Source organism: Rhyacophila brunnea, unplaced genomic scaffold, assembly GCF_057557595.1.
Source record: "Rhyacophila brunnea isolate RB1 unplaced genomic scaffold, BYU_Rbru_1.0 scaffold_13, whole genome shotgun sequence".
NCBI classification, from domain to species: Eukaryota; Metazoa; Arthropoda; class Insecta; order Trichoptera; family Rhyacophilidae; genus Rhyacophila; species Rhyacophila brunnea.
This window is the reverse complement of record NW_028232785.1, coordinates 18,127,867-18,243,528: the sequence shown is the minus strand read 5'-3', so window position 1 is coordinate 18,243,528 and position 115,662 is coordinate 18,127,867. Positions and strand designations below refer to the sequence as shown.

The 115,662-nt window shown below is 36.5% G+C and overlaps 8 protein-coding genes across 9 annotated transcripts; 2 read left to right on the top strand and 6 right to left on the bottom strand.

Moving 5' to 3' along the window:
* Positions 1 to 11,493: 11,493 nt before the first annotated feature.
* On the bottom strand, positions 11,494 to 47,780 carry LOC147076755 (uncharacterized). 2 transcript variants are annotated; one of them, XM_085940432.1, is made up of 18 exons: positions 47,462 to 47,780; positions 43,349 to 43,840; positions 40,627 to 40,758; positions 37,667 to 37,834; positions 37,407 to 37,451; positions 31,811 to 31,909; positions 31,592 to 31,709; positions 28,625 to 28,758; positions 27,577 to 27,717; positions 24,399 to 24,605; positions 23,165 to 23,238; positions 21,458 to 22,149; positions 20,161 to 20,355; positions 17,403 to 20,130; positions 15,861 to 15,996; positions 12,610 to 12,843; positions 12,173 to 12,329; positions 11,494 to 11,690 (listed from the first exon to the last, which is right to left on the bottom strand). In XM_085940432.1, the coding sequence occupies exons 1-18, from the start codon at positions 47,531 to 47,533 to the stop codon at positions 11,644 to 11,646; spliced, it is 5,871 nt and encodes a 1,956-aa protein (XP_085796558.1). In that variant the 5' UTR covers positions 47,534 to 47,780; the 3' UTR covers positions 11,494 to 11,643. The 2 variants fall into 2 exon arrangements, with proteins under 2 accessions (XP_085796558.1, XP_085796557.1); XM_085940431.1 differs by having other exon boundaries at positions 17,403 to 20,355.
* Positions 47,781 to 52,563: 4,783 nt separating this feature from the next.
* Positions 52,564 to 55,490, bottom strand: LOC147076754 (nuclear receptor 2C2-associated protein). Its single transcript, XM_085941345.1, has 3 exons — positions 55,363 to 55,490; positions 54,130 to 54,292; positions 52,564 to 52,867 (listed from the first exon to the last, which is right to left on the bottom strand). The coding sequence occupies exons 1-3, from the start codon at positions 55,431 to 55,433 to the stop codon at positions 52,646 to 52,648; spliced, it is 456 nt and encodes a 151-aa protein (XP_085797471.1). The 5' UTR covers positions 55,434 to 55,490; the 3' UTR covers positions 52,564 to 52,645.
* A 4,343-nt stretch (positions 55,491 to 59,833) lies between these two features.
* Positions 59,834 to 63,752, bottom strand: LOC147076753 (uncharacterized). The gene is made up of 2 exons (XM_085941344.1): positions 63,402 to 63,752; positions 59,834 to 60,932 (listed from the first exon to the last, which is right to left on the bottom strand). The coding sequence occupies exons 1-2, from the start codon at positions 63,663 to 63,665 to the stop codon at positions 59,943 to 59,945; spliced, it is 1,254 nt and encodes a 417-aa protein (XP_085797470.1). The 5' UTR covers positions 63,666 to 63,752; the 3' UTR covers positions 59,834 to 59,942.
* Positions 63,753 to 68,644: 4,892 nt separating this feature from the next.
* On the bottom strand, positions 68,645 to 77,262 carry LOC147076752 (uncharacterized). The gene is made up of 4 exons (XM_085941342.1): positions 77,125 to 77,262; positions 73,513 to 73,764; positions 71,503 to 72,050; positions 68,645 to 69,419 (listed from the first exon to the last, which is right to left on the bottom strand). The coding sequence occupies exons 2-4, from the start codon at positions 73,712 to 73,714 to the stop codon at positions 69,417 to 69,419; spliced, it is 753 nt and encodes a 250-aa protein (XP_085797468.1). The 5' UTR covers positions 73,715 to 73,764; positions 77,125 to 77,262; the 3' UTR covers positions 68,645 to 69,416.
* A 2,102-nt stretch (positions 77,263 to 79,364) lies between these two features.
* On the top strand, positions 79,365 to 84,919 carry LOC147076751 (uncharacterized). The gene is made up of 3 exons (XM_085940457.1): positions 79,365 to 79,768; positions 83,171 to 84,267; positions 84,385 to 84,919. Exons 1-2 carry the CDS (start codon positions 79,418 to 79,420, stop codon positions 83,654 to 83,656), a joined length of 837 nt encoding a protein of 278 aa, XP_085796583.1. The 5' UTR covers positions 79,365 to 79,417; the 3' UTR covers positions 83,657 to 84,267; positions 84,385 to 84,919.
* A 3,451-nt stretch (positions 84,920 to 88,370) lies between these two features.
* LOC147076750 (uncharacterized) lies at positions 88,371 to 91,917 on the bottom strand. The gene is made up of 2 exons (XM_085940426.1): positions 91,102 to 91,917; positions 88,371 to 89,711 (listed from the first exon to the last, which is right to left on the bottom strand). Exons 1-2 carry the CDS (start codon positions 91,447 to 91,449, stop codon positions 89,217 to 89,219), a joined length of 843 nt encoding a protein of 280 aa, XP_085796552.1. The 5' UTR covers positions 91,450 to 91,917; the 3' UTR covers positions 88,371 to 89,216.
* Positions 91,918 to 92,410: 493 nt separating this feature from the next.
* On the top strand, positions 92,411 to 100,825 carry LOC147076749 (uncharacterized). Its single transcript, XM_085940425.1, has 4 exons — positions 92,411 to 92,669; positions 93,634 to 93,723; positions 95,034 to 95,180; positions 97,834 to 100,825. The coding sequence occupies exons 1-4, from the start codon at positions 92,475 to 92,477 to the stop codon at positions 98,635 to 98,637; spliced, it is 1,236 nt and encodes a 411-aa protein (XP_085796551.1). The 5' UTR covers positions 92,411 to 92,474; the 3' UTR covers positions 98,638 to 100,825.
* A 1,046-nt stretch (positions 100,826 to 101,871) lies between these two features.
* On the bottom strand, positions 101,872 to 107,615 carry LOC147076748 (uncharacterized). The gene is made up of 5 exons (XM_085940918.1): positions 107,396 to 107,615; positions 105,347 to 105,502; positions 104,208 to 104,348; positions 103,223 to 103,396; positions 101,872 to 102,519 (listed from the first exon to the last, which is right to left on the bottom strand). The coding sequence occupies exons 1-5, from the start codon at positions 107,570 to 107,572 to the stop codon at positions 101,872 to 101,874; spliced, it is 1,296 nt and encodes a 431-aa protein (XP_085797044.1). The 5' UTR covers positions 107,573 to 107,615.
* Positions 107,616 to 115,662: the final 8,047 nt, after the last annotated feature.

The following is a 115,662-nucleotide window of genomic DNA, read 5'->3' as shown; positions in this document are numbered from 1 at the left end:
AACATCTAATTTATCAGCTACAACATTATTATTATTCACTAAGGCGTCACTAAAACTATTGGCAATAGCGATCTTCTTTGGTAGTACGTTTTCGCACGCCATAATGTAAGTTGACCCGGTACTGCCAATTTCATTATTATTAAATTTCTTATCAAGACTTTCCTTATAACTAACATTTTTATTATTACTTATTTTACGTTTCTTATTATTTATCTTATTTATTACAGCTAGAATATTTATTCCCCCTCGATTGGATGAAGACATTCGTTTATTTAGTTTCTCGCGAGCATCGTCTGACGTTTGCGGCGACGCGAGTTTGCTAGCTGATCCTGACCTAGGCAATCTGCGGTAGGTCATGGTTTCGCTGAACGTTTTCGTGCTCACTACTTTATTTTTAGAACTCCCGTGCGAGTTTTGTATCGATTTATTCCCGATAATATTATTCGTTGCGTTTGAAACGTTTATACACCTAATATCGTCTTGAGCCGACGTAGTTTTTGCAAATACATCTTTATATGTATCAGATTCGATTCGCATACAATTAAAAGGGCCAGTGGCGGCATATTTAAGATTAAATTTATTATCAATATTTTCAGTGTTTTTCAAAGTCAAATTATTTATTCGTAATTTACCGATGTTGTTTTTGTCAACATTTACAGATTCGAATGTTGAGTTTACGGTTAATGTTGGCGCGTCAAGCATTCTTTGTTCATCCGTCATCTTTCTTACCTTTTTAATCCTAGTACAGTTTGTATCTTCGACGAGCAACACCAGCTGATTTTCATTCTCTCTTTGCGGAATATCGTTAAGGCCAGGATTCAAATTAATTGCTCCGCTATCGTACGGCGTACTATTAAATCCTATGACATCAACTTTATTTTTAGAGCGAAATACTCTCGTTTTATGGTTAACCGGAAAGTTTACTTCGAAAAATTGTCCTGAATGAAAATCGGTGTTGCTTGACGACACATTTTTACAATTATTATCTAACTTAACACTAGCAACAATAGGCTTTATAAGAAAGTCACTATCTATAAACTTATCACTAGATTTAACGGGCACTTTAAGAGCGTCCCGATTAAAGCACTTGTCACTATTTACTTCATTTTTTCGTATGCCATTGTAGGTGGCATCCGCAGGATCACGAGGTCTCCTCGAGAGCCCAAGTCGACTTCTCGGTTCTGCGGCGCCCCATCAATGTCCCTGCTCCGTTTCCAGTGGACTCCATTCTTGGTTGCGTCTCCATGCAGGGTAGTTCGGGCATGTATGGTTCTGGTGGTAACCGAACTCGCAGTACTGACACTTGCGAACGCCGTTTGCGTCATAAAGTGGCGTACGGTTTCCGCCATGGAAGGCACCTCTGCGTTGTTGGCCTCCTCGAGCCAGAAAGGCTCCGTTTGGGGTTCTGGCCTGATTATTATTTGTCGATTCCCGCGGTTGCGGAGGCGGTTCAGGGCGTGTCTCAGCCTTAAATATTTGTTGACGTGGTTTCGAGCGTGCGCTCGACTGTTCTAAATTTTGATTACAATCGCATAGGCAGCCGCATTCTTTTCGTCCCGATCGTTGCGTGGCTATCGCTACGGGAGGTCTAATCGTAGTTGGTATAAGGCGTTGAGCCACCACCAGTAGTTCGTCCAGGTTGGACCAGCCTGCTTGGCCCACTCGCAGTTGATCCCTTTCACTTAGCAGGTCGAAAAATAACTCGCCAAGTTCTTTCCCGGGGATATATGGTAGCAATATGGTCGCCAGATCCTTCTTATTCAACAGAAACCCGAAGACATCTTCATCCGGTCGTTGTACCAAGTTTTGCAGTTCCGTCCGTTGTTGGCGACGTTTGAGGGACGATTCGAATTGCTGGCGCAGCAGGTGAATAAATGACTGCCAGCAGGTATTCGAAGATATCGTCTTCCCCCATATTTTTGCCTCATCTCTTAATCTATTTAGTGCGAGTCCTGTCCAACTTTCGGGCGGGCTCTTAGCTGCGGCGAAGTACGTCTCACACCCTTTGATAAAATCTGACACCTGATATAGTGGGTGTCCTGTGTAGAAGACTTCAAGCTCCGGCTTCAAGCCCCAAGGTTGATACAATTGTGGTATGACCGGCACTGCTTCTGACGTAGGCTTCAGGGCTGTTGATGACGCTACAGTCGGCAAATTCACGTCCTCGTGCGGCCTCATTTCGAACACCAGAGGAGGGCTCTCCCGGTTTGATGTTGGAGACAGCACTTCTTCTTCGATGAGGGTCACGTCGGAATCCGCTTTTTCGTTAGCCATTTCTTGGTTGTTCCGGCTCCTGGATCTCGTTAACATTTAATACACAGTATGTGATCTCAAACTTTTATTTAGCGTTCGCGGGTTCGGAAGAATTAATGCGATTCTTCACGCCTCATGTTGCTTGGGCGCCATTGAGATCCCCGGGGTTCCAGCGGCTAGCTCAGGTGTCCATCGAACCCCGGATTCACAAAAAAAAAGAAATTCAAACGGTTGGAGTATAAATAAAACACGGTCTTTCGTGCTCGTAACGTGGTCTTCTTATATTTTCTTAATTTTTAGTTTTACAAATTATATTTGGGATTTTTACAGTGGTAGTCGTCAGGTCCGTACCTATCGGAAAGGGGACGCTTACTAATTACTTTTTTCTTTTTCAAACTTCGCGTACCCACGCCATTCCAGCAAAAAGGACTCTCGTGATTGGCCAAATTTTATCGCGTGATCTTTGATTCGGCGAATCACGAGCCTGACCCTGGCGCAGGCGCGTCGAAATTTGGACGTTGCCGACAAGCGCGGCAAAATTTATTATATTTCAATCCTTATATTTAGTCTTAAAATTATCTCTTTCATCCATCATCATTTTTACTTTTTAAATTAAAAAGAAATACTTACGTGGTTGAGCAAGGAATCAGATTAGATGTTTTATGAAGCCGTTTCTAGAGGTCAGGGTTACGTTTCGACTTAAGCTACTAAATGATTATTTTACACCGGGAGAAGCCCGCCTGTAACAGGGGTGTATCAGTACCATCATTATTTTTTTACTAAATGCTAAAATAATTTCCAGTGAAAGCATTTTAATTACAAAATTTCATACCGATTAATAATAAATAATACATTACCAATATTACGACAACGCCTCTCGGTCCTGTGAGTTGAGCAGAGCTTGATTAACAATAATTAACTCATTCAGCGATCTTCATATTGTCTACTAGAGATGGGAAAACTGGTCAATTTTGAAGACTAAGTATACTTACTACCAGTATAAAAAAATACTTAGTATAGAAACTTGTTCCAAAATACTTACTAGTATTTGGAATACTAATATAGAGCGTTTGGTGTGCGTATGTGACATAAGTCTCATACTCAACTGGAACTAAAACCAACTCATGAGAGGAATGGAACTAATTTATGTCTTTTAACATTTTTTTAAATTCAGGTGTTAATTTTGTAGTTGAGAAAGGCGCTTGAAACTTGAGTACACAAACTGAATACGTGTATTAATTAAGGCTCTAAGTACCAAAAACAAAAAAACTGACATTTTTATAGAAAAGTGTTCTACATACTAACACCAATAACTTCAGCTATGGTCTAAGTGCCTCAAGCAAGTCAAAAAAATACAGCAAAATATTTAAACCTGTTGACGTTGTAAGTCCATTGGCCTGTTTTATTTATAATGGTGTAAATAGCACTACAGTGGTCAACTTCATTCAATATAAAATGGCTGACGATGGTGTGTTGACACTTGCGACTTCCTAATACCTAAAATTATAGAAGCTGCTGTGATTGCTTCACACTGTAAAACCACATTTTTCAAAAGGTCTGCTTCATGAAATTTTACTGCAATGACTCGGTATTTTGTATCTACAGGCAATACTACTTTTTGGTACTTAGAGCCTTAATTAATACACGTATTCATTACTGGTGACAGTATTTCCAACTCACCTCTATTGTCTACCTTTCAAACCTTTTCTACTTTTTGGGTGCCAATGGATGGCTAGTTTATTGTGAGTGGAAGGAGTGAATCCCTGTGCTATGAACAGATTTGTAGTTCCCTTACTGTCACCCAATAAGCTCTTTATTCAGTTGTTTGGTGATGAATGCAGTGAGTAGGAACCCAAAGAAGACACATTTTCGTTATCATGACAAATTTAATGGAAAATCGAGTAGATATTTCTTTGTAATGGTGAAAGACAATAGTGTTGTTGTTTAATTTGTAATGCCTCAATACACCCAGTCAAATATAATAGGTACGTAAAAGTTGAAACAATATGACAATGAGTGTGGTCCTAGATCACAGCCAACTTAAAGTTGGACATGTCTGCACTTTATACCTTTAAACATTGAGTTGCCATAGTCTTTTTTATATAGGGCAATCGGACTGTTCATTGGTCAGCCCTTCGGTGGTAATAGATGGTATCTAGCCAATGACGTGTTAGCTTACTTACAGTCAATAAGGTTTTACATTACTAAGACGCTAAGCACGAGAGTATAGATTCAGGGGTTCATAATAATGGGTACATGCAAATTTTACGTATTACATTTCACCATAGCACAGTTCGCCGTGAGCTTTTGATACACCCCTGTTACAGGCGGGCTTCTCCCGGTGTAAAATAATCATTTAGTAGCTCAAGTCGAAACGTAACCCTGACCTCTAGAAACGGCTTCATAAAACATCTAATCTGATTCCTTGCTCAACCACGTAAGTATTTTTTATTTATAAGTAAGGGCCTTCGTCCGGTGTGTGAAAATGACATATTGGGCGGAGGTGTAATTAAGATAAATTTAATTTAATTTAAAAAGTATAAATGATGATGGATGAAAGCGATAATTTTAAGACTAAATATAAGTATTTAAATATAATAAATTTTGCCGCGCTTGTCGGCAACGTCCAAATTTCGACGCGCCTGCGCCAGGGTCAGGCTCGTGATTCGCCGAATCAAAGATCACGCGATAAAATTTGGCCAATCACGAGAGTCCTTTTTGCTGGAATGGCGTGGGTACGCGAAGTTTGAAAAAGAAAAAAGTAATTAGTAAGCGTCCCCTTTCCGATAGGATAGGACCTGCGAAACTTATTGTTAAAACAAAATATGTAAACGTTTAAAGAAAATGTAAAATATAAGAAGACCACGTTACGAGCACGAAAGACCGTGTTTTATTTATACTCTAACCGTTTGAATTTCTCTTTTTTGTGAATCCGGGGTTCGATGGACTCCTGAGCTAGCTGCTGGAACCCCGGGGATCTCAATGGCGCCTTGGCAACGTGAAGCTCAAAGAATCGCATGGATTCTTCCGAACCCGCGAAATAAAATTTACGCCCGCGAACGCTAAATAAAAGTTTATGATCCAGGAGCCGGAACAACCAAGAAATGGTTAACTAAAAAGCGGACTCCGACGTAACCCTTATCGAAGAAGAAGTGCTGTCTCCAACATCAAACCGGGAGGGCCCTCTGGTGTTCGAAGACAGTCCACATACGGAGCTGACCGCGCCTAGCGTCGTGCTGGAGACCGTAGCACCAGCGCGTCTCCAGTACGACGAATGGCTGCACAAATCCCACCTATGGAGACCAGACACATCATCGACGGTATCCAGCGAGGAGGGCTCGTAGAGGCCACGGCGAAAAACGGCGAGCAAAATGCCGATTTTCCTAGGGTATCACTAACATGTCGTGTACCCTAGTCGACCACGGGATGTTCGGTGAGGAGAGAAAAAGGAAACGCGAGGCTAGGGAGCCTCACAAGAGGGCTGAGAAGGCGCGCAAGCTGAGATGAATCGAAGAAGCTGTACGGGCGCAGGCTCGACCACGAGGAGATGAAGCAGGACCAGTCGCCAACCCTCTAGTCAAGGGTGAACGCTGAGTTGCTGTTGGAAGTTTCAGTGTAAACAGTGTAGTTAAAAGTGAAGATAATAATCGTAAATATCCGGAAATTCTTCTAATTACGGATAAAAAGTTAATTAAGGACCCACTTTCTGAGCCTTGTAAACTTAAGTTCATTAGTAAGAAAAATGTACATTCTAGTTTTAAAAATAACGCTTCGCAAAGTGACGCCAATTCTTTCCGTTCAAATAAAGTAAATATGAATGAATTCGAAAACATTAACATTGAAAATCGCAAACAATTTTATAAACGGGAAAGAGGATATTCTACAGTAGCGCGAAACCTGTTTCAAAGTTACGCCGTGTGAATAATTTGAATCCAAAGAGAAACGAGGAAAATAGTATACGACCGTCACTATTATTTCTTTATAAATTACCAATCGTAAATTTAACACAGCGAAAACGGAACGGGAATAATACGGCATCACTCGACGAAGTGTATATAGTTGTTATGTTAAATTTTAATAATAAGTTAAAATTAGGTATAAGAGGATGAAAGTAGAGATTGTATGCTTGTGAAAAAAAAAAAAATGAGTCAATAAGCCGTAAATTTCTCAACGGGCTTTCAATAATGAAAAAAAAATAATAATAATAAAACGTGAGAGGCACCGCAAATCGGCGCGGCGCGCCTTTGGAATAGGATGTCGGGCGCGTAAAACGAAACAACATTTTTTTTTTAAATAAAACGGGTTTCACCAAAAATAAAGTTAATTACACAGTTATAAGTTTACTGATTCAGTAAATAAATATATATTGAGAGGGTGGAATATTTCAATTTTTAATATCAATGTTATTTATACAGTCAATACAATGTTGCAAAATATTTATGGGTATTAGGGTAAAATATTAAATGTGATAGTAAGTGCCATAAGTACAATGGGAAGATTTTATATAAAATTAGTAGCTATTTAATGTATGGGGTAGGAGGAGTAATTAATAAAGTAAATTCGAATAAATTTAAAGTACAGGAAGTCTAATGAACGAATAAATTACTAAAGAAAGAAAAAGAATAAATACAGATGAAGACAATTTGGAAGCACAAAGGGAGCCACCTCTCGAAGTAAGCGCATCCAAAGGCAGCGTAGCCGAAAATTCATGATACCAAAGCTTGATGGAGTGGAGAGTGCGCACTCTCCTTTCTCGCGCAGGTTCATGGAGAGACTAGGGACGTGACGCCTGAAAGATATCGTGAAACAACAAGAGGTACCTCCGAAGTGTAACCATCTATAAAAAAAAAGAAAGGGAAAAGGATACTTATTGTGAAAATCCATCCTAGTACCTGTGGGAAAGCCGTGCCGCCGTCAACGAGCCTGGCCGTTGTACCGCTATACGATGCCTTGCCCGCAGTAATAGGAACAGATGGAGACACAGTACCTGTCCATCTATGAGGTGATACTCCAGAGACCAGCAGATCAGTGGAAAACTTTCCACAGGAAGATATCCGCTGCTCGGAACGAGCCTGGTTCAATAGTAACGCCACTACCACGCCCTGGTTGCAAAGGCAGACGACGCCAAACGAGGTACGCTCCTATTGCACCAGAAGAAGAAAAACGTAACACGAAATAATAATTCCGAACGAGGACCAAACGTCTACAAATGTAGCCTCTCGGAATACAAAAAAACTGGACAGCCCAAGAGTCGAAGACTATAGCTCCACGACCCCTCCGCTGACCAGTATAAAAGAACGAGAAGAATAACAAAAACATTATGAAACAAAATAAACGCACGACATTACAGGAGAAAAATAAAATAATAATAAATTATGACAAATGATAATAAGAAAGGAAAATAAATCAAACTCTGACTTATTCAGGAGCATTGCTTTGAGCAGGAAAATAGTAATCAAAATAAATATCGAAACAATACGTAAAGTTAGTTGTTTTTTTTTTGTTAGAATAGTTAGATTGTAGTTGAATTTTTTTATAAACTGTTATCATGCCATGTACTTAACGGATGAACAAGGAATTGGATGGGTGGCCGATGAGATCAGGGCGTACCTTTCGACTTTAATCCAGATGGGGCGAATTGATACACCCCTGTTACAGGCGGGCTGCTCCCGGTGTAAAATAATCATTTAGTAGCTCAAGTCGAAACGTAACCCTGACCTCTAGAAACGGCTTCATAAAACATCTAATCTGATTCCTTGCTCAACCACGTAAGTATTTTTTATTTATAAGTAAGGGCCTTCGTCCGGTGTGTGAAAATGACATATTGGGCGGAGGTGTAATTAAGATAAATTTAATTTAATTTAAAAAGTATAAATGATGATGGATGAAAGCGATAATTTTAAGACTAAATATAAGTATTTAAATATAATAAATTTTGCCGCGCTTGTCGGCAACGTCCAAATTTCGACGCGCCTGCGCCAGGGTCAGGCTCGTGATTCGCCGAATCAAAGATCACGCGATAAAATTTGGCCAATCACGAGAGTCCTTTTTGCTGGAATGGCGTGGGTACGCGAAGTTTGAAAAAGAAAAAAGAGAGTAAGCGTCCCCTTTCCGATAGGATAGGACCTGCGAAACTTATTGTTAAAACAAAATATGTAAACGTTTAAAGAAAAAGTAAAATATAAGAAGACCACGTTACGAGCACGAAAGACCGTGTTTTATTTATACTCCAACCGTTTGAATTTCTTTTTTTTGTGAATCCGGGGTTCGATGGACTCCTGAGCTAGCCGCTGGAACCCCGGGGATCTCACTTTCTTATCGGAAAGAGATGAATAAATTACACGTTGTTCGTGGAGCATTGCAGACAATAATGTTCCAATTTTATTAGATCCTAACCTAACCTAATAAATAATCCAATATATCGTCTATTTTCAAATTTGCCACTGGCTTCCTGTATACCGACAAGAACCGTGTTTTATTTAGACATGAATTTTATCTCAGTATTATACGACCCAAAGAGGTTGGACGGTCTATAATATACGACCATATATTTCCGATACATTTCACGGTGGAGTGCGATACGGAAAACTGCATACGTACAAATTTTCATGGTAGCAGACACACGTAATAATATGTCCAGAAAACATGGCCGATCTGGATTTCACTGGTGCTATTTTTGTATTTTTTATCAATTGACTAGAACCCGTCTTTAGATGTCTCCAATTTTTATTGCACTCACCCTTGAATCGTCTTAACATTCATTGCAGACATACATAGTACATGCCTGAAGTACAATCGCATATTGAACTTTTAAGTTAATTTATTTAACTCGGTTACCTATACACAATCTTCACAGGCAGCTTAGCATGAAAAAGTGAACAAACCTGATCAAAACACCAAGCATCATTTTGAAATAACTATATTATCAATATCCCGGCTTCAAAAGCACTCAGGATCATAATCTTGGTATGTCAATATACATTTTAGTTCTTAGCCCGGTTGCATACAGAATATCGTCATGACTGGAATATAGTCATAAATTAAAAACGTTGCAATGTTGCAACTCTCTCCCGTGCGCACAGGCGAGACCATACTGGGACAAATGAAAAAATAGCTTCTGCAGATGCACCAAAGCCACATTTTGTTATTCTACCTGCGTTATTATATCTCGAGTGAAATTTGTTACACATGACGGATGTTTTTTTTGACCAAAAATGTCCCACATACACAACGTTATGTGCTGCCACAGTAAGCTGCCGCTACGGGAAAAATGTATGTAACATCGTTTTTCTTGGTATTCAAAATGTTATCAGACTGATGCTCCCACCCCGTAGTACATTTTGAACCTTTCAATGAACATTATAGTTAGGAAAATCAGCCAAAATCTCTTATAGACTAAATTTGTCGCCGTGACGTCAGTCAAATAGAATGACAACAAAACCATATCGATAAATTCAACGTGTTGCAGTCAGGGTGAGTTTCTATGTGCGGTCGGGTTCACGGTTCGATTTCACTGATTTACTACAAGCTTTTGAGACAACAGATCAAAGATTTAGCATGTGAAAAAAATTTCGTGCTTTTGTCCTGTGTGAAAGTGTCAAGTTTCTTAATTGATTTTGTGATAAAAAATAATAAAAAAACAAATACAATATAACATAGATAAGAAATCGTTTATTTATATAAAAATAATACTAGCTATTATATTATTATATTGCATTATAACCTTGATTATTCAGATTTTTCGATCATCCGAATATTATTACGTAATATCATCATCAGACATGGGCATAAATTAATGGTAATTACACGACTGGAGGCTGTCAATTCTAGGTGTGCCTATATTGGCATACGATGAAGGCTGATCATGTCACCAATTAGGTTTCAACAACAAACAATAAGCCAAGAGAACTTTTACTTTTTTGTATAAAATAATGGCTCATCCGGTTTCAACTTTAATGCAGAATTACATATCACAATAAAATTATATTATAATGGGATGCAGTGGCGAAGAGTGGAGGTAGGCTGTTAAGATCTGACATAAATAGCGCACACTTTTGTCAGTCATACTTATTTGTTTTCATTGAACTAAGACTGTAATGTGTAGATAGTGTTTGTAAGTTTTTAAAATTCAATTAAACCTTATCGATTACGGTTTGGTTAGGAAGGGCTTAAGGAATTTAAAAAAAAAAGGTACTGTTCGGTTAAAGCGGATACAGCGGAAAACGCATTTTGAAAATAGCCGATAAACTGGATTATTTGTTAGTTTGGGTTAGTTTTGGTTAGGTTAGGTTAGGTTAGGTTTGGTTAGGTTAACCTAACAAATAATCCAGTTTATCAGCTATTTTTAAAATGCGTTTTCCGCTGTATCCGCTTTAACCGAACAGTACCAAAAAAACCAACCAAAACCATCTATAATAATAATAATATGTATTCCTAATTCAACGAAAGCAAATATGACTGACAAGTTGTGCATTATGTTTGTCGGATTGTCCATAACATACCTAAACTATTATGGTTTGGTTAGGCAGGGTTTAATTGAATTTTAAAAACTAACCAACACCATCTACAATTTGTTATATTAGTTCAATGAAAATAGCGAAGTATGATTGACAAAGTTTAGTGTGCACTATTTATGTCGAATCTTCACAATCTAACTCCACGCTTCGCAACTAATGGGATGGTTCTTCTTTTGAAACCACACAATGGATGGTATTTTACCTCTAAGTTAACAGTGAAATCCTGATTTTACGTTTTTGAATGTAAAAAGAGGGAAAATGTAAATTATACAAATTGGTGAGGTGCATAATATGTCAAGGTATTCTTTCACTTTATCGAGTATGTTCCCTTTCTCTTAAACTGACAACATAAACAAAAAGTAAAACCGTACAAACTATGTAAACAATAAGATCGAAAAATATCCATCCCTAATTGGTTAATATCACCCACCAATTACGTCGGGTAACCTTATGTCTAAAAATAGAAGCGCACATGTGTGTCTGCAATTTATTTCTATGATTGCCATGTGTTTAATTGAATATTTTAGACGTTGTTTAAACGGGAATTAAATGTACTAAAATGAAACACGACTGCAGAAACTACCCGTAAAAAGCAGGAAAATATGAATTCCGGGCACGTAAAATCGGGGTTCTACTGTAGTTATCATTGAGCGCAAAAAGGCTGCATATATCGAACATATTTTCCAATAAAATACGATTTACGAAAGCTCATTATGCGGGGAATGGTAGAGAGTGGCAGAGACGTAGGCAGAAGGAGATTCTCTTGACTACGTAAGTTGTTTAATTTCCAAGGCATGATCGGATACGACTAACCCAGGATAAGGAGATTTTGGTTGTCAAACTTGATAAGAGTGTTAATTCTGTGTGCGTTGTATTACGCGACGGGTGTATGCCACGTTGTCTCGGAGGTGTTGCGATGTACTGAAACAAAAAAAAAAAAAATATTGTTATGATATTATAGTATCCATTCCTGGGGGTCCGGACTCGAAAACCGGTTACATGTAAATTGTACATAAAACATTTCACTGTAAGCTTTCTTATCGGAAAGAGATGACCGTATACTATATGGTCTACGTTAATTCAATTTTCATAGCTGATTTTGGCAAAATTCATGAAAACCTAACCTAACAAATAATCCAGTATATCGGCTATTTTCAAAAATTGTTTGTTGCTGGCTTTGTGGCAAAGTGTAAACCGACAAGAACCGTGTTTTATTTAGACATGAATATTGGTTGGAAGGTCTTTAATATACGGCCATATATTTCCGATACAACATTTCACGGCGAAGTGTGATATGGCGAACTGCATAAGTACAAGTTTCCGGACACGTCGAAAACCCCCCCTTACAGTCTCAAATTTTCGTTGAATAAAAAAAAATGTTTATCGAATAAATAATCACTTACATTTTTTCTCCTTAAAGTGTGTGGCCACGTGAGTATTTCTCTGACCCGTCGTCTTGAAGGTCAACTCGCATATTGGACATGCGTGCGGTCTCACATCGGTGTGCCTTTTCATATGAACGGCCAGCGATCCGGCGGATGTTGTACTTTTCCCGCAAACCTGTGAAAGGTTTTGCTTTTAGTGAAGGGAAAAAATGTTTTGCTTTTGGCTGCCTATTTATAACTAAATTTGATATTCGAATGTCTGTGAATATGAAAGTATAGTGGAATATCATATTAGAAGTGTGAGGTTCTCTTTAAATGAACTTGCAATGCAAAATCACCTGTAGCTAACTTAATCGGTGAACTACAAGTCCTTTTTTGCTTCAATTTCATACATTTAGACTCCAACTCTATAGAACAACATTTAAAAAATATAGAAGAAATCGATTTAAATATACCTGACAGTTATACATCTTTCTCTCCGATTTGTTCTTATGAATTAGCCTGTGTTTGGTGAGTGTGGACTTGACGGAGAAGCTCTTCCCGCACTGCACGCAGGAAAACGGCCGCTCCTTGGTGTGTGTTCGAGAGTGCCGTATCAGATCCGAGGGTCTGTAGAAACTGGCCGTACACTTGCTGCACTTGTTGACCAAAGGGGGGAACTTGTGAATGGTATTTTGTTTCAGGCTCATCTGGAATGAGGTAGAATGAGGATGAAGCTGCACAATATAAATTCAATACACACAATTTGAATACACCGTAGAAATCTAATAAATATGACGCCGTGTGAGAGTCAAACCTGCATACTGATATAGACAGTAGCAACAATGTGTTTTACCATTGAGCCACCTGCACCCTACCTAATTACGATGAAATTATCTAGTAGTATATACAGCTGTGCAGCTATTCTTAACCGTTAACACTTTAACATGTTTCCGTTATTTTCATTGGTCCAAAGCTATCCAGCGGTTATCTACAATAATTGGTAAAATCATAATATGGCGAAAATTTAAGTTGGTAGACATGCGCATGAAATACGTCTCTATTCAGTCAAATTCGGGTATGTTCATCCTGGCATGTTTATGTTTTTTCCACCCGAACCTTGAAATGCTCGAAACTCGATATTTGACAGCTTGCGGGTAGCAATAAATTGAGGCGGTGGACGTGATCTGTGACATTGATTATTTTTCAAAATCTCGCATCTCAATAATTTTGAATATAATTGACGTACTCTATCTCGCTCTAAAAGTTAACACAGTCAAGAGAGGGGCTGTTAAAAAATAGCACTTTTTGACAGTTAATTTATTGTAACAATTAACTGCCTGAATACATAAAGCAATACATGTGATATATTTAACACATTTAGCTCTTTTTGAGTGAGTGATATGTTAGAATAGCCTTGTTGAAGCGCTTATCAACTCGCGTTAATATTGGCAATCGGCTTTTATGGTTTGAATGTAAGCACCAATATTTGGTATTTACTATGATTTCTAATCAGTCTAGTTGAAATTGCATGTAAAAAATCCAAGCTTTGTGAAGTCAGTAGGTACCTACTAGCGCCGGCGGCTCAGCACTTCATTACAATAAACTTCTTTTGTAGTTTATGAATGCCATGCTTGTTTCGGGGATTTTTACGATGGTTGACAATTTTTTTTTGTTCTATGCTTAAATATAACGTGGCGCGAAAAATGTTGTATAACAATATAATGAGTAATGCTTATAATGAGTAAATTCAGTCGGTCCCATCTTCCTCGTAATAACCAAGTTCGTCTGTATGTAACAATCATACCACTCAGCACTACAAGGGTGACACACTTTAATATGTATGTTTTGTTGTCAAAACAAAACAATGTAGCGGAAACGATTTCAGCATTTCATCATCATACTAGATCAACTTGCGACAATGTCTCTTGTAATATATGGATTGCATTTGTGTAAATAGCAAGGACGATGACGATCCATAACTCTCAAGTCACTCACAACGAGTCCATTACTCGGCTCACTACTCATCTCGAGTCCGGTCACTCGACACAGTCAACCGTCATTCCACTCAAGTCCAGTCTCTCGGTTATATTAACATCTCGGTACATCGGCAGTCAATTCAATCATATAGTCAACCTCATCAGTACATCTGTATCCGCGATAATAACATCACTCTCATCGTTATCATTGTATTTATTTATTCTTGTATATGTTACGCCGAATGTGCGAAATTGACTATTACATGAAATGGGCTAAATTTTGCCTAAATCATGAAAAATACAAGCCCGTTGCCTTATTCATGAATTAGACAAAATATCTGGTGAGTGCATGAATTCCGCAGTAATTTTTCTGCCTTGTTCATGCATTGGACAAATTAGATAGTAGCGCTACGGTGGTATTTTTTGCAACTTAACTAAATGTGTGAAATGCTCGTGGATTGGTCAAAATATACGTATATTATCTATGGTCAAAATAGGTGGTCGCGCTCCGGTGGTATTTTTTGCAACTAATCAAACTAACCAAATGAAATGTATCAGATGTCATTGATTATAATATAAAAATATACCAATCAATAACTAAAATGACGTTCATATCCATTTACTATGCGCAAAAAAACTAGAACTATAATATGATAACGGATGAATTTTATTAAAAGGTATTTTCGCGATTTGATTCGTGCTTGGGTATCGTACATGCAATGGTCGATTGTACGTTTTTGATAGTTTGTTGACACTTGTTAGCTAACCTCAAAATGGACATTCAGTTGAATAATTCAGAATTTCAAAACCTAACCTAACCTAACCCAACCCAACCTAATAATATTATATTATGTCCAATTATAACTAATAAAATCATCCGTATTAAATTTACTTTTTCTGCTGTCATGTTGACAGTTTAAGAATTCCATGCCCTGGCGACTTCATGTACTCGGCAGAAAATTTACCTTATTCATGAATAAGGCAACAGGCTTGACTATTACATGAATTAGCCAAAATTTAGCCCATTTCATGTAATAGTCAATTTCGCACATTTGGCGTAACATATAGATAAATAAACTCTCTTCTTGTACCATCCAAGCAACGACGACTTTATCTTCCACAACTCCTCAACATTTCCAAAAATATACAGTACACTCTCAGTAGTCCGCAGCTCGATTATCCGACAATTACTATAATCCGCCGTTATTTTTACTAGTTGAAAGCAAAAAATCAAGCTCAATAATTCGCCGGTATTCAATTGTCAAATTCAGTAGTCCGCCGCGTACAAGTATACAACGCAGATGAGACAGGTTTATTTTGGAAACTTCTTCTTTGTAAAACGTACGTTTATCGCGAAGAAAGTAATGTACCAGGGAGAAAAGTGCCCAAGGACCGCGTCACAATTATGCCGTGCTCCAATGCAACCGGGACACACAAACTGAAGCTATTGGTCATAGGGAAAGCCAGGAATCCTAAGCCATTCAAGAATAGCTGCTTAACTGAACAGTTGTGTCAAGTAATTTACTGTTTAATATTTAGTTAATAAACTTAGTTTATAAACATATATAATTTAGTAAATACTTGATTTGGATTATAAATAAAACCGTAATTTGCTTGTACAAATTTTTACCATATTTTCTATGTATGTACTATAATCCGCCGCTTTCACTAATTGGACACTTGTCTGGTTTTTGGGGTGGCGGATTACTGAGAGTACTGTATAAGGTAATATATTCAAACACACATACCATACATGCTTCCAGACCCATCAGCAGGTGTTTCGAGACGGGTTCTTTTTTCTTCCTTGTTTTGAAGAATTTCTTCGGCTCCGGGATTTTGATTTCCATATCAGGGGTCGCCGTGGCAACAGCGACATCAGTTGATCTGTAATAATAACCGAATCTCGATTCAGATCGTAGATGTTAAAAGAGAGGGTCAACAATTTTATTTATCTGGGTTCCTCTGTTAAAATAACATAAAGAGAAGAATTGTGACGATGAGGATTGAACAAGTTAAATAAATCGACTATAGTTTTAACATTCCGTACGTTTATAAATGTTTTTAGTATTTGAATGAAGACAGGTCAAATCAAATTTAAATTATATAGGGTTGCTATGGAAATCACAATGACATTTTATACATCACGTCTATGGGACATTGAACATGACAGTTATAAATGTGTCCTGTACAAAACAGTGATAAAAGCAGTGTTTTCACGCATGGCTTGGAAGCCTGCTTGCATGAGCAAATACGGAAAGAGTGAAGGGCTTATTTGAGCGTAGCGTGCTGTGCAGTATCTTCGGACACGTCAATGACACACAGTCAAGGTTAAGACGGAGATAGAATAGCAAGCTGCATACTTTGTGCAAGAGCCAGACATCGTAATGTCCATAAAACCGGGCCGCCTTTGATGATTGGTCAACGAACATAGGCCAAAGAATTTGAGGTAGCCTTATACGCATTTCGTATTCGGAATTTTGAAAGTAGATTTATATTGTGGTTGTATTGGTAACATCTGCATTATTTTTTTATTTTATTGGCAGCTCCGAAAACAAAATGGCGGCTCTCATTCTGATTTGATGTCTGTTGCTTTGTTTAAATAACCTATGTAAGTATTCCTCGGTATTTTACATGACTATTCACCAAAAAATAGTATTACTTTTAGCTGCATACATAAAATTTTATTGTATACTATCGAATCCTATGAATTTAAGTGCATATTTAAGGTTTATTTTATTTTATTTTATTACATATAATCATGTATATAATTAGTGTGAATTCATTTGTAGCTAACTTAACCAGTAGACCAGGGGCCTTATGTTATAACTTGTGACATGAAGTCACACAACGACATGACGTAATTGTGACGTAACCTCAATACACGCATCGAGGCGAGCCGCCCAAGCACACGGCTCACCATAGATATTATTATGCTGAAACACCTATTTGTGTATGGGGACAATGAATAACGCCAGTATTTGAGTAGCGTTAATTTCTCGAATGTTATTATCACTCCGGTAGTACGTCACAATGATGTCATATGACGTCATGTCGACCGGGCGACTTCAACTCGCAAGTTACAACATAAGGCCCCAGAGGTCGTTTTTTCTAGTTCAATTTCATACACTTAGGTTCCATCTCTATAGAAGAAAGTTTTTTGTCATACAAGCCAGAAGACAATCCATCTACATTAAAGAATGTGAATCTTTATCATGGTGTGCTCATAACTAATTTTCTTTAGAACACATTGCTAGATACATGATGCAATCCAATCATTTTATTCTTCTTACCCAGACAGATTCTTGTTACCGACGTCATCTCCAATGGCACACGTGTTCTCTTGCAGATAGAAAACCACATCTTTTTCATCACTCGTCGGTAAAACAGCATTCTTCTCGACCACTGCAGTATCTTTTCGGTTCGGATCACCGCCATTTAAATTATCATAATTATTATTCCCCAGAATATCCAAATCTAAGACCAAGTCACCATTAAAATCGACTTCATAATTGCCAGTATAAAAATCGTTTCCAGAATCATCGACTTTTGCCGTAATCTGTGCATTTTTATTATTTCGGTTCGATTTATTGCTAACTACTGCCATCTTTGACTTGACACAGTTATTAAAATTATTTTTATTAGGGATCGAATCTTGACTATTTAAAATATTTCCCGGCTTCAATACAATATCATTACCAACTAAATTTAAAATTGAATCTGAATTCAACAAAGCAATTTGTCCATTAGGTAAATTTAAAAGATATTGAAAATTATTACATATTAAACCAGGGCTATCCATTATTAATTCAGTATTAGCCTTTGAAGTTGCGTCATTTTGCGTAAAATTATTCGCTTTTATACTAGAATTATTGTTTATTGCGTCGGTATTACGTATAGCTTTAGAACCGATACTCAACGTTGAAATCGGATTATTTTGTAACGCATTACGACTATTTACTTGTGTATTTATTATGTCATTATTACGCATAACTTTTATACCATTACTTAACATTGAAGTTGCATTATTTTGCACCGAATTACGACTATATACCTGCGTATTTATTACGTTAGTAATACATCTAACTTTTGAACCGACACCTGCCTTTGAAGTTGCGGTATTTTGCAATGAATTACGATTATTTACTTGTGTATTTATTACGTCATTATTACGCATAACTTTTGAACCGGTACGTAACGATGAAGTTGCAGTATTTTGCACCGAATTACGACTATTTACTTGCGTATTTATTACGTTAGTAATACATCTAACTTTTGAACTCACACTTGTCTTTGAAATCGTGTTATTTTGCACCGAATTATGATTATTTACTTGTGTATTTATTACGTCATTATTACGCATAGCTTTTAAACCATTACCTAACATTGAAGTTGCATTATTTTGCACCGAATTACGACTATTTACTTGCGTATTTATTACGTTAGTAATACATCTAACTTTTGAGCCGACACCTGTCTTTGAAGTCGCGTTATTTTGCACTGAAGTACGATTATTTACTTGTGTATTTATTACATCATTATTACGCATAACTTTTATACCATTACTTAACATTGAAGTTGCATTATTTTGCACCGAATTATGATTATTTACTTGCGTATTTATTACGTTAGTAATACATCTAACTTTTGAGCCGACACCTGCCTTTGAAGTTGAGTTATTTTGCATTGAATTACGACTATTTACTTGTGTATTTATTACGTCATTATTACGCATAACTTTTATACCATTACTTAACATTGAAGTTGCATTATTTTGCACCGAATTACGACTATTTACCTGCGTATTTATTACATTAGTAATACATCTAACTTTTGAGCCGACACCTGCCTTTGAAGTTGAGTTATTTTGCATTGAATTACGACTATTTACTTGTGTATTTATTACGTCATTATTACGCATAACTTTTATACCATTACTTAACATTGAAGTTGCATTATTTTGCACCGAATTACGACTATTTACCTGCGTATTTATTACATTAGTAATACATCTAACTTTTGAACCGACACCTGTCTTTGGAGTTGCGTTATTTTGCACTGAATTACGATTATTTACTTGCATAGTTATTGTGTTACCAATGACTAACATTGAAGGTGCATTATTTTGCATTGCATTATGACTATTTACTTGCCCATTTGTTACGTTATTATTACAAACAATTTTCGAGCCGATGCCGAAAATTGAATTTGCGTTATTTTGCGTTGCATTATGACTATCTTTTACATCATTAAAACACACCACTTTTGCACCAATACCTAACTTTGAAGTTGCGTTACTTTGCGTCAGATTACTAGTCACTTGTGTAGTAATTACGTTATTATTGCAAATAACTTTTGAACCCAAATCAACTATTGATTTGTTATTACGCATAACATTATGACTATTCACTTGAGCATTTAAAACGTCATCAATAGGTATAACTATCGAACCGATATCTAACTTCGAAGTGGTGTCATTTTGCGTTGCATTACGACTATTTACTTGCCCATTTATTACGTTATTATTACGCACAACTTTCGATGGAACGCCAGACATTGAAGACCCATTATTTTTATCTCTAATTATTACGTTATTACAATGCGTGAATTTCGGACAATTGATAGTCTTTGAACTTGCGTCATTTTGCAAGATATTAATACTATTTATTTGCATATTTCCACTCACTACATCACCATGACGCACATAAATTGGCTTCGATGTTTCAACATTACCCGACCAACTATCACAAACTACCGGTGCGTTCATTACGTCAACGTTACTCATGTATTTAGATCCGATATAATTATTATGTATCGATATATCATTAATTAATGTGTCATTTGGACATTGCATTTTTATAGAACCCAATGCGACATCTATAAAAGTATTTGTGTCAAAATTATCGGAACTAAAATCGTCTTTCAATTCGGGCAATTGTAATTCAAATTTCATTTCCGGTAGAATCTGTTTAGTCTGCAATGGTATCGACGTGTTGGATTCGATGTGCGTTAAAAAGTCCGATTTGTCAATGTCGAGCGTTAAAAAGTCCGGTTTAAGATCGGCAGTAGGCTCGTTTGCGTCATATAAAGCAGTATCGTCGTCCAAATGCAATTCTTTCGAACTCAAAGCGTTTTGTAAAGCGGTTATTTCGATCTGCTGTTGGTTCAGTTTTGTAGATATGGCTTCGTTCATTTTGATATTCTTCATGTCTCTGATTGGCTGTTGGATCAGTACGTCTTCGCTGTCTGAAAACAACAAATCAAGAAAATCGTTTATTGAAGTTATACTTCTTTTGGCGCGTTTGGGAAATCAGTTCAGAGTGTATTTTTGGCGTGTGACATGTAACACATAATTTATTTTTTCACACGAAAAAAAACGCACTCGATTGGATTTGAACCACCGATTGTTCGGTTATCAGCCGAACGCACTACCTTTACGCCACAGTATGATACTGCAATCGTAACGATTATACAGTATAATATTATAGTTTAGAATTGTTCCGTTGCCTAGGCAGGGAATTTATTATTGTCGGCCATTTGCAATTCCTTACGTAAACAAACGATTAAACATCACAGTGACAGTTGGTACTTTAAAAATATAAACAATGAGAAACCATTATATAATTTAGTAATATAAATTAAAGTGTATAGAAATAAACCAACGGCGTTCCAATAAGCGGTCCTTTTTCTTGAGTGTGTAATTTAACAAGATAATTAAGAGCTAGTCAAAGAATCTAGTTTATCACAAGTTTTGTTTTTGTTTTGTTACGCCAAAGAAGTATAACATCTAACACGCGTACATAAGTACACACACCGATTCTTTTACATAAGAGATGATTCGATGGTTATTTTGTACAAAAACAAAGAGAAAAGATTAATATTAAAACATGTAATTAGTTGCATTTAGCATGAGTAAATGTGATATTATCTTTCCTGCTCGTCTCATCTTATCACACGCAATAGGAATATTAATTCATTCGCTCGTATAGCAGCAGGTTGTATAAGACAAAATAGAAATATGACAGAAACAAAACCATAGGCAGCAATGCACAAAATCATATTCCCAGACTTAGTTGTCACTAGAGATGCACTACTGAAACTTCAATCCATGCCAGTGAATTTTCATCCATTTGGTGAGTGGCAGAAAGTTCCGCAGGGAAAGTACACCGGACGATATGTTCAATGCTTGGGGATTCTCCACACTCACGCAAAGGAGACAGATTTTATGATCACTTATGAAAACTATATGCATATCAGCTATCTTGGAGCTATACTATTGTACCTATCACCAGTTCCAAGAATGTTTCATTGAAGACACTGTCACAGAATAAAAGTAAATTATTCTTACCTAATATGTTTCCCATATCCAACCCCATGCTATGACCGTCCAATACGTTTTCCGGAATCCCACTGAACTGACTGCTGTCCAATCCTAGGAGACTTCCATCGATGACCACATCCCCAATGTTACTACCATTCTCAATAACATGATTTCCAACATAATCTCCAATCGTATACTTTCTGTTTACGACAGGATTGACAATACGGTTATCGCCCATTACCGGATTGACAGTACGACCGAGAACTGAATTGCTCTCGCCAATAACAGAGTGACCATTTAGGTCAACACCAAAAACAGGGCGACTCCTGTCGATAGAAACCGAACTTTTGCCAGTAACAGAGTTATTAAGATTATTATTGCCGCCAATAATAGAATTGTCATTAATATTACTGCCAATGACAGGATTGACAATTTGATTCCCGCCAATAATCGGATTGGAAACTTTAGAATTTTCAATTTTAATCTGATTAGATTCAGGATTGTCGGGATCGTTATTGCAAACAGCTTTTGTCATGACGTCCGAATCATTTGTATCAATCAACGGCATGGATAAGAAGACGTTGTTTAAATTGACAGCATTATCATCGGCGACTGGCACCGCCGGCGTCTCCTCGTCGACCTTTTGCTTCTTCCGAATCTTCGGTGGAGGCAGAACCAATTTCACAGCCTTCGTTTTCGGTACTACGACTTTTTTCGTACTGGAATTAAAAAAAAAATTATCAATAAAAGAACCCATGAACTATAGTGTGATCGACATGTCATAGCGGTTGTCTGGATAACTAAAAATACACTCTTCAGCTCTAAATTTTTTGAGACATTTTGAGAGAAGTTAGTCGAGAGTTTCATCGATTTTGACGTAGTTCTGATGCGTTTTATCTTGCAATTTTGTTGACCACATTTTCCGAGCGGCTTAACTGTCGGGATATGATGTCGTGGGTCCTAGTTTCGAATCCTGGATCTGACAAATACACATATTGTTTTTCAATTTGTGTTTGGAGTGACCTAATACAGTACACTCTCAGTAATCCGCCGTTATTTTTACTAGTTGAAAGCACAAAACCAAGCTCTATAATTCGCCGGTATTCGATTGTCAAATTCAGTAGTCCGCCGTGTACAAGTATACAACGCAGATGAGACGGGTTTATTTTGGAAAGTTATTCGTGAAGAAAGTAATGTACCAGGGAGAAAAGTGTCCAAGGACCGCATCACAATTATGCCGTGCTCCAATGCAACCGGGACACACAAAATGAAGCTTTTGGTCATAGGGAAAGTCAGGAATCCTATGCCATTCAAGAATGAACTCAACAACTGGTTGTGTCAAGTGATTTACTGCTTAATATTTAGTTAATAAACTTAGTTTATAAATATTTATAATTTAGTAAATACTTGATTTTGATTATAAATAAAACCGTAATTTGCTAGTAGTTACAAATTTCTCAAAAAAATTTTTTTTTAACGAAATACCTGTTTTAATTTTTACCATTTATATGTATGCAATATAATCCGCCGCTTTCACTAATTGGACACTTGTCTGGTTTATGGGGTGGCGGATTACTGAGAGAGTACTGTAGTACGTAGAGCATTCATTTCTTGTAAAAACAAACATTTGTTAATACAAACCTCCTCTCTGTGGAGGCCAATATTATGATCCAACTAGGATCGGACATGGTCAAGAGAAGAAAAGAAGAAAAATTATGTTATTATGATACTTACCGGACTCGATGCCCATTCTTGAGGTGCAGAGCGAGATTTGCCGACAGGAGAAAGCGTCTGTTGCAGATTTCACACTATTAACAAAAAAAAAATACACAATTATTTCAATGTACATACAGTAAAACCTCGTTAATAAGAACCCTGATAAATCGAAATTCGCCGTAATTCGAAATTTTCGCGAAAAAAAGCCCCTTGAACATATTTTCATATAAAACCATACCTTTAATTCAAATTTCGTAATTCCTGGCATATAAAAATATTCAATACATCGTAATAAAGTACACTATTTCATGTGCCAGTCATTGAAAATTGTGACAGACTTTTCGTAAAACAACATAAATTACTTATGTATATATATCCTGACATTTTATGACCCATTAACACACACGGCACCGGAAATTTGGTAGGCACATCTAGGATCGTAAACGAAATTGATGAAAATCAAAAAAAAAAATTTATACCATACATACATACCCCCCATACATTTCATAATTCGTAATTCGAATTTTTTATCGATTTTCAGTCCCGTGGAATTCGTATTAACGAGGTTTATCGTTTTACTGTATTGCTCCAAAGTATGCTCAGGTATACATTCCATAGACGTGCTCTGATGTAAGCGAAATAAAAAATATCAGCCATTGTTTTCTTGCTTTACATTGTAACAAACCGCGTGGAATTGAATTTTAAAAACTAACAAACACTATCTACACATTGTAGTCTTATAAAACAAATACAAAACAAAACAGAAATGGCTGACAAAGTTTAGTGTGTACTATTTATGTCGGATCCTAAGAGCCTAATTCTACCCTTCGTCACTGCTGCGTAGTCTCCATAAGCTCAAACTAAAACTATATGAACTAGAAAGAAGAAGTACATATTATGAATCGCACTAGATATACAGTAGGCGCTCGGTAAACCGGCACGTCCAATAGTCCGGTATTGTGCAACTCAGCTCTCCTGCTCTATAATCCGGCAGGTTTCACATTAAACTGCCGGATTACAGAGCGGAGAGCCGTTCGCTCGGCAGTTCAGTGCCCGACTTTGACAGATTATTTATCATTTCCTATAGAAATCCAATAATCCAGCATTTCTGACAATCTGGCATAGGTGAAAAATATGGGTGCCGGATTACCAAGTGTCTACTGTAGTTCAAAATTTTTGGGTAATCACGTCGAATATAATATGCTGTTCAATTTCTCATGTGTACAAAAACAAAATATGTTATTTTACTCACCAAGTATTTCTTCAGAGAGCTATGAGTAGGAATGTGACGTATGAGGTCTTTCGCTGTGTTAAAGCGATAGTTGCAGGTCTGGCACTCGTACCACAGTTTTCCGTCACTGCCTTTCACTGCCGGAATGGAGAACAGTGACGGACGACTGTTTTTACTGTCGCCGGTTTCCAGAGAGGCGCGGTACACTTTCGGCAATTCATGGACTTCCTGGAGAGATCAAGATAGATGCAGGTCAATTTCAAATTTATTTATTTTACTTACATTCACCTTTACAAGTTATAATTTCAATAAAATAGGTTGTAGTAATCATACCACTGGCATTAAATGAGTGACACACTTTAATATGTATGTTTTGTCTTCAAAAAAAAACAATAGAGCGATAATAATAGTCAGCATTTCCTCAATCATAACTAGATCAGTAGGGTCTGTTATTTCAAAACTGGACATGTGTTATTATTACTGAAATGAGTTATTATCGGAATATCATTCTATAACCTCATACACACTTTGTTGACTTTCAAAAATAGCCACAAAACACCGATTTCATATTGAAAAGAGGTTTCAAAAAGTAGGTTGACATTCAAATAGGGACACGTCTAACGTTGTTGACATTCGAAATGAGACATGTCACTTTCAGCTAATGGCGGGACTGTATTGAGTCACGTGACGTCATACAATCTGACAGTTTGGTTTTTGTCGCGTGCGTGTTTTCGCTCTGTGTTTTTATTTGAAAAGTTCATTTATCTCTGAGGAGTGAATAGTGAACATGTCCAGTTTTGAAAAATAACCACTGATTTGTTCACTGCGACAATATCTCTTGTAATATAATATGTACTGCATTTGTATAAATTGGAAGGACAATGCATGAATCCTCACTCACTCATCGAGTCCATCACGAGACGCACTACATTATCACGAGTCCTTGACATAGTCAACTGTCATTCCACTCGAATCAAGTGTCTCAGTTCATTAATATAATCAATCACCAGTACACCATTAACCGCGATTATAATCTCACGCTGTCGTCTTTATTAAAGTATTATTGTATTCTTGTTTTGTCAATAAACTCATCCAAACAACTTCAAGTGAAACGACCTTCTTTCTCCTCCGCATCATCTACCCCAAAAGGTAATATGAATACGTGTATTAATTAAGGCGCTAAGTACCAAAATAATAAAAACTGACATTTTTATAGAAAAATGTTCTACATACCAACGCCAATAACTTCAACTATAGTCTAAGTGCCTCAAGCAAGTCAAAAAAATACATCAAAATAATTAAACATGTGTTTTATTTATAATGGTGTAAGTAGCACTGCAGTGTTCAACGGCATTCAATATAAAATAGCTGACGATGGTGTGTTGACTCTTGCGAGTTCTTAATACCTAAAATTATAGAAGCTGCCGTGATTGCTTCACACTGTAAAACTACATTTTTCAAAAGGTCTGCTTCATGAAATTTTACTGCAATGACTCGGTATTTTGTAACTACAGGCAATACTACTTTTTGGTACTTAGAGCCTTATTTAAAACACGTATTCATATGTAGAAGGTGAGTCATGTAGAACGTATGTTGTTACCGCCTAAAGCGTGGCATCCTCAGAGGATCCAATTTCATGAGGCCAGAACGATTATCGGGACGATTCACAGATATGAGCGGGTCGATTACGATACAGAAATTTTTAGCCCATAAGAAATATCGTTATTTTGTAAAAAATATATGAAATCATGCATCGAATCAATATGGCGTCACCTGCGCAGTCGAATCTATTTCTGGGGTGCGCAAAGACAGATGGTTCAGTCAGCACGCGCCGACGCATGCGCAATAGACCGGCCGGTCGCTTCGAGCGAGATTGCCAGACAGATTGATTCGGTTTTTGTCTCTCGCGTCGGTCGCTCGGAACCGACGCACCTCTGCGAATTATTTATTTTTAAAATATTATGTTTTATACGCTGTAACTTTACTATAAATGTATTCCGAACAATAAAAAGCCCTGTTTCCACTGTAAATCCGCATTGTCAATCAAACACGCATGTCCCCAAAAGAAGAAGCCAACACTTGACATTACATCATCCCGGGGGCGGTCCAGCGCGTCCTACGCTCCCCCCTCCTTTCGGAGGTGACAATGTAGTTATAAATTTCTGGCCAAGATGGATGGTCATGAATTGCTATACGCTATTAACCCATTTAGATTTCGGAATATACTGTGCAACAAGATTTAGGCACACTGTCGCTGCCGTCAACTAAATAGGAGGAGCTTCTTAGTTCAGTTTTAACACATGGACAACTCGTCGCTAACCAGAAGGCGCTATAATCGAAGTGTGGTTAAAAATGGGAGGAGCTTGTTAGTTCACAGTTTTAACACGTAGCCTAGAAGATCTTGTTCGACAGTACTTGCTGTGGGTAGAAGGTTAGCCCAATCGATAATCGTTGGAAATCTAGAAGCAATAGAGTAGTTTGTGTATCTGGGATCGACCATTAGTGGAAAAGGGGGATGTGAAGCAGAAATTAAAAGGCGCATACAGATTGTAAAAAATGTGATGACATATCTGACCACTATACTGCCCTCCTAAGCCAAAAAGGTGTATCTCATTTTTTTCATTATCGGGTTTTGGTTGCCTTAGGAGCCTAATTAAATTGATTAATAAATTATTATGGTGCCTGGTGCCTTCTAAATCTTCCTAAGGTTCCCAAAACCTGAAGATGAAAAAAAAATGAGATACGCACAGAACAGATAATAAATAGTATTCCGACAGGCTATATACCAATACAGTAAAGTTTGACGCAGGGTTTTGAATGTGTGAGTGTCCTACGAAAATGAAACACGCATTATAGACGTGCAATAGTGTATGTAATACATCAATATTAAATGAGGGTCAATGCATAAACCGAGAGCAGTTGTCAGTATTCAACGTATGACATATTATTGACAAGTGTTTAAATTTATTCCATATTCTTCCTTACTCGAGATCGGTTGCGGGCTTCTCCTTACCCGTTAGGTATTTCAGTTCCCATTATTTCTGAGTTCCCTTAGGCCTTTTTGGCTTAGGAGGGCAGTATATACGACCAGAGGCCCTCACCAATAAGAAGTAATATTTCATTCACCTAGATAATTTGTAACTTTTTCGATCCTGGAGCGGATCCAAACATAAAAACACTGATATATTAATTTACTCACGTCTTTCGGAATTATTCCACTATACGATATAGCCGTCTGAAGCAGGTCGTTCTTGCATCCTCGTGTCTGGTCGCTGAGGGAGGCCAGACCTTTCATTACGTCTGCGATGGTACTGTCGATGATCTCGTCTTCGGCAAAATTCTGTCGAATACAACATTAGTACATTTAATTCCTGGTTTTACGTTTTTATTTCCCGCAACTTACGTCTGAAATGGTTATATGTAAATTGTTCGTAAAACATTTCACCGTGGCACAGTTCACCGTGAGCTTTCTTATCGGAAAGAGATGACCGTATGGTCTCTAATTTTATTAGATTCAATATGAACATTAATTCAATTTTCATAGCTGATTTTGGCAAAATTTATGAATTCAAGAATGAAAACCTAAACTAACCTAACAAATAATCCAGTATATCGGCTATTTTAAAAATTTGTTTGCTGCTGGCTTCCTGTAAAGTGTAAACTGACAAGAACCATGTTTTATTTAGACATGAATTTTATGTCAGTACTATACGATCCAAAGACGTTGGACGGTCTGTAATATACAACCATATATTTCCGATACAACATTTCACGGTGAAGTGTGATACGGCGAGCTGCATACGTACAAGTTTCCGGACACGGTCTGAAATACCTATTCAAAATTCAATTGAAATCATTAATCATTGAAATCAATTCTCGATGCATGCACGCATTTCTATTTATAGACATGTCTGCAGTGCTTTTTGTTTTGTCTCAGCAAAGAAAAAATCATTCTCGAAAATGTGAAAGAACACATTGACATAATATGCTCGAAACCCATTTGTATGGTATTTTAATAAAAAATAAAATCGGGGTTTCGCTGCATTTAAAATATAATATCTTTGATAACAAATTATTTGTTCATTTACTGAACTGTACTATCGACAAGATACTTATGTTAAGTCCTGTATTAACGGAATGAGGGTCTATTATTAATCCTACTCGCACGGAGCAGACATGGACGAATGACTTCATACAACAAAACTGATTCGGTATAACAAATCGGTGAAATAACTTTGTAATGTTACCTGGTGGTTTCTCATAATGTGAACGTTGAGAGTCCTGGAGTGGCGGAAGGTGCACGAACAGTGCGGGCACTTCAGACGGTTGGCGGCTCCCTCCTCCGGGATGTGGACACGTTTCATATGGGTCTGGCAATTGCCTGATTTAGAGAAACATTGCCAAAACATTCAAATTGTATTATGAGGTTGCATGCTTTGAAAATAATAATGACATTTTATACTCCAATGTCGGGAAGAAAATGGTTATATCTATTCTTACAAAATAGTTACTTGTTCGAATGGTTATGTGAATGGTTACATGTAAATTGTACATATTACATTTCACCGTAGCACAGTTCGCTGTGAGCTTTCTTGTCGGAAAGAGATGACTTTATACTATACGGCCATCTATATTTTCATAGCCGATTTTGGCAAAATTCATGAATTATTCAAGCATAAAAACCTAACCTAACCAAAACTAACAAATAATCCAGTATATCGTTAAGTAAGTACAGCTTCCTGTAAACTAACAAGAACCGTGTTTTATTTTTGACATTTTTCACAGTACTATACGACCCAAAGAGATTGGACGGTCTTTAATACACAACAATATATTTCCAATACAACATTTTACGGTGAAGTGTGATACGGAAAACGGAATACATACAAATCTCCGGACACGGATGTGAATAATGCTTCTTAATCAATTATTAATTATACAGTCGAACTTGGTTATTACGAGGAAGATGGGACTGACTGAATTTGCTCGTTATAAGCATTACTCGTTATATCGTTATATAACATTTTTCGTGCCACATTCTATTTAAGCATAGAACATAAAAAATCTGAAAACCATCGTAAAAATCCCCGAAACAAGCATGGCATTCATAAAATACAAAAGAAGTTCTTTATTGTAATGAACGCTGGTAGGTATCTACTTAGATTCTTTACATGCAATTTCAACCATATGCGTGGATACTTTTTCAATGTTGTCGGCGAAAACACCAATTAGATACTTAGACACTTAACTAGTGTCATAAACGTAATCTGATCCCGGCGGCATCCTGCCCAGTCGGATTTTATTGCTTAGGGTCAAAAATGTATTTAAACAATCGACACGATTAACAGTTTAAGAAAATTTTTGACGATATTTTTGCTCCGTATATCCGATAAGTAGCTCGTTATAAAAGTGAATAAATGGAGAAAATCATAAACTGAAACGAATGTTTCCTCATTACATCCGAGTTCTCGCTATTTCCGTGATCGTATTAACCGTGTTCGACTGTATGTCACTTGTAATCGTTCAATCCTAAGCGTCTCGATAATTATTTAATTTATTAAACTATTTTTTATATTCAACGAATAATTCACAAGGTTTAAGAATGCTAATTTTTATTGAACATACATAATTTGTGGAAACTCATCAGAAACAAAAAACTATAGCGCCTGACAGGACTCGACTCCGCATCCATCGTATTCCAGCCAAGATATTTTCCAATCGGAATGTCTCTAATATGTTTCCGAGTTACGTATGTTCAATTAAGAATGTTACATTCTTAAATCTTTTGAATTAGTCATTGAATAGAAAAATAGTCTATTAAATTATTAGCAAGTGCAAGTACGGTACGACTTACGAGACATCCTTACGCTGACTATGAATCAAGTTAAGTACTTATTATTATTAGTACCTCGTGTCAAACTACAAAAGTTAGTAGCCATTATTAACATATTAGTTAATTTCGCCAGAATTAGGTAGGGCGCAGGTGGCTAAAATGCTAAAGCACATTGACCTGAATCTGATGGATGGGTTCGAGTCGGCGCAATATTTTATTTAAAAATCAAAGGTTTAATTTATTTCTAAAAATTAACTAACACCATCTCGAGGGTATACTGACAGAAAGCATTAACTCATTAAAACAAGTTCTGAGATAATCGCAAAAAGGACTTTAATTTTTTTTCAAAGCGTTCTCCCACACAGATTTTTTTATGATTTAAAAACATTTTTTCTACATTATAAAGACTAACCGGTACTGTTCGGTTAAAGCGGATACAGCGGAAAACGCATTTTGAAAATAGCCGATAAACTGGATTATTTGTTAGTTTGGGTTAGTTTAGGTTAGGTTAGGTTGGGTTAGGTTAGGTTAGGTTAGGTTAGGTTAGGTTAGGTTTGGTTAGGTTAACCTAACAAATAATCCAGTTTATCGGCTATTTTCAAAATGCGTTTTCCGCTGTATCCGCTTTAACCGAACAGTACCGACTAACCTTTATGGCAAACACAATATACAACATATTAAAAGTCCTGTATTTTGTATACGCAGAACGCATTAGGTCATTATCATGCTTTCTATCAGAATAAAAAAATAACAATATGATTTAATAATGTTTCGATTTTCTCACCATTATATCCTATGCCTTTGTGCGTTTTACCAGGACGTAGAGCGTAAAATTGTATACATTTTGGAATTTAAAACAGAAAAACAGCAAAAACTGAAATAATGCGTTCTGTCAGTATAACCTCGATCTGTAAATAATTGTAGTCTTAATTCAATGAAAACAAATACGTATGACAGTAAAGTTTAACGCTAACTACATAAGTTACCCTTGTTTTCATATTTTTTAAAAACTATCCCTATAAATTTTAACATCATCATAAGCAAGATAAATGTACAATACACAATAAATTATAAAATATTAACATTAAGTTTTAAATAAACATTTCCCTTGTTGAGTTACAAGAAGCTAGAATAACGATTTTTGGCTCTCCTGTAAAGTTGCACTTTTGTAGATAGTGTTGTTTGACACTAAGCCCTCGATATGTGATTGTGCGTTGTAATTAGATGCAATGTGATTGATGATTGATATACTTATATGATAATTCCGGTGAAGAATTTAAGAAAGATTACTGTAGAGCAGTGTTTTCCAAAATGTGGTACGCACACATTTAGGCTCCATCTTTATAGAAGGAGGATTTCAACATCTTTGGTCTGTACTCACCTCGCTGTTTGAAAGTGGCCGGACAATGCTCGCACTTGAACGGTTTGTGATTAGTGTGCTGGATCATGTGTAAGACCAGAGAGTTCTTCTGTGTGAACGAATGGCCGCAGTGGGCGCACTGAAATGAAAAAAATCAACACGTCATAAATAATACGGCCTACATTGGCGGCCATGTTTTTTGAAGCTTTCATTAAGTTGAGGAGTCAAGGTTATACTCACAATGTATGGTTTTTCTCCGGTGTGACATCGTAGATGCCTTTCCAATTGACTCGGCTTGTCGAATGACTTTGAACAGAAAGTACACGGGTTTTGACGCACCTGCAAACAGTACAAATCTATTATTATATACTAATATGGATTCGTTTTACAGTAAAACCTCATTAATACGAATTCCACGGGACCGACATTCGAAAAAAAATTCGAATTACGAAATATGAAATGTATAGCGAAGAATACAAAAAAAAAATATTTTCATTAATTTTGTTTACGATCATAGATTCAATTTCAATTCAATTTATTTATTTTTTTAACACATTGTGGACATTACAAATTATAAGTTTAAGACATTCACAACATGATTACATAAAAAAAGAGATAAATCAGTAGATAAATTAGATAGGTATAAGGAAGTACACCGGATGAGTTAAGCAGACCTTATTTTAAGAATTTATAAAACAATGTCCACCTAAACTCATTCTCACGTAGGTGGAATATATAAACACCCGAAGCAATTTCGTTGAACTGCCTACTACATTTCCGATACAATTCTTTCAAATTAAAATCTGTGCAAATAACATGTGTCATTAATCGATAAATTGAAGTTAACAAGTAGCTAGAATTATAGAAAAATATGAAATATTTTTAATTTTTCCAATTTGTCAACCCAATTGTTTGGCATTGGTTTTTTAGTAAAACTATGTAAATCCAATAAGGAATCAACAATTAAATACCTACAGCCAATGACATCAATATGGACGAAGCATCTGGAAAAAAAAATGACACTCACTTTATTTGTCGGGTCTGCCGAATGGTTCGGTTCGAACAGGTTTGCTCAAACGAACATTGATACTAGAAACACTGTTCTAACGCCGTTACAATAAAGGTGATATTGCTATAAATTCCCGATGCGTGATATCGCATAATGGATATTGCGTGACGTCTACCTATGCACGTGCGAATGTACTTGCTAGCTACTGTACTGAGTGCGTCGTCCATTAATAATGTCATTGCCTACAGCCCTGAAACATGTGAGTTATTGTTTTTCCTATAAGTGGAGTGCAGTTGTACCTCTAATGACATACCGCTGTGTGTGTCAATGGGTCATAAAATGTCAGGATTATTTTTATTTTCCGGACCTCCAGAGTGGAGGTTTGTATTGACAGATTTTTGTTTTTACGAGAAATGGATGTCAGCCACTTGCTCAACCTATTAGGTCCATACTCTGACTCATACACAAATTGAAAACATTATGTGTGCTTGCCAGACCCAGGATTCGAACCTGGGACTCACGACGAAATAGGCCAACGCTTAAGACGATACATCAGTGAAACGGCAAATAATTTTCAACTATAGGCGCGACGAAATTTTGGACTCGCTGTCATTCGGAGAGTGAACGTCGAGGTGTGAATACGTCAATTTGTTTCGTGATGGCAACGGGGGTATTAATTCTTAAATCGTGTAAAGATGACTAAAAACATTACTGATTTACTTGAAAAAGATAATATGACAATGAATATATTATTATTGTTACTAATAGAACAATAAACGGAACATCAAATGGACGCATGCTGGATTTATATGACAAATTATATTTCGATCGGCATCCGTCATTTGCACCCGCGACCCGCAATCCGCACATCGCCTAGTCACGGTCTTTTTAGACCATGTCTCAACTGAGGTATAGCCTTAACCCGCGCGGCCATCGTGGGTGTATTATTATTATTACCTTCATAAAATAATCAATTTATGTTTTAAAAGTCTGTCACAATTTTCAATGACTGGCTCATGAAATAGTGTACTTTATTACGATTTATTGAATATTTTTATGTCAGGACTCTGAAATCATTTTGTATTACAAAATTCGAATTAAAGGTATGGTTTTATTAACCCGGCCGGCGCCGATGTCACACACCTTGTACAAATCGGCCAAATTCGCAATGCGCATGTGTATAAATCGATGCCACCGCGTCCATATTTATCATACGGGACTGATTTTTTCACGTAAATTTGGCCTGATTTGTCCTTCTCCTGCCACCTATGACATATTTTAAAAGCATTGGTTCTAAATATAAAATAATCACCAAAGTTTCGAACCAATTCGTACGGCCAAGTTTTGCCGGTCGACAGAAATCAGTTTGAACTGCGCGCCGCGACTGCGCAGTATACGACAGACTTTCAACCGAGCGGGCCATTGCGCGGGATTGTATTTATCGCATACAAGTTGAATATTTACCGCAATCGTTGATAAATATTTTTTTGCTGTCTGGTGTACTTATCACATTAAAACTGGCATGATTAACTATTGAACGTATGATTTTATTTTATCGCGATTTTTAAAATACTTTTTGTACTGTCTATCGTGTCCCATTTTAGTGAATGTGAAAATTAATACTGATATCAATAACTATGGTGTGTGAGTTTAATGGTTTCTGTGATTTGGCGTTTCTTAATACTGTAGTTAAACATTTTAAAAACATTTCATAGTTTTATAGTGCGTACATATAGAGGAAGAAAATGTGCGTACTAATGAGGAATTGGACTCAGATTATGACATGTCGGAAGAGGAATTGGAACAACATGAGACTGATCATGATGTTGACGATACGGACTCTGACGAGCCAATTGAATTTTTGCGGTCATGGAGAACTGGTCCGTATATTCCAATAGTTCACGAATTCAATGATTGTCGATCTGGCGTGACATCGAACGACTTGGACGAATCCTCTCCCGAATGTCTTTTCTTTGAACATTTTTTGAATAAAAATATAATGTCGGAAATAGTGAACCAAACGAATACATTTTTTAACCATTCGTACAGTGCGGGAGACCTCGGACCGAAATCGCGGTCACACAATTGGACAGACACGTCAGTGCCGGAGTTGTATACATTTTTTGCCGTATCAATGCTGATGACTCGAAATAAGCACACGTCGATAGAGGAACATTGGAGTACCGATCCTTACCTGCATGCAGACATTTTTGGGAAAATAATGGCTAGAAATCGATACCAACTTATTTTACAAATGCTTCATTTTTCTGATCCTAGTGTGACCGCCTCAAATGATAGACTAGCTAAAATTAGATTACTGTTAGAACACACAAGAACAATTTTTAGGGAAACGATGATACCGTATCAGAATCTTTGCATAGATGAGAGCATAATCGTGTTTAAGGGTAGATTAATTTTTAAACAATTCATTCCTTCCAAAAGACATCGATTTGGAATAAAAATGTTTGTGATGTGTGACGTAATGACAGGATATATTATTGACTTTATAATTTATTGTGGGGAAGGGACTGACATACAAGACAATGAAAATCTCGGTATTTCCGGTGCGGTAGTGACAACGCTAATGAAAGACTATATCGGGAAAGGTCACACCTTATGGTGTGATAACTGGTATTCGAGTCCGGCGCTCTTTAAATACCTTCACTCTCACAAAACGAATGCTTGCGGTACAGTGAGAAAAAATCGTAAAGATATGCCAGAGTTCAGCAAACTGAAAAAGGGAGATACCGAGGCTAAGTACAATAGTCCACTTTTGGCTCTGAAATGGCACGATAGGAGGGATGTTCACATGCTATCCACCCTCCACGATGCATCATTTGGACCAACGGGAAAAGTGAACTATAGAACTGGCGAAAACATTGAAAAACCAAAATGTGTTATAGATTATAACAAAAATATGGGTACGTTAGATAAGTCCGACATGATGCGTAGCAACTTGTCGTGTATGAGAAAATCGATCAAGTGGTATAAAAAGGTCGCATTCCACATGATCGACTTATATTTATTAAATGCTTTTTATTTATATAAATTTATTAAATCTGACAAAAAAACATTGGGCGATTTTCAACTCTGTGTAATAAAACAACTAGTGGACAAATATTGTGTGAGAATTTCAAATGCACCCCTGCCTAAGCCGACAGCGTCAACTAGCGATAATCCCGTACGATTATTGCCCAAAAGTGCAACGGGACATTTGCCAGAATACATTTTACCGACACAAAATACCGATAAGCCTAGAAGAAGATGTTTCGTATGCGGGAATTCTAAAAAAAATCCGAAAAAAACAAAACTCTCTCGCTATATGTGCCCAACGTGTGATGTTGCGTTATGTCTGTCACCTTGCTTTAAAATATATCACACATCTAAAGAATTTTAAAATAGGTTTATTATTGTATTTGTTTTTTTTTTTAATATGTGAGTTCGTGTTAATTTATCAATAATATTCAATAAGTGAAGTGTTTGTGTAGTTTAAATATATTATAAGGGTCCCCTTTATATTTGTTTACGACTCAACCCGAAGACATTAATATGTGATTTATCGATATGCACTTGAAAATTAGTAACGCTCGATTCGTGGGAACGTATGCACAAGTGTCGAAATATTACACACCGCGCAGAGCTCTAACTAGTTGCTACAAAATGGCGACTTGCGGTAAGTTCTTTCAAATTTGGATAGCATTCGTTTGTTCGAGTGTTTCTGATATTATAACTGATTTATTACGGTTTTTTAGTGTGTCGAAATTATCTTAATGGCTTTGGGTTCTCGACTGGAGCTGTGACATATTTTTTATTGCTTTTTTTAGTATAGAACAAAGACGATAATGAAATTCATGCGTAGTTATGGTGCGTCATACGATTTTTGAGGCAGGTGCCGGGTTAATGGCGAATTTCGAATTATCCGTGTTCTTATTAACGAGGTTTTACTGTACATTGGGGAGTATTTTTGATTCATCAATACAGTACTCTCTCAGTAATACGCCACCCCGAAAACCAGGCAAGTGTCCAATTAGTGTAAACGGCGGATTATAGTGCATACATACAAAATATGGTAAAAATTAAAACAGGTAATTCGTAAAAATAGTTTTTTTTTTTTGAGAAATTTGTACTAGCAAATTACGGTTTTATTTATAATCAAAATCAAGTATTTACTAAATTATACATATTTATAAACTAAATATTAAACAGTAAATCACTTGACACAACCAGTGAGGCAGATATTCTTGAATGGCTTAGGATTCCTGGCTTTCCCTATGACCAAAAGCTTCATTTTGTGTGTCTCGGTTGCATTGGAGCAAGGCATAATTGTGATGCGGTCCTTGGGCACATTTCTCCCTGGTACATTACTTTCTTTGCGATGAACATACGTTTTACGAAGGAGAAGTTTCCAAAATAAACCTGTCTCATCTGCGCTGTACACTTGTACGCGGCGGACTACTAAATTTGACAATCGAATACCGGCAAATCATAGAGCTTGAATTTGTGCTAAAAATAACGGCGGATTATAGTAGTTGTCGGATAATCGAGCGGCGGATTACTGAGAGTGGACTGTCCATCGAATAGGTAAGTGATCTCCCATTGTACCTAAAATGGAAAGTGTTCAACCTATGCGTGTTTTCATTTTCCAGTACTCACGTATGCATGTCAAACGTGGACTCATAATGTAAGAGAAATCTAAAAATTTCGAATAGTGCAACATGACATAATGCATATGGAAGACGTGTCATGGCATTTTTCGCAATCTGTGTGCGATGGTCGATCCCAGATATATAAACTCGTCCACGGTTTCTAGATTCATAATTTACTAACCTCTTTATCGGCAGCGGGGTACTTCTTTACTGGCGGAATGTATTTCTGTAAAAATAAATTATAAAGTCATGAAATAGGATGATTACTGTCTGCAATGCTCCACAAACAATGCGATTATTTTTGATTTCAATACGATAAGACCATCTCTTTTCGCTTATGACATCACACGGTGAACTGTGCAATGGCGAAATGTGCGACGTACAATTTACAATAAGTAACCAACATTCTAGCCTCTACTCTACAGAGAGGGGTCTAATTACCGGTGGTTCCACATCCTCTGGAGTGCAGTGTTTCCGCTGAAGATGCGCTCGGAGCACGGCTCTCCGGCTAAATGAAGACGGGCAGTTTCTATCGGAATCTTTATCCGAATACATGGGGCAGCATTTACCAAACTCCCAGTGAACGGCGGAGTGCACAACCAATTCGTTCTGTAACAGAGGTAATTAGGAAATAATAATCATCATTTTTTTTTGATTACACGTATATTTCGTCACCGTTCAGGCAAAAGTCACCAACCCTAAAAACATAGTTTTGAGATATCGCAATTTGAAAGTTTGAAAATGCAGGAAAAATCAGATTTTAATGTTTTTAAGGTTTTATCTACATTAAATTATTTTCTCATGTCTTCTTAATAATTTCTTTAAGGTAATTTTACTGTTTGATGCTAATTAAAACATCTGGAAGGTTTTGAAGGAGGCAAGGTAGCTCAATTATGGTTTGGTGACTTTTGCTTGTTAATAATCTGAACAATGTTAGCCAAAAGAAGGATCAGTAAAACTCACCATCCATAGTATAGTGACTTTTGCTTGTATATTTATAACGAAGGATTTTTTTTTTTTATATAGTCAATAATTCATTATAGGTGAATAGACATTGTCTATTCACCTATAATGACTTTTGCTTGTTAAGATTTTATCGAAAGTCATTTAGTGAAAAACAAATAATTCTGATTTAAGCAAAATTTTACTAACTAATGTACCGTGGTGAGTTTTGCATCTTAAAGAACATAATTTTACGCTTTGGGTGACATACTCAACTCAAAACTGCCATTTTCAGGGTTGGTGACTTTTGCCTGAACGGTGACGATTTTATGTCTTATCCGTGAATACTGGAATACATTTGCATTAAACTTCTAATTAAAATCGCCTGAATCTGTCGACCGGAAGATTGCAAACATTTTGATGTATTCTTTCAGTAATCCGCCACTCGATTATCCGATGACTACTATAATCCACCGTTATTTTACAACGTATTCTTATTTGTCCGGTACAAAATCTTGCAATCGATTTTTAACTAACTTCCCGACTAGCTAGACATTTGAAACTTTTAGAATATATCAGAACACGATGCCAATGCATTTTTTTTAATACTTTTAGACATCTTTAAGTAGAATTGAATTCATTTTCAGTTAATTCTGTTTTGTATGAAAAGTTATTTCGACACCATTATTGATTCTAGCAACTAAATTAATAATATACACGTGCGTTACTATGGAAATCAATATGACATGTCAAAATGACATTTCATTATTATTTCTATCAAGTACAATTTTTTTTGATCGTTTAAGCTAGTCAAGTCAAGTTTATATGATTCAACAGAAAATTTAAAAATGTTGTACATAAAAAGTTCTTTTTATCTTGTAATTATTTACTAGTTAAAACACAAAATCAAGCTCTATAATTCGCCGGTATTCGTATGCAAAATTCGATAGTCCGCAACGTGCCTATATCATCTGTCCGCTGTTGTATTTAATGTAGCTGAGGCACGGAACAACCTACTGGGACGAGCAATAATTTAATCGTGAAAAAAGCTGTGGCCCTCCATGAATCAAGATGATGAAAATTGTGAACTGGAAGACTTAGTTCCATCAGAAGAATTGATTCAGAGGGCGATTGAAAACTCAGAGCTAACGCGAAATGTTTTAGAAGAATGGATAGCAGAAAGTTCTGAGGAGTATGCGCCACTTCTGACTGAAGACGAGCTCATAAATACATCAAGAGGCTTGGATTCTGAGGATGAAGGCAATAATTGTCAACCGACCGCAGCTCATATAGCCAAATCAGAAGATGCACTAGCTGGGACTGACGCGTTACCATTAAATAGGCAGAGGAAAATAATGCTACATATTCAGAAAAAAACAAACAGCACTGAACAAGTGGTTGTGTTAAGTGATTTACTGTTTAATATGTGCGAAGTATATTATCCTGCTGTTGCAGATTGCATGCATGAATCAAAAAACGACTGCGACAGTTGGGATTTTTTCAATCTGCGCCTGCACAGTAGAACAATAGTGGCGAAACTGCCAGCAAAAAAACCAACTACACCGTGGAAAAACTCATTTTGTGGTTAACCGATTATTACAACCTGTGAAATACTATCAACAGGCTTTTCTTGGTGTTTATAAATATTAAATAAAAGCGGGCCGAACCGCTACCCTGATCTCTATAAACAATTGAATAAAACACCTGATCTGGTTCCCTGTTCAACTACGTAAATGTTTTATTCTTAGGTAAAGTCCTTCGTCCGGTATATGGAAATAACATGCCGGACGAAGATGAAAAGCAAACGTTAAGGTAATATTAAAGTATGAAAGGGGGACCCACGATGGCCGCGTGACTTAAGCACCGGTCTATAGTGTCGAGGGTCCCAGGTTCGAATCCTGGGTCTGGCAAGTACACATATTGTTTTTCAATTTGTGTATGAGTCAGAGTATGGACCTAATAGGTTGAGCAAGTGGCTGACATCCATTTCTTGTAAAAATAAAATCTGTTAATACAAACCTCCACTCCTTGGAGGCCCATATGATCCTATTAGGATCGGACATGGTCGAAAGAAAGAAGAAAGTATGAAAGATGATGTATGCAATCAGTAGTATAAGAATATAATAATTTTTTATATAAAAATATGTACTAGCTATAAGAAATAAAATGTTTAGTTATAAGGTTTAAGTGAAGGAAGTAAATTCAAATATTATAATTTCGCCGCGCATTGCGCTCGTGAACTCGTCACGCGCATATATCACTATACATAGTATTTTGCGGGGGATCAGGGTAGCGGTTCGGCCCGCTTTTATTTAATATTTATAAACACCAAGAAAAGCCTGTTGATAATAGGTATGTGTCAATAACAACCTAATAAATAATCCAGTATATCGGCTATTTTCAAAATATCTTTGCCGCTGGCTTACACTAAACAGATAAGAACCAGAGAGTATACTTACCAAGTAATAGAATTTCATAGGGCAGCTGACGCATTTGTGCTTTTCTGCGTCCACCGAATGAGCCTTCAACATGTGTTTCTGCATCATGACTGGTCCACGAAACGTGGCCTCGCACTGCTCACATGTTATCGTCTGTCAAACAAACACACAATTGATACGTGATATACATTTATGTTCGATCTAATGCGGAATATTTGGGGGATCATAAGACTGTATTAACAGATTTTTTATGAGGAACTTTGGTACTGTTCGGTTATACCGGAGGCAGCGGAAAACGCATTTTGAAAATAGCCGATAAACTGGATTATTTGTTAGTTTGGGTTAGTTTAGGTTCGGTTAGGTTGGGTTAGGTTAGGTTAGGTTAGGTTAGGTTAGGTTTGGTTAGGTTAACCTAACAAATAATCCAGTTTATCGGCTATTTTCAAAATGCGTTTTCCGCTGCCTCCGGTATAACCGAACAGTACCGGAACTTTTAATCATTCGCCCGATCCATTAGATCCTTGTACCGGATAAATAATACAGATTGAAAAACATGCATTTTTTTGATTAGCCGCGGGTCGAACCCACGATCCAGTATATATATATATATTAGTATTTATACAAAGATGGCCGCTTTACGCACTAGCCCAGCGTAAATGCTAATAATTACAATAAAAAGTACTTAGATGAAACTAAGCCATCTTTGTGGAAAGGTAGGCGATGATTGGTTGTTCTGTAGATGGGTATATAGCTTGAAACAGCTGTCAACGTAGATAACTTAAGCATCGTAAAATGTTGTTTTAAAACCATGATGCATCTATGTTGGCTTAGTGCATAGAGTGACTGCCTTTGTACAAATATAAAGCCATGTGTGGCGGGTTCGATTCTGTGACTGCTCAAAAAATGCATGTTGTTTTTTTCTAAGTGTATTTGATTCAGTGCGATGACTCAGTTGGTTGGGCGAATAATTGACAACTATTCCTCGTAAGTCTGTAATACAACCTCAATACTGTGAAAGCCCATACGCTCCGCTTAGGAGTGAAGATGGTAATAAACTTTTTTTTACGTTTTATTCAATTTCAATTTCAATTTATTTATTTTACATATTGTGGACATTACAAATTATAAGTTTAAGACGTTCACAACATGACATTTAGAAACAAAGAAATATTATTAAAACAGTTTTATGTACATAACACAATGTGTAAATACAAAAAATATTAAGTATATAGGTACAAGGAAGTACACCGGATGAGTTAAGCAGACCCTATTTTAAGAAATTAAAAAACAACGTCCACCTAAATTCACCCTCACGTAAGTGGAATATATCAATATCCGAAGCGATTTCATTAAACATGGTTATTGCCCTCCCAATTGGCATTACTAATGGCAGGTTAGTTCTGCACCGTGGGAGAACAAACAACGGATGCCCTCGATTCCTAAGGTAATTATCAGAGACACACAAGCCAACACCACCAAGAATGGCAGAGTTCACATTTACGCCGCGCATAAGTCTTAAAAAATATGTAGCTAAATAAAGATCCCTTCTAAATTTTAAGCTACAGTATGTAAGCATCCCTAAGAGAAAATCAGTCGGATAGAGCCACGGATAATATCCATACAGCCGAAAGTAAAGGAGTCTCAAAAATTTCTTTTGGACTCTCTCCACCATAAGGCCGTACTTCAACTGATGCGGGGCCCAAACGATAGACCCACTCTCAAGTCTGCTTGTAACTAAGGAGTTATAGAGAATTTTTAGTACCGTAACATCCGAAAAGACCCGGGAAGTACGCAAGACAAAGCCCAACATCTTTAGCGCCTTTTTACAAATGGTGGGAGTATGATGGAAGTTCCATCACGTAAATGTCAATTCATTTAATAAGACTTTGTTTTTTGTCAACGGCAACTGCTAGCCAAACCGTTAAATTGAATAATATAGATCCACGTCACTTTGAGAGAGTTTTGAATTATTTAATTAATTATTTATTTAAGAAAACAAAACATTTTTGGACATAACAAATTAAATTCAAGATGATCACAACATTAGATTTACATTATATAACTAATATTATTAATCTCACAAGAGAAGAAAAAAATAAAAAAAAAACAATTTTATACAGTAGGTAAAATAAAGTTTCAAAAACACAATGCAAAGTTCATCATTGTAAATGTCTATGTCTTTAAGGAGCGCATTGACTAGTCCTGCACTCCTCGCTAATGGTGCCCGATAGGCTTGACTCGAGGAAACAGTTCTGACCCATAATAGGTCATAGCTGCGCTGCGAGCACATAGGTAATTGACAGGCGCATATAAATTTGAATTCTTTAGGACGCCAATATTGGAAACCGTTCCTCGTGATGGCAGGCAAAAATGTCTACGAGATTCAAGAGAGTGAAAAGTGAGCATGCCTCGCAGAAAGGCAGTCGGAAAGTAATGGTATAACGAATTATTGAAAGGAAAATATGTTTTAAGAAATTTCTTATGGACACGCTTTAAAATAAGCTTGTAGGAAACGTCATAAGGACTCCAGATAATAGACACCCAAATTCAAGAATACTACACACCAACGAAACATCGGCAATCGCGTTGATTACTCCATTTTTAAAGACTCATTCACAAAGCAAGTTATCCCTGTCTCAATGTGATTGTATAAAAAACATTGCAATATGTATACTTATAAAACAAAATCAGATTATTGCAACTAGAAAACAAACCAAAGAAGTCTCAAGAGATAAATACGAACCGGTGCCCTTTTTAACGGAGGCTGTCCATCTTTTCGTGGTCTTCCAGGTCTACCAGGCCCAGAACCCCTCCCTTTCTTATCCCCTTTATTCTCTACCGCAATCTCAATCCCTGCTTCTTTCAAATCGTTCAACACTTCAGTTAAATCATCGTCATTAAACATGTGGATACCTTCATCGGGAACTTCATCCAAAATCGGCACAGAAACATTATCCGACACGTTATGTATTTTTTTGCCATCCAAATTTGGTAGGATTGTATCGAATAAATTTTGGTTGTCCTGCGTAATTGAATAAAACAATGGATCTGTTGTTATGACTCTTTTCGGTGATATTCTGATGTTGTTGTGGTTGACTTGCGTAGTCGTTATTGCCGTGTTAAGTTGCGGTTGTTGTAGATTAAGCTGTTCTTGTGGTTGTTGGAATGTTAGAATCATCGGTTGTTGCAGCTGTGCATAGTCTTCGAGGGACACGCATTGGTTTCCTAGAGTGTCCTGTAAAAAACGGAGAGGTTTGTTAAACATAATTTATGCAGAAATAACCGCTGGATGAATCAAGTCTTCAAGTGGTAACCGAGGGGCAGAAAATGTCCGAATGGTAGACCTCAAGCTGCTAGATTGATACGATAATTAAGTACAGCAAAACTTTGGATTCTGAGTAACTTGGTCTGCGAGTGTTTTGCAATAACTTTAACTTGTGTCAGTGACCACAACTGAGCTGATGGCACTTCTCTCTGTCTCTCACTCGCCAAGAAATCCTCAAAAGGAGGCATAAACAAATGTCATTGGAAAGGTTTTTTGTTAAAGTTGCACAAATAGAAAAATATGGCATTGATTCTGTTAGTGACAGTGAAAATACTTTGTATTCATCATCATAATCAGCCGGGATCGACCCACTGCTGGATGAAAGCCTCCCGTAACTCCCTACACTCTTCTCGGTCCCTTGTTCTTCGCCGCCACATACATGAACTGAACTTTATGAGTTTGTCATGAGGTAGTCGCACAAATAGAAAAATATGGCATTCATTCTGTTAGTGACAGTGAAAGTACTTTGTATTCATCATCATAATCAGCCGGGATCGACCCAATGCTGGATGAAAACCTCCCGTAACTCCCTACACTCTTCTCGGTCCCTTGTTCTTCGCCGCCACATACATGAACTGAACTTTATGAGTTTGTCATGAGGTTGTATGAGGTTGCCACTGTATGACGGTATTTATCTACTCGCCAAGTGACATTCCAGCCCATTTTCATTTTGCCTAAATCATTTTTATATGAATATTGAAGAAATCATCTGAGTTTTTTCATTATTTCTTATGGAGAGATTCGAGTGCTATGGATTACAAATACGTAATTCCAGAACGAATTATGCTCGCAATCCAAGGTCTGACTGTACTTGCCAACGCAACATAGATGACTGAAAAGAATGGAATCAGCTTAGAGAGACTTTCATCTGATGTAGACGATGAAACAAAACCAATGTGCTGATGATATCAATATCATGACAAAATCGGTATTAAAAAAGGATTCACAATACTAAAAACATATATATAGTGATAACTTCCCAGTGGGATCCTGACAGAGGATGCTCGGAAGTCCTTGTTGATATAGAATAGATTAATACATTATTAAGAATGGTTATATTTTCGAATGAATTAATAAGTTATAAGTTGTTTATTTAATAAAAAAAAGAATACCGTGAATGATACGAATGCATTAAAAATATGAATGAATTAATGTGAATGAGTTGTTTCGAATGAATTAAGTTTGAAAGGATTATAAAGGTGGGAACAGATTAGAAACACGCCACATGACATGTCACGTGCACATCATACAGATGCAACACCACGAAACGTCAGCAATCATATAAAAATAGAAGAATTATTAAGAAAAAAAGCAATCTAGAAGTCATATTGAGTTCATGAAATAAATCAACAAATAATTAAGGTATTTGACGAATTTTATCATCTTTTGTAGGTACTTAACTCACTTAGTGCTGACACTGAGTCGGCGCATTTGAGTAAGTTGGCCATTAGATATAATTAACATGATATTTAAATGTGGTAATTAAATGTGGTAATCCACGGGATAAAAAAAATCGGGATTATGTTTATCAATCCCGGGATTCATAGGTATCGAAAATAGCTCGGGATCCTGGGATTGGAATCCCTAATCTGGACACCTAGGGTACCTATTTAAATTGTTGACACTCTTGATATTATTTTTTTTTTTTGGTGGTCTATCATGCCGTGGTCTGGCAAGTACACATATTGTTTTTCAATTTTGTGTGTGAGTCAGGGTATGGGGACCTAATAGGTCGAGCAAGTGGCTGACATCCATTTCTCGTAAAAACAAAATCTGTTAATACAAACCTCTACTCTGTGGAGGCCCATAATATGATCCTATTAGGATCAGACATGGTCGGAAAATTACATATCAATTAACAGATTCGCAGTGATTGTGTTAATAGGCAATTTCCGATGCATTTTCGAGTAGATAAATTGCTCTTTTGATAAATTCTGAGACATTGTGTGTTCCACTGTTTTAAAGTTCACCTAGGACAGTAGAGAATCTTCTTTCCAGGCCAAACCGAGACAGTTGGCAACCCTTTTTTTCTTTTTCTTTCGACCATGTCCGATCCTAATAGGATCATATGGGCCTCCACAGAGTAGAGGTTTGTATTAACATATTTTTGTTTTTACGAGAAATGGATGTCAGCCACTTGCTCAACCTATTAGGTCCATACCCTGACAGACACAAATTGAAAAACAATTTGTGTACTTGCCAGACCCAGGATTCGAACCTGGGACCCACGGCGTTATAGTCCAACGCCTAACCCGCGTGGCCACCGTATAATATAAAATATATGCTTTTTTTACACTACAACAGGCCATAAGGCCTAATAACAGTAGTGTAGAGAAACAGTTATTAAAGTAGGTAGTACCTAGAAGTGAATCAATCAAATACCTAGGCTTTGAGAAAATCACACGTTATGTAAACATAATGTGACCTCAACGGGAATCAAATCTGCAACCCCCGGATGAAAAGCCAGTGCCTTACGCACTAGGCTACGAGGGCCGCGTACTGTACCGCAAAGATAAATTGGACATTCATACGTACAAGTTTGATAATATATTTGATTACATATTATAATTGACAGTTTTGTCTGACAGCTTGCTTGGTTCTCGGGCCTTTTTACTGGTTCTCCGCCACCGGCCGCTGTCATCTGTCAGTGAGCGCAGTGTTGCCAACCGAACTATAATGATAGTACATTTTGGTTCGCGTACTATTCGAAAAGTTACATTTTCGTCCGTGTATTATTAAAAAAATATAGTACGTCAAAAATACCACAATTTAAAAAATGCTGTCAGCACCTTATGAAAACAGTCTATTTAATTGTGCGAATATTCCCCATTGCTTATTTCATTGCTTTTAAAAGTTATCTAGGTATATTGCGATGTTTAAAGTTCCGTAAAATGTTCGTACTTCAATCACAGCAAATCGTAATAACGTGAAGTGAGGGACGGTGTATAATATAAGATCTCAGTGTGCGATATTAGTCTATGGACGTGGTTTTGCGTTGTATACCTACTCTAAAAAACTAACGTGACAGTTAATGACGGCAGCCGGTGTTGGTATTTTTCGGTCTTAAGAGGTGTTATAATAAAGCAGGGCATCGGAATTTCTCGAATTCTCCGTTATGTTTCTGTGACAAACAAAAAACTTTCATTTTCTACACGTCCTATAATGTTTGCCGAAATACTATAATGGTTTGGACCGTGTACTATAATTCGATGACAAAAAAATAGCTAAAATTCAAAATGGCAACTGACAGATTACGATGACGGAGAACCAGTAAAAAGCACCTGGTTCTCTTATAAACCGACATAACTATCATATAGAAAATAACTAATAAAAATAGAGGTGGACAATATTAAAACAATATAAAACTTAACAATGATAATATATAACTAAGTTATCATAGGTTTAATCTATAATGTAGAAGAGGGTATGAGTCAGAAAGAGTTGGAAACATTAAAAACCGTGCGAAATATTTACCAATCTAATTATCGCAAAAACACGACAAAAATCGCTCTAATTCGATATAATACTCACTTGTGTAAAGTAAATAACATTCGAGACGATATTGTCGCTAATAATTTGGACAGGTCCCGTTATAAAGGCCATATTTTAATCAGCAACGACACTTCCAAGATGAAATATTCACCAATTCGGAATTGCGTGTTTCAACTGAAATTGGTTGACTTATTCATTGACAACACCAAAAAACATACTAATATGGTAAACATGTGTATTTATACTAATTTTATGTGATTATAACATAAAAATAAGCTAGAAGCGTTTAAAGATGTTATCTATAATCTTTCATCTTTGCCATTTATTTCCGTTGAGTTGTCATCTGCCATCTGCCAATGAATTTGTTTACAACTTTTTCTTCTTCTAAAATATGTTTTATGGCTAATGGATGCATTTTTGTTTTCACGGCTAGAAAAAATCATAATAATTCAAAATTAATAATATTTTTCATAAAATTTATTAAAATATAACAGGTACCTACATTTAAATCCCACCTCAACAAAGAATATTTTTTTTTTTAAATTTACTGTTAGTAATTGCGGAAGACAAATTATTATTATTATTGACCGTATGGTTGACATGGATTGAGCTGCCAGAGGATAGTCATCATTCTACCATCAATGATGACGTGATATCTGGTTTCGTTGGGAGTTCCGTATAGGCAGGGACCTCTTGGCGTCTATCAACAAGATGTCAAGCGACCTGATGGTATCGCAGTGATTCCATGGCCGGAAGGAAAATGTATTGTTTGGGATGCCACAATGATTAGGCTTACCATAATCATAAAACTCTAAGACGGGACAGGAACGGGGTATAGGGCAAAGAAACAAATTTAATAATAATTTAACCACCAAAATTTGTTTTATTACCTATTAAAAGTATACTTACCTACAAAAGAAGAATGCAGAAGGTCTGCTGCAGTAGAAATTTAAATAATTTTATTTATTTATTGTACCAGTCCGTTTACATATCGTTGAAATTGAACTTTTTTTGCACCCTTCCCTGCTGTCTCATCACAATTTACGACCAATCATCACAATTTATTTTTGACAATCATTCATAAGCGGAACAACAGCCGGGACAAAATGCCAAACCGGCCTCGACCGATCTGTGAAACCGGGACGCATGGTAAGCTTTAACAATAGATATTATACTCACGGCATCTCACCTGAATAAATCAGTTCAATCGACAGGTTCACCAGCTCTTTTAGCCGAGTCTAACAAAGCTAAAAAATATGATTGTCTGTCACCTAATTAGGGTGTATGTCCCCTGGGTTACCAGACATTTGGACTGGGGACTGCTTTAAAAACGTTGGCTGAGTCAGAAGCTGCCCGTTAATCAGTCGTGACGTGGCTAAAAGCCATGTTTTCATCCAGTGGACGTCATTCGAGAATGCAGTGACGTGCAAAGTGTCGCCCTTAAGCAGACGTAGAAAACTGTCCCTATTCATTTTTAGTTTCTAATTGTGTGCAAATTTGTTAGGTACTTATAATACCTATTTTATTATTTATTTTCGGCTATTACACATCATCTATTGATACTTTCATCATTTCCACAAAACCTATACTCGAAACAGTGATTTTTAGCTACATGGAGATCTGTGGCACTGGCAGGTTGGGAGGCACCCCTGTGAAAAATTTGTCTGACCGATAAACCACCATCACAACACAGAAATATCAGGATTGTTTATGTTTTGATTATTCTTTACACGTTAACGTGCCGATTCTGTCTAATGAAGCGATAACATTGACAAACTTCCACAGCTCCCAAAAGTTGTGATAAGTATTAATTATTGTATTCGTTCTTTTATTCGCTGCCCCTATGCAAAGCACGACCTGCCGACCCATGCAGAACATCACTGCGTGAATGCTTATAAAACAGGAGCAAGTCAGAGCGTTCTCCGTGAACGCATTCGAGGAGAAAACATGTTGTTCGTGACTCGAATGACTTAATCAATCAGAACAAGATATGAATCGTAATTGGCTCATTTCACATGACTAATCTATACTCACCGTATGATTAAATTAAGATTACTAAAATTTATTATATTAACTAATGACTCAAATAGACTATGACAATCGGTCATATATATGCCGAAAAACCCGTTTCTTATATTGGCGTCCTGTGTCACAGAGTGTAAATATGATATCATAGACTGTCACATATATGTCAAACGATCTGATGCTTCAAATACACTCTATGACGATCGGTCATATATATGTCGAAAAACCCGTTTCTTATGTTGGCGTCCTGTGTCACAGAGTGTAAATACGATGTCATAGCTGTCATACAATATGTATGTATAATATGTCGGAATGGCATAGATTTGATCATATACACTAAATCGCTCTTAGCATATATGTGCCCGATCGTCATATAGTCTATTTGAGTCGTATAGTATCAAAAGTAGAACTGTCGCATATATGTCGAAATTGAACTAAGTATGCCACATTATTCTTCGGATCATAATGTATGACTAGCAATATAATATTCGAATTAAAATCATATCTGTGTGGTATAAAATCGTGAAAGAAAATAGGGCTTGGTATCAAAGTTAGAACTGTTCACGTCTTTGGAAACACAAGTAGAACTGTTCGGTTTCGACCAATCACAGAGTTGCCCTAAGTGACGTCACAATATGCCCGCTCATACATATCGTTCAGTTGTGACTGTTGACATGCCGTGTTTAAAGTTGAGTTTTTTATGGTTTTTTTTTTACCAAAACATATAAATACTGATGGCTAGTCCCCTCATGGAGTACCAACCAACACCAGTAATAATAAACAAAGGTCGCAAGAGTAGCAGAAATCCTGAAAAATGACAGGCAAAAATCGAGAAAGTTGGCAGGTCAGTGCGTGTAAAATCCATAGGCGTATCTACATCAAATGTTTTGAAAATATTACTTATTAAATATTTTAATTTTATTTTATTTATCCAAGTTTAAACTATTTCAAAAATATAGTGCTAATTCTTTTTCATCCTCGGACGAATGAAACCTCAGTTGAAAATTTTCCTATAAGGATAAACCACTCCTGATTCATTAAATAAAGTGGATTTTAGTACAATTGTTTTTATGAAATTTTATTTATATTATTAAAACTAGATTAAAACAATGTCCCCCCTCTCCACCAACAAGAATAGTTTCTATAATTATTTGGATTGTTTTTGTTCAATTTTTGTTTGTGTTCTTAAATCTTTTATTTATTTTCTGTGAATTGCTTATTTCATTCCTTTTTTCTTATCGATGACATATTAAGTTTTCTGAGTCCAAAAAAAATATGAAGCGTTCAAAACGTTAGGGGAATGTTTTAGTCCAGGTAGAGAATTTATATCGATCAAACTACGGGAAACTAAATAATATTATATAAGAAAAATAATAACATTGATACGATTCGTCCATTTACAGTTGCAAAAAGTTTGCCAAGTGAAAGAAGTTTTTGAATAAATTATTAACTAAGCATTATGGGCCACAATGGTAAACTTTACATAGGTACTCTCCAATTCGATAAAAAAAACATTTGATGAAAATAACTCCCGGAATAATTTACGAGATTCGGGGGACGTGAACTTAGGTGAAATACAAGATGACATTCTAAATGAACTTATAGTATAGATTTTATTCCGTTATTATTCTTAATACCTAACACATTGGAAAATATGTCCTATTTTCTTTATTATAAAATATGTCATACAATAATATCTCTGTCTCCCTGTATGTTTATGGTTTCATGTTATTTTTTTAATACCCACAATATTTAATCAATTTAAAATTAAAGTACTATAAATTTTATGTAGGTACCTATTAAAATTGAAATCAATAAATAAAAAAATACAATATTTTTATTATAATGATGTACTGCACTGGTAAATTTGAACTACTTCTTAGTGACGTCATCCACAATTGTTTGGGATCAAATACAGAACGTTACACAACCTTGGTAACAAAGACAGAACTGTATACTATGTGAGTATCAAATGTAGCACTCTTCACTTTTAAAGCATCTATATTTCATTATTTACAACAATCAGAATTCTGACATACGTAAATTCTGTTGTGTATTTTTAATTTCTAAAAGTAGAAAAATATTTTATGCTTTTATAAAACTCAAAAATCCAACAAAGCGTTTTTCGTCATTTTCTTGAAACGATGAATAGTGCACAGTTCTACATATGATTCTATACGACTCATTTGAGCCTTCAATGTTTTTCGGTGTAAACACCTCGATAATTTTATGTGACACTCTCACGCCTCCTATCATAATTTTTTTTTGACATATATTCGCTTTTATGTAAACGGAATGGAATAGATTTGATCATAGACACTAAAACGCTAGTGACATATATGTGCCTGATCGTTATAGAGTATATTTGGTCGTTAAGGGCTTGCGCAGACAGAGAGCGGTCGGAGTTCTGCGTTCAACCGACCGTTGACCGCTAACGTTCAGGGACAGCAGACAGGTGGCGGTCAACAATAAGCGTTCCATTTGTTTACAAACGTTGTACTGACACAAGCGCTGCATAATGCGAGACCGCTATATTCCGACTGCGAGTGGAAGTGAGAAAGCACCGCTGTTGCGTACTCACTCCCCCGTGTGGTTTCGCTCTATGTTGTGTGACTGCTCAAATTCCTATGACGGGACTGGACGGGAGGTACGGCGTTCTTTGTAATTCCGGGCATAGAACTCCAGAACTCTAGCGTTCCAATTGACCGGCGCGGTCTGACCGCCGGCTGTGTACCCATACAGTATGAAGTCCATACAGTACAAAGAACGCCGAACTCCGAACGCGGAACGCAGACCGCCTGACCGCGCTCTGTCTGCGCAAGCCCTTAAACTCCTATAAAGAAATGCTGCACTATGTTGCGTGCAATGTTGGGGCATAGCGCGCAACGTTGCTGTGTTACATAGACTATGTTGCGCGTCATGTTGAGGGACATTTTGTCACCTAGTGATTACCAGGCTTTAGTTAGAGCGATACTAAGCGATAGAAAATAACAGTAAAATAATAACGGTGAAAATAATTAAATTCATCCTATGTAATTTGTGCGCAGTAGACAACATCGCAATCTGCGTAATTTCATGATTAAGTTGTTTCACTATAATAATAATTTTACGTTTGATACAAAATATTTTTTATTACTTAAAATAACATTATATTATTAAATTATATTAAATAAAAACAATAGATTAGACATAATATTATCATGGTGACTGTTCAAACAAATAGTCCAATTTGTAAACGATAATTCTTCCAAAGAAGTCGGTGCTAGAATTAAATTTGACAGTCATTTGTTTGCAGGACTTAGTTGATTCCAATTTAAAACACTGCACGGAATTTATGTCTTCGGGGTAGAACGGTTCAGTTTTCTTAAAGCCTTCTTCGTCAACTGTTATTAATTCGCAATCCTTGCCAACGAAACCACCCTGAAAAAACACATATAAATATAATTACATCATAATAGAGAGTCAGTCAGGCTGTTATGAAATAAATAGTGCACACTAAACTTTGTCAGTCATATGTATTTGTTTTCATTGAACCAGTGGCACATCCAGGGGGGGCTAAGGGGTCCTGGCACCCCCCAAAAATGAAAATTATCAGAATGATTTTAAACATTGAAAGGCAATAAACTATACCTTGAGCATAGACAAATAAAAACACGGCAAAAAAATGATTTGTAATTACTCTCCAGCACCCTTTTTAGAAAAATTTCTTAGATTTTAATTTCTAACACAAAAATTTCGATACACTAATGTCGAGTATTTTTAGAAAACCATTCCCTAAAGGAACTGTCAAAAAATTCTCGGTGTCCACCCGAATTCCGGAGTGGTGTAGGTCATGGCTGGGGAGGGCTGATAGCGCTCTAGCTTGGGGGCCCGGGCTGTGGGGGGTCCGGCGTGTCGGGTTGACCAGATAAGTGAGATAAACACACATAATAAATTAGCTTTAATAGTTAAAAAAAGTCGCCTGCGGCGCTATTATACTTCACGGCCATGAACATTTTCAATTATATAATTGTGCAATATATTTTTTGATTATTATGTGTCGATACTCGACAACTCCATTATTAAAGTAGATGTATTAAAAATCGCCAGTAATTCACAGTATGAGTACCCTTCATTTGAACTAAAACACAATTTGAAAAACGTTAATTTAGTGTTTCACACTGCCTTTAATCTTAGCGGTAGGTAGGGGGCCTACCAAATATCCTAGCCTGAGGGCCTATTTCATGATGTAGGGACCATGGTGTAGGTACACCGAGTGTAATAGACAAAAGGCCGATAAACGAAAAATTAGGCTGTGAAGAAGAAAAAGAGCCTATGGGACTAATTTACATTCTCCTCCTTGGGCCCCCCCCCCAATATTAAATCCTGGGGCGCCACTGCATTGAACTAAGAATACAAATTGCAGATGGAGTAGGTTAGTTTTTAAAAATCAATTAAACCCTGCCTACGCCAACTCATCATAGTGAAGGTAGGCTGTGGAGATCCGACAAAAAAGTGTACACTATCTAAAATTATATTTTTGACAATTATTTATTACGGCTTGTTTACGCAGGGTTTAATTGAATTAAAAAAATTAACCAACACTATCTGTAATTTATAATATTAGATCAATGAAAACAAAATACGCATGACTGGACAGTGGCTGGTGGCGGAAATCGATAAGAAAAATGAATGTGAATTACCTGAAATTGAATTTGAAAGGAGTTGACTTGTTTTGGTTCGGGAAATTGAATGGCTATCCATTGAGGCGAGTTCTGGTCAGAACACCAGCAGGTTTCTATGTTATCATCAAACATGAAGCCTTTCCCGTACTGTGACACATCTTTGTTGAGCACGGAGCTTACCCTGAAATAAGAATGCCGGCAAATAAAATAAAAGAAGACATAAGTAATAATATGAGCTATGAATATTATAAAATATATATTATAACACATAAATCCACATAAGTTAAAGGTGTTCTTTATAAGTGTGTGTACTTATGTACGCGCGTTTGAAGTTATACTTCTTTGGCATAATAAAACAAAAACAAAACTTGTGATGACCTAGATTCTTCGACTAGCTCTTAATTATCTTGTTAAATTATACACTCAAGAAATAGGGCTGCTTATTAGAGCGCCGTTTGTTTTATTTCTATACACTTTAACTTATATTACTAAATTATATTATAATTATTTCTCGTTGTTTTTATTTTTAAGGTAACAACTGTCACTCTGATGTTTAATCGTTTGCTTACATAAGGAATTGCCAAAGGCCGACAATAATAAGTTCGTTGCCTAGGCAACAGAACAATAATTCTACTATCAAACTTGCGTTTGTATACAGCTGACTGATTCGCAGCTAACTTCATACTGTCAATTACTTTCGTAACAGCTCTCAATTTCAATTTCTACAAAACGCCCCAAAAGAAGTATGACTTCAAAAATTTAAAAAATGCGACGCCCAACGAGACTTGAAATTAAAACCATTGGATTTGCGCCAAATTTCATTTAACGAATTGTTCATTTGAAAATGCAATTTATAATTCTTTGAATTGGCTATTTCGTAGTGTTTCTATATAGAAATATCAGTACAAGTCGGCTATGGGGAAGCCAGCGACAAACACATTTTGAAAATAGCCGATATACTAGATTATTTGTTAGGTTCGGTTACAGGTTAGGTAAGGTTTTCATTATTGAAATTCATGATTTTTGCCAAAATCGGCTATGACAATTAACGCGGTTCACGCCTGGCTTACCCATAACCGACTTGTACCGAAATATCCTGTTTATTTAGTCTAATTTGAGACCTTTCATGGTCCATGGAGGTACTAATCGTAGACGATCTCATATTGTCAACAAGCTAATAGTATGTTTGTTGTTTAATACTTTAAAATTCACTCTATTTCCATCTAAAGACTGTTTAATTTTATATTTTACCTGCACTGAAACTTTTGCCCTTCCAAACAGCTAGTCATAGTGAAAATTCGAAATTTTCCAGTTTCTAACATAAATTTTGACAGAAGAACAAGGTTATGTTTATCTCAAATAACATGCTTTTGTTTATGGTATGAATATGACGTTTTGGTTTATGGTATATTTGGCTATTTAATGAATAAATTCGCAGTCGATCAATTAGACGAAAATTAATTTTTTTTCTTTATTAATTATTTTAATCGTCATGATGAATTTTTAAATTAATATGTTGTAGATCGCCTATATTACAAATAATTTTCTTACACAACATTACATTATATGTAAATTTTAAGTCACCTCAGTGGCGCACCCAGGGGGTGGGCCAAGGGGCCCTGGCACCCCCCAAACATGAAAATTATCAGAATGATTTTAAACATTGAAATTGAAAGCCAATAAACTATACCTTTGGGCTTAGACAAATAAAAACACGGAAAAAATGATTTGTAATTCTCCAGCACCCCTTTTAGAAAAATTTCTTAGATTTTAATTTCTAACACAACACTAATGTCAGGTTTTCAGAAACCCAATCTTTAATGGAACTGTCAAAAAATTCTCGGTGTCCACCCGAATTTCGGAGTGGTGTAGGTCATGGCTGGGGAGGGCTGACAGGGCTATAGCCTAGGGGCCCGGGCTGTGGGGGGCCTGGCGTGTCGGGTTGACCAGATAAGTGAGATAAACACACATCATAGATTACCTTTAATAGTAAAAAAAGTCGCTTGCGGTGCTATTATACTTCATGGTCATGAACATTTTCAATTAATTATATAATTTTGCAATATATTTTTTGATTATTATGTGTCGATACTCGACAGCTCTATTATTAAAGTAGATGTATTAAAAATCGCCAATAATTCACTGTATAAGTACCCTTAATTTGAACTAAAACACAATTTGAAAAACGTTAATGTAGTGTTTCACACTGCCTTTAATCTTAGCTGTAGGTAGGGGGCCCGCCAATCCTAGCCTGAGGGCCCGTTTCAGGATGTGGGGTCCATGGTGTAGGTAATAGACAAAAGACCGATAAACGAGAAGAAGAAAAAGAGCCTATGAGACTAATTTACATTCTCCTTCTTTGGCCCCCCCCAATATTAAATCCTGGGTGCGCCACTGTGTCACCTGACGACACTGCTATTCGACAACTCAATCGAGGCCTTTCAAGAGACAATCGGCAGGCCTTGTAATTAATAATAATAATTGTATTCGTTTTGCGTGGGCTTGAAAATGAACGTGAGGGGTAACGAATGTTTGGTGCAATAGCACCAGCTGTCCTGTTTCAGATTTCCTTCTGATTATCAACGTGCAAAATACCATTAAGAGTTTCAACAATAATTGAATTACCTAGGGGTGCAGATTATGAGTGCCTGCACGCAAGGGAACGAAAAATAGAAATATTTAGATAGTTGGAATAATATTACTTGTTCTTATCGTAGTATATTCTTGGGTTTTCACCGTGTCTCCTTCTTTACTCGACGTTTCGGGCTCGTTGCAGAGGCCATTATCAAGGAAGAAGGAGACACGGTGAAAACCCAAGAATATACTACGATAAAAAACAACCGTGAAAGCCTCAAACATTATATTACTTGTTCTTCTTCATCAAGATTGTGACCCGGGCTGTCAAACCACCTGATCATAATTTTTTGAAAATTAAGCCTTTTCTGATTTTCCTATCATAATAGTGAAGCAAATTCAATAGTTTCAGGCGTCTACGATAGTTAGGTAAAGATAGCGAATAAGGTTTTCAACATTTTCGAAGATAAATGATAATTTTTTCCTAATTTATGAAATAAAAAACAACTCTATTTTTTTTTCGAATACATTTTTTATAAATATTGGTGTAAACACTGTAAACAATAAAAAAATAAATACTTGATTTTTAAAATAATATACTTACCTATTAAAATTAAGGATATTCTTTTACTCTACTATTACACAATTTTTGATTACTAATCACAAAGCTTTGTTTACATATTGGACAACATGCAAAATAATGCATATTATTGTCAACCAATAGCATATTATTATCACCTATAATAAGAGCTACGGAACACGTTTGAAAATTACATAGTGTCATCAGCAAAATCCATTGTCCGATTTGGCATCATGGTTGTATGGATACTATCCGTGGCTTTCTCTTAGGCATGCTTACATACTGCAATTTAGAAGAAATTAATCTTTATTTAGTTACGTATTTTTTTCGACTTATACGAGGTATAAATGAAAACTCTGCCGTTCTGGGCAGTGTTGACCTGTGTGTCCCTGATAACTATCTTAGAAATAGAGACCATCAGTTGTTTATTCTCCCAAGGTGCAGAACCAACCTGCCACTGGCAATGCAAATTGGGAGGGCGATGACTATGTTCCTGAAATTGCTTCGGGTGTTGATATATTCCACCTACGTGAGGATGAGTATAGACGGACGTTGTTTTATAAATTCTTAAAATAGGGTCTGCTTAACTCATCCGGTGTACTTCCTTGTACCTATCTAATTTATCTACTGATCTATCTCTTTTTTATGTAATACTGTTATATTTATATATCTTTGTTTCTAAATGTCATGTTGTGAACGTCTTACACTTATAATGTGTAATGTCCACAATATGTTAAAAAATAAATAAATTGAAATTGAGATCTCAGCAGTTCTATTCCGACATGGTAACACCTTTAACTTCTTTTGGTGTCGTCTCCTTTCGAAGATTGGCGACTAACTTGCAGTACACCTCCCAATCTTGGACCAGTCGTATCAGATCCTAACGCCTTGGACATGGAGCCACTCACAGAGGTTGCATAGCCAACATAATCTCCTTTTAGTTTCCCTTGCACTATAAGTTTCTTCTTCTTCTTCTTCCACCCTGTCACGTCCCAACATTGGGGCATAGGGCAAGCACAAGTTGGCGCCACTTCCCTCGGTCCATCGCCAACTCTTGCGCCTCCCGCCATGTCAGACCTGCAGCACGTAGGTCGCTCTTGTAGCACCGCTGCAGGGTGAGGGAGGGCCGGCCACGGCGACGGAACCCTTGAGGCTGTGCCACAAGGGTACGAAGTGCCGCACTCTTTGGCACACTATAAGTTTAAGTAAATAATACTTCTCAATGCGGAAAAATGGCCAGTAAGTATTCAGTTTTTTATCTTAATGGTAGTTTTAAGTTTTCTCGTCTTAAAATCTTCATGGTGCGCCAATACAGCCACATTTCGAACACCTCCAGTCTTAAAGTACTCCACCAAGTGACCGGAGTTGTTTAGTTTTTTTTTCAACGTAGTTCATGCCATCTCAACCCTGATCTTAATTTTATGACCAAGAATACTTGTTCCTCGCTAGTCTTCTTGCTTCGTTCCAGGCCAAACCGGCATCCCGTAGCTCCGCCGTATACACTCTATAGATAATATGTAGCGGCCTTCCAGGACGCCGGAATCCGGTCCGCTTGAAGAACAGGCAAGTCAGGTTGAGGTTCTCTTCTGGAATTCGCAGCACGTGGCCGAGCCAGGTCCAACGTCGCCGCTTCACTCTCAGCATAATGAGAGGCTGCTTGGTGCGTGTCGTTGCTCCTAAAGTCATACCACCGCACACCCAGTATCCGTCGCAAACATCTGTTTTCAGCAATGTGAAATGATTCGCTACTGTAAAGCAGCACCGTCAGAATGCAAGCGTAAAATGGGCGACATTTGGTTTTGACCGAGTACAAATAGCTTCCATTAGAATTTCCGCAATATCCATTTTTCCACATAGTCAACCATATCCAATGATGTAAACTCCATATTATAGAGTAGCTGACTCAGTTATAATAATTATTTCCTAAATATTCTTTTCAAGATTTTATTTAGATTGTCAGTACGTCAATAAATAGCGGATCATAATTCTTTGGACATGTCACTCAAATATAAGTGCCCGGTCTGTTAGTATTTCAGTCTCTGTATCGCTCCACACACAACATCTCATTTCATTTCGTTTACGCTGCAAATAAAACTCGCTCCTCCATCCATCAGAGCAACCACCAATGGTTCCATGACAAAACAGAACAACGATAAATATAATTATGACCTTTCAGGAAAAATATAAATTTAATATTGAAATTGAAATTGTCCTATCTCTATTATGTTGATAGATTTTTAATAGCACAGATTTTCAGTTCGCCATAATAAATCAAATTATATACCAAATTTCTGCATTCCTAATCGCTAGAAAGCCTCAAATAAACGGGACTTTGCCGGCAAGCTTAGGATATCTCATCTTAATCAATATAATATGTTCAAAATGATTGGGTGACTATTTACAACAAAATAATGACCTAACCTAAATAGATTCCACAAAAATTAATGTTTCATTTTTCCCCTGGCTGTTCTGTTTTGTCACTGTTTTGTTTTGTCCGGTTACCAAGATAATCGTCACATCTCGATACTCCGCACATAATATCTTACATAATATTTATTTTTCCTTTATGATTCAAATTCGAACACCATAAAGAAAGGAAATAAGAGCATTCACTAAGTTAACTTTGGTAGTTATTGATATGGCACAACTTTTCCACATTAGCACTCCAGCTCCTCGATTATTCTACCACCTTGATCACATGGCACCTTTTCAAATGCTTCTTCAACCCCTCCAGCCTTTTACACTTGAATTCACACTCCCCGCAAGAGAACGGCATGTGATCACTATGTGTGATAGCATGCCGTCGCAGTTCGACCGGAGTCTTACTTTTAAACTCGCACAAATTACATCTGTAACTCTTATCATTGCTGTGTGTAATTTCATGTCTACGCAGCGAGTCGTTAGTTTTACATTTATATTGACAAGCATTACATTTGAAAGGTAATTCCCCAGTATGGGTCATTTTGTGAATTTTTAAATGCGTCGAAATCCTGCTTTTGTAGTCGCACAAATCGCATTTGTACGGTTTTATACCGTTGTGAAGCATATTATGCCGTTTAACGTCGCTAGTCGAGTTACATTTGTAGTCACATAAGCTGCATGAATACTTTTTATCAGCGAAATGTGTCATAGTATGATTTTTTAAATTACCAGCTGTCTTACATTTGTAAGAACACAAATCACATTCAAAAGGCTTTTCATCGGTGTGAATAATAAACACATGTCTCTTCAATTGGGCGGCGTGTCTGAATTTCTTCTCGCAAATATCACACGTGAACTTTTTAATATCGGTATGCGTCATTTTATGTGTTTTTAAATTGCCCAAAAAGTCACTTTTGTATTCGCACGCATCACACGCATAAATCTTCATATTGAATTCAATTTCTTGGTTCTTTACAATATGATCTACAGTTGTCATAAGTGTCTCAATTGTGTTGCACTTAGCCAATTTTTGCTGCTTATGGACGATTTCTAGGAGTTTTGTAACCGAAATGTCACCCTTTTTCTGTTTATCCTTGGTGTCAATAAGGGTGATGAAATGGTCTTCAGTTTTTTCGTCCTTTTCAGATGTTGGTTTGATCAGCGATGGCATCTTTAATGGATCATTTTTGTTAATAGCGTTATATCCCACCGTGACATCAGGCAGTTTTAGATTCGATACAAGATTCTGCAAAAGAAATATTATATAATTAAATTTAAGTAATAATTGGAATAATGAATTATTATTAAATAAATACTAGACCCCACTCCCACGCCCACTATGGCCGAGCGGCTTACGCATCGCCTTATATTGTCATGGGTCCCAGGTTTTCATCCTGAGTCTGATAAATACACATTTGTTTGTATTTGATGTAAGAGTATAGACCTAATAGGTTGATCATACAGAACAGATTAATATAGGTATAGAATTAGGCTATACCTCAATACACTATATTTTGACGCAGTGTTTTGCATGTGTGTGTCCTACGAAATGAACTACACATTATAGACGTGCAATAGTGTGTGTTGCAATCTACAAATACACTAATATTGAACGGGCGTCAGTGTACACACCGAGAACAGTTGTCAGAACGAAGGACAAGCTTAGAATAACGAATTCTTGACACGTGTTTAAGTTTATCCAATAATTCTTCCACACTCGAGATCGGTTGCTTGTTACTGAGTTCCCTGGTTGAGCAAGTGGATAACATCCATTTTTCGCAAAAACAAAAATCTGTTAATACAAACCTCCTTTCTGTGGAGGCCCATTTTATCTTATAAGTATCGGCCATGGTCAAAAAAACAAAATCCATAAGTGAATTCTACATGACACTGAATGGTCTTAAATCCCCCACGATTTTGTTTATTTCGGCTCACGTATAATTATTTACAATGAGAGTTGTTGACATTCATGTCCGGAAATTTGTACGTATACACAGTTACCCGTAACACATATCACCACGAGCTATTGTATCGGTAATAGATGGCTGCATAGTATTGAGATCAAATTCATGTGTAAATAAAACATTTAAAAGATACGTAATAAAAACAATCGTAATACAAGAGAAAAGCATAATAAAATAGGCATGTAAGTAAATTAGAAATACAATCGTTAGGTACAAAAGTAGGTTATGGGGAAGCCAGCGGCAAACACATTTTGAAAATAGCCGATATACTGGTTTATTAATTGTTAGGTTAGGTTTTCATTCTTGCAATTCATGATTTTTTCCAAAATCGGCTATGACAGTTGGCGCGGTTTCTGCCTGACTTCCCCATAACCGACTTGTACCATACAATCATATCGTCTTGGAGATAATATATTCCAACAATTTCATTGTCATATAGCATTTTATAATCTGACAGCTTATGAATTTAAGTGGATTTTGGACAAATGTGGTGGTGATGGCGCCGAATGCTCTGTATTTTTGGACAGAGCACATGATGAACCAGTCAACCATCCAGAGACTCCACATGAATTAACGGTTCTCGACAATATGTCTGTTACTCGGCGCAGACTGGAGACTGGTGGGTTTGGGTAGTCTCCAAAGATGAAACAGAATCGGCGCGCTGGAGCTACCAAGTGAAGGAGCTTGGGAATCGTCGCTTATGCGTCAATGACATTGAGCTAGGTACTTTACGAGCTGTTTGTTGGCGAATTTACAATCTGCCTGTAAAGTCGCCCACTGGCATCATCGAACAAGCTAACAAGCAAATTGTTAACAATCTACCGAGAACAATTGAAAGCCGGTCAACTTTACACGCTACACGCCGGTTTGTGGGCCTACTGCGTCTGCGCAGTAGAGCGTAGTAGCGACCTCCCGGTAAAGCGTCAATTACATTGAGCTTCTTTACGAGCTGTTTATTGGCGAATTTACAATCTGCCTGTAAAGTCGCCCAGTGTAATCATCGAACAAGCTAATAAGCAGGTTGTAAACACTCTACGGTCAAATCCTCCAACATTGCCAATGGGCGATAACTTTGCCCAAAGAACAAAATTATCGGTAATCGCTTATAAACAAAAAATGGCACAAGTATGAAAAATATAAAAAAATTGGGAAAAACACACGCTTAAAGCGTCAATTACATTGAGCTTCTTTACGAGCTGTTTGTTGGCGAATTTAAAAGCGGGCGAATCAGCTACTGCGATTTGATGAATACACACAAAACTTTCCATTCGCTGAGAAGCCACAAGCCAGCGACTATTTTGACAGAACGTAGTTGGTTTTTTTACCGGGCGGTTGCTACTGCGCTCTACTGCGCAGACGCAGTAGGCCCACACGCCGGCGTGTAGCGTGTACAGTCGACCGGCTTTCAACTTTTCTCGGTAGAGTGTTTACAACCTGCTTGTTAGCTTGTTCGATGATTACACTGGGCGACTTTACGGGCAGATTATAAATTAGCCAACAAACAGCTCGTAAAGAAGCTCAATGTAATTGACGCTTAAGAAAACGAACTACGTTCTGTCAAAATAGTCGCTAGCTTGTTGGATTCTCAGCGAATGGAAAGTTTTGTGTGTCATCATCACAATCGCAGTAGCTGAATCGCCCGCTTTAAGATTCGCCAACTAACAGCTTGTAAAATAGTTCAATGTCATTGACGCATTAGAAGATAGCTGTATTTAACGAATCAACGAGGTGATATTGGTAGAAATACCTACCTTTCTTATACTGCGTACGTCTTCAAAATTCGATTCACCCTTGATCAAAGACTCATTATCACATAAATCTGTTCTCACATCATTGCACGATTCAGTTTTAACATGCCTAGTACAATCAATATCTTCTATTTTTATTAATTCTTGTTTTATTTGAACATGACTGCTTGTAGGTCCATCTTCGCTCCAGCCGTGTTCGTTGTTATATTTTTCGATCGGTACTTCATATATGAAATCGTTTTCGCTTGGCTCTGTTTTGATATTCATTTTGGGGCTATTATATTCAATTTTGAGGAATTATGAGGATTGTTTATAATTGTGTAACCATGGTTATTCAATACGCCTTGTTATGTCAATATTCTGTATGTCAGACGATATAGACAAACGAAGAATTTACCATAGACAATAAAATGAAAATAATATTAAAATAATGAACCAATTTCCCTTCCTTTATAATATTATTTATTAAGGGGGGACATGCTCGTCGAAGGTCAAAATTGAGTTTTTATTGTATTTTCAAACCATGATCCTGGACACTCCTTAAACGTTGTAGATAATCTATTTATATAATTGTAAGCACGCGCGTCAATATCATTTTACTCCCTACTTCAATTATAGTTTGTCAATTTATGGCTACGGCCGTATGTTGTAGCTTAACCACTGGGGAATGACAAAAGAAATGGCGTATTTCAAAAAAACTACCTTATTCTTAGGTCAATGATTATTATAAAGCAATCATTATTCATAAGATGTTTATCACACTTGAATGGTCAAAGACATAGCTTATAAAAAGTATCTTTAGAATCACCTTCAAATGTGCTAATCTTGATGATTTTTTGAATAATAAAATGCCTAATTCTTGTCAAATTTGGGATCACAGAGATTATCAATATAATTTTTTATCGTGAATATTTTACCAAAATTATCTCGTAATAAATTATACTAATGGTTTAATAAATGCGTTTACAAATTAATAAACGTAAAAAATCTTAACACCACTGCACAGTTATGTACCGAAATATGACTATATTAGAGCGAGAGGTTTAAAAGAATAGTATTTTATGTAACAAAAATACTTTATGCAGTCATCAAATGTTTAAAATATCTATAAAGGATAATAAGGCTTCAAAATTATATAAATAGACTAGCTGACCCGGCAAACGTTGTTTTGCCATATAAATTATTATTTCTAGTGAATATTTTGGTTGTTAAATAAAAAATAACGAATGTATCTTAAGTGTGTGGGGATGGGATCTATGATAGAAAGATGAATAGAGCGCTGTAGACGATGACCGCCGATAAAAACAAAAAAACATCAACCATTCATTTTCTCAATTCAAAATGAGTTGAATGAATAGTTGAGAAGAATGTTGATATAATGATGTTCATAATGAATGAATTACCTGTGACAGGATCTCGTTGTTTAATGTTTATGCAATATCCGTCTTGTCCCTTCCAGAAAATTAGCGGATATTGGAGAGCGTCGTATGAACGGTGTGTGTCAGCGATGAACTCCAGATTATTGTGTCTTCTTCGAATCACGATTTCTCGCGTCGATGTGCGGTCGCCAACCATGATTCCAGCAATGTCGTCAACAACAGGCACATTGAATCGACGCACGTGCTCTCCAGCTGGTTTTTTATCAGTATTGATGACAATAGCGTGATTGTCACTTTGCAATTCATGCATGTGTGCTTTGAAGAATTGCAATAATTCATTGTGCTCATTCAACAGGGCGTCCAGTTTGCCGACAATGCGCCAGGCATTAGGCGAATTGAGGTTATTGTAGCCGCAACGTGCATCCACATGATTGATGTCCTCACCGCCCATGAAGTAGATTTGTAAAAATTTATGTGGTTCGTTTGGCATTGGCAGCAATGAGCCTACTTGGTGATATACTTGGCCTTTGATTTTGAACGTAGAATGGAATTGTTGACCATTTGCCGCAGTATTATGAACTATTTCTGTTGCTCCGAACAAAGTCATTTGGAAGCACGAATTGAATGTGCGAATGGACTTCAAGAACAGGTTTGAATCTGGAATCGTGCCGATGAGCAAGCCGTTCAATGGTTCTGGTGGTAACTCAATTTTTGGTAGTTGCACTTTTCCTGATGCGCAACACATCTCGGCTGACTCATGTTTGAATTTGAGCGCATGACAATGGGGACATTCTTTGTCCATAGCACCAATCAGCACTTTCGGATGAGCGGAATATTCAATATATGGCTCGTACTCGAATGCGAGACGAAGGAACGAAGCGGATGTAAATGTTCAATGTACTTGTTGGCATTGTCGGTCATTTGCTCTGCGTGTGTTAACTACGAACCGGCGCGCTTGGCTCCGTTCCAATTGTCGTTGTTGATTTCGTTCAGCTCGTACCTCTTGTGATTGAGATGCACGCAATTGTGACATGCTTACACGCACATTTTTGTTATCTTGTTGGATTTGTTCGTCTGTTCTTTCTGCTCTACTATTTCGCATGTTTGTTGCTTTATTCATTCGACAGCCCAAATGGCCCCCCTTGCGTCTTACTGGCATTGTGACTTTGATACACGCACATAAAAATAGATAAATTAAAATAAATCGTACAAAATTTTGCACGCACTGCGTTGTGATATGCCGAATGAAATGTCAAAATGACGCGACGCTTCTCTTGAATTCTTCTCGGACGTAGCGCCATCTGTCATTCAACAACATAAATAATTTCGTTCTGTTTGAAATACGAACGACGGTTAAATTTGTTCATACAAAAATAATAAAATCGCGATTAAAAATGGGAGGGTGGGAGTAGGAGAGTGAAAATTTGGGGTTATATGTATTTTTTTATGCCAAATAATAAAAAAAATATAAAAAAAAATTGTTAAAAAAATAAAAGAAAATTTTTCTGGATAGAGATACTGATAGGTACACCCCTGTTACAGGCGGGCTTCTCCCGGTGTAAAATAATCATTTAGTAGCTCAAGTCGAAACGTAACCCTGACCTCTAGAAACGGCTTCATAAAACATCTAATCTGATTCCTTGCTCAACCACGTAAGTATTTTTTATTTATAAGTAAGGGCCTTCGTCCGGTGTGTGAAAATGACATATTGGGCGGAGGTGTAATTAAGATAAATTAAATTTAATTTAAAAAGTATAAATGATGATGGATGAAAGCGACAATTTTAAGACTTAATATAAGTATTTAAATATAATAAATTTTGCCGCGCTTGTCGGCAACGTCCAAATTTCGACGCGCCTGCGCCAGGGTCAGGCTCGTGATTCGCCGAATCAAAGATCACGCAATAAAATTTGGCCAATCACGAGAGTCCTTTTTGCTGGAATGGCGTGGGTACGCGAAGTTTGAAAAAGAAAAAAGTAATTAGTAAGCGTCCCCTTTCCGATAGGATGGGACCTGCGAAACTTATTGTTAAAACAAAATATGTAAACGTTTAAAGAAAATGTAAAATATAAGAAGACCACGTTAAAAACACGAAAGACCGTGTTTTATTTATACTCCAACCGTTTGAATTTCTTTTTTTTTGTGAATCCGGGGTTCGATGGACACCTGAGCTAGCCGCTGGAACCCCGGGGATCTCAATACCCTAATCACCTAGCGGTATGAAATATACTTGTTGACCTATTCTCATACCTAAAAAATATACATAAAATAATTCATAAAAATCGGTCGAGCCATTTCGGAGGAGTTCGACCACAAACATCGTGACACGAGATTTTTATATATATAGAGATTATCTACAACGTTTAAGGAGTGTCCAGGATCATGGTTTGAAAATACAATAAAAACTCAATTTTGACCTACGACGAGCATGTGGGCCGTTAAATAATTATATTATTTACAATATTTAATTCAATCTTTTTCTGGCAGATAACAGTAAAGTAGGTCCCTAACCCAAGAAAATGTATTTTTTTTCAGCGCAAAGTAGAGCATTAAAATTATAATTCTCGCAAAATACAATATATTATTTCAAAACACACTAAACTTAGATACCTACTTATTTAATCTTCTTCTTTTGGTGCCATATTCTACCAAAAGTTGGCTACCAACTTGCAGTACCTTCTCATAAAGGGCCGGTCGTATCAGATTCCTAACGCATTGGACTTTGAGTCACTTATAATAGCTGTTACATAGCCAAGAAAATTTTCGTATACCCACGCTTCTGCTTACCTTTACCTTTTCCTGTATTATGAGTTGGAGTAAATTATATTATACTAACTTCTCATTGTGGAAAATATGGTCAAAATATGCAACTTGTTTGCAGTTGATAGTTACTACCTATTCGATCTCGTATATTATTGATTCGTCTACAAATTTCTTCATTGGTAATGTAAACAGTCCAGGATATCTTCATAGTACGTATCTATCTACCTACACTGATATAAGCCACCAGTATTTTTATGTCCGTTACACATTCTGTAGGCCAGTACAGGTACTATGTAGCACTTGATCGCACTCCATTGAGTGCCCGGAGCTATATCTCGATCACAAAAGAGATTAATTGCTTAACTATGTAATAATTAAGTATTTCTTGCCATTTCAAACTTGTCCTAATCTTATGGTCTCGGCTCCTGTCTTCATGCTGATTGTAGATGGCAACCAAAGTATTTTACGTGCCAACCTTCAATGTGCAGACATCTTATGATGTTTACCTTAGAAACACCGTGTCATCACATGACGAAGATTTTGTATTGATCTAACATCAATCTTTACACCTTTTAGAATGTAATCAAACGCGCATGGGCTCTATATCCTGAAGCGGGCCCCCAGGCTAGGATCTTTGGCAGGCCCCCCTACCTATCGCTAAAGATAAAGGCAGTGTGATGCTATACAGTAGCGTTTTCCAAATCGTGTACGCAGTGAAGTTAATGTGTTTATTTAGTGTTTCGTATATTTTAATAAATCTATTTGAATTATGGAGTTGTCGAGTAACGATACACAATTAAAATTTGTATCGTAGAACCACGTAATTTAAAATAAAACATTATTGAAGAAAAATAGCCCCGCAGGCAAATTTTTTTTACTATTAGAGAGAATTTTATTTGTGATGTGTGTTTATATCACATATCTGGTCGACTCGCCACGCCGGGCCCTTAATGAGCCTGGGCCCCTAGGCTAGAGCCCTGTCAGCCCCCCCTTTGTGGGAGCCATGCAAATGCGTATTGCCAAACCCAACTTATGCACTGTCCGCAGTATACCGTCGTTGCTTTTGGTAACAACGTTTCCAAGCCAATTAAAAACACCAATCTAAATTAAATAAAATGTTTTTATTATAAGAAAAATAGAATTACATCAATGACCAAATATTATGGTTGTCATTTAAAAACCACAAAAATTTCAATACAATTCGGCTCTGTAGAGGGTCAAAGAAACTTTAGTGATTTTGAGTAATCTGTGGTACCAGACATAATTCCCCAGTGACGAAGGCTCATAGGGTATAGGTTGACTGTGGAGATACAACATAAACACTTAGTGGACACTAAACTTAGCTATTTGTTTTCATTGAACAAGAATACAGATTGCAGACTGTATTGGTTGGTTTTAAAACTTCAATTTTAAGCTCAGCCAAAAGCAAGCCATAATTCTAGATATATTAGGTAAAAAAAATATTCGTCTATCTACAAAATAGGTAGGTACCGACTTACCTAAAATTTTTCCATTAAATATCATACGAAATTTTGGATATTTTATAGATATACGAATATTAATTTTTATCTATTATTCGGACATTCTCGGTCGAATAGCTAGCTCTCTTTGAACCTGTACCTCCAGGTCTCTAAAACTGTCAGCCACTGATGTTACCTGTCCCCGGTCTGGCCCCAAATATAACAGATGTCGCAATGATGTCTTGATTATTTTGTTTATCATTGCAGCAAAAATAAAAAGTCAAAAATGACAAAGTCAATTCTCGGTGTTCTTTCAAACGCACGATGACAGAAACTGGTAATTCAGCGCCATCATTCCAACGAAGAGGTCTTTAGCTGTTTTCTTCAGTCATGATTATATCAACTCGGTTTGCTGATTACTGGAATGACAGAAAATGTAATATGTAGGTACGAATCTATGCAAATTGACAAAATTATTTTTTATTATAATAATATGTAATAATATAAATAACTGAAACACAAGATTTAAATTCAAATTAAACCCCCAGTTATATAATAAAAATCCAAAGTAATTTCCTATATTAGTAGTATGTAAAAATGATACAGTCTCCAAAACCTTAAGAAAAGATGATTTTAGAAATTTTGAGTTTTTAATAATGTTCGCAGCTGTTTTGGTTTATAACCACATACTCAAAACGATGTAAATAAATATAATAAATTTAACTCCTAAATTAACCTCTTCTATGCCTCTCGATATAACTTTACTATGGCAGTATCTGACAGGCCACAGATTTTTAACGACACACATTGAATGTAGAACGAAGCTTTTACTAAAATCACTGTAATACTGATGATTTTCGGCTTAGTGTTTCATAACTACTCAAACAGATGTCTTCTTTTTTTCTTCTTTCGACCATGTCCGATCCTAATAGGATCATATGGACCTCCACAGAGTAGAGGTTTGTATTGACAGCTTTGGTTTTTTACGAGAAATGGATGTCAGCCACTTGCTCAACCTATTAGGTCCATACCCTGAAACCGACAAATTGAAAAACAATATGTGTACTTGCCAGACCCAGGATTCGAACCTGGGACCCACGGCGTTATAGTCCGGACTATAAACAGATGTCACTGTGTGTTTATTTTTTTAGATTATGCAAATCAATTGACAATGACTAGTAATTTGAGATAACTCGCAAAATTTATATGTGCGGCATGCCCATCACGGGCTCATAGAGCGAGATAACACCCTGAAGACATAGAACCGGTAAAAATAATATGTAGTATCTTATTCTTCTGAGGTTGGCGACCAAATTGCAGTACACCTCTCTATCCTGGGTCTGTTGTATCAGATACCCAGCGCCTTGAACATTGAGCCATGTACGGAGGTTGTCAAGAGAATTTCCTTTCACCTACGCTTCTGTCCCTGTTCTTTCCCTGTATCATGAGCTGTGGTAGAAGCTCATCGATTGCATTATAATAACAAGATATTATAATGCAATATATATACCTGTGGCGAGGGGTGGAGATAGGCTGTTAAGATTCGACATAAATAGTGCACAACAAACTTTGTCAGTCATACTTATTTGTGTTCACAGATGTTGTCGGTTAGTTTTATTTAAATTCATTAAGACGATACTTCAGTGAAACTGCAAATAATTTTCAACTATAGGCACGACGAAATTTTAGACTTGCTGGCAATCGGAGAGCGAACGTCGAGGTGTGAATACGTCAATTTGTTTCATGATGGCGACGGGGGTATTAATTTTTAAATCGTGTAAAGATGACTAAAAACGTTACCCATTTACTTGAAAAAGAAAACATGTCAATGAATATATTATTATTGTTACTAATAGAACAATAAACAGAACATTAAATGGATGCGTGTTGGATTTATATGACAAATTATATTTCGTTCAGCAGGCGCCGTTTGCACAATTTTCGCGTCGCGTAGTCACGACGTTTTAGACCGTGCCCCAGCTGAGGTATAGCTTTAAGCTCTATATCAGGAAAATCAAAGTTTTACTGTAGGTAGGTACTATTAAGTATTGTCATATGTACTGAAAGTTAATATTGTCTTTTTTTTTGTTTGTCCATGTCACGTTGTGTTGTAAACATCTTAAATTTATAATTTGTATCGTTCACTTCATGTAAATAAATAGAATTGGATTTTAATTCATTGTCGTGCCATGTAATTGACTGCACACACGGTCATGAGCTTTCCTAAGCCAGGTCACACATAGAAAATCGTGTCAACTTGGATATGGTCATAAATCAAGACTGCCGGCAACGTTGCAAATGTCATCCGCCCACACAAGTGAGATTATGCCGGGACAGTGACGTCATGCAGCATTAGCAACAAATGAAAAAGCAGTTTCATGTATAAACAAGCACTCGACGCTATGTTCAGCAGTACATTAAGTTACATGTGTTTTGTGAATGAGTTTCTATAATATGCAACCGGGCTAAGAAGTGTTGTACAAATAAAATAAAAATACATACTTCTTCCTCTTCCTCATGCAACCCTTCTATCATCTCCAACAGCTTCCGTTTAAACTTCAACTGACTCCTCGAACTTAGCGTCAAGACGTCTTGTGCAATACCCTCAAAGAAGTACATCAGCATAGCTCTATTGGTCTCTCGTTCACTCAGATTATCATCAGAATAACTGACATTCTTTTCAATCATAGTTTCATTCTCATTAACATAGTTACTGTCAGGTTTTCCCTTTTTTACCATCGGTTCAATCACTGAGATATTGCACTCGGGGATGCTAGTGGAAGGCTCAGGACTCGGTGTGATTATATTAAAGTCTTCCACTTTTATATTTACAATCGGTTCTTCGTCTTCTTCACTACTGTCTTCGTCTGCGTCTTTGAGGCAGTTTGCAAGCTGCTGTTTTCTCCGCACTATGGGTAAAAGAAATTTCATGGCGTTGAATAGATAGAACCTTTTCTTCGGTAGAATTTCTCCTGTGTTACTTCGCATGGGTTTCAAGCTGCGTACGTATCCAATGCGTATGTTTTTCCATTTCTCTTTTACATAGATGTCTGAAAATAATGCGGGTCTAATATTATTGTACAGTAAATTGTAAAACTAATATGAATTTCTTATAATGTGGGTGATTTAGTTTTTCCGATACAAGTTGAACATATTCCATATTCGAAATTGTCAAATTAGTATCTCCTAACAATAAAAAAATAATATTCATTCATAACAAATCCAGGGTCTACATCATCAACCGGATACAAAGACAACAGGAAAACTGAATGATGGACATCTTGACGCAATGATTTTGGTCTGCATATCATTAATTTATGATTGTAAATTATATATTATAAAGATTGTCAAAAATACTATAATATGAAAATCGGTAAAGTAGAATAATAAAAAAATGTATATTGCCCATGTGTAGAGTTGGGTTTCGGAAATTTCCCGACGGGAATTCTCGAGAAATTTTCGAGATTTTCCATCCCGAATTTCGAGAATTGAAATTTTTTTCGGGAAATCCCGGATCCCGAGAATCTTTACTCGAGATTGTGGATTTCTTTATTATCAAATAATGATTGTAAAAACGATTTTCTATATGAAAAAGGTGGACAGAAAACACAAAACGTTCAAATACTGATTGGGGCATTTAACACAATTAATCCAACGTTGACTCAAAATGAACGAAATTTTTGCAACATCAGGGTATTTTGTGTCTCAAAAGCGTACGCGATTGTCAGACGCAGCGATTGACAGTCTGTGTTTTTTGATATTCTATTTTAATAAGTAGTGTTTTAAATTATTTTTGTTTTCCTACTTCTATTTTGTTTACTTATCTTCGTACATAAATAAAAAAAATCATATTTTTTGGAATTTGTCTGTTTTTACACAGATTATAGGATTTTTACAGGTTTTTTTTAAATCTCCCGCAATCTCGAGAATTCTTTTTTGGAAATCCCGAATCTCGAGACTGAGATTTTCTCGGTAAATACCCAACTCTACCTATATGTTGCCACGATTCATATGAGAAAAAACCTTACATCCCACATTGACAGTAAAATATTCAATAGCGAGTTCCTAATATTATACTTAATAATAATAATAATAAATAACTCAAATTTACCTACGTATAAAAGGAAATGCGTCAGTCCAATCCAACAATTATAACTTGAGGTGCGGTAGTTTGGATAACAAAATGTCTCGAAATACTGGAAAAACTCGCGGTAACATGCCGAAGATTTCTGAACGTACCTATGTCGGTTTCCGAAATCACCCGAAACTTAACATTAAAAAAATACCTCCACCTACTTCCAGAATCTCAGACTCCAGGTACTTCCAGAAAATGAAACAATAATTAATTATAACTTGAGGTGCGGCGGTTTTAAAAATTAACATCTCACAATATTGGAAAAATTCTAATTCCTGTAATACCTATAAGAAAATACGTGCCGTAGATCGTTGAACTTGTATCTATTTCCGGAATTATCCTAAATGTCAGGATTATAACAACCTGCCTCAGCCTACCTGATTTTCCAAGCATCTTTGATATTTCCTCCCAGGCCTCCTCGCACTTTTCTCTTCTGCTGTAGTCGATAAATGACGGATTCCATAGGCAAGGTCTCTTCTCCACACACCTGAGCAATCTCACCGCGAAGGCTCTACTTTCGGAGACCATTCCTGTGCTGTCAGTACGGTCAGCTTTTAGATTATGCTTGAGTACGTACATTTAAGAAGAATACCGCTCCGTTTTAGATTTCTCTGTTATTATTGTAGTAACTGTAAGACAAAGATAATTAAATTAGCTTTAACATGAAGGAAATCGTCCTCATTGAATAATGCAGCAACCATAACAAAAACAAAAATATGGCGAAAATTTTTGGAAATAAAATATTATGTAGGTCTATCGTCTGTAGGTCTAAAACGTATTAAGTTTGATTCTGGATGAATTGTTTTTATAAAAGATTAAAGTTAAGTAAGTACGAAAAATCAAGAAAATAATTATTTTTCCTTATTTTTCAATTTTAATAAAATTTTCGATAAATAATAAGAACAGTTTATTCTCGTGAAACGAGACTTGTTTCAGAAATTTCGAGATTCTCATTTTCGAGGAAATCAGTTAATGAGAATTCGAGAAATTATATAAAATGAGATTCGGGAGAAGCGTTAGTGTAGTCCAGCTAATACCGATCTATCGAAACATATTTAATATTTTGTCCAAAAAGCTTCTAACTTTGTTGAATTCGCCTGTGATATTTTTCCCGGAAGTGTCTACTTCAGTCTGCTGGGCGGATTTTTTAAATCGAAAATTCACTAAAATCTTATCTCAGGAAATTTCTCGAATTCTCGAAAATCAAATCGGGAATAATAATTGTCGAAGCGTGAGAATATTAAAAACGTCGATAAATCACAAGTAGGGTTGCCAACTCTTCCGTCTTAGACGATATAGTTAAAACGAATTTAAACGAAGTCTAAAACTATCGTGACTACCCAACGCGACGATTGTGCAAATGACGCGTGCAAAACAAAACATAATTTGTCATAAAAAGTCAACATGCGTCCATTTAATGTTATGTTTATTGTTCTATTACTACTAATAATAATATTTTCATTGATATGTTTTCTTTTCAAGTAAATAGGTAACGTTTTTTAGTGATCTTTACACGATTTAAGAATTAATTCCCCCGTCGCCATCACAAAACAAATTGACGTGTTCACAGCTTGACTTTCGCTCTCCAAAATTTCATCGCACCTATAGTTGAAAATTATTTGCCGTTTCACTGAAGTACCGTCTTAAATTACGCAATGCACACCAAAATATATACCTAATGGAAACGATTTAAAATTTTATAGCTTGTATTTAAAACTAAATATTAACACTTGGGTATTGATATATCAGCACAATAATCACAATGTTGTGCGATATCACAGGATCACTGCAAATCCGCGTATCCGGAAATATGTACGTAAACAGTTCACCGCCGGACACTTATTCGTGCGCCGCAGTACGTGAAACATGAGTTCGTGTAACATTTTAATCAAATGACGAGTTCTTCGTTGAACATTTCACCGTGGAGTATATTTGTACGTATGCTACAACACGTGGCGAATTTTATGAGATATTTTTACTAGGTTAGGTTAGGGTTAATCTAATTGGAACAGTACAATTTGCAAACTATCGCATTTTGTAAGATACGTACAAATGCATTCCACGGTGAAATGTTCAACGAAGAACTCGTCATTTGATAATGTTATACGAACTCATGTTTCACGTACTGCGGCGCACGAATAAGTGTCCCACGATGAACTGCATACGTATAACTGCAAATCCGACCATTTTGAATTTTGCAAGAACAAATCTCAACTTCTAGATGTTGCAATATTCTCGAGTGACTTTATTTTAACGTTATTTTAGATCACGTACCTACCTATTATACATATTAATTATTAATTCTTTATATAATTAGCTCCAAGTTTGCATTATTTTCGTTCTAGTCGATTATTGCCCACAAGAGGATAGGTAAATAAGTACCTATATTGATTTAATAATTCCAGTAGTTAAGGGACCCCAATGACGTCAGAAAATTTCAGTATTTCTTACAACTACCCAGCTCTCGAAATGGAAAATTTTACGAACCAGAGCACTAGCTGATAATTTTACGAAAACATTAATATTTTTATGTGTAGAGTATTTTATAAAAATAAGTGTGTTAGATTTTTTTGTTATAATATGGCCAATCTAACTCAGACGGGCAAAATAATTTTTCCACGAGACGGTGCGATAGTTTCAGGGATTTTATGAACCGGAACGGCGCTCCGGTGCATTTCGAGCCCTGCAACCAACTCATCGTCACGAAATCTCCGGACCCCATTCGTTGAAAACACAGAACAATTTGGTAATAAGAAAAAAAAACGTGAAAGTCAGTCGCCACAGACCTAAGTGCTCCGACTGTCATCAAATATTCAATACATGTTTCGTTTACGTGACAAACTTTGACTTCTGATTATGTATCTGAGTCCAGCTTTCAACATTATGCGTACGTATTAAAAATATCAGAGACTAAACACCCTAAAACCCAAATCAAAACCTTTCATTTTGAGGTTGTGTTAGGTTAGGATCGGTTTGTTTGTTTTTAGGCAGCGCTCGAAATGAAAAAGTTTATGAACCGAAGCCCTCGACAATTTTTTGAAGATATTACCATGATAATTATCAAATTTTATTTGTACCTTCCTAAGTATTTAATAAAAATAAGTGTATTAGGTTTTTTGTTATTATATTACATATGGTCTATCTAGGTGAGAGGGTCAAATTATTTTTTTCCACGAGACGGAGCGATAATTTTATCGACTTTACGAACCGGAACGGCGCCCCGGTCATTTCGAGCCCTGGTGTATTCAAAATCCACGGCCATAAATACGATACAGAGTAGGTACGGTATCTTCACTGATACGTTATTCATTCAAACAATCATTAATAATTATATCCGTACGATTGAACTAAATTGTACCTAGTACCTAGCGCGCACTATGCAGCGGAGCCTCACGTGTCGGTCTTCTAGTGATGATTTAAAATAATTACAAGATAAAAAGAACTTTTTATATACTAACCTACTTACTACGTTTTTAAATTTTCTGTTGAATCATATTATAAACTTGACTTGACTAGCTTGAACGATCAAAAAAATTTGTACTTGACATGTCATATTGATTTCCATAGTAACGCACGTATATATTATTAATAATTTAGTTGCTAGGACCCTAGCAACCAATAATGGTGTCGAAATAACTTTTCATACAAAACATAATTAACTGAAAATGAATTCAATTCTACTTAAAGATGGCTAAAAGTATTTTAAAAATGCATTGGGATCGTGTTCTGATATACCTATTCTAAAAGTTTCAAATGTCTAACTAGTCGGAAAGTTAGTTAACAATCGATTGCAAGATTCGTACCGGACTATGAACCACCGGACAAATAAGAATACGAGCTAAGAAAAACGTTGTAATAAGTAGATCGACTTGAAAATAATATTGTTATCTAGGTATCTAATGAAAGAAGGAAATCAGCGTGTCTTTAAAACTAAGGGGTGTGGTTTTGATTAAGAATAATATTATACTATTATTAGGTAGATTGTTTACCTTATTGCAATGGCTGCCGTGATAATAATATAGGTAGGTACCTAATAATTAATTAAAACTTTAGTTTGCTATCAAGATACGTAAATTACAAGCAACTAGGTACCTACCTAATAATATCACGTGATGCCACGTCACTACCTACTGTCTTGTGTGTGACTATCACGCAAGCGCGTTGTCATGACAAGTTCTGTCTCATTCGTTTGTTGTGGTGATGGTTGCTAGGTGATTTATAAATAAACAGAAACGGTTCTATATGCCTGTCCACCGCCATCTTTAGAATAATACGGCCTGAGGATAACTTTTTGCACAAGTAACGAGTGGTCCACTTTTCAGCTGTCAAAATAAGATCCCAGATTGCTTGACATATTGATTCGCCCTTTTCTCGTTTCAAATTGAATTATAAAAAATTTTCACATCAAATATATTAACTATCAGTGTTATTAATAAATAATATACATTCCTGTTATTCATCAGCTGCTGTCAAAGTCAGACTAGTCCTTCACACAAAAACCGGCGGTAATATCGATTTCCAAAAAATATCTAGCATTGATCTATGCATTACATTTGTAGAAGCTGTGTTAATGCTAGTGTATTATTAAATTATCTGTGACTTATCTATTCAAATCAAACCATTCCCTGTGTGAAGACGACAGACGCGTCAGTATGAGCACTCTATAGAACAATGACAGGTCATCCATCGACAACAACGGGAGGGGCGGAAAAAGTAGGACCAGTCGTTGTGAATGTATCGGGTTTCAACTTGAGTCGGCAATGGCCTGTCTCGTTTAAAGAGTATTTTTGCAGGGGCCAGTGTTGGAAATGGAACTGGAACCGAACCCTCATTAATTATTTTGGAACCGATAAGGGGAGTCTTGATGACGGATCTAGAGAGTTAGAGAGTACCCATGAAAAAGTCGATATTCCGGAAGTTCCATTGTTTTATTTAAAATTTTGTAATAATCTAGGTTTTCATCCTATAATGTATTTTATTTGAGTACCTTGGTATGAAAGTCAGACAAACGCCACCTCCCACTAAATTCATATTTTATTTGATTACTAGTACCAGCTACCGACACGTAAAAAATCCACCAAAAGTATCAGAAACGGTCGCTTTTATATAATATAATATTTGAGTTTTTAATTCGTATGTAATAATATCAAAAACGGACACTTCTTGACACACGCTATGTTGACATATTAGGTATGTACTTACCTAAATTACGCTTGGCATTTTTTTATGCCAAGTGCAAACCAAAATACCTACATTGGTTCGTGAGCAAATGCACGTTGTAGGTATACCTACAAACTGCTCGAAAATTGTACCTATCAAAACTGTTTTCCTATAACATTGATATAATAAATTATTATATATATCTAGACTATACTTAAGGGGTCATCCATATATGACGTCACGCTCTAATGGTAGGACAATAGTGACTGATATAAATAATGTGAAATATTACTGTGAGAATATTACAAAACCAGCAAAATATTATACTGAACCGAATCGAACATTTTAATGAGTGAAATGGAAAAACGATTTTTTTGCGACAATGGGGGGGGGGGCGGCGGAGTCAAATACTAGTTACAAAAGTCGTACATGGACGACCCCAAATGTTTTTTTACTATAAACATACCTACCTACCACATAAGCGCAAAGTTCGATAGTTTTGACTTTAAATATACTTAACGTAAATGACTCCGTGAGAGACAAAACTATGCAATCGGCTTCAATATGTAGTCAAGAGAAGTCGGAAATAATAAAGGTAACAATAATAATTAAATTTGTTTACGTAATTCGTGCGCAGTAGAACAAATCGCAATCTGCGCAATTCCAAGGTTAAATAGTTCCACTACAGTCTGCAACACTACACCTACGAATCGTGGCATTATCTAGTTTTTTATTTGGTGTATTTACAAATTTAAATAAAGTATTCATTGTAATATACACAGCTATAAAAGGTAAGCATGTTGATTTGTTAATGAAATTTTGGGTTTGAGGGTTCTAACGGCCCTGATAAAGAGCAAAATAAATACATCTGATCGCAAACAAATAAGCAAATGTATAAAAACTGTTTAAAAACATTTGTATAAAAACATTACGTGATTTTTTATATAAATTTAATACATGTTTTTTTGTGTTAAGTCGCGGTTGGAAAACACGTGATTTTGCACTGGCAAACAACCGAGTGCGGCCATGTTTGTGGGCAAATGTTTACTCTTTCAGTCTCACACGGGAAGTTAGTTGTACGACACGTTGTTTCTAGTAGTGTTGTCTTAGCATTTAATTACGATGTGGACTGTGCAAACAACATACTGTTTAATAAAGGATTTGCACGAAAATCCATGTTTGTGGGACTTGGAGTGTCCCGATTATAAGAGCCGAGCCAAAAAGAATGAGGCATACGCGGCTATATCGCTTAAATATGAAGCTGATCCACATGACATTGAGAAGAAGATACAATCTTTGAAGAATCAATTCAGACGGGAACAGAAAAAGCTGATTGAAGCTAGACGAGCCGGTTTGTTTCCAAAAAAACCACAATGGTTTGGTTATGAGAATTTGTTGTTTTTACTCCAAGGCTATACGTCAAAAGGGAGTCTTCAAACAGATGAAGATATAGAAGTCGAAGATGACACTGAAGTAAGTACTGTCATTTTCTGCCAATTATACCTATATTCTGTTTCGAGAAATAGATAATCAAATTAATGTATACAATCATAGATAAATATAATACATCGAGCATTTGTTTACATTTGACACGTATTAGGGTTGCTATGTTATCAAATATTATTATCCTGATTTGTGGACTTAGTGTTGCTATATTTTAAATTCATTTTACAAAAACTCTGTACAATGAATTTCTTTCCTGGATTAGGTAGGTAGGTTGAAAGACTGTTACGTGTTTAATAATAGGCCTATCATTAATAATTATTGCCGAAAAACCTTAAAACTATATTGAGTGATAATTATTAATATCAGATATCATTGTAATTGGGGAATATATATTCACACAATTGAATAGACTGTTTTCACAAAGCGCTGACAACATTTAAAAAGATGTTCGTCACATCGGAAATGGATGATATTCACAAATCAACTAAAGCACTCAAATGATCGATTTGCACTAAGGGAAAAGTAGTCTTCACGTATCAATATACTATTGTAACTAATTAATCGTAAAAGAATACAAACACTATGAAAATTAGGTTTAATGATTTTAAACAATATTTTGGCAAAACATAAGTGTGTATTAGGTACCTACTTTCAGATTCAAATAATACTATAAATACCTATTTAGAAAGTGACGTTAATTAAAACTTAGGTAATTGTGCCGCAGATGCCGTCATGAGCTTTTATGATTTTTTTACGCAAACAGTTTATTCCAGTAGAAAATTATAATAAATACCTTTTTCTGTCGGCACATAGGTTTTTCGATCCAATAATTGTTAATTTAAAATTTGAAATGCTTATAGATTTTGATACTTCATTATCACAATCTAAGATTATATTATTATGTACCTGATATTAGGTTGGGGTAGGTTAGGTTAGGTTGGGTTAGGTAACCTAACCCAACCTAACCTAACCTAACCTAACTTAGGTTAGGTTAGATTAGGTTAGGTTAGGTTAGGTCAGGTCAGGTTAGGTTGGGTTAGGTTAGGTTAAGTTGGGTTAGGTTAGGTTAAGTTATATTTGGTTATATTACGTTAGAATAGGTTAGGTTAGGTTTAGTTCAAAAATGATACTTATACAATCTCATGACGGCATCTGCGCCACATTTACAAAAATTTATATAGATGAACCGAAAAAGATATACCTAGGTGGTGTTATATTTTGGTTGTAGATTTACATCAAATAATATATGAACGATAGCAGCATGACTATACACATATTTATATTACTGCGTTAAACATTAATTATATTGACACCTAAGCATCATTTTTGCGATTGCCTTCTAATAAATCGTATTGCTGCTACAATTATTAGTTTGACATTTGTGAATTTCTACCTTTTCTTTGTGCGATATATTATTTGTCGGTGAAAACAATTTTACAAATGTGTGCAGTTGTCAAAATTGAGTGAATTTATATTTACAATGAGTGATTTATGATTTTTGTTTTGTGAAACAAACTATTTTATGTGATTTCATACTCTATTTATTTGTGAAATCATTTAATATATGTGAGAACAACTTTCGAAATGTTAAAGCTATTTTTTTTTGTGAATTTTGATTATTGCATTGTGCGATTAATTCCCACCCATTGTAATTTTTATGCATATACCTACCTAGTAAGTAATGTAGTTTCTTCATGGTCATGTCGCACCGGGGAATAATAGTGGCACAAGTCCAATCTGTCATTTTTGGGTAAAGTATGCAGAAATGTTCCAAGATATTATCATTTCCATCCGCACAAATAGCGGCATAATTCTTAAAAATATAATGGTGGCCTTAAAAGCATTTTGTCTATATCATATTATAACATTTTAAAATAGTGGCACAATGATCGTTGTGCAATTGTTATTGCGGATAACATTCAACATGAAATGACTCAAGTGTGCCAACTTCACGCTGTTATAAAGTAACATACCAAAATAAATATTCAAACTGCTCTCCTGCATAACAAGTTACGAGTTGTGCCACTATTATTCCCCGGGTGCGATATCGTCGCTGTCGGATTGGTTTGTCGATTAATGAAATATTATTTATTGTAAAACAATTTGATCAGTAGAATCATTCGCAGAAATATTAGCTGGCAGTGCCACCTATCAACATTCTTATCGATATGCTCAAAAATACTATGCCTATTTTATATAGTTATCAAATCAATATAAGATAGGTAACAATATTCATGGTTAAAGAACGCGTCGATTTAAATACCAATATAGATAGGTATATACCTATCTATTTCGATAAAGCCGATAAGAAAGCGTGTGAACGAAATTCATATACTTAAGGAATGCAAAGTGGTTGCTATATTTATGTAATCGCGCAACAATGACGCAAACTTTTCGCATGTAAATTTACGTGCTCAAGCGTTATAGACATAATTATAGTCATATAGATAAATTCAGACATAATAATATAATGTAATAATATCTACGACGTCTTTCTACTTCAGGAAAGTACGTTCAAACTGATCTCTATAATATTGATGAACACCGTCTGCTCTCATGGAGACGTTCTTACAAACGAAAATCGTACATTACTCACCTTCGATTTGGCACACCCGATATGAAATCTCATTGGCTGAAAACCATTCCATACTACCTCATTAGCTGCATATCGTTTAAAACCAATACACCGACCAATGAATGGCTCCGAATGCTTTACGAACTATCAGAAAATGTGTATGCATCAAATCTATGTGAATTTAGCTAAAGACTTCACTACACCACTGAAAATGATGAGAAATGTAGTATAAAAGAGCATTGTTATACCTGTAAAAGTGGACTATGTATTTTACTGTGATTCTTAATGTTGTACCCGTATATCAGATATTTTACCTATTTTCATGATAATATTATGGAAATATGTAAGCAGGTAATTAATCTAAAACATAAACAAAAAATATTTATAGTATCTATAGATTTTTGGGTTTTCACCGCGTGTACTTCTTCCTTCTTTCCTCCATGTTACGGGCTCGTTGCATAGGCCATTATCAAGAAATATGTTATGATGAAGTGTGAGTGTATGAATAAGAACGCCGCTCTAAGAATGACAAAAAGAATCCGATTGGCTGAGGTTGTGTCGACCAGACATACTGGATCGAATATTGGATTTCCCTGACATTTTAACCGTAACTCATCATCCATATTAATATTTTCATGGTTTCAAAGGATTTCAATGGCCTGCTTTACCAATTGTGAGAAACATCCCTTATTCTGATCCATTATCATGATCTTGAAGTCAAATTTGTGTCTGTGTCTATCGATCGCTCGGAATTACTGACATTGCGTAGTGTTTTAGTCAATAGGTTTGACCTCTTCATGAAAATCTCGAATATTATTAAAAATATTGAATTAATTTTTGTTTTTTGTTCACAGCAAACGGATGAATTTGTCACGGAAGAAATCGTATTGGATAAAAGTGAAGATGTGCCTATCGTTAGAGATAACAGTAGGTACGTTGCAACCAAATCAATACGCAGAAAATTTCGTATGCCACTAAAAAGATTTATGATGAAAAATCACGACTCCGACAACAGGGGACCGGTCAAAATTGTGAAAACATTACCTGAAAAAGTACCTCAGCGCGATGAATACTTCGTGTATGGAGAATATATTGGAAATAAACTTAAAAACTGCGAAAGATCAAGGTTGGAAATAGCCATTGCCCAAAACAAGATTGATAATATATGCTTCAAATTGACAATGGGTGGGTATGATCAAACTCAACCGGCATACTCTGCATCATCGCCTTCGATGTCATTAACTTCGGAGGTTGCACTGAGTGGTCCTGCCGTTACGACTCCCTCTTCTGTATTTTCGTCAAACTCGAACGCTGGACAAAAACGCTATATCCATATTTAAGAAAATCAGTACACGGCTACAGAAATTCATATGTATCGTGGGGTGGTTTTACGCTCGAAGGTACTCTGGACTAATTTAATTCGTCATATTCTTCTAGTGCCATCCCTCAAACCTCAAATTACATTTGGAGATTCTCAGGCCGATCGCGTGCCACGATTATGACCCCCACAAGGGGGGGGGGGCTCTAGCCTGGGGGCCGAACTTGGCCGGTTGATCAGATAAGTGAGATAAAAACATCACAAATTTGCTCTAATAATAAAAAATATCAAGAATTTTAACTTAACATATGGCTTGTGCGATGCGATTTTATATTGTTGTGTATTAATTACTTGACAACTTACTCTACAATTTAAGTAGATGTATTAAAAAATCGCTAAAAATAATTTTACTCAAACACCATTTGCACGCTACTGTTGAGTGACACATTGCCTTTAACCTTAGGTAAACTTAAAGATTCTGGCTGAGAGCTCACTTCAGGGGGCCATGGCCACGATCATCCTCATTGTGAAAAGTCAATTTTAAGTCGTTCCATGGAGTCGAGACCGAATTAGAATAATTAATATTTCTTGGGCATGATTCACTCGACGACCGTGTCGAAGATTGCCGAGAACGTACGAATTAGCTGGTTTAACCATGAGCTTGTGGGTAACACAAATTTGACATTAACATAATGAAGGCTGCCTGACTATTAATTGTTTTCTAACCATGCCCTTGCTTTTTCATACAAGATGGTGTTAGTAATTGAACAATTATAAAGGCTTTGAAAAAAATACATAACTATATTGTGTCCTCACCGGATCGCACCCGGAGCTCCTAGGTGGAAGGCATTACGCACTGCACCATGAGAGCTCCTTAAAATTGGCATTCAATAACATAGGTAGGTAATGAAGGAAGACTGTCTAGTGTTCCCATCGATAGATATTTTTTGGTTAACTTATTAGGTATTATTAACACTAGCAACTGAGCGTACCTATATTATGAAAATGAAATGAACAGGGAAGCGTCAACATGATTGAGTTGGTTAAGTGGAAGATGAAGTGATCGAAAATAATGTAGACATAGCTTATGGGCGACTTTGAAATATGGCCACCAAAAGCTTTAATGATACGACTTTAAAGTTTAAACAGAGATTTAAGATAACATTATTATAATTATTTCAGTTTATAGAAGAAAGAAAGGCAACTACTGTTATTGTAATGTTTTGTTTGTATTTACTCTGTTTTTCCATATAAATATATTTTCATAATAAATCTCTATTCATTTTAATAGATTATTAATAAAATTATTCCCACTAGTTCAGACACCCATCCAATAAGATTTATCTATAGTATTAAGTTGAGTTACCACTATGCCCTGCGCAGGTATACCGAGCTGACTGGCTTCTACATTTTCTCCGGCAAAAGGGTTAATAGCTGACGCTGCGTTCGGTGGATCATGTCAGCGTATATTATGTTAAAATTATGTACGTAAAATCGTAAAATTTCTTACGCAATTATGATAATTATCTTAAAATTTAATGAGGTTGCCAGTGTGGACACGGCATAATATCTTGTAATAATTATTAGGTATGAGTGGTATGACTAAAGTGGGCAACGCAATGCGCTGTTGCACCGCCATCTTTAGATTAGTAAAGTCTGGGCATAACTTTTTGCACAAGCCACGAGTGGTCTACTGCCATACTATTTATTGATAATAAAAAAACTTGCAAGCAGAGTTTGGTATTCTATAATGACTGAAGAGTATAAATAAGTTATTAGTTATTGTCGTTTAGAATCGACTGTCACATTGACAAAGACGTCCTAGTGTATTATGATATTATTATACACAAAAGAAGTTTACTTGCGTTGATCGTCACTTCCAATTATTAATAGCACAGAACCACTAAATCAAATGAACTCCAAGATACGTTAAAACAATCTGAAACTAAGAATACTCCGACAAGTGAACACGACAGACGTGTCTATTTGAGCAATCTATAGACAGTGACAGGTCATCCATAGAGAACGGGAGGGGCGGAAAGGTAGGACCAGTCGTGAAATGTATCGGCTTTCCTCTTCAGTCGGCAATGGCTGTTGTCAATTATTAAGGTCTACGGTACAACTTCAACGGACATTCTCCATATCTTGGCTGGGAACCCCATACCACCTTGTACGAAAAAGCAAGGGTATGGTTATTATTAAAAAAAAAAAAAAACCCCTTTTCCGAACTGCATACAGTGAACCCCCGAGTCTACGGTTTTCAAAGGACCCTAAAGAAAACGATAAATGCGGGATATATAATTTTCTATAAACTCGTTTTTCTCTAGTTCTCGAGTTCTATTTTTCTTCATGGGTGCATTTTAGTTGTGATAAAATTCGTATACAGGATGCGAGGCAAGCCTGTGAGCCGACCGACTGTGCAAACAAAGCGACGTGACTGAACGTTGTATGTGTATCATAAATAGGCTTAGGATTCTTGGTATTTAAATATTTTTTTGAGTGGCCGCACAACAAAATATCAAAAATATCTATGTATATGTTTCAGACAATTTTGAAACATTTAAGCCATATTTGTTAGCACCTATTTTAAAATATTTTTGGATATTTACATATGTTAGGTATAAGCCAGGGGAGGGCAAACTGCGGCCCGCGGGCCGCATGTGGCCCGCCGGGTATTTTTTCGCGGCCCGCCATCGATAATTGTATTTGTGATTACGAATAACTTTTTTATAGTTTTTTAAAAAATATTGATAATAGATCATAATTTGAAGAATTTGTTGTTTCGTAAATGTATTATCTCAGTACGTATTCCTTGCGTCTCGTCTCACACTATGTAACCACGATTTTCTACGTTGAACATCGATTTCAATAGATATTGATAGTGTACCGACAGAGCTACAACTTGAGATTATTAATCTGCAGTGTGACACTGATCTAAGAGAATTGCATCGTCGTGAAGAAATCTTCAAATTTTACAATGCCCTTAATTCAGACAAATTCGACAAACTTAAAGAGTAGGTATGCAAGAAAAATGTTCGTTATTTTTGGATCAACCTATATATGTGAACAAACATTTTCGATCATGAACCTCAATAAAAATTCTTTACGATCAAATATCTCCGATGCCCATTTACTAGCAGTTTTGAGAATATCAACTACATTCATTATTCATTCTTCTCATTATTTTTTTTTTGTAATGTTTATTTTTCGTGATAATAAATAGTGTATATCTAAAATGGTATTTTACTTGCGGCCCGCCGCTCATTTTGAAATCTTGAATTTGGCCCTCCATCCAAAAAGTTTGCCCGCCCCTGGTATAAGCACATATTTTCACCTAAACACAATTGAAATGTTAGAATCATCCACAAAGTCACTTTTGGAGCAAATTAATATTTTAAACAATACTGCTGCTAAAATAAGAAAATGTTCTTGGACCAATAGGAATAAAAATAAGTACAAAATTAAATACCTAGTGTTTTAAATAAAAAATACTTTTACTTGCTAAAAACTATAATAATAGTGGCTTAAAATCGTGCTAGTGCTATAATCTCAGAAGGACCTTTTAAATCAGACTAATATAATATTAAATATCAGTAGATCTCCTGAGTTTCCAACAGCGACGTCCCTAGATAAAATGCCGCCTGTAAGCAGCGCCAAAAATGCCGCCTCATTTTTTTCATACTTACATTATTTTTATCACCCTTTCATGAGTCCAATATCTAAGAAATGTGTTGTATGGATACATTACTAACAAAATAACCGACTAATAAGGACGTCGAAGGACAACGGAAGCAGTCGCGCACCCAGGATTTAATATTGGCGGGGAGGTCAAGGAGGAGAATGTAAATTAGTCCCATAGGCTCTTTTTCTTCTTCATATAATTATTTTAACATATTTTCACAATACACGGAGATATATTTGTACAGTTTCTTCTAGTTTTTTATTAAATTGGAGGCATAGTGGCGGAAACCGTTGAACGTGTCATCAGCGACTGGCGGATTGGAAGTGACTAACAGCGACCATGCTGGACATGTTCACCTAAAACATTACTCAAATAACATCGGCTGTGCTACCCGCTTGGTCTACAGCAGTGTTTCCCAAAGTGTGGTACGCGTACCCCCTGGGGTACGGGAAGAGTTGGTGGGAGGGGGGGTACGCGCTGCACCGGGCTATGGCTGCGCCTGGTGCAACAAGCATTAATACAACATCCATGCTAGAAGGTATATCGCATGCGGAAGAAGAGCAATTGTTGGAATTAGCTTCAGACGGATTCTTGCAAAATAAATTTAAGGAGTGTACTTTAACATCATTTAGGTTGCAAACGCAACATGTGTATCCAGTTTTAACAGAAAAATTCCTGAAATTCATCTTGCCTTTTCCAACTTCATATCTATGTGAAGTTTTTTTCAGCATTTATAGACATTTATTAAGTCAAAAAAAGAACAGCCTTTTGGGTGTGTTAAATTTAATAACCTGGGAACCAAATTACGATGATCTGTCGTTTCAACATTAACAATTTAATCCAGCCGGGCCCCCCACAGCCCGGGCCCTCAGGCTAAAGTCCTGTCAGCCCTCCCCATCCATGACCTACACCACTCCGGAATTCGGGTGGACACCGAGAATTTTTTGACAGTTCATTAGGGAACAGGTTTCTAAAAAAAACCTTACATTAGTGTTTCGAACATTCGTTGTCATTTTTTAAAACTTACCTATTATTCAATGAATAAGACACAAGATTTAAGAATGTAACATTTTATATTATATTGAATATACGTACTTTGAAAACATCTCATGCTATACCTACATACTACTAGAAAAAATTATGTTGTAGAAAAAAAATACGACGCCCGACGGGACTTGAACCTGTATCTGCTAGATTCTTATATAAAATTTCTTATATTAAACTGTTATAAAATGTTTTACAGTGCAATATTATTCTCTCTTGAGTTTTGTAAAATATGGCCGCGCAGCATATGCATAGGCCTATAACGTCGTGGATCCCAGGTTCGATTCCTGGGTTTGGAAAATACACATATTGTTTTAAAATTTGTGTTTGAGTGAGTGTATGGACCCAATAGATCCACATCCATCCATTTCTCGTAAAAACAGAAATCTGTTCATATAAACCTCCATGATATGGAAACCCATATTATGATCTTATTAGGAACGGACATGGTCAAAAATTGAAAATAATAAAGCACATTTGTCAAAGATCTACAAATATCTAATTTTCTTCTTTCTTTCGACCATATCCGATCCTAATAGGATCATATGGGCCTCCACAGAGTAGAGGTTTGTATTGACAGATTTTGTTTTTTACGAGAAATGGATGTCAGCCACTTGCTCAACCTATTATGTCCATAATCTGACACACACAAATTGAAAAGCAATATGTGTACTTGCCAGACCCAGGAATCGAACCTGGAGCCCACAATGCTATAGGCCGACGCTTAAGCCGCGCGGCCACCGTGGGCGTGATAGCCTAATACCAGCCATAAACCACCGACAAGCGTGTTTATCGGATTTAATATATAAATCCATTCCAGGGTATGAATATATCTAGCTATTGTAGAGCGACTTTCTTAAATATGAACATAATGCTTTTTATCATCGTTAGAATTTGAAGATACTACAGGAGATGACTTCCTTGCAGCAGGGGCATTCAGTTGCACGTCCAAAGGTAACGTCATCGATGGAGATGAGCCAGGGTTGGATTGTATATATGTCGGGTGAGGTTGGCCATACCCACCCATTGTCAGTTTAAAGCAGATGTTATCAATCTTGTTCTGGGCGATAGCTATTTCCAACCTGGATCTGCCACAGGTTTTAAGTTTATTTCCGATATACTCCCCATAGACAACGAATTCGTCACGCTGAGATACTTTTTCGGGTAATGTTTTCATAATTTTGACCGGTCCCATATTGTCAGAGTCGCCATGTCTCATCTTCAATCTTTTTAGTGGAAAACGGTATCTTCTGCGTATTGATTTAGAGGTATTATTACTTGTGTCCTTGACGATAGGTCGATCCTCATCGTTCTGCATTAAGATCTCTTCTATGACATATTCATCCGTTTTCTGCGAACAAAAAAATGATTAAAGCGTCAATGCCATTGAGCTACTTTACGAGCTGCTTGTTGGCGAATTTACAATCTGCCTGTAAAGTCGCCCAGTGTCATCATCGAACAAGCTAACAAGCAGATTATAAACAATCTACCGAGAAAAGTTGAAAGCCGTTCAACTTTACACGCTACACGCCGGGGTGTGGGGCTACTGCGTCTGCGCAGTAGAGCGTAATAGCGACCTCCCGGTAAACAATGAACTACGTTCTGTCAAAATAGTCGCTAGTTTGTTGGCTTCTCAGCGAAAGGAAAGTTTTATGTGTCATCATCACAATCGCAGTTGATGGATCGCCAGTTTTTAAATTCGCCAACAAACAGCTCGTAAAGTTTCTCAATGTAATTGACGCATAATTGAATGTGTTTTTGCTTTAAATTACCTATTTCCACAATTTATAATGCTTTGGCCTGGTGGATTTATCAGAGTGTAGATATTGTAGATTGTTTACAATCTACTTATTACCTAGTTCGATGATGACACTGGACAAGTTTAGAAGCAGATTGTAAATTCGCTGGCTTGTAGCTTGTAAAGTAGCTCAATGTCATAAGACCCATGTTTATAGTCCAAATTCATTGTAGTTATACGCACTGTAGTTATACGCAGAACTGCAGCACCCCAAGCAAATTGAGAAAAAATGTAATATTACAACAAATTTATATATATTATATGGAAATATCAATATTATTTAAGCGTGTTAAGCTCGCCCGCGCACCGATACATCCAATAATTATCCTACACCGCGATACTAATAACAGAAAGTGACGCATCGCATGATTTTATGCAGTAACGTTTTCAATGGAATATGCTTGAATGGGGGAATGAGGGGCGCGGGGAGCGGGGCTCGCAGCTAGGAGCTTAGTCTGGTACTGCAATTCTGGCAACATTTTTTCGTGTTGCGTGCGGGACAGCTGTCGAGAGCAAGTAAAAGGTGAAAGACCCTTTTTCAAGAAAAAAAGACAGAATAATTAAATTTATTATGAAATAAAACACACATACCTACCTATAATATTTAATTGAGATGTTAATAGTACAATATAATAAAAAAAAACATTTTTTTTTTTATTTTTAATCAACCGCAGCACCCCTAGATATAATATCCACGAGTCGCCACTGGTTATACCTACGTCAAAAAGGTTACCAATCTGATTCTAAAGGGATACTTATAACATTTTTTTGTCAAAATGTATTAAAATAGTGTTTAAAATGGCAACACTGTGTCAGGTAAATGGCAACTCTACGTTATTTGGATATTTTACGACGTCGAAAAATAGGATTTGTTAATTTGAGAACATACTGTATTATATACAAAAGATAAAGGTTACTTTATATTATTTAAGTAAGTACTTACGTCTTCTTCGGCGTTGTCTTCGATATCCTCGTCTGTAGGATGTCCTTCTTTTGACGTGTAGCTTTGAAGTAAAAACAACAAATTCTCATAACCAAACCATTGTGGTTTCTTTGGGAATCCGCTTCTTTGTGCGTCAATCAGTTTTTTCTGTTCTCGCCGGAATTGACTTTTCAATGCTTGTATTTTCTTCTCTATGTCGTGCGGACCCGTGTCGTATTTTTTCGATAGAGCCAAATAAGCTTCGTTTTTTTTCGCTCGGCTTTTGTACTCGAAAGACTCAACGTCCCACAAACACGGATTGTTGTGCAAATCCTCTATCAAACTGTACGTTGTTTGCACAGTCCACATCGTAAAAAAACAAAAAACAGTAACACTACAGGAGACAATGTGTCGAACTAGTTCTTGGGAATGTCAAACAATAAACAAACACCACGGAACATTTGCCCACAAACATGGCCGCGGTTTTTTGTTTGCCAGTCCACAGACACGTGTTTTCCAATCGTGACAGAATACAAAAAAGTTTGTTTTAGGCTTTATTGTTTGTAAAAAAATAATTTTTATAATCAGTTCAATATACATTTTTATATATTTTTTAACCGTTGAATATGTGAATAAAATCCATAAGTATAACTTTTATTAAAAAGGACAGAAAATGTGTCAGTTTTATAGTGACACCTCTGCAACTCTTTGAAGTTTATATGCTCCGTCTGGAATAAAAAGTTACCGTATAATAAATCTTTTCAATGCTTTAATTAAATCCATTTTTGGTATTGAATCTATAATCGATTGTCAACTAGAGTTTAGTTAATATGGGCAGTGTTGCCAACCGTTCTATAGTTATAGTATTTATACCATAATTTTGGTCCACGAACTATGTACGATATAAAACAGGTATAGTACGCCCAAAATACTATAATTTTGAATATCGGAAAAAATATGTAAAAAATACTAAAATTTCCATATTTCCGTTTGATAAATTGGTGCAAAGTAGCTACTATAATTTCGCAATATAAGATATCGATAACTTGGGGAAAAAAATCGCTCAAAAAACGTAAAAAAAATCATTTGACTGGTTTAAAATGAAATTTCTTGATTTCTTCGGTAAGTATTTTTGGTCGTAAGAGGTACCTAAATAAAAAGCGGTCTCGGAGTTTCTCAAATTCTCCGTTATTTTTCTTCTGAGAAACAAAAATTCTATACATTTTCAACAGATGACGACGCGTACTAGGTATATTTTTTTCAACAAATACTATAATTTTGAAGCTCTGTAGGGATTATAATTCCACTTAGAAAAGATGGCAACACTGCTATCGGTAGAATATTATGTCAAAATACTCGGAATTAATATTCTTGTAGATCTCTATCATTATACCATGTTGATGGATATCAAAATAGAACCAGAAGACAATATATTGTCTGATAAGTTTCCAGAAGGCACCAGGATCGAAGGGGAACAAGGGGTTAATCACAAAACCATCCAGAGTGAGTGTCGTTCAACTGACAATCAATATGACGTATCTGTGAAACAGGAAGAAATCGAATTAGATGACATTGACGTCTGGAAGGAGGTTTATAATTATTTTATTTCTATACTATATTTAGAGATATTTACTACAGTATTATAAAGTAGATGTAGGAAATTAACAGAATATATTACCTATATGTAATTCTTCACAAACATACGATGCAGGTAGGTACTTTATAGTTTGCCAGGGAGTTAAAACGAATTATAAGAGTTGGAAATGCTAAACTCAATTTTATTATGCTACCTTGGTTTCTAAAATGTTTTGTTATTTCTAAAGACACGAAATGTCTATTGTATCTTATCGTATATTGTATGACATTATATAATATATATTTGGAGTTATACTTCTTTAAGCGCGTTTGGAAAATCAGATCAGAGTGTATTTTTGGCGTGTGACGTGTAACACATAGGTAATTTATTTGTTCACACGGAAAAAAATCGCACTCGATTGGATTCAAACCAACGATTGTTCGGTTATCAGCCGAACGCACAACCATTACGCCACATAATGATACTGCAATCGTGACGATTATACAGTATAATATTATAGTTTAGAATTGTTCCGTTGCCTAGGCAGCGTATTTATTATTGTCGGCCATTTGCAAGTTCTTACGTAAACAAACTATTAAACGTCATAGTGGCAGTTGTTACTTTAAAAATAAAAACAACGATAAATAATTATATAATTCAGTAAGTAATATAAGTTAAATTTTATAGAAATAAACCAACGGCGTTCCAATAGGCGGTCCTTTTTCTTAAGTGTTTAATTTAACAAGATAATTAAGAGCTGGTCGAAGAATCTAGTTTATTACAAGTTTTGTTTTTGTTTTGTTACGCCAAAGATGTATAACTTCTAACGCGCGTACATAAGTACACACACCGATTTTTTTTCCTAAAGACACGACTGTGTCCAATGGGAATATTTTTTTGGGGATAACGGATTATTTCACCACTAGGTGGCGGACAGGCATGATTATAATTTTATTATTCACGCTTTTATGTTACAGGACGCTCGGATTGAGTCAGAAAATGTTAAAACTGAAAACAATCTTCAATGGCAACACTACAAAGAGGAGACGTCTGGAATTAAAAATCCGGTAAAATTGAATTTGTAGATAATTTTAATAAATATTTAAATAATTATAGGTTTTAACATTTAGATAAGTGTAATACGTCATTATCCGGGGTTGATCCACTACTGGATGAAGGCCTACCATAACTCCATCCATCGAATCCATCCAGTGGTTTTTCAATTCGCTGAGAAACATGTCCAACATATTGCTATTCCATTTGCTTGTCAACCTCTATCACACCGCGTACTCTTGTCTGATACATTACTCATTGGTTTATTGTCTGGTCTTTCCGCATTATGCACACTTCCATACCACGTTGCACCACTCGTAATTGTGGGATTTTGTCTTACATACATAAAGAGTTCATATATCACATGCTTCCGTAAGCACTGGTAGCACGCATTGCTTCAACATTGATCTTTATACACAATGTGAGGTCACCTCTAATGATATTGTCCAGACGCCCAAATGCACGCCACGCCATTCTGGTTCTGCGAGCAATCTGTTTCTGTCAATTGACATTTGTTTCTGAAATAGACGTATTTGTTGACCCTCTCGATTTTAGTTCCGATGGTGTGGATGTTAAGGATGATGTAGATGGAAAGCAGTTTATCAATACTTTTGTTTTTGAGACATTTATCTTTAAATCTACTTTACGGCGTTAATTTGAAAGCATGTGTTGGGTCACTACTGTGGTATTCGATGTGTGGGTTGAGGATGATGATAATGAAGTCTACGATGTAGCAGGGTGAGATTTATTAGCAGCGTACCGGTACAATAGTATATTATACAATGATAGTACATATAATCTACTGAGATAGTTACGAGCTAGGTACTTGGATTCGAGTGACATTTAAATAAATTATTCTTCGTTATTTATACAATAAAAAGTAATACATTAACATTAAATTCTGGTACATAATCATATTGGACTAATTATAGAGTCGGCGTTTTAAATCGAGTAGCTTGTGAAATATTATTTATTATAAAATATGATACCATGAAAAATGATTATTCGGCTAATACACCGTAATGATATAATGCGCTGTGATATGTAACTGTAATAATATACCGTATCTAATATCGTCAATCAACTTGCTGATATAGCTAATATTTGTTTACTGGAAATTGATTCGCTGGGAATATATTGTTGCAGAATAATTTGATACATTAAACAATAGATATTTGATCGCTACTATACTACAGCTACACCTGTACCATTATATTCACTGCCAAGTAGCAGTAATAAATAATTGACAATTGTCAGAAATAGGCGTATTTTTGTGAATACCATAGATTAAATAAATATTGAGAATATTCTGCTTTGGTTTCAGGACGATTCGGGCAATTTGAATGATGTACATTCTGTAAATAGTTGTCAATGGCAAAACTATGAGGCAGAAAATATCTCCGAAATTCCAATTACATATGAACCGCACGAGTTTGGGGAATGTTCATCTTCGAATCAAGGAACGGATCAGGTGATTTTTATTTAATTATTTATGAATCATACATTTTCTCTTCTTTCTTTCTTTCCACAATATGCATTATAGCGCTTGTAGACATGCATGGAATTGCTGTCGACAATTGTGCTTATTTTAAACTGTCACGACAATAACTGTTTACACGTAAAAGTGCTGAATGTCTCTCCAATCTCATTCTTCAAGAGTAAGCGAGACGCGAGGTTGTCATTTTATACTACTATCTGACAGGTTTTATTGAAAAACGGAGCTCAAAATGAGTGGGTAGTTCGTTTTTTTACCGGCATGTTCTCTATCGCTCTACTGCGCAGGCGCAGATCGAAAATAATCTTACTTGCGCGCAATAAATCATCACAATTTGGAATCTTCCAATCTTGTTTGATGTATGCACGCAATCTTGCCAACTGCAGGATAATACATGTTTCTTCATACATTTATTACTGTGCACAGTACATCCATGCACGCGTAAACGGGGTATTTTTTTTTTTTTTTTTTGTGATTTTACCGTTGCTTTGACTGCGACTCGCTGTCATATCGCCTCTTCTCTTCTAGAAGGGGATCCTTCGATCAGGTCCTCACTCCTATTCTGTTAAATGGCTTTATAATTATTTTGTCTAGCTCTTCCGTCTTTCTTTCTTTCTTCTTTAGACGCCAGTGTTTTATGCACCAGAATCGCTCTCCTCCGTATCCATCCCTTCTGTATTTTCGATACATCGTGTAATCATTGAATTTCAGATAGTCTAATTCAGACCTCAGCCAAGTCTCTGAGATTAATGCTATTGAAATTTTTTGTCTTATTAAGTAGAGTTCTATATCATCCTTTTTTTGCTTCATACTTCTGGCATTCCATTGTAAAATCCTAATGTGTTTTTTATTATCCATTTTGCTCCAGAACCTCCCCTAGAATTTCCTTTAAGTGTCCTTCTTTGAATTGTTTGCATACCCAGTCCACTGCTTTAATTATTAGTTGTTTAATGATCTGCTGCCAGTCTCCCCCTTTCAGCAAGACTTTCATAATTTCTCCCATCGCGTTAACCTCTGTCTTCCCCTTTGAATTTTTCTTATTTTTTGTAGGCTTTACGCTACTACCTGTAGATATTATTGTTGAGCCTGAAGCTTCTACCACCGCTTCTTCTTTCTTTTTGTTTTCCTTATTTTTTTGAATTGTTTCGCTTTCATCTCTTTCTACGATTTTTTTTTGTTTTAATATGTCAGCATAGCTATTATTTAACATATTTTTTTTTGCTTCCTTGAAAGGTATGTTCATTTTTTTCATTGCTTCTTTGCAATTCTTTTCCTCTTGCCACTTTGGGCATTTTTGGCTGTTTGCCGCGTGGTTACCTTTGCAATTGATGCACGTAATTTCCTCATTTTTTTCGCAGGTTTTGTGGTTTTCACCACACTTAGGGCACGTTTCTACTGTACGTCCGCAATTGTTCGCGATATGCCCATATCGCCAGCATTTGTAGCATTGCATAACCCTGAATACATACGGTTCTACAGCAAAAGAGACTCCATATATGTAAATTGTTCTCGGCAATATTTTCTCCCCAAATTTAATACTGACTGACGAGGTCTTTGTCAGCTCTCCTGTATCACCTTTTCTTGTCAACCCCTTAAGGTTGATTACTTTTGCATCACTTTTGATTTCCATTTGCAGTTCTTGGAGGTCCATATCAATATCGACTTTTCTTATTACTCCATAAGAGCAGGAGTCATTCTCTTTGGTCACAAAACCGAGATCTTTGAGTTCTCCAGCTTGTTTCACTTTATCTGCTTCTTTTTCGTCTTCTACTTGGATGTACGTCTTTAAATTTTTATTGTAAATTTTCTGTACTTTTACTCCTGCCTTATGCAGCATCTGCGCTATTTTCAATTTTAATGGAATTTTACTTCCCGTCGCTATCATGACGATGTTTTGGTTTCCCTTTGGAGTGACCCCAGAGTCTCTTCTGGGTTTTTTTCCAGAGGTCACCGTCTGCCATTCTTCTTCTTTTTCTCCAACCACTTCCTCTTCATCATCGTTTCTTTTCTTCTTCGTTTTTTTGGTTTCATTCACTTCCATCGTGGTGTTTTCCATTTTATTGCTTTTGCCGTTCACGCGGTCTTGGAATTCGCGCAACAGTGTGAACAAAAAACAGTGTGGACAACCCCTCGCTTCACAGCGTTTGACGCACTCCCCGCACAAAGTGCACTATCCGTGCAACAATAAATATTTTTCACTTTTTCTCAAGCACTGGCACTGATTGTCAAAATCACATGGGACCACACATGTTGAGTTTATTGTCAAATTCATTTACAAACAATATTATTTTTGTTGTATCCCGTATTTATAACCGTTCGCGAGTAACCAGGCGAATAGCGTCCCGAATACGCAAGCGAAGTTGTACAACCTCACTCCACCGCTGTTGGCTTCCCAAACGGGGTATTAGAGTGATAGAGTTCCTAGGCTGAAAATATAGTTAACTATGTTGTGTTTAAATTAGTCGTACTGAGAAGCAACATGTTGGTATAAACTGTCATAGTTAAGTTAATTATAATAAAATTGAGGATCTACTGTGCGTTATGTGCAAGAAACACGGCTTCATTTAGCCGAAAAATACCCACTCTTTATATTATTACTCTGAGAATAATATCTTTTTTTTTTTTTTAGATTGGTAATATTAAAATTAAAGCTACATTACTTGGTCATGAAGCAGTTCCATTGAATAAAGAATCTGTATGTGACAAAAGCGAAGAGAAAGAGAAATTTAAAACAAATTCATTGTTCAAAGATGTCACAGACCCTGGGCTGAATTGTACCCAAGATGACATTCTTATTGAAAACTACGAAAGATGTCCTGAAGATCAGAAATTTGTGTATATCTGTAGAAATTCATACAAATGTGATCAATGCGACTACGTATCCATACTCCATAACGTGATCAAACATAAGATGACACATACAGGAGAGAGGCCGTTGAAATGTGATGAATGCGCATTCACTTGCATACAATCAAGCAATTTAAAAGCACATAAAATGACACATTCAGGAGAAAAACACTACGCATGTGATACATGCGAATATAAATGCACCAGTTCGAATAACCTGAAAGTTCACATTATGACCCATACTGGAAATAAGCCGTATAAATGTGATTTGTGTCAGTTTAAATGTGCGCAGTCAGGCAGTTTGAGAGCACACAAAATGACGCATTACGGAATTAAACCATTTAAATGTAATGAGTGTAACTGTACGTGTTCAACGTCTGCTAATTTGAAGAGGCACAAACTGACACATTCTTCTAGTAAGCCGTTTGAATGCGATAAGTGTGACTACACATGTAAAACGGCTTATCATTTAAAACGTCACAAAATAACTCATTCTACCTCAAAGCCATTCCAGTGTGATATGTGTGATTGCAAATATAAGACGTCTTCGCACTTAAAACGACACCATTTGTCTCATGTTGATTGAATCAAAATATTTTTAAGTTCAGTCTCATTATATTCCATATAATGGAAGGTAAATTGTGATTTTTGAAAGAAGATACTCACAGAGCAGAAAATAAATAGAATACCGATAGACTATATTCAATACGCCGCACGTTGAAGCAGGGTTTTTGAATGTGTGAGTGTCCTACAAAAATGAAGCACGCATTATGCACGTGCAATAGTGTGTGTAATACACCAACATTAAATGAGCGTAAATGCATAAACCGAGAGCAGTTTTCAGTATTCGAAGTACAACGTATTCTTGACACGTGTGTAAGTTTAACCCGGATTCTTCCTTACCCGAGACGGTTACCTGCTATTGCCTTACCCGTTGGGTATTACAGTTCCCATTATTTCTGAGTTCCCTGAAGATACTCGATGAATTTACGGGGAAAAAATACCCCTATGAAGATAGAGATTTCTCTAGAGAGACACTTTGGATAAGGTCGCCTGGAAGCTGTTACTGCCAGACTACTGGAAGAAAGCAGTGAAGAAACAAGTATAGTAAAAGTGAAGAATTCAAGCTTAATTTGTGTTGTACCATTGAAGAAGAACTTTGTGAAACATATAATATATTATGATGTAACCAATATAATTGTTATTTCAAAGTGTGATAATATTTATTACGTGGGGGAAAAGAAGACCCTGGTTCGAATTTAATATTTAAAAACAGTTAAGTAAGGTAGATCGAAACAAGGCAAATTAAGTCATAAATCAAGATCTGACGACTTCGAAATTCGCCCCTTATCTAGAGCGCATATAGAGCACACGGCCTCAAAGAATTCCTATTGCTCGCCAGTCTTCTTGTGTTACCTATTCCTGTGGGTCTATTCTATACTTATCGACCGCTTAAGTGATAAATAGTATCAAACTTAGGGTAGGTTTGTATCAAAATATTAGCATTTATTGTAACAATTACAATAAGTTGGTTTTTATTGTTGCAATAAGTGTTCTATTTTAACAGAACCTATCTTGCTTCTATTAAAATATAGCACTTATGGCAACAATCAAAACCAACTTATTGTAATTGTTACAATAAGTGCTAATATTTTAATACAAACCTACCTTAAGTTTGATACTGCTTATCGCTGTAGTGGTCGATAACTATAGAATAAACCCACTGGTCATACCAGCATCCCGTAGCTCTTGTATGCACTATATAGATCATTTTTAATGGCCTCCCAGGACGCTGGAATCCGATTAGATTGAAGAACAGGCAAGCCAAGTTGAAGTTCCCGTATGGCTTCCACAGCACGTGGCCAAATCAGGTTCAACGTCACCTCTTCACTCAGTGTGTGATAAGAGGCTGTTTGGTTCGCCAGTCAACTGTGCTCGAAGCTCAATATACCTACGGTTGCTTTGAGAATTCGTAAGGTGCCTTGTAACAGCACTGTCAAAATTTAAGCATAAGAATAAGCCGCATTTGACGACTAGCGGAATCATATTTTTTGTAGAAAAACTACACGGTTTGAAAAAAACGTCCGAATAAAAATGTTAAAACGAAATTTTAAAAAAGTTAATGGCATTATAAATTTCTTTAGCGAATAAACTAATCGAACTGGAGATACGAAATTTGGATGTTTAACTTTGATTCTCGGTATATTTTTTTTAATAAAAATTGATCTGAATGTTATTCAGTTTTTATTAGGTAAAATTGTCTAATTGACGGGCCGACATAAATGCGTCAATTACATTGAGCTACTTTACGAACTGCTTCTTGCCGAATTTACAATCTGCCTGTAAAGTCGCCCAGTGTCATCATCGAACAAGCTAATAAGCAGATCGTAAACACTCTACCGAGAAAAGTTGATAGCCGGTCAACTTTACACGCTACACGACTGTGCAGTAGAGTGTAGTAGCAACCTCCCGGTAAAAAAAATCGAACTACGTTCTGTCAAAATATTCGCTGGCTTGTGGCTTCTCAGCGAATGGAAAGTTTTGTGTGTCATCATCACAATCGCAGTAGCTGAATCGCCCGCTTTTAAAATCGCCAACAAACAACTTGTAAAGTAGCTCAATGTTATTGACACATAACAAATATTTATTTTATTTTTGATAACGAAGCAACGGGTTTGCCTTCTCTGTCATATATAACTAGAATATATCATGATATAAGTAATTTTATCCATTTAATAATGCTGTTATGTGAATAAACAAACAAAGTAAGATTTAATGGCGTATTTTTAATCTTTTCTTTTTCTTCTTTCGACCATGTCCGATCCTAATATGATCATATGGGCCTCCACAAAGTAGAGGTTTGTATTGACAGATTTTGTTTTTTACGAAAAATGGATGTCAGCCACTTGCTCAACCTATTAGGTCCATACTCTGACACAGACAAATTGAAAAACAATATGTGTACTTGCCAGACCCGGGATTCGAACCTGGGACGCACCGCGTTATAGTCCAACGCTTAAGCCGCGCGGCCACCGTGGGCGTAAATGCATGTATTGTGTGGATGGCCGAAAATATTATTAGGTACTTCCCGTAAAAAGGGCACTTGTATAAATAGTTGACGTCACCTCTATTGGGCACAATGACATTATTAATGGACAACGCACTCAGTACAGTAGCTGGCAAGTAAATTCGCGCATAGACATTTGCACATGTATAGGTAGACGTTACGTGACAAAATTTCGCAATTTCCATTATGCGATATCACGCATAGGGAATTTATAGCAATATCACCTTTATTTTAATGGCGTTAGAACAGTGTTTCTAGTGTCAATGTTCATTTGAGCGAGCGATATTGATATTAAAATATGAATTATGCCATTCGGCAGACCCGACAAAAACCATCGGGAATTTATAGCAATATCACCTATTGTAATAGCGTATCATTTTTTTCCAGATGCTTCGTCCATATTATTGTCATTGATTGGGCATATAATATTATACAATGTTTGGTTTCAGAGCATAACCCCAAAATGCTCCAATACTTAATGAATACTCAATAAACAAAATTCATAAAAAAAAAACTCACTCAATATTCCATTCAAAAGAAGAAAAGATGAGACATAATGATAATGTGGTGCGAACAGGTACTTTTCCATTACCCAGGCCTCGTCCAGCGGCCCGTAATAACACTCCAAATCCTCTGTAAAGAGTTTGATAATAGAACTTTTTTACTCCAAAGAAAAAAACCACGATTCAAATAATATAATATAGGTAATTTATTTATTTCTGTAAAACTATATATATTTTTTAATTATATTAGCTATATGACAGCTGAGTTGGTGATATGGAACTTCTTTTTGTGCGTTTTCAAATGACTAGTCGTTCTCGATTTGTAGCTACATTTGTCACAACTGAAGGGCTTTTCACCAGAATGTGTCATTTTGTGAGTCTGTAAATGACCTGACTGCGTGCAGGTATACTCGCATACATCACATTTATACGGTTTTTCTCCAGTATGTGTCATTTTATGTTTCTTCAAATTAAACGAACTATTACATTTATATTCACAATCATCGCACTTGTAAGGTTTTTCTCCGGAATGAGTCATTTTGTGTGCTTTCAACGTACCGGATTGTGTACATTTGTAGTTACATATGTCACACTGAAACGGTTTTTCGCCAGAATGTGTCATTTTGTGTTTGTTCAAATTGGAATTCCGCGTGCATGTGTAACTGCATTCATCACATGTGTATGCTTTTGGGACGACGCATGTTCTTTTACGAATTTTCGGTGAAGAATCATCAGATTGCGTGATATTTTGGTGACTAGTCATCGTTTCGTGGTGTCTTCCTAGCTCTTCTTTGATGTCTTGCTGTTCAATATGTATTTCAGTATAAGGAGGTTGAATGAATGGCAAGTTAGGGCTTGGAAAACTTGGTGCCATTCTGGTCTTACATGTAGACGGAACCTAAAATTAACGTGTGACTCATGAAAAAACTTATGTGTAATGTGTTAATATGCTTGAACCAGGCGCGTATACAACGGGTGGGTTTTCGGGCCCGGACTCCCCTTCAAGAAAGAGAACACTACATTTCTTTTATTTTGTTAACTGTCAATTCATGGTTGAACTGCGTTGTATTGTTGTTTGATTTAATAAAACGCATTTTTTTTATAATACTTCTTCCACTTTTCATCAATAAATTAGGACCGGTTTCGTCCGCCTCAGGAAATTTTCAACATGAAACGTCAACGTTGAAAATGTCCCTCTGAGGCGGACGAAATTTAAATCAAACACTAGAACACTACATATTTTGGTCAATGAAATATTACTTCTTTTTCGTCTGCACCTCACGATTGAGGCTTCGGATGATTTGCTGCCGAACAGATTTTTCAATGGACTGGTCCCACTTTAGATACGGAAAGCATGTGGCCACTGAAAGATCCGTGGCAATCATCAATGGTTGCGATTATCTGGAGCATCCGATGTTCATTTTAAATTTTCGATGCGGCATGTCTAAAAGACCTAATAATTATGACCTTTAATTCACGCGCGTTAGATATTTACTTATGAAATAACTTTTAAACATGACCCCCCCTCCAAACAATTCGTCTGTGTGCGCGCCTAGCTCGAACTGAACTATGGAATAAAAATATAATACATAATAACAAACCAAGGTTTCATCTTTTCTGTTAAAAATTGGTGCGATGCTTTTCGGTACTTGATAGTTGTCAATTTCCTTTTTAATATCTTTTTGGTCAATCTGTATTTCTAGGCATGAATTTTGAATCGATAGGCTGAAGTATTTAAAAGGTGGTGCCATTTTGATGTCACTTGAAGATGGAACCTAAAAGATAAAATACAGTAAATCATCATTTCCACCATAAAACAATGCATAATAATATAAATTTACACGTTTTAGGACTCTTATGAAAGGCATTTCTTCAATTCTTCGTGTTGTCTGGATTCAATACACAGAATATAGATAAGCGGAGATCAGGCATGTCCAGTATAAAAACTGGCAGTGATTTTACTTACTACACTCTCACATTGTCATTATTCATGCTAAACAATCAGGTTGGGCCAATTGTGGTCGCATTCATCATTATTTCTTCCCACCTACCCTCGAATCCTTATTTATTATTATCGCAAGACCAGGTCGACTAACAGTTACGGGTCATGAGGCGACCGAGATTGCGAATAACATTTAATTAGTTTCTTATAGGTTAGGTGTCGTTAACCACAGAATGACTCAGAGAGAAATGTGTTAGACCTTCGTTGCGCTAAATCTGATACGGTTTGAGCGAACGTCGCGTCTATCATCCATCCTGAACTTATCATCATCATTAATCCCAAAACCAAGTGAAATTTTGAGAGTGACATTTCGAACCGTCCGTTTGCCAGTGCGTGAACACCGAACCAGCTCCACCGCGCACCACCCCTCTCAAGATAAAAAGTTAGTGTCTAGCATCCTGTGTAACACCCCCCCCCCCCCCTCCTAGATCCGTAATCCACCAGCATCTTTCAATTACAGTCCACTGCTAAAAGCGCCAAAACGTATTATATTAATTGGCTTATAGCACTTTTCGATACACCCGCGGGATCCAAAACTACGAAGCCAAAATTAAATATATAATTAAACAATTATTAATACATACCTGAACATATTTTGTATATGAACATTCCCCGATATCAGGTGGTTCATATTGGATTGGAATTTCAGTTCCATCTCCGTCTTTGTAATTCGGCCAGTGTACATCGTATTCCGATTTCACATACTTCAAGTTCACTGGAAGGTTCTAGTATGGAAATGAATATTTTTTTTATTCAAAAAACAATTTACAAGATTTCAGAATATAGGATTCGTTATTGAACATTGTTGATTTGAAAACACCTCAGAAACATAGCTTATATAATAGCGCGTCAATTGTATGCCTACGCTTGGTCACACAGAAAAACGTCCACAATGTTAAAAAATCTCTTTTGCGCATTCGCTAGATATCACGCGACTATCCGAAACATCTGAAATACAGCAACATTTTGCTTTTTTACTAGGAGTGAAGTTAAATTGACGTGTTTTGTGAATGACAACAAAATCACATTGACAAATTCGACGTGTTGCAGCCAATATGAGTTTCTATTTGCGATCACTTAATTTCGTCGTAATAAAGTAGGATTCAAGCAAGTCAATTTGATGGGTGCGGATTCAAGTTTCGCCATGACATATTGTTTCTTTATTAAATATCACAGCAGGCCGTGAAGCCTAATAATAGTGGTAAAACTCCCAGGCTTGAAGAATTTACATATTAAATTATGTAAATATATTTAGACATCACCGGGATCGAACCCAGAACTCCGGGATGGAAGGCCAGCGCCTTACGCACTGCACCACGAGTTATGTTATGTTTCTGACGTGTTTTAAAATTATGTACATTTTCAAATAATTAATAAATGATACAAATACATAATACCTACAATATAACTTCTCTTCACCAATAATCACACGTCCCCATAACATTTAGAAAGTATACTATGGCGTAAGGAATGATGTGTCTTTCAAAGATATGCTGGAACAAAGCCGCTTAATCTTAAGATGGCGCTGGCTGGAAGCATCTCTCTAAATTTTTCACAGAATCTTATTTGTGAATGAAACTGCAGGGAGACCCAAACTAACAAAACTATGATAATTTTGTGCACTATTTATGGCGGATCGAACAGCCTACCTCCACCCTTCGCACAGTGGTAGATGAAGTGGCGGGCTATCACCAGTACATAATTAAATTAATAAACCAAGTACCTGATTGGCTGTGTCATCATTAGGAAAAGAGCATTGCCCTATGGCTGTGGCTTCGCATTTTACTGGATTCGTATTATCAGGCATGTCCCCTCTGTAATGTCGCCATTGGAGGTGATTATCTTCAGATTTTATATTCTTCCAGTCAACGGGAAGTTCCTATGACATGGAATAGGACATTATTATATGCATTATTAGAGACAATAATAGTAGCGCAATGTCGCATGGAAAGGTAGGTACATGTTGGGTATAATGCGTAAAGATCACAAAGTAAACCAATTGATAAGGGAGCATACGGATAGAGTGGCAATGGGGCGGACATGTCGCTCGGCCAGCGAACAACCGCTTGAAAACTGCCATCATACAGTGGTACCCAAGGGGCACTAAACGCCTAAAGGGACTCCCTAAAACCCGCTGGATAGACGAACTCATAAAGTTCGGTGGAAACACATGGCAGCAAAGAACTGTGGAAGGAGCTAAGGGAGGGCTTCATCATACAGTAGATCGATCCAGGCTGATTATGGTGATATTTAGATGTACATTCGTGCAAAGAAAAATATATTATATAATGTCATACAATATAAATAATAATATATTGTACTTATGTCATTCCTGCGCATCTTGTACACAAGATTGCTATCGGCAGCTATCGAGGGTAGTTTTTCATATATTTGTACCGAAGTATTAGCACTTGTAACAATTACAATAAATTAGTTGTAATTGTTACAATAAATCGAGGGTAGATTTTTAGTTTTTCTTTTATTTTGTTAACTGTCAATTCATGGTGGAACTGCATTGTAGTGTTGTTTAATTTAATAAAACGTATTTTTTTTTTTGTAGTACTTGTTCCACTTTTAATCAATAAATTAGGACCGGTTTCGTCCGCCTCAGAGGGACATTTTCAACTCAATGTGTGATTAAAAGTAGTACAAAAAATGCGTTTTATTAAATTAACATAATCGCTGCGGACCTTTTAATGTTAATTGGATCGATCGGCCGCTTAAAGGGGACACGGCAGCCGTGTCATTCGCGTCGAATGAGTTAAACAACAGTAGATTTTCATATGTTTGTATCGAAGTATTAGCACTTGTAACAATAATTACTATAGGTTCGGTAGTTGTAATTGTTACAATAAGTGGTATGTTTAACAGCACCTCTCTTGGATATGCTAAATTTTAGAGCGAGATAGACAGTTTGTTTAGAGTGTATATAGCGTATAACTGTTTAGACTCTAAACAGTTTAGAGTGTTTAGATGGCTAACTTATTGTAACAATTATATTACCCCGTTTACACGTGCATGGATGTACTGTGCACAGTAAGAAAATGTATGGGGAAACATGTATTATCCTGCAGTTAGCAAGATTGCGTGCATAAATCAAACAAGATTGGAATATTCTAAATTGTGATGATTTATTGCGCGCAAGTAAGATTATTTTCGATCTGCGCCTGCGCAGTAGAGCGATAGGGGCGAACATGCTGGTAAAAAAACAAACTACTCATTTTAAGCTCCGATTTTCAATACGACCTGTCAGATAGTAGTATAAAACGACAACCTCGCGTCTCGCTTACTCTTGAAGAATGAGATTGGAGCACTGTTGCCATATTTTTATATGCTGATTATAGTACAAAGGCGTAAAAATTATAGTATTTCTGTAAAAAATATAGTACAGGAACATTTTTCGGCTCGAATCCTTTAAAATTATAGTATTTTGGCATATTTGGCGTAAAATTATAGTATTTTACATTTTTTGCAGAATCAAAATTATAGTATTGTACTATAATTATAGTACGGTTGGCAACACTGGATTGGAGAGACAGTCAGCACTTTTACGTGTTAACAGTTATTGTCAAGACAGTTTAAAATAAGCACAATTGCCGACAGTAATTCCATGCACGTTTACAGGCGCTATAATACTTCAATACAAACATATTATGATAACTACCCTCGTTAACCGCCAATAGTGGCCGATAGTAGTATCGTGTATATAATAGATTCGGTGATATATTAGATATTATATAATAAAATAAAGACAATATTGACAATTATTAACCTCTTTCCAAACGTTAATGGCATTTACTTCGATTTCTTCTCGTTTCACAAACACATTATGTCGGCTGTCAGTTGGCCGACTTTCAATCGGAGTGATTTTGCAAATATTCCATTGATTACAATCATTATTGGCCGTGTCTGTCATAATTTCGTCTTCTGGTTCTGATTTGATGTCCATTATAATAATTTCAGAGTCGTAGATGATAATATATAAGTATTGTTGAAATTCGTCTACAATAACGCAGTGTGTATGCAAAATAATAAATATTTATCCATAGACTAATATACTTTATTTATCTATTTGACGTTTGTGTGCTATAGACAATAATATTATTATATTGTATCAAAATTAATGAAAAGTTATAACTTAAAACGGGGTGAGATTGATCATCGGAATACGATTAAGTATAATATTAGTGTACCTACCTATTTCAACCATATTTTTCATTTTTGTAGGTAGGTAGGTAACTAATAAAATATTTAAAATTCGGTAAAATACCTACTCCATAAGTTTATTATCATATTATCCTATTCCCTGGTAAAATAACCACTGGCGAAGGGTGAAGGTAGGCTGTTAAGATTCGACATAAATAGTGCACACTAAACTTTGTCAATCATACTTATTACTAATTTTATTGTTTTCATTGAACTAAGAATACAATTTGTTGATGATGCTGGATAGTTTTTAAAATTTAATTAAGCCCTGTCTAACCAAACGATAATAGTTTAGGTAGGTATGCTATTATTGTTGATCCGACAAAAATAGTACCTACCTACACACTTTGTTCAGTGATATTTATCATTTATTTTCGTAAATTTATTAACCCCGGCCTAACTCAATCAAAATCAATGAAAAATATTCTTATATTATTATCTATACAATATCTAATATGAGATATTTTATAGAATAACGTGAATATATTTTTCACCATTATTTACTATGGCTTGGATTAGGCAGGGTTTAATTAAATTTATAAAAAAATGGGTGTGTGTACTTATGTACGCGCGTTATAAGTTATACTTCTTTGGCGTAACAAAACAAAAACAAAACTTGCGATAAACTAGATTCTTCGACTAGCTCTTAATTATCTTGTTAAATTACACACTCAAGAAAAAGGACCGCTTATTGGAACGCCGTTGGTTTATTTCTATACACTTTAACTTATGACAAAATTTCGGAATTCAGGCGTGGTTCGACGGCCGTTCACTCAACAGATTTTTGAAGCCGCAAAGAATAAGTATGAAACTGCGATTGCGGAAGCGAAATTAGAAAGCTGGAATAGCCATTGCTCGGCTTAGGGAAAAGAGAATGTATGGTCTAGTCTTCAGAGAATGCTCAAAAGCAAGGCGTTCAAAGCGCCTGAAACTCTGACAATCAACGGTCGCATGACCTCTTCGGCTGTCGAGTCTGCAGAGGCTCTTCTTGCGTATTTTTTTCCAGACGACAATATTGCAAACGAAACGGAGCAACATACATTAATACGAAATGCCGCCTCGATTCTTTCAAAGGAAGATGACGACGAGAACTTCACTCTCGAGGAGGTCGAAAGAACAATGAGGCTGTTCAATCCAGCTAAAGCTCCGGGACACGACAGCTTCACGGCGGATATCTCTCTCAATTCATTCTTAACTGTTCCTAGCATAGTTGTCGCTCTTTATAATGCCTGTTTGCGAATTGGTCATTTTCCAAAAATCTGGAAGGTAGCTAGAGTGGTGGTCATTCCCAAACCGGGAAAGGACGACTACGCTAACGTCTCGTCATATCGGCCCATCGGATTGCTGCCCGTGTTCGGCAAAGTACTCGAAAAATTATTTATTAATCGAGTTTCCTGGAAACTTCAAACTAAACACCTGCTCAGCGAATACCAGTACGGTTTCACCCCTAAAAAGAGTACTGAAAACGCGCTTCATGCAGCAATTGATAGAATCAGGCGGGCTAACCGCAATAGTCAGCTCGTAGTTGCGGTATCTCTTCTTGATATCAAAGGCGCGTTTGACAACGCATGGTGGCCATATCTTCTTCAACAGTTCAAATCTAAAAATTGTCCCGCTAACATTTTCAGGCTCATCAAAAACTATCTATCTGACCGAGAAGTTTTCGTTGAATATGCTGGAGCATCTGCTACCAAAGAGACATCAAAGGGATGCATACAAGGTTCATCTTGCGGCCCTGTCCTGTGGAATATAGTTCTCGGCGATCTTCTCTCTATGCCGTTTCCTGAAGGTGTACACGCACAGAATCCAAAGAACTTGGTTCTCTAAAAACCATGACTACCAGCGTGTTGGAGAGCGTCGAGGCCTGGGGAAGGAAGGTCAAACTGTCTTTCTCCGCGGAGAAAACGAAGGCCTTATTCTTTACTAGGAGGCGCGTCTCTCCGCCTTCGCTGGTGATGAATGGGCAACCTCTATCTTTTTCTAGGGATTTTAAGCTTTTAGGGGTAGCAATCGATGACAAACTAAATTGGTCGAAGCACGCGGATAGCATCTGCAAAAGAGCAGCGGTGACTTCGCTCAAACTAGCAAGAATGGCCAAACCCACATGGGGTGTATCTTCTGAAGCTCTTCAAATTCTCTACACTTGTGCTATTGAGCATATGATCACGTATGCGGCCAGCATATGGTATGAAGCTGCCAAACGGAAAAACATAGCAAAAAAACTCAATACGGTTCAGCGAGCACTAGCGATACGAATATGCAGAGCTCACCGCACGGCTTCACTAAATTCAACGCAAGCTCTAGCAGGACTTATGCCTCTAGATTTACGTTTAAAACAAATCGCTCTCATTTACAGAGCTATGAAGGGCGAGGAGGGCATCGCAGGTTTTCTGCCAGACGATAGGTTTTACGAAAAACCGGTGGACTATAGAAGGCTGCTACACCCGGCTAGACTATTTTCTGAAGTGGTTTCTTATCCTGCAACGTTGGAAAGCAACGAATGCAATAACATGCCGATTTTCACGGATGGGAGCAAAATTGATGGCGGTACTGGTGCAGAGTTTGTTGCATACATTAATGGCGGTGAGATAGCTGCTCGTAAGTACCGCCTTGCTAGCTATTGTATGGTAATGCAGGCCGAATTCTATGCCATCCAATGCGCTCTGGAGTGGGCAGGCTCTGATCCAATACAACGAAAGCTCACCGAAAACCATAGTATTTGTATTTATTCTGACTCCAAAAGCTCAATCCAAGCAATTGGAGATCCCTTGTCTACTAATCCGATTGTCTTTTCTATTCACAGCGAGTCCGCAATACTGAGACGGCGCCACCCCGAGGTGCACTTCAAGTGGATAAGGGGACACACCGGGATAGAAGGAAATGAAAGAACCGACAAATTGGCTCGGCATGGTGCCTCTGAACCTAAGACCGCGATAACTTATGACAAATTTCAGATATGGTGAAAAACGAATGGAACTCACGATACATAAATTCATCGACAGGGGAGTTGACCCGAAAGTTTTTACCTTCGATTTCAGCAGCACGAGACGTCAGGGTGCATAAGGGGCTGTGTTTTGAGATGACTCAGATTCTTACAGGTCACGGAGTCATGCGAGCATACCTGCACCGGTTTAAAATAACATCTGATGGAAAGTGTCCATGCGACGACGGAAGCGACCAGGACGTCCTACATTTACTCCTAGATTGTCAAATCTTTAGCAAGGAGCGGCACAACCTGAACTTTTTATTACAGATGGCAGATGCGGACATTCGAAACCTTCCGGGGACCATGACAAATGAGGCCGGAAGAGATGCACTTTTTAATTTCTGTATTGATGTAATAAAAAGGATAAAAATAATAAATGGTGACATGTAACGACGATTCATGCCTTTCAGATCCAGTGACTGCAACCATATAAGATAGGATAAGTATATGCTCAGAATATCAGTCCTATGTGACATTTCTTTTACCACGGGAAAAAAAGCTCGGCTACAAATTGCAGTCCTCAGTTCCCAAAGAATACGACAAAATATTCATCAGAATCACCACCGCCTTGCGCTACAAAGAATTTTCCAGGGTTTTTGCATGGCGGTTTCATAGGCCCTGGCCGAATTCAAATTAGCAATACCCGATGCGGGTAGAAGAACAGTTTTCAATAAGGCATATTCTCTCAGCCGGCACAATTTTCATTTGACTAGCATCAAGTAGAGTAGTTTGCGTGCCAAAGTCCTTAATAAACCTCGATAGTAAATGCGAGGTATCCATAAAGGCATCTAGAAAAAAAAAACTTATATTAAATACTAAATTAGATAATTATTTATCGTTGTTTTTATTTTTAAAGTAACAACTGCCGCTATGACGTTTAATAGTTTGTTTACGTAAGGAATTGCAAATGACCGACAATAGTAAATTCGCTGCCTAGGTAACGGAACAATTCTAAACTATAATATTATACTGCATAATAAATTTGCTGCCTAGGCAACGGAACAATAATTCTAAACTCTAATATTATACTGCATAATCGTCACGATTGGAGTATCATACTTTGGCGTAATGGTAGTGCGTTCGGCTGATAACCGAACAATCGGTGGTTCGAATCCAATCGAGTGCGTTTATTTTTGTGTGAAAAAATAAATAATGTGGTACATGTCACACGCCAAAAATACACTCTGATCTGATTTTCCAAACGCGCCTAAAGAAGTATAACTTCAAAAAACTATCAAACACTATCACTACACGTTGTAGTAGTTGAATGATAATACATACGTCTGTCTAACAAATTTTAGTGTGCAATATTTATGTCGGATCTCAACAGCCTACTTCCACCCTTCGCCACTGAAAATAACTCCATTTAGTAGTTTTTCTTTGTCATTATAATATACACTCCATCTGTTTGTTTTCTATATCAATGTGCGTACAGGCGCGCGCACAAAAAAAATGGTTAGAGGGGTTCCATTTTGAAAAATTATCCATAATATTATAATTATTCGTTTCTAACAAAACCTACCAGACTCAACTGACTCTCATATTTACCACGCCTACAACTAATTAAAGATTTTCGTCGCTTTGACCGCGGAATACCTACAGAACTTTTCCATATAAATTCTTCATACTCATTAAAATTAACTACATAATTGTTTGTTTTTCTTCCTGACGCTTTAACCTAACACATTGACTGGAATTTAATGGATGTGGGTTCAAGTCCCGTCTGGCAGCCTATTTTTTTCAAGTTTTTAACTAATTTTAATACGCATATGGTATGTTCGTATTAATAATATTATGTTAAGTAGGTAGGTCATGGCCCCACAAGGGGGGGCTGACAGGGCCCTAGCCTAGGGGCCCGGGCCCAGGGGGGGGCGGCGTGGCGGGTCAATCAGATATTTAAGATAAACACATATCACAAATTGACTCTAATAGTAAGTAGGTAAAAAAAGTCGACTGCGGCGCTATTTCAAGAGAGAGAATTTTACATTTAAAAAATGAGGTCGTTAGATGATTTTTTATTGTTTTGTGTTAATACTTGACAATTACATAATTCAAGTAGATGTATTAAAACTACAAAAATCCCTAAAAATAAACCGAAGGCCCTTACTTTTACATCTAACACAATTTTGAAAACGCTTCTGTTGTGCCACACGCATGCCATTAAATTTAGCGATAGGTAGGGGGGCCCGCCAAAGATCCTGGCCGGGGGGGGGGCGTTTTAGGATGTGGGGGCCATGAGGTAGGTACTTTGTTTATGATAGAAACTTGATTTATTTTCTCTTTTGTTTTCCATTACAATTAATGACCTATCACAATATGATTAGGTACAACCATTGTATTATGTGTCGCGGATATCAGTGTCGAAGGATTCAAGGTGCGACATAAATGGTGTACCTACACTAGCTTTATCAGTCAAGCGTATTTGTTATCAGTGAACTAATACTAGGTACAATATGTAGATAATATTTGAAATATAGACACTTACCTCGAAGAAGGGGAAATCATTGGACACATTTAGTCCTCCAGTGGTATCCAAGAGGTACAAAATTTCCGCAAGGTAGAGGCCGCTGTATCAATGAAATGGTAAAGTTCTGCGGAAGTACGTGGTAACGCAACGCACAGGACCGAGATAAGTGGAATCAGCTTGGACAGGCCTTCATCCAGCAGTGGATAGATTCAGGCTGATGATGATAATATTTATATAATAAAAATAATAGTCAAAAAATATTCGTTTATCTATAAAATATCTAAACATAATCTTATATATTTTATAGATAGAAGAATATGTTTTATGTTTGGGAAGGCAGGGCAGGTTTTTAAAAAACTAACCAACACCATCTATAATAATATGTTTTCTTAAAAACTATTATGGTTTGGTTAGAGTCGTTAGACTAACTAACCAGCACCATCCTCAAAGAATTATTATTGTAATCGTAGTTCAAAGAAGCATGAATGACAAAGTTTATTGTGCACTGTTTATGTTGAATCTTAACAGCCTACCTCCACCCCTCACTGCTGGTATCCACAAATAGTGGCTATCGAATACGCATGACTTAACAGTAATGATTATTATTAGGATCGTTAGTGTACATTTGTGTCATCCGCGCAGTCTTGTCATTTAGACATGCCAAATCGGAATAGTAAAACAATCATTGAATGCCCCAGATAGTTACCAATTATTTATGAGTACAAAAGCCATGGCCCCCACATCCTGAAACGGGCGAATTTTTGGCGGCCCCTTTACCAATCGCTAAGTTTAAAGGGAGTCTGACGCTCTATAGTGACGTTTTAAAATAAAATAAAATTAATTCGTGTATTTTTAGCGATTTTTTGACACAACATACTATGGAGTTGTCGAGTATTGCACAACCTTATATTTTAAATTGGTAATAACCTCTAAATAAAATACCGCCGCAGGTGACTTTTTTACTATTAGAGCAAATTTAAGATGTGTGTTTATCTCATGTATCTGGTCAACCCGCTACGCCGGGCCCCCCTTGAGCCCGGGCCCCTAGGCTAGAGCCCTGTCAGCCCTCCCCTCGTGGGAGCCATGACCACAGCCCTTGCGTGTCGTAAAATACCCTGAGGAGTAGGGCCAACCAGTAGATAATGCGTTTGACAGTCAAATCATCCGGGCCACGAGTCTACGAGGTATTGGCGAAGAAGAAGTAGAGCTAATATGTCATTTACTTTGTGCTTTTCGGTTTATAGAAAGGTCCAGAACCAACACCCGCAAACCTTTGTGTGCGCGTCAGTTTGTTTAGTTTAATTAAAAGATTGAGAAACTGTCTGAACAAAACAGACTCACTCGACCCACAGATTATTTTAGAACGCCTCGAATCGAATTTATTAAAAACCACTGACATTACCGGATATTGTGGCGTATAAAAATTTCAGACCACTTGTTCCACAACTATTTTTACAAACGAGTCCATTCTACTCCACATAAAAACTAAATAATTTTAATTTAATTTTAATAAGACAAGCTCCTCATAAATTTATATCGTTTTCCTGTCATGAATTAGGTACCTATTTGTAAATAAATAATTCACCTTCTTCTTCCCAGTCACACGACCGAAGATCGTGACCATTGATTATGAATTTCCGTTCACTATCCTCTGAAATCTTCATCTTTCATGCAGCTCAATTCTCAATAATAATTAATTATTATTGTCACCTGGCAGTCTTTGAAGATAAATCCCCCGTTCCAAATATAGTATTTTCAGATCCTTTATATTTTTTGTTTACTTTGTGATGTGACATTTTCTCTGACCGACCCCCCCCCTTCCCCCGTCGTAGAAATAATCATCACTGTTTTATCATACGATTAAAAAAGTAGGAATGAGCACAATGTACAAATCATGGCAATCAGAAAGGCCGGCAAATATGGCCGACATTGCGTGATACACAAGCATAAAATACACAAAATTACAAACACATACGAAGTTTAAACTCACACGTACAGACCACGTGATATTTGTTTACGCAGAGTCGTCGCTTTCCAAGATGGCGGATTTGGTTGCCCGTTTTTATACTGCAATAAATCAGTATGTTTCTTTATGTTTTTTTTATTCGTAGGTTTTATCAGACCCCCTAGAGCCTAGAGCGTGACGGCCCCTAATATAGTTATATAATACACTTTAGATTGTATATTACTACATCCCTGTAAACAAACATTGTCCATTTTACAACTCAGTAGGTACATTTCAAAAACATACCTACCTAGTTATCAGACATAAAAAATATGGTGTTGGACGAGACTCATATCCATCGGATTCCAGACAATGTGCTTTACCAATTAAGCCACCTGCACCCTATTTAAATACAACCGAAAAAATATATAATAT

Coding starts and splice junctions, on each gene's coding strand:
- LOC147076753 (XM_085941344.1), bottom strand. CDS start 63,665: ATGAATATCAAAACAGAGCCAAGCGAAAACGATTTCATATATGAAGTA. Junction 60,933..63,401: donor ACGTACGCAGTATAAGAAAG/GTAGGTATTTCT, acceptor TTTCTTTTGCAG/AATCTTGTATCGAATCTAAA.
- LOC147076752 (XM_085941342.1), bottom strand. CDS start 73,714: ATGTACGTACTCAAGCATAATCTAAAAGCTGACCGTACTGACAGCACA. Junction 72,051..73,512: donor AAAGATGCTTGGAAAATCAG/GTAGGCTGAGGC, acceptor CATTATTTTCAG/ACATCTATGTAAAAGAGAAA.
- LOC147076755 (XM_085940431.1), bottom strand. CDS start 47,533: ATGGCCTTTATAACGGGACCTGTCCAAATTATTAGCGACAATATCGTC. Junction 31,710..31,810: donor CCGGAGAAAAACCATACATT/GTGAGTATAACC, acceptor TTTTCATTTCAG/TGCGCCCACTGCGGCCATTC. Junction 27,718..28,624: donor ACATTATGAGAAACCACCAG/GTAACATTACAA, acceptor TGTATTCGACAG/AATTTTGCCGAAGACGAGAT.
- LOC147076751 (XM_085940457.1), top strand. CDS start 79,418: ATGTGGACTGTGCAAACAACATACTGTTTAATAAAGGATTTGCACGAA. Junction 79,769..83,170: donor AAGTCGAAGATGACACTGAA/GTAAGTACTGTC, acceptor TTTTGTTCACAG/CAAACGGATGAATTTGTCAC.
- LOC147076754 (XM_085941345.1), bottom strand. CDS start 55,433: ATGTTAGAAACTGGAAAATTTCGAATTTTCACTATGACTAGCTGTTTG. Junction 54,293..55,362: donor GGGCAAAAGTTTCAGTGCAG/GTAAAATATAAA, acceptor TTCTTATTTCAG/GGTAAGCTCCGTGCTCAACA. Junction 52,868..54,129: donor CCTTTCAAATTCAATTTCAG/GTAATTCACATT, acceptor GTGTTTTTTCAG/GGTGGTTTCGTTGGCAAGGA.
- LOC147076749 (XM_085940425.1), top strand. CDS start 92,475: ATGTTGATGGATATCAAAATAGAACCAGAAGACAATATATTGTCTGAT. Junction 92,670..93,633: donor ACATTGACGTCTGGAAGGAG/GTTTATAATTAT, acceptor TTTATGTTACAG/GACGCTCGGATTGAGTCAGA. Junction 93,724..95,033: donor CGTCTGGAATTAAAAATCCG/GTAAAATTGAAT, acceptor CTTTGGTTTCAG/GACGATTCGGGCAATTTGAA.
- LOC147076750 (XM_085940426.1), bottom strand. CDS start 91,449: ATGTGGACTGTGCAAACAACGTACAGTTTGATAGAGGATTTGCACAAC. Junction 89,712..91,101: donor AAGACAACGCCGAAGAAGAC/GTAAGTACTTAC, acceptor TTTTGTTCGCAG/AAAACGGATGAATATGTCAT.
- LOC147076748 (XM_085940918.1), bottom strand. CDS start 107,572: ATGGACATCAAATCAGAACCAGAAGACGAAATTATGACAGACACGGCC. Junction 105,503..107,395: donor CCATTAACGTTTGGAAAGAG/GTTAATAATTGT, acceptor TCCATGTCATAG/GAACTTCCCGTTGACTGGAA. Junction 104,349..105,346: donor ATGATGACACAGCCAATCAG/GTACTTGGTTTA, acceptor TTTCCATACTAG/AACCTTCCAGTGAACTTGAA.